This window comes from Prionailurus viverrinus, chromosome D3, assembly GCF_022837055.1.
Source record: "Prionailurus viverrinus isolate Anna chromosome D3, UM_Priviv_1.0, whole genome shotgun sequence".
NCBI classification, from domain to species: Eukaryota; Metazoa; Chordata; class Mammalia; order Carnivora; family Felidae; genus Prionailurus; species Prionailurus viverrinus.
The window spans coordinates 31556713-31700891 of NC_062572.1; the positions used below are offsets into that span (position 1 = coordinate 31556713).

Here is a 144179-nt window from a genome sequence, read left to right on the forward strand (position 1 = left end):
TCATTTCCATGTGTGTTTTGATTTTTACATATATATATATACACATATATATATTAGAACATATATATTTATATATATAAATTCTGCAAACATATATATATTATATATATACATGCAAACATATATATTATATTTATATTATATATATAATATATATACACATGCAAACATATATATATTTATATATATAAATATAAATAAAAATATATTATATACATTTACATATATAATATATATATATGTTAGAACAAAAAATTATAGAACCCCAGTTTGAGGTGATCCAGGCTGTCCATGGGGCTCCGCAGAAGCTGACAGACCCCAAGGGCTTGGGCTACTCCCAGCCCTGGCTGGAGGCTGCGGTGGCCCCTACTTGATGCCCAGGCTGCTGTGTGGTCACGGGTCTGCAGATCTGGACCTGGGGAGCCGCCATGCTTGCATGCCAGGGAGCGCAGGGCCTCGGCCTTCACTTTTCCCAGGAGGCCTGACTTGGGCAGAGTCAGGGCCATGCACCCCTGGAAATATGGAGCAGGTATCCGTTTCCAGGAGAGATGTGCTCAGGGCATCCCTCCCCTTTCCTGCGCTGGTTGTTACCACCCTCCTGTCTCTCCCTTGCACGATCACGTGCAATATGGCCGCCACGGGGCTCCCTTCCCTTTGGTTGCCTTTCCCGAAGGGCCAAGAGAAAGGGAAGCTACGGAGATGTGGGCCCTTATTTGCCTTCTGCTTTTGCTCCCGCCCTCTCCATATTCCACATTTCCTCTTATTCTTCCACTTTATTGCCTCTCACCTTCTTCACCCACCCCCCTCTTGAGCCTGGGGGAAGAGACTTTCTGACCCCTGCCAGCTGGTGAGAAGAGAAGGATGGAGCCCGTCCAGAGCACCATGCCCTTCCCCGGGGCAGGAGAGCACCAATTGCGCGGTTCCTGGAACCCCCAGTCTTCTGGGGGAGCCTCTCAGGCAGGTGGGCCCATCCATCCTCCCCCCCTCCACCCTGCTCCCAGTCCACCACTCAGGGTGACTGAGCAGGATCCAGGAGTGCAGACTCAGGTCTGGACCCAAGGCGCTGTTCGGAAAGCGGGTGAGGGGGTGGCGGGAGATCTTATAGACACTGGAGATGTGAGGATGTCCTGTGCCTGGACAGGACCAGGTTCTTCAGGATGAGAATCATTCAAAGAGGGAGTGGTGAAGAGCCACAGAAGAAGGAGCTTAAGGATGGGAATGCAAGAAAGTGAAGGACATGACAGAGGAAAGAAATTAGGTGCAGGATTTTGCTCCCTTTTTCTGAGTCTTCATAATCTGCAATTAATCTTTGGCATGGACCATAGCAGCTGTGGCCCGGAAGGGGTGGCCTTGGGAAAGGACAGGGGACAGTGAGAACTCATACTCACTGCTCCTGGAAGGATAAGGGCTGATCTCGGGCCCCATTCTGACCTCAGCTCTACACTCCTCCCTGGGGCCATGATGAGGGACTGGGTCTCTGATCTCCAATGTACTTTTCCGGCCCTCACATTCCGTAATTGTGGCCTGGAATGAACGCTGGTGTCATCTTGTCCTTCTTAGAAGGCAGCCGCTGTCTCCATGCATTTCTGTGCGTGACGTTGCCTTCCTCAGTACTCACAACCTGCTGCTTCCCTTCTATCTCCCGTGATCAGTGTCCTTTCCCTTCTCCGTCACCTCCACCGACCAGACTGTTGTGTCATATGGGTGGAGGGGGGGAATGATCACGGATATACAGCCAGCCTCCCTAACCAATCAGTTGATCAAGTAACCAATGCAGCCAACCCCCCTGGGATACCTGCCACAGGCCTGGGGTTGTGCTGGGCCCTGTCAGAGGGAATGGCAACCACTGCCACACACAGAGTGTCTGTCCTGTGCCTGGGGCGACCTTAGGTACTTGGAGATACTTAATCCTCAGAACAACCCTGTACCTTTCCTAGCCCCTAAGAGGATAAACATGAAATTAAAAGTACTTGGTCCAAATTCCCCTAATCCACACCTACTATAGGGGTTCTATAGTAGGTGAAGCCACATGAACACTGTACCTGCCAGCCTTTGCCTGAGCCCTGGAAAGACTGGGGGGAGACCCCGGGCAGGCCTGAATGGAGGTCACAGGATGGGCCAGGACCGTGTGGCTGGAGCAGCAGGTTGTGACAGGGGCAGGGACTCCTGTCTGCTGCTCGGAGTCTCTGGGCCTGGTCAGTCCCAGGGGAGAGCTCAGTGGGGCTGTGAGAGCCAGTGTGTGTGGCCAGCCCAGCAGCCTTCACACAGGCTTCTAGAATTCCTGCCAACCACGGAGGGTCTCAGGGCAGCTGCACACAGGCCTCTCTCACATGGACTCACATGTGCAGGATTTATTCTGATCCTGAGAGAAATGTGCTCCAGGGTACACCTCCCACCTCACTTCTGCAGGAGGCTGAGAGGGTACATTTTCTGTGATGCCCACTCTGGGAGCATCCTTTCACCCAAGGTCAAGGCTGAGGGTGTCCCATGCAGGTGCTGGTCTGAGACCTGAAGGTGCAGAGAGAGAGGGTCCCCACATCCCCAGCCTCCAGCTCACATGGTAGCACTTGGTCTCCAGTTCAAGTGTGTGACAGTGTGTCTCCCCAGACTTCTTCTGTCACAGGTCATACCAAACCCAATGTAGTAACTTCCCTGTTCAGTTTGCAAAATGTGCAAACCAAATGTAATTGAGGCTTTGATGCTTGGTGGAGAAGCAGAAAAGAGCTGGTCTTGGGGGAAAGATAATCTTGAAGAACAAAACACACTTGAAGCCCATACACATAGTATCTCCTACTGTTATGATGCTGACACATGAAAAACAAAACAAAACAAACCTTCACATATATTTCCTCCTTCTCTCGGATTTCATACCCCATTCCTCAGTCTCCAAAGCAGCAGGGATATTCAACTGCTTGAATGTTTAACTTCATTTACTTTAATTAACTTAAGCATAAGCAGGCACATCTGATCAGTGGCTGCTCCCCTGGATAGCGCAGTTAGGGATACTGGTGTATGGATTTCTGTAGAATATTGTCACAGTGATGCACGACATTATGCATTTGTCAAAATTCATAGAATGTCAAAGCACAAAGAGTGAATTTCAATGGAAGCTGCGACTTTAATTTAATGAAAATGTATCATTATGATTTTGCTAATTATACCAAAGGTACTACACTTGTGTTAGATGTTATCAATTGGGGAAACTGGAGGGGTAGAATATGGGACGTTCTACATTATCTGTTCAACTCTTACATTCATCTAAACCTCCTGTTCTAATAATGCCTATTAAGGTTTTTAAAAATCTGTAAACACTGTTTCAGGAAGAGATCTATTAGAGCCAATGTTCACAAATCAGCTAAAGGTCTATACAACAGCGAGAGATGTTGTTTAGTGTAAAACGTGTGCCCAATCTTGAGTTAGAAATGTATCTTGACTTCTATACAGTTACAGCACAACTGATTGCCTTGATCATTCCCCTTTGCATACAGAAGAATATGGTTTAGATTTGTATGGTTTTCTATTAAATATGGGACACTGACTAAAGTAGAATCCTTCTTCTTGAATGAGCTTAATGAGTGAATTTCCACAATACCTCAGTGGGGTCATTTATAGAGTACCCCCTGTTGTTTGACAGATGTGGAGTTTTCTGAAGCACTGCCTGATGCCATTTGATATTCTTGACCTCAGGGGAACATTTCTTCTTCTTCATCCTTGAAACAAGATCCTGGGAAATGCACTGCAATAGAGAGAACTGTTGACACCTTGCTGTAGAAGTCCATAGGGAAATTAGTGATAATGTATTCACAATCAATCTTTGGATTCCATTATTTGCCAGCTGACCAGCAGAGCCTCGTGAAGCCAAGTTGGACGTCTGGAGATCGTGCAGTTGGGTGTACACTTAGAACACCCAACAGACAGATCTTGTGAGCAAATAGCTTTATTTCCCTGAGGCATCGTAGAAGCACAGCAAGTATATAGTCCATGACTGATGGCCTGGGTCAAAACTCTGCTTAGAAGCTCCATGTACCTGAGAAGGTTGTATAGATCCCTCTGTGACTTGTTTCTCTGTTCTGAGATACTGAAATGTTAATAGGGCCTAATTTTTATTATTAAGTTGTGAGTTCAAAATGATTAAACACAAGTAAAATCTTCAGAAAAATAAGTGGTGTTTCATAACTTACCTAGGTGTTCAATCACTGAATAAGGTAGACACTTGGTAGTGGTTGAATCCAGAGAGGGGATGTGGCTGGCTCCACAGCAGGGGGGATATAAGCTTCCTGTTAGCCTTTATATGGAGAGATGCTTTACAGCTCAAAGAGAGTATCTGTGATCTCCTGTGGTTTCTGTGTCAGCCCTGTTGAGGTGGGAGGTGGCAGAGCAGGGCCTGTCATCTGTATTTTACAGTGGGGGCGTTCAAATTTAGAGAGAAAAAGTGATTCGCCAAAAGTCACTACACTGTTTAGTTAGGTGTTCAAGACAGAAATTTAGCTGGTTCCCTGGAGAGAGAGATCTCTGAACACCTGAAATCATGCCCTGCACCCCTAACCAGGGGCCCCTCAGTCTCTTCCTCAAATCCTCCTGCCCCATTTTCTGTGAAGGAGACAGTTGATGCCTTGGAGGAGGTGCCTGAGCCAAGAGAAAAACCCAGATCCTAACTCAGTCTCCCATTTCTAGGTTTCAATCCTTCACCCAAAACACGATGCAGTTGCCCCCAAGTGAAGCCCCTCTGAAGGATGAGGGGAAGCCCAACGTGGGCCACCCTTCTCCGGCATCTTCACACCATCAGCCATCCCACGTGGTGTCTTCCAGGTGACCAGTTGAACACCCTCACTGAGCAGGGTTGTTTGGCTCCCAAGCTGACTCAGAAGCCAAGACATTCCAAACCAATGGTCACATGATGGCTCTGCTAAGAATTAGCTTCCCTTCAACTGACCAGCTCTGGCTGAGCAGGTATTGTGAAGTAATTGGGAGAGTGGCCACCTGGGCTAGTGCTTTGGTGGCTTCATAAATTGTCTGTGGCCTTCCATGTCTCACTGGCTATTGATTGAAGTGTCTAAGCTGCATGGACTAAGCCTAGACTTGGCTGAGAATGAACACAGGGCTGTTCTGGCTCTGAGTATCCACTTTCCCTGCTCCTTCATTCATCCCTCAGATCCAGTTTCTACAGACTCATCATCCTTTTTTTTATCTCTCTTTTTCTCAGCTTCCTCTTTTTCCATAACTTTATCTTCTAGTTCACCTATTCTCTCCTCTGCCTCTTCAATCCGAGCCATTGTCGTTTCCATTTTATTTTGCATTTCGTTTAAAGCGTTTTTCAGCTCCTCCTGGCTGTTCTGAGTCCCTTGATCTCTGTAGCAAGAGATTCTCTGCTGTCCTCTATACTGTTTTCAAGCCCAGAAATTAATTTTATAACTATTATACTAAATTCACTTTCTGTTATATTATTTAAATCCTTTTTGATCAGTTCATTGGCTGTTGTTATTTCCTGGAGATTCTTTTGAGGGGAATTCTTCCGTTTGGTCATTTTGGATAATCCCTGGAGTGGTGCGGACCTGCAGGGCACTTCCCCTGTGCTGTGGTATATAACTGGAGCTGGTGGGCGGGGCCGCAGTCAGACCTGATGTCTGCCCCTAGCCCACCCCTGGGGCCACAGTCAGACTGGTGTGTGCCTTCTCTTCCCCTCTCCTACGGGCGGGATTCACTGTGGGGTGGCGTGGCCCGTCTGGGCTACTTGCACACTGCCAGGCTTGTGGTGCTGGGGATCTGGCGTATTAGTTGGGGTGGGTAGGCAAGGTGCACGGGGCAGGAGGGGCAGGCTTAGCTCGCTTCTCCTTAGGTGATCCACTTCAGAAGGGGCCCTGTGGCAGCGGGAGGGAGTCAGACCCGCTGCCGGAGGGTTGGCTCTGCAGAAGCACAGCGTTGGTGTTTGCGCAGAGCATGCAAGTTCCCTTTGGGAACTGGTTCCCTTTGGGAATTTGGCTGGGGGTTGGGCGAGGGAGATGGCGCTGGCGAGCGCCTTTGTTGCCCGCCAAACTGAGCTCTGTCGTCCCGGGGCTCAGCAACTCTCCCTCCCTTTGTCCTCCCACTTTCCGAGCAGAGCTGTTCACTTATGACCTCCCAGATGCTAAGTCGTGCTTGCTATCGGAACACACTCTGTCCAGCCCCTCCGCTTTTGCCAGCCAGACTCGGGGGCTCTGCTTGGCCGGCAGGCTGCCCCTCTGCCCCAGCTCCCTCCCGCCAGTCCATGCAGCGCGCCTGCCTCTCCACCCTTCCTACCCTCTTCCGTGGGCCTCTTATCTGCGCTTGGCTCCGGAGACTCCGTTCTGCTAGTCTTCTGGTGGTTTTCTGGGTTAGTTCAGCAGGTGTAGGTGGAATCTAAGTAATCAGCATCAGGACACGCGGCGAGCCCAGCATCCTCCTACGCTGCCATCTTCCTATCTCCAGACTCATCATCCTTTTGATGAGTCTAGACCCTTTTGTGGCAGGGGACAGAGCCTTGTCTCCTCTGGGAGGGCCCTCCCCATAACCACATCCTAGATACCCCTTCCCCAGGACACTCCTGACCTAGGATGGCCTCACTTCAACTTTAAAATATCTAGCCCACACCACCTCGACTTTCTCATTCAGCATTTCCACATGTTTGTTTTAGAACTCAGTCCCAATGTTCCAAAGCTGAACCCCAAGACTACAGAACTTCTGGAACCACATGCTTCCTGGAGAAGTCTAGGGAGTTGAAGAGAATGGGAAAGTTATGCATTTCCAAAAGTGCCCAAATCAGGAAAATACCAGTGTAAGGGGTACCTGAGCTAGAAGCAGACTCCAGTGGGTCCCCAGCAGGGTGGTTCCAGCACTCCTGACTTAGCTCAGCTCCCTACCTGGACCATTCAGTGTTTTCTGACACTAGTCAGTGTTGCTGTGGATACAAATGAAGATGAGACAGATGATAATACATAAAGATGATTTCTTCAAAATTTGCTAGAGCAAGGGAGTCAGCCACTATCCCTTGCATTTGGGCAGACTCAGAGATGGACAGAAGAGTAGGGAAACCTAGTAGAGACAGAAGACAAGGTTTCAGTGACGCAGGAGACTACCGGCATAAGGAAGCTGTGGTAAGTGTTCTAGAAGAAGGGCATCCCATATCATTGTTAGGGGTGCATCTGTGGTTTTATCTGCTGGTCTTAAGTTGCAATAGGAACAAATTCAGGGGTACTCCCAGTTACAATCAAGTCCTGGCCATCTGGGGCCAATCATTACAGAGGTTATTATTTAGCTTCCAGGGCTGTTTGCTCGAGAGAGCGGTCTGACATCTACACATCTGACTTCTAGGTAATATGACGAAACTGTAGACAATAGGTTGATTTCCTGGGCTGGTTGCTGCAGACCTCATGTCAGAGTCCTATTTTTATATATGGCCAGGCCACTGTCCATTTGTATCTTTAATTCTCAGTCCCCCATTTTGGTTATGATCTCACTTTTGAGAGATTGGCCCATTCAGAGAAAACCTGAGATCCCATGCTTTGCTGCTGGACACTGTCAGCCGTCTTCAGAGTCACCTGCCTTGGAAGATATTCTTGACCATTTAGTTGTCATCATGGCAATCATCTGATGAGAGAACATTTATATGAAAGCATTTAAGACTCCAGATAGAATGCAATGGACCGGCATCATGACCACAATGAAACAAAGAAACAAACAAGAACAATTAAGAGTCCATGTTAGGCACTCCAATGCCAGAACTCCAACTGCCCAACCCAGGCCAAGAGAACCAATCCCATAAACCACGCAGATCAAACTTATAGCAAATAGCTTCTTCCTTAAGGCACTTCATAGCCTGTTCTGCCTACCTTACTTTATTGTTCCAAGCACAAAAAGTGTTAGCAATGGCACAGATGCCCCAATGACCAGCCAGCAGGAAATCTAGGGTAATGTGACTGTCCATTACTATGCATGCCAATGGGTTGAGTATGATCTGTATTGCAACTAACACATAAACTGTGTTATCAGTAACTTTTGCCAAGAGGAGGGATAGGTTTCTTTTTTTGTTTTAATGTTTTTTTGATATTTGAGAAAGAGACAGAGCATGTGAGAGTGAGGCTTGGCCCCAACATCTTGGGGGGAAGCTGCTCATTATCCATCACCATTTGCCTTCTCTTTTGTTTAGTGCCTTTTCCCTTAATGGTGAAGTATGACAGAGCAATGACTGTGGGATCTCGAAACGGGTATGGGCCCCACACGAGGAGGATTAGGAGAAAGGATTGAAGTTATTACTGATGACAGCCTAGCATAGAAATTTTGTGTCTTCCTCAGGAAGTAGAGGTGTGAGAGAAGGTACTAGGGATTGGGGTGGCCCCCATCCCCACAAGCTGTGCCAACCCCTCCATAATTCATCACTTCCACCAGCTTCCCTTTCTCAGAGGCCAATTAGATACCATTAAGCATGTTTATCTTTAATGAGGATTGATCCAAGTGCACTGAGGGCAATGAAACAGGCTCCTCAGAGTTGAGGTCTATCCTGAACCAAAGTCATGATTCACAGCATCATATTGATTCTGAAAACATATTTGCCTTTCAGAATCCTGTGGATATTTTCCTGGCGAGTAATAGGATTTTTTTCAGGATTATAACCATATTTAAATTTTACATTTCTATATACTTTGACCTACAGACACACATCATGAAGCTGTGAGATGGGATTTTTCTTATGAATGGCAAAGTTCACACCAGCAACTGTGCTGTTTAGGGAGATGTAAATCCAGGGAAATATAAACTACTCACACAGAGACCCACACACAAGCATATGCCTGCTCAGAATCACTCTTCTCACTTCACAAACAGATGCAGCCAGTCTGAACGCACACAAAGTCACCAGCTGAAAGCCACACATGAACATGGTTTACCCATGGACAATCCACTTTTTTACTACGTCTGTGATCTTCATTTCATTGGAAACCCAAAGTCAGAAGGACTCTCCAGACTAAAGACAGCAAATGATTGATTCCAGAATATGTACCATTTCCGTTGTTCCAGAGGCCAAGGAAACTACAGAAAACAAAATAGCATCAGGGTCACATCATAATGTACACTTACAACACTGCTCTTTAGTTTTCTTGGTGACTTTAGTATACAAGATGGGACACAATGGTTGAGGCAAATGCCCCAAAAGCAAATGAAGAGGATGCTTGTCAGAAGTTGTTTTTCCTGGGAGATGTGTCTCTCAAGGTCTCTTAAGATGGCAGTTATAAAATTCTTCACCCAAGCAGGCACCATGGCTGCTGAAAAAAATAATCCTAACACATTGTTTATCACCAGGTTTGGTGTTGCCAGTGGTAAATGACCTCTTGATCCAGGTAAGAGTTGGCCAGAAACAACCACTCACCACTCTCCCCACCAGGGAAATTAATGGTATGATCTGAAACGTCCATTGACAGATTTACAACTGAATGTGATTGGAAGGTCACAAAGGAAGCAACATGAATTCTTCAGGCAAAGAAAGGCAAGCTCACCTTGGCCACAGACTGGTCCTCCGTATCATCCCACATCGTCACATCTACCATGAAAAGGTCTTCCCTTTCATGGGTTCCTAGAAGGACACAGAATAGATGACAGTACATTGTGGTGCTTTTCAAGAATAACTCAGTGTTGCTTGCTATCAACATGGGCCAGAGCATATGGAGGATCTGGTTGTCTGCATGGACTGAATGCTACTACTGGGCCACCCTCAGCGATATTCCTATAAAGTGTGCAGTGTGAGGAGGTTTTTTGAAAAGGTAGACATTGGCCACTGTGCAGTGTCAGTGGCACATATCTCTCGGAGAAACCCACACCCCCCCTCTCAATGTGTGTGTCCTTTCTATTTGTTTCTGTCTCTTTCTCTGTCCCTCAGTTTCTGTCTCTCTCATACATGCACACACACACACACACACACACACACACACAGTGAATACATTGTCTTCCTCACACTGTAAACATAGATATAGGTTTTCCCCTGGGTAATCTGTCTTTTCTCCACACCCTCAAGTCTCTGTCCTACAGGGAACCTGGAGTCAGGGTAGCTCTCTAGATTGACGCCAGCAGGAATATCCCAACTTCCTGACCATATAGATTATTTCATCAGCAGGGGACTGATTCCAAAATACATACCATATTCCGTTGCTCCCACGGTGACCTGAATGTAGAGAAAAGAAACCCCATCAGGGTCAGATCATGATGAACACGCATTGCACTGGTCTTTGGTTCTCCTCTTCACTTTAGGAAACCAGATGCACACAGTGCTTGGGTCAAAGGTCTCCAAAAGCAAATAAAATAGGTGCCTGTCAGAAGTTCTTTTTCCTGGGGATGTGTCTCTCAAGACCACTTAGGATGCCGACTACAAAATTCTTCACCCAAGCAGGACAAATTTCTGCTGACGAAAAAGTCCTAGGACACTGTTTATTACCAGGTTTGGCACAGCCAGTGGTAAATGTCCCCCTGACCAAGGTGACAGTTGGCAAGAAGCCACTGTCCCCATCAGGGAAAGTAACAATATCATCGAAAATGTAGATTGTCATGTTTACAACAGAAGTTGATTGCAAAGCCTCTAAGACAGCACTTGTGCTCCTCAGGGAAAGACAGGAAGCTCACCTCAGCAACAGCCTGGTGACTCATGACAGGAAGGGGCCGCCGCTTTTTCACCTTAGGGACACATAGAAGGACACAGAATGCATGTCAGTACCTTGTTGGTGTTCCTCAAGAATACCTCTGGGACTGTTCCTGGATATGAACATGGGGCAGAGCATATGGAGGCTCTGGTTTCCTGCATGGACTGAATGTGACTGCTGAGCTACGCTCAGCTGTATTTCTTAAAGTGTGCAGTATGAGTTCTTTGAAAATGTAGCTATTGGTCATTGTGCAGTGTCAGTGGCACAATTCTCTGGGGAAACACACATTCTCTCTCTCTCTCTCTCTCCCCATGTCTTTCAATGTGTCTGTCTCTTTCTGTGTGTGGCTCTGTCTCTCTGTCTCTGAGTCTCTCAAGAAAACACACACACACACACACACACACACACACACACACACGCATACACACAATCATGCGACATACAGACACATACAGAACAACCCCAGACTCAAGCACACAGAATCACACCACACAGAGTGAATACATTATCTTTCTCATACTGTAGAAACATGGACATAGATTTCAACTGGGACGTCAGTCTTTCCCCCCCCCACCCTCAAGCACCGGTCCCCCCGAACCCTGGAATCAGGGTAGGTCTCCAGACTGAAGACAACAAGAATTCCCCACCTACACCACCTCCTAAACATTTTCCTCAGCAAGAAACAGTTTCCAGGACTCATACCTTTCTCCCGTGCTCCTACGGCCACCTGAATGTTAGGAAAGAAAACACCATCAGGGTGAGATCATGATATACGTTGTGTGCACCACTCTTCAGTTCTCATTGTGACTTTAGGATACAAGATGGGACACAGTGGTTGAGTCAAAAGTCCCCGAAAGCAAATGAATAGGATGCCTTTCAGAAGTTCTTTTTCCTGAGGATGTGTCTCTCAAGACCACTGAGGATGCCGACCACAAAATTCTTCACCCAAGCAGGACAAATTGCTGCTGACAAAAAAGATCCTAGGACACTGTTTGTTACCAGGTTTGGCACTACCAGTGGTAAATGTCCCCCTGACCAAGGTGACAGTTGGTAAGAGGCAACCACTCACCACTCTCCCCACTAGGGAAAGTAGCAATATCATCTAAAATGTACATTGTCACATTTACAACAGAAGTTGATTGGAAAGACTCTTAAGAAAGCAATTGTGTTCCTCAGGGAAAGACAGGAAGCTCACCTCAGCCACAGCCTGGTGACTCAAGGCAGGAAGGGGCCACCGCCTTTCCTCCTTAGGGACACCTAGAAGGACCAGAATACCTGTCAGTACCATGTTGGTGCTGCTCAAGTATAACTCAGGGACTGTTCCTTGATACGAACATGGGCCAGAGCATAAGGAGGCTCTCTCTGCCCCTGCCCCCGCTTGCACTCTGCCTCTCAAGATAAAATAAAGACATAAAAAATTAAAATAAATAAATAAATAAATAAATAAATGTCTTTATTTATTGTGTGTGTGAGAGAGAGAGAGGGGAGAAGGGTGGAAGGAGAGGGAGAGAGAGAATCCCCGGCAGGCTCCGTGCTACCAGCGCAGAGCCCAACACAGGGCTTGAGCTCACAAACCATGAGATCATGACCTGAGCTGGAATCAAGTTGGACGCTCACCTGATGGAGCCACCCAGGCACCCCAACACCACCCTCTCCTTGACAGGAGTCATTTATCTGGCACCGGCAAAAATAATAGTTACCACTATGGCACCACTTTTATTGATCACTTACTGGGTGTTGAATGTTTTCTCACACAGATAAAGGTGTGGAGCTCTGGTTAAACGTAGTCCCAAGCAACGCAGAATCAGACAGCAAGACAGTAGTATTATTGGCAATAGTGACTACAATTTATTATGTCTTATTTCTTTAAAGAAACTTTTAATGTTTATTTATTTTTGAGAGAGAGACAGAGCACAAGCAGGGAAGGGGCACAGAGAGAGGGAGACACAGAATCCGAAGCAGGCTCCAGGCTCTGAGCTGTCGGCACAGAGCCCGACGCGGGGCTTGAACCCACGAACTGTGAGATCCTGACCTGAGCCGAAGTTGGAGGCTCAACCGACTGGGCCACCCATGGGCCCCGCAACTACAATTAATTACAAGGATTCAGTGTGATGACCGCAGCAAGATCTTAGCACCAGATGTGCTCAGTCAGCATTTTTGTTATAAACATAACTAAATGAAGACGATTCGGAGGAGGAAGTACGAACTGTGTGCCTGGTTGTGCCAGGGGCCTTTACACACTGTGTCCCAACAACTTTATAAATTGAGACCTATTAGCCCCGTTGTACGGACCAGGCAACTGAGGGCAGATCAAGTTGTATAACTCCCCCTTGGTCACAGAGCAAGTAAGGGGCGGCATCACTTCCCTCCATGGGTATCACCAACCTAAACTCACCTCTGAATACCATTAACCCGCTCTCTGGGTCCCACTGGTGTCCAGGTGACTCCTTAGTTTTCAGACCTTCTTAGAGGTATCCACCTGACCCTGCCTCTTGTTCCAGGTGTGGCTGAGCCCATCCTGAAGCCACAGCTGCAGCCAGAAGAGGAGGAAGAGGAGGAGGAGGAGGAGGAGGAGGAGGAAGAGGAGGAGGAGGAAGGGTTCCTGCTGAGCTCATCTTACAGGGGCCTCTTCCAGCCCACTGGGACCATCTGCCCGCTTTAACTTGGACAACGCTCAGGCCCTGGTGGGGACAGGAAACATCCCTGAGCGATAAAGATAAAGATAAAGATAAAGATCAGGACTGGCTTGGAAAAGCATCCAGGGCGCTTTGTGTGGGCCCAAACACCCGGCCCAACCCCCGTTCTGAGCAGCCCCCACGTCTGAAATGAAATTGAGCACCGCTGAGCACTCCCCGGAGGAGGTGGCCTGGGGGTCCCCCAGCCTGATGTCCGAATCCACCAACTGTAGACTGCGACCTTCCCAGAAAGGCGCTCACCGCTCACAAGAAAAAAATACGCATACGTATAAAATGATAGCTAGTAAAAATTATGCATTTGCTCTCTGCCAGGCACCTCTAATCCCCTCACATACATTAACTCACTGAATCCTCACACAGCCGCACTTTACAGAGGAGAAACTGAGGCTCAGGGAGGGGATGTGACCTGCCTAAGGCCCCACAGCTAGGACATCGCAGAGCCCGGATTTGAACCAATCCACCTGAGGATAAAGCCAACGTTCTGAACCCCCAGATTACGGTGCTGACATCTTTCAATCACATGTACATATGCATCGTGTGTCTGACAAATCTAAAAATCATTCCTCAGGGGCCCCTGGGTGGCTCAGTCGGTTGGGTGTCCGACTTCGGCTCAGGTCATGATCTCACTGCTCGTGGGTTTGAGCCCCACATCGGGCTCTGTGCTGACGGCTCGGAGCCTGGAGCCTGCTTGGGATTCTGTGTCTCCCTCTCTATGCCCCTCCCCTGCTCATGCTCTCTCTCTGTCTCTCTCTGTCTCTCAAGTATAAAATAAAACATAAAAAAAATTTATTTTTTAAATCACTCCTCAAACTATTACCACTGGCTACCTTAGAAGTCGGATCATGAGTTCTACCTTCCTTTTGGTTTATCTGTATTTTAAATGTTCAACAGTGAGGGGCGCCTGGGTGGCTCAGTCGGTTATGCGTCCAACTCTTGATTTCAGCTAAGGTGATGATCTCACGGTTCATGAGTACAAGCCCCGCATCGGGCTCCGCGCCGACAGCCCGGAGTCTGCTTGGGATTCTGTTTCCCTCTCTCGGTCCCTCCCCACCCCCTCTTCAAAAATAAATAAATAAACATTAACAATAAATACACGTTCAACAATGGAAAAACATATTATAATGTAAATGTATACAGTGTAAATGTATTGTAATGAGGACAAAAAGAGAATAAAAATTATTCATCTGGAAAATGAAACCAGAGCCACTTGACAAGCAGTAATCTCAAGCCACCACAGGCCAGGTGTGGAGGTGAGCTCACTATAAGGCAGAAGGACCCACCAGCCATAAACCAGAAGCACTCCAGAGAGACACATGCACACAGTGGGGGCTTTACCTAACATCACCATTCACCCGACAGGATGGGCACCGACTCGCCTTCCACCCCACGTTCACACGAGTGACCTCGTTCAGAGCTCCCGGCCAAGCTGGGAGGAAGGTGTCGGCATCCCTGTTTCACAGGTGTAGACACTGAGGCAGAGAAGGGAAGCCACTCCTGTGGCTGGTGACAAGCCTGGGCAGTGTCTTCAGGGGGCTGCTAAGGTCCACGGGAGAGCCACCTTTGGGGATGACTCAGGCCTCGGAACAGGAACTGGGGGACACCCGGAGAGCCCCCTGGGAGCCCGGCTGACCCCAACGGAAGCCGGGGCAGAGGCCTCACACACTTGTTCTGCTGGCTCAGCCGGCCTTCTGGGCACTCCAAAAATGCCTCCGAAGCTTTTCAAAAGCTTCCCCCCACTTCCAACAAAACCCCCTTTTGAATGAACCGAAAGAAGGACAAGCAGAGGGGCTGTGATTGAGGCACCTGGACGAAGGCGATGCCAGGAGGCACCGTCACTGCTTTTCTGGAGTTAGTGCCGACCGCGACCGGGCACCTGTCGCCTCTCCAAGAAGAAGGTGGCATCTGCTGGTCCCAAAACTTCCTCTCGCATCCAACTCCTGGGTGCGTCACGGGAAACAGTCTGGCTTCAAAGCTGACACAAGGGGGGGGCCAGGAGACCAGCACCCCTTGGGCCCCTGCCTGCACTCACCATCACACCACCCTCTGCCTCCTCTTCTCTCTCCCTGGAGAGGGCAGGGGCCGCGTCCCAGGCAGCCCTGAGACCCAGGGCCCAGCATGGGTCCGGGTGCACAGTGGGCACTTAGCAAAGGGCAAAGATGGAAATGATCGACCATCCCAGGAGAAGGAAAGAATGGCGCTGGACATTCCAAGGGGAGAGAGGTGATTTCCCACGGGGTCAGCCAGAGGTGGGGAGAAGGCAACTGGCTGTCTTGAGTGTTATTAGGGGGAGTCTGGGTTTGCAGGAGGCAGGCCTGAAGTCAAATCCAGACTCTGCCACTTTTACCTTACGCTGAGTGAGTAAGGGGCTCTGGGAGCTACCCATCCAGGTCCCCCTCTCCTGGTGAAAGAGGCCCAGAGAGGGACAGGGGCCTCCTCGAGGACACACAGCAGAGAAGCTGGTCCCGGAATGCCGAGTCCCAATTTCCAGCCCAGAACCCATGCTCCTACACTCTGTGTTCTCTCCCATGACCTAGGATGCCCTCACGTGCCAAGCACAGTCCCCAGCATGCAGGCAATCAGTTCCAGAAACAAAGACAAGAGTTTCCAGGGCTGGGGCCTAAAATGATCCTGGGCAGCTTTCCAGGCCAAAGGGCCCTGGGAGTTCCCCGACCAGTCACGCCCCGGCCCGGCCCTGGGCACAGGGCAGGGCTCAGCGGGCACAGTGCCCACCAAGGCCCAGGCTTCACGTCCGGGCAGGTCAGCAGGTGCGAGTTCACACGGTGACCTCGGTGTACCCAACATGCCCGCTGGCGTCCCCTTCTGGGAGGCCCCGCACCCCCCGGGTTTCCTTCCCCCAGCAGCGAGTGCCGTACCACCCCACAGGTAAACAGGCCAGTTCCAGAAAGGCCTTTTGTCACTGAGGCCGCAACACACAAAGAAAATAAATATAAACAGAGTCGGCTGGGTGCTGCAGCCTGACCTGGAGCCTTTGAAAATACAGCTGGGTCCCCAGTGGTGGTGGGGGGTGGGGGGGGAGGGACACGCCAATGACATTCACGCACAAAGGGGCTCCAGTGCTCCCTGCCTGCCACTAGCTGGTAGCTGTGGGCAAGGCGCTTCACCTCTCAGCTTCCTCATCTGTAAAATGGGACCGACACCAGCACCTTTCTCCATAGGCTGAAGAGAGGATACAGGAAAGGATCAGATAAAGTAATGTACAAACCCACGTGTCCCACGTGTCCTGGAATACAAGGAATCCATCCAAGCTGTTGTTACCATTATTGCTACCATCGCTATTTCTGCTGCTACTCCAAGCAAGAGAGACTTACATTGTGATTTATAAAGCAATTCCTGGGCTTCGCAACTCACACACCTTTGTTTTAAAAACCCCAAGCTGATCTTGTACGGGGAAGGGCTCCTGTGTTTCAAGTGCCTACTGTATACAGGAGGCTTCGTATACAGTCATCTTACCCAATCCCACAAGGACCCCCACACGGAAAATCTTAGCATCTTCTTCCTGCAGATGAGGCTCAGACGGGCCAAGTCATTTGCCCAAAGTCACGCAGCAATGACATGATGGAGACGCGACAGAATTCTCAAACTGTCCCGCTCTGTCCTGCTTTATCGCCAGGTGGGCAGCAGCGGGCAGGGGTCAGGACACAAGAGCTGCATCCTCCCTTCCCAGTTGTGACCCTTGGGCACGCGACTCCCTCTCTGAGCCTCAGTTGTCTCTCCTGTAAAATGGGGGCATGAGAATGAAATGAAACACTGATGAGCACGGTGCCTGGGGGCGGGGGGGAATGAATGCTCTCTACTTACTGGTTTTATTTTACTACAATTAGCATCAGTGTGCCCAAAGGCCAAGTCTCAGCAAGTAGAGGAAAGGCAGCCTCAGTCATCAACCCCAAATTTCTGAAGGCACAGAGGCCCGGGCAGAAGCCACCTGGCTCACACAGGTCAAAAGCTGTCCTTTCCCACCTCCGGTGACATCCTGGTCTGTCTGAGACTCACCTCATGGATGAGGAAATGCTCAGAGAGGTGAAGTGACCTGCCCGGGGCCACACAAGAATCCCATGTGTGGGGCACCCCAGAATCTCTACCTCCCCCACCCAGTTTCCTGCAGAAACCCAACCCCTGACACCCAGCAGACTCCCAGTTTCCCCACAGCCAGGACCCTGCACACGATCCACATAGGACCAATGTTTATTGTGTGAATGACTGAAAGAGTGAGAGAGTAACCTGTCACCCTGCGTGCGCCTAGCTTGGGTGGCCTCCACGAGTTCTCATAGCCATGGGCTCCTGAAGCCTGCCGAGTGCCTCCACCACCAGCAGTGTGGATATCCCTTAAACGAAGAGTTTCCAGGCCTCTTTCCTGGCTGGACTGCGGCTGCCTCAGGTTTGGGAGCACTTCACAGCACTTACCGTATCTGCCTGCTTATTGTTCATCTCTGTCCATTAGAACGTCAGCTACTTGAGGGCGAGGACATGTCTGCTTTGACATCGCCAGCACCTGGGACAGTGCTTTGCACACAATAGACATCCGCTAAGTATTTGTTGAGTCAATGGATGGAGCTATAGTCCTTGTCCTAGGCTTGCACAGGGTCTAGTGCGTGTGGGGCACACCAAGTGATTACAACTCAAGGGGTGTTTGACATAATAGGGATGAGTGCAAGACACAAGGAAAAACTCCAGGAGGGTGGAAGGGGTGTACAGAAGTCTTCCCAGAAGAGAAATCAGTTGAGCTGAGTCTGGAAGTACGAATGGGAGTTGGTCACATATAGAAGGGGATTCCAGGTAATGGAACACCAGAGGCAAAAGCATGGAGACAAGCAAGGCACGTTCACAGAACTGTAAGTAGACCAATGTGGCTGAAGAACAGCAAAGGAAGCTGGGGTCATGTGATTCTCCTGCTTTGGAAGGGCCTTGAAAGTGAGGAGGTGTCCAGCTCGTTTCCTTAGTATCATTAGTGCCCACTATAGCACCTGAAACAGTTTCGATGCATGAATGCATGCATGGATAGGTGGGTTGGTGAATTAACAAATGAGTGAGTGGGTAGGTGAAATTATGGGTGTATCCATGGATATATCAGTGGATGATGGATGGATGGATGGATGGATGGATGGATGGATGGATGATTGGGTGGGTGGGTGGATGGATGGGTGGATGGATGGATGGATAAATGGATGGATGGTTGGGTAGATGAATGGATGGATAGTTGGGTGGATAGATGGACAGATGATTAGGTGGATGGATGGATGGGTGGGGTGCAGGTGGCTAAGTGGGCAGATGGGTAGATGGATGGATGAGCGAATAGATAGAGGGATGGAGAGATGAGTGGACAGGTGAGTAGTAGATGGACAGTTGGGTGGAAGGCTAGTTGAGTAATGGGTGGATAAAAGGAAAGGTGATGAATATATAAGTGAATAGACTGATGGATGAGTGGGTGGATGGGAGGGTGGATCAGTGAGTCCAGGGATGGAGACTGGCCCAGAACCCCTTGACTGACACACTGGTGTTCTTTCCTGCCATTTCTAGCCACTGCCACCATTGTGGACCTGCTGGTTTTCCCCATCAGCCTGGACTCCCCACTTGCCAAGGAAGCCTGTGGAACCTCCTCTGTGTACTGCAGTGGCCAGTGCCTGCTGGGCTGGGGCTATGTGACTGCCATCTTCAGCGCAGTCCTGGCTAGCTTTCTGCCTATGATTGGGTGGCCCCGCATGACTCAGGTCCAGGGGAGGACCATCCTCTTCTCCAGTGACACTGAGAAAAGCATCCTCATACCAGAAATGAACAAATAAAAATTTCCCAAGAGGAGAAAAAAAAAAGAGGACGCAGGACAATTCTGAGTCCAAGCTGTCCCTCAAATACCACATCTTTCAGGGGCACCTGGCTGGCTCAGTCGGTGGAGCATGCGACTCTCGACCTGGGGGTTGTGAGTTTGAGCCCTATGTTGCGTGTAGAGATTACTTAAAATTAAAAAAAAAAAACCCAACTTTAAAAAATGCTGCATCTTTCAATAGACAGGCCTATTCTCCTTCTCTACCCTCCATCTTTATAACTCCTTTTTTCTTGGAGAATTTGAGAATTATTTCTTTTCTAATCAAGTATTTAGTAAGTGCCCGTATGTATAAGAGTTTGTGCAAAAGTGTGTCCAGTGTTGGGGTGGGGATGAGGGGACGTGCCTCATCCCTCCCTCCAGACAGTCCCGCTGATATGGAGACTTTGCTCTTACTCGGGGAACATGAAGTCCTTCAGATCCTACTCCAACCTCTCTCTTGTGAAACACCCAACAGCCCCAGGCCTCTCCCTCCACCATACTGAATTCTGGGCCCATGGAAGGCCATTCACTCTTCCATCCTTTGCACACGCTCTGTCAGGGATGCTGGAGTCGACCTGTTGCTTCTGCCTACCATGACCCACTGCCCTTCTTTGGGAGTGGCACCCTAATCTTTCCTTGAGAGTTGACCCCCAGCAGCTGACTAGCCCATGTTTTTTGTTTGTTTTGAAATTTATTTTTATTTATTTTGAGAGAGTGTGTAAGCAGGGGAGGGGCAGAGAGAGAGGGAGAGAGAGAATCCCAAACAGGTTCCACACTCAGCACACAGCACAACTCAGGGCCCCATCCCACGACCGTGAGATCATGACCTGAGCCCATATCAAGATCCAGATGCTCAATCGACTGAGCCATCCAGGCACCCAGCTCATGTTTTAAGGCGGATAAATGAGCCCTTCTAGCCAATAAAGCCTGGCTGGAGAAACTGCTTCACAGATGGGCATGGAACCCGTGCCAGCCTGGAGGAGAGTGGAACCATGACATGGACAAAGTGGAGCTCTAAGGACTTCATCTGAACACCTGGATCCAGCCTTGCCTGCTCCCCTACCTGCAGGAGACGTGGCCACTGGAAGCTCCAGGCTGGCATCTTCCTACCTTGGCTGCCACAGAAGGGAAGCATGAACTTCTCTCTTCTCAGGGAAGGAATCTGATTGGCCAGAAGAGGGTCGTGTACCCCCTGGGGGGAGAGGCACGTCAGCAGTCTCACTAGAAGGCCATGGTTGTAATCTAAGAGATACAGCTCCCCAGAGGATGGGACAAGGTGCTTGTACTGGGACAGGGGAAGGATGCTAGGTGGCCAAAAACATTCAGTGCCCAGCTCCCTTTTTTTTCTAAATTTTCTTTTTTTTTTAGTGTTTGTTTATTTTTGAGAGACAGAGAGAGACAGCATGAGCCGGAGAAGGCAGAGAGAGAGGGAGACCCAGAATATGAAGCAGGCTCCAGGCTCTGAGCTGTCAGCCCAGAGCCTGACACGGGGCTGGAACTCACAGACCTCGAGATCATGACCTGAGCCGAAGTTGGACGATCAACCGACTGAGCCACCCAGGTGCCCCGCCCAACTCCCTTTTGAAGGGTATCTCTATTATCCCCAGTTCACAGAAGTGAAAACTAAGGCTCAGAGAGGGACAGTCACATGCCTAAGTCTGCACAGATGTCTGGGATTTGAACATAGGTCCGTCAGACTCTATGGTGGAGGCAAAAGAACATCTGGATTTGCTCCCTTTGCCCAACCCAGCACATCTTTTCCTTTTTTTAATGTTTATTTACTTTTGAGAGACAGAGCACAAGTGGGGGAGGGCCAGAGAGAGAAAGGGAGACACAGAATCCGAAATGGGCTCCAGGCTCTGAGCTGTCAGCACACAGCTCGACGCGGGGCTCGAACTCACAGACCGCGAGATCACGACCTGAGCCGAAGTCGGACGCTCAACTGACTGAGCCACCCAGGCGCCCCGGTATATATACTTTTAGATGCTTTAGTGTATTAGTTCATGCATGTGTATTGCTGACTGGTATTCCATTGTATGACTAGAGCACAATTTATCTATTCTTTTCTTGTTGGACATTTACATTATTTAGTTTGGGGGTTTTATGGATTTTAAGCTCAATGAACATTTAATGTATAAAAAAATAAAAGAAAATAATTAAAGATCCCTACTTTGCTCTAATAAAAAGTTGATGATGTTTTCTTGGTCCCCAAACTTTTTTTTTCTTTTTCAAAATTCTACCAGTTCATGACATTCTCAAGTCTGGGAATCACTGGATTAAAACAGCAATTGTCAATACTGGAAAGGCGCTGACAGGCATTATGCAAAGAGTCCAATAACTCTGGGAAATGCTAGAGAGTGACTACATATATTGAAAAGTAAAGGCTCTGAGAAGTCCTGCAATAAAGAAACCTGTTTCATATTGTTTATGAGCCAGCGTTTAGAAAACTTTACTTGAAAATGATACCTTTTTTTTCTCTTAGTACCTGGTAACTCTGGAGAAAGTTACACTAGACTGGAAGGTTTCCCAAGACACAGTAAGACCTCATTCATTTTTAAAAACACTCTATTTTTCACGGGTGCCTGGGTGGCTCAATTGGTTAGGCATCCGAATTCGGCTCAGGCCATGATCTCATGGTTCATGGGTTTGAGCCCTGTGTCGGGCTCTATGCTGACAGCTCAGAGACTGGAGCCTGCTTTGGATTCTGTGTCTCCCTCTCTCTCTTCCCCTCCCCTGCTCGTGCTCTCTCTCTTAAAAATAAATAAACATTAAAAAAATTTTTTTAAATAAAAAGACTTGATTTTTTTAGAACAGTTTTAGACTTCTAGAAAAGCTGAGAAAGGAGTAGGGACAATTTCTGTATACTACATTTGTTATAATTAACAACCCGCTGATGATACATTATTAACTAAACTCCATAATTTTGTTTATTTTCTGTTCCAAGAAGCCAACCAGGATAACACATTACACACAGGTGTTATCTCTCCTGGGGCTCCTTTCGGGTATAGAAGTTTCTCAGGCTTTCCTTGTTTGTGATGACCTTGGCAGTTGTGAGAGTGGTTGTCACATATTCTAAGGGATGCTTCTCTACTGGAATTTGTTGGATGTTGTTCTCACGATGATACTGGCTTTTGGGGTTATTGAGCGAAAGACCACGTGGGTAACGTGCCATTTTAAACACATCATGTCAAGGGCACCTGCCATCCACATGATTTATGACTGTTAATGCTGATTTTGGTCACCTGGCTGATGCAGTGTTAGGTTTCTCCACCACAGTTTCCCTCCTGCCTGCACCCCCTTCTATGCTGAACATTTTGGAAGAAGTCACTGTGCACAACCCATGTCTAAGGACTAGGGAGTTATGCTGCCCATTTATTTAACAGTCTTATTGAGATGTACATCGCATAACATCCACCATTTCAAATGTACAGCTCAGGTTTTTAGCATGTTCACAGAATTGTGCAACCATCATCTCTAAGGTGGGAACGCTTCCATCACCCCCAAAAGACACCTGCACACATCAGCAGTCATGGCCCATCCCGCACCCCCCACCCCCGCCCGCTCCCTGGCCCTGTCAACCATTAGTCTATTTTGCCTCTACAGATTTGCCTCTTCTGGACATTTCAAATAAATGGAATCATATGCTATGTGGCCTTTTGTGTCTGGCTTTTTTCACTTAGCAGAGCCTCTTTGAGGTTTCGCACTATAGCAAGTGTCAAATCGTTCTTTTTTTTTTTTTTTTTTTTTGCCAAATCGTTCTTTTTTTTTATCATTGCAGGGCTATACCACATTTTGGTTATGCATGCATCCACTGATGAACACTTGGGTTGTTTCCACTTTGGGGCGATTGTGAATAACGCTGCTGTGCACATGCTCACACAGAGTGTTTGTGCGAACACTGCGTTTTCATTTATCTTGGGGATATACTTAGGAACCAAACTGCTGGGTCCTCCAGTAACTCCACCTTCAACATTATGCAGAACTGCCAGTCTGCTTTCAAAATCTCAGAGACAATGTCTTCGTATTGTCACTAACACTTGATATTTTCCATTGTTTTCATTCTAGCCATTTAGTGGGCATGAAGTGGAATCTCATTGTGGTTCTAATCTGCATTTCCCTACCGAGTAAAGATGTTGAGCATCTTTTAATATGCTTACTGGCTACATGTATGTCTTTCATTCTGTTGAGAAATATCTAGTCACACCTTTTGCTCATTTTTAATTGGGTTATTTATCTTTTCATTATTGAATTGTAAAAGCGCTTTACATATTTTTATTTATTGATTTATTTATTTGATTTATTTATTTATTATTTATTTATTTATATAGCATGAGTGGGGGAGGGTCAAAGGGAGAGGGAGGCTCCACACCCAGCCTGGAGCCCGACGTAGGGCTCCATTTCACGACCATGAGAGCATGACTTGAGCCAAAATCGAGACTCAGGCTTAACCGACTGAGCCACCCAGGTGCCCCCCTTTACATATTTTGGATATAAGTCCCCTGTATGATGTATGTGATTTGCAAGTATTTTCTTCCATTCTTTGGGCTCTCTTCATTTTCCTGACGGTACCCTTTGAAGCACAACAGTTTTAAATTCTGTTCAAGTCCCATTCAATTTTAATTTTGTCGCTTTATTCTTTTGGTGTCATATCTAAGAAACCATTGCTTAATACCCAAGGACACAAACCCAAGGTCACAAAGATGTACGCCTGTGTTTTCTTATAATTTTGTAGTTTTCATTCTTACATTTAGGTCTATGATCTATTTTTTAATGTTTATTTATTTTTATGAGAGAGAGGGACGGAGTGTGAGTTGGGGAAGGGCAGAGAGAGAGGGAGACACAGAATCCGAAGCAGGCTCCAGGCTCCGAGCTGTCAGCACAGAGCCCGACGAGGGGCTTGAACTCACGAGCCACGAGATCATGACCTAAGCCAAAGTCGGTGCTCAACCGACTGAGCCACCCAGGCACTCCAGAAATGCTTATTTCTGGACTGCCAGTTCTATTCTACTGATCTGCATGTCTATCCCTGTGGGACTACCACACTCTCTTTATTACTGTAACTTTGTAATAGGTTTTGAAATTGGGAACTGTGTGTCCCCTGATACCTTCTCCTTTTTCAAAACTGGTTTTGCTACTCCTGGTCCCTTGCATTTTCAAATGAGTTTTAGGGTCAGCTTGCCCATTTGTGCAAAAACTGCAACTGGGGTGCTGATAGGGATCACACCGAATCCAGATCAATTTGGAAAGCACTCTGCCATCTTAACAGTACTAAGTCTCCCGACTCACCAACATGAGGTGTCTTTCCATTTATTTAGATCCTCAATTTTTTTTAAAAACAATGTTCTACAGTTTTGGCATACAGGCATACCTCATTTTATTGCACTTTCCAGATACTGCATTTTTTACAAATTGACGGTTTGTGGCAACCCTGCATTGAGAAAGTCCATCGGCGTCATTTTCCAAACAGTATTTGCTCACTTTGGGTCTCTGTTTCACATTTTGATAATTCTTGCAACGTTTCAAGCTTTTTCATTATTATATTTGTTATGATGATCTGTAACCAGTGATTATGACTTGCCGAAAGCTCAGATGACAGCTACCATTTTTTAGCAATAAAGGATTTTTAAATTAAGGCATGAACATTATTTTTCTAGGCATAATGCTAACGGACTACAGGGTAGTGTACTCGTGACTTGTACATGCACTCAGAAACCAAAAACTTCATTTGACTCGCTTTATCGCAGTATTTGCTGTATTACAGCAGTCTGGAATTGAACCTGCAAAGCTTCCACATCTTCTGTTCAATTTATTCCTAAGGGTCTTCCTTTAGATAGTATTACAAATGTAAATGCCTTCCTAATTTTGTTTTTGCATTGTCCAATGCAAATGTATAGACGTACAAATGACTTTTGTATACATATCTTGTATCTTGCAACCTTGCTGAACTTGTTTATTAGCTCTAAGATTATTTTTTATACCTTAGGATTATCTGTATATAAAAATCAGATCTTCTGCAAGTAGAGATAGTTTTACTTCCTTTCCAGTATGGCTACCTTTTATTTCTTTTGCTTCCCTAATTGTCCTGTCTAGAACCTTTTGTGGCAAAAGTGGACATCTGTGTCTTATCTGTGATCTTGGGGGAAAGCATTCAGTTTCTCACCATTGAGTATGAACAAGCTGTAGGATTTCCTTGGGTGCCTTTTATTGTGCTCATGAAATTTCCTTCGATTCCTAGTTTGTGGAGAGTTTTTAACATGAAAGGGTATCGAATTTGGTCAAATGCCATTTCTTTGTCAACTAAGATGATTGTGTCATTTTCGTCCTTTATTCTATTAATCTAGTCAATTATACTGATTGATTTTCATTCATTGAACCAGTCTTGTTTTCCTGGGATAAATCCCATTTGGTTATGGTATATAGTCTCTTCTAGATCTTGCTAGATTCAGTTTGCTAGTGTTTTGCTGAGGGTTTTTGTCTTTATATTCATCAAGGACATTACTCAGTAGTTTTCTTTTCTTGTGATATCTTTGTCTGATATTAGTATCAAGGTACCAGTGGGTCTTCATATAAGGACTGGCCTTATAGAATGAGTTGGGAAGTATTCCCTCCTATTGTTTTTTTGGAAGAGCTTGTGGAGAACTGGTATTAATTCTTCTTTAAGTGTTTGGTAGAATTCACCAGTGAAGACATCTGGGCGTGGGTTTTTCTTTGCTCCCCTTCATGTCTGTGCAATCAGTGGCTAGCAAAGGCCTGGCTGGGTGTCGGGCACCTGGTGATAAGTGTGGACTAACATGGAACAACAAGCCTTTCTATTTCCCTAGGACCTTGATGCATTCACCAGAGTCACAAAGTAAGGTTAAACCCCTCCTCTGCAGTGGGAGTCACAAAGTAAGGTTAAACCCCTCCTCTGCAGTGGGAAGGAAAGTGCACCCCTGGCCTTGGGGTGGCGGGGGGGGGGGACATACTCACCGTCATCCAGGATGACCAGCAGTGGAGCCAGGAGGTCACACATGCCCTGGACATAGCCGATCTCAATGTGCTGCCAGATGTAGCTACAAGAGAGAGACGATGGGCCTGAGGATGGCACTTACGACCTCTGTCTCTCCAACCCCCCGTCCTCTTCCTCCTTCCTGCCACAGCCCCCCATTCCTACCTGGACCGCTCACTCCCTCGGCTCCTGCCTCCACCCCTTCCCCAGTCCCACTCTCTTCAAACATCCTATTCTCAGCCACCAGGATGGCCTTCCTAAAGCCCAGCTCTAAGAGGCCACCACATCTTCATAGGCTGCCTACTGCAAGACAACGTGCAAACGCCTTTCCTGGGTGTGTAAGGCACTCACTGTCTGCGCCGCATCTTCATAGCCCCACCATCGTCTCCCAGTACTTCTTCCTTTTGGGCACACATTCACACCCCAGTGCCTGGCCCTAGCACTTCTGTGCCTGGAGTTCCCATCTGCCCTTGAATAACAGTAACTACTGTTTACTGGGCATGTACTGTATGCTCAGCCACTAAACATATACTGCACCACGAAATTCTCAAAATAATCACACGCAGAAGTTCCTAGCATATCCCATTTCACAGATGAGGAGACTGAAGTACAGAGAGCTAAGCGACATGCATAGTGTCATACACCCAAGAATACATGGCAAGGGCAGGATCTGAGCCCAGGTGGCCTTACCACAGGGTACGTGTATGCCGGGTGGTTTGTTCAGTCTCTCCTAATTTTGCCAAGGGCCATCTTGCATGTCCCCGCCTGTGTGGGCTTCCACACTTTCTCCCAAGGCCATAACCCAGCAAAAGTCGGTCTATCCTTCCTTCTCCCCCAGCACCTTCTCATTTTAATGTAACATATATTAGAGTTAATTATATTTGTGTCTTGTGCTCGCTTCGGCAGCACATACACTGAAACTATATTTGTGTCTCCTCAACTCAATCTTGAGAGGCAGTGATTGATTGCTTGGGAGACTGCAAGACAGAATAGTTACGAGGTAGTACTTATTAATAAAAATGAGTTAGAGCAGGGGTTGGCAAACCTTTCCTGGGAGGTCCAGATGATAATTAGCTTCGTCTTTGCAGGCCTAGGTTCTGTCTCAACTACTCAACTCTGCAGAAGCAATCATAGATACTATGCAAACAAACAGGCATGGCTGAGTTCTAAGAAAACTGTATTTGCAAAAACAGGTGGTGGGGCTGGATTTGGCCTGTGGGCTGTGCTAGCAGGTCTTTTTTTTAATGTTTATTTATTTTTGACAGAGAGAGAGAGAGAGAGAGAGAGAGAGAGAAGAGCGAGTGAGAGCCAGAGAGCCAGAGGGCCAGAGGGGAGGGGCAGAGAGAGAGGGGAACAGAGGATCTGAAGCAGGCTCTGTGCTGACAGCACAGAGCCCGACATGGGGCTCAAACCCACAAAATGTAAGATCATGACCTGAGCCAAAGTTGGACACTTAACCGACTGAGCCCCCCAGGTGTCCCCGTACTAGTAGTTTCTGAACCCCTGAGTTAGAGTAGTATGGAAAGACATCCAGGATGCATTTTTTTTTTCATTTTACTTGAGAGAGAGAGAGAGAGAGAGAGAGAGAGAGAGAGAGAGAGAGAGATTGGGAATCTTAAGCAGGCTCCATGCTTAGTGCAGAGCTTGACGTGGGGCTCGATCCCACAACCCTGGGATCATGACCTGAGCTGAAAGCACAGTCGGATGCTCAACCGACCGAGCCCCCCAGGATGCATTAAGTGTAAGAAGCAAGTGGTAGAAAAATATAATATTAATCCTACATAGGTAAAATTAAGAAGACATTAAAACACGTATGCACTCATGTTATATAATATACTACCTATGATGTTATTTTCCATCTATATGCGGCTTGGGAAGACATTCCCTAAATCCTTAGCAGTAGTTTCTTTTAGGCGAGGAGCATTGATAACTGGACAGGGAAAGCAGTCTCTCTTTATACCTTAGGAACTTCTGGTTTCCTTGGTTGATCTAGGTATTTAATATGCCTGAGTTACTTTCATATTTTAAGAAATAACATATTTAGTATGTAATGAGAATAAGAAGCTCCAGATCTCGGCTGAAAGAAAAAGAAAAAAAAGCACAGATGTTTTTAGAGCCCGAGAGATGTGGGCAAGAGTTCCCGTCCAGCCACTGCCCAGCTGGGGGACTCCGAGCAGTATGGTACCCCTCGGCCTCCATTTCCTCACCTGTTAAATGGGATAATATTTGCCCCATAGGCTTGTTGTGAGGACTAAGTGAAATGACGTTAGTAAAGGGCTTGGGGTGGTGCCTGGTATACAGTAAGTGCTTAACGAATGCTCTCTATTATTATCATTACTGGGACGGTCACCTTATCGCCAGGTGGGCAAGGTGCCAACGGCAGAGGCTGTGGTCTGGCTGGGCTCTCTGTAGCCCCCGCCTCTGCCACCCCCTCCCGCTCCCCTGCAGCCCATCCCCCACCTCACCGCCCCTCCCTGCCCCCCAGCCACCTGCACATGACGTTCCGCAGCTTTTCCAGGTTGGCGGGCGTGAAGTACCAGTAGTTGCGGTCACAGCGCTGCACGTCCTTCTTGATGCGGTGCAGGTTGACGGTGTACAGGTCCAGGAGCTCCGGCTGCAGGCCCCCAGGAGGGGACGGAGAGAACAATTACACGCCAGCTCCTCACAGAGAGGTCGCGTTCCAGACGGTCTCCCTCCTCCTACCCCCCTCCTGCTGCCACTGAAAAGAACATCCTCTCCCCGGACAAGGTGGGCGTTTGATTTCATTTTTGTGGTTTTCCGAGAAAGCCTCTTTTCACTTTGTACGATGACAGTCCCTTTTTCTTTCTTTCCCTTTTATGAAACAAAACAATTCTCTAAGCTGCAAAGACGAATTCTCCTCACTGTGCACGACGGTTGGAACTAGCTGGAGATGCACCCACCGCCCCCGCGGGACACTGGACAGGAAGACGGAGAAAGCGGACAGGAGTCCAGTTCTGGCATATGCCGGGCTTGCTGCCTTGACCCCCATCTGAGGAAAAGGTTCAGTGATATGGCAAGAAAAATGAGGAACGATTAAAGGCCAAAAATTCACCACAAAGGCAAGAAATACCAAATCTGGCTTTTGCCTTGAGGAAAGCTTCCAGACTGGGAAACCTGAAGCTTGGATTTAATGGTTTGGGGATCCTTTTCCCTGAAGGTAAGGAATCTAATAAGAGATTTTCACGTATTAAGGCAGGATCCCCAAGAGCCACATCCCCAGTAAAGGAATGGTAGAAAAAGCTACTTACATCTAGGGCCTTAAAGACAACTACCTGTCTTGAACATAGGTGTCAAATGAAGTATAAAATATACCTCCCTGGATAATTAACAGCCTCACACCAGGTTTATTATCTTACGCAAGTGGATAACCTAAGAGCAGAAGTAACTTCTAGATGAAGGTGGAGAAAAAAAAAAAATCTAAGACGACAGCTATTCACCAGGAGCAGAAGACTGGGGAAGGTCTGAGGCTCTGAGAGAGCATTCTTGAGGCATACAAAATGAACAGAAAACCTTGAGGTTTCTGAATGTTCTATAAGAGATTTAGAAAACTGGCAGAGGTTGGGGGGCTGGGGGAGCGAATTAATGATTCGTATGTAGCAAACACAGGACAAGAAAACAGAGATGAGGAAATGAAAACACATCCAGGGAAAACAAAATTTTCTGGCAGGAAAGAAAAAACAAATACAGTTTACTGCATGGTGTATATACATTGTTTCGTTATACTAGCGTGAACAACAGATAGTCATTGAACTACAATAATCTGTTCAATTATTGTAACTGTAGCAGATGGATGGGGCTGGGAAGGGGTCCCTTGTGTTGGGGAGGCTGTGGGGGTGAAACGTTCATGTCTGGAACTAAAGAAAAAGGAAAAAGATCAGGAAGTAGCAATGCAAGTATGTTATTTATACACACGGGGGTAAACACCAGGTAATTTGGGAAGAACAAGTAACTGCTATTGCCTCTGTGGAGGGCTACATGGGGGCAGATGGGGGGCACTTCTGGGTTTTGTATTCAGCCTGGTCTGTTTCACTCTTTACACTATGGGCATGTATATCTTACATAGAAATAACACGTTCTTCAAAGGAAAATGGATATACACAGTGCCTGGCTCAGAAAACCTCCCATTCAGTTGACATCCTTTGGCTTGGACTTTTTGGCAACAAAGTAAACTGGAGTACTTAAAAGATGTTGGACCTGAGTGTACCCCAAGATGTTCATCATCGAGGCTGCTATTGATGGAAAGCTCACTGCACATCAGGCACAGAGGACTGGACTCCCTACTTCTGAGAACAGCTCAGGCAGGAAGGTACTCGACTGATAGAAGACTGAGACTCAGAAAGAAAAAGTGAGGTGCCTCAGCTGGGACTGAACCCGGGACGATTTGACTGCAAAGCCTGTGTTCTTTAAATACTACACTGTCTGCCCAGAAGGGCTTCTCCAGTGCAGCCTCTGTGATGGGGAAAATGTAACAGATCAGAGGTCATTCTGGGAAACTGAGGCTCGTGGGACACACCCACTGTCCCACGGCTGTTAGGTACGAAAATTAAGTGCAGGAGAATCCTGGTGACTTACAGAGTAAGTGACACCACTGGAAGACACGGGGGATGCCTCGTTGTTGGCAGAAGTGGCCACGGCCAGAGAGGCCAGGGCGGGGAAGAGACTTTCCATCTCAGACTCCTCTGAGAGGTTGTCCTCACTGTCCACACGGCTGTGCTTCCCCACCTCACTGTCTCCCCAGCCCTCCATCGTGGCCCCCTCCTTTCCGGGCAGGGCCACGTCCATGCTGCCAGTGAGGGACATGAACTCGTCCATGCTCTCGTTGGCGAGGAGGTCGCTCTCCAGGCTGTCCTGCATGGCCAGGTCCTCGCGGGGGGCCTCATCCCGGGAGGTGGTGGCCTCACTGCTCTGCCCGTCATCCATGCTGCTGTCCCCAGGTCGAAGCACCAGAGGGGCATTCCGCTGGGCGTCCATGACACCGTCCTCTGTGCTCAGGCTGGGTTCCGAGGGCTCTGAGAGGCCTGAGGAGAAGTTGTGGGATGATGGATGGCCGGAGTCCGGGGAACAGGTGCCATTCACCAGGTTCCCGTTGGGGATCTTGGGCTGTCTCTCCTCCAACCTGCCTTCTGCCTCCACCTGCTCCACTTCGTCCACAGACTCAAACACCTGAAGATGAGGTATGCATACACGGAGAGATTAGGATGCCCACTGCTTCCAGCACCAATCTAAACATCCATCAGCAGGGGGCCGGTTCAAATATGGAACATGCGCGTGGAATACTATACAGTCGGGGAAAGGAGTGGGACGGACCAGGTGTAATGTATGCTCCCGCCGTGGGAAATATAAGAGTGACCTACTGCATGGAAATGCCTAGAATAACCCAGAAAGAAGAAAGCCCTGAAATTGAGGAGTATTAGGGAACCGAAGTAGCAGGAAGTGTACCTTTCATCACAAAAAATTTTTTGCATATAACTTTTTAAAGAAATGAATTTACAACATAGGAAACAGGCTAAAAACAGCATATTATATCCATGTGGTTGATTATTACAGATCAATTTTCCAAAGTAGTTAGACGTAGATGAGACACTATGGAAAAGTCTCTGGGACAAGGGCAAGGATTTATTTGTGGTTCTTTATGTCCTCAGGCCATATCCCGTCAAGGATAGATAGTAGAAGACCATGTTCCAAGGTCACATGAAACATTTCTTCTCTGTGTTTATGTCACCAATATGATCTGTTAATTTCATGTGTTTCTGGTTTAAAATTTTTTTTCTTGGTTCAATTGTTTTAAATTATGTCAATACAAAATTTGCCTAACTCCAGAGTCGGAACTAGGAAACAAGGGATATTCAGGGAAATGTGGCTTCTTTCCCTGTGTCCTCCCCTGCCTCCTGTAGGTAATAATTCTGATTCATTTCTTTCTTTTTCATCCGTTGTTTTTGAAAACAGATATATTAACATTTCCTGTTTTAATGCCAAAGGTGTCACAGTGTGCATGTTTTTTGTGCTTTGCTTTTTATTTAATATTGAGTGGGATGAGTTAACATTTCATAGAATAAAATGGAAAGCTGTGCAACAACATATATAATAGAATTTATGTAGGATTTTCCAAGAATTACCAAACAGTGCAATGTATTGTCTTCATACTGTGTACATACTTGTGTGCATGTAAAGGCAAACAGACGGTCTGGAAGGATACACAGTGAAATGATGACATTTCTAGGGAGGGCAAGTGGGCGTTAGGAAGGGTCAAAGCCAAATTTAGCTCTCTCTGCAATATTTTAATGTTTTACAGGAGGAAGAGATTCACATATTACCTGTGTAACTAAAAACTCCTTTTTTTTAATTTAAAAATTTTTATTTTTTAAATGTTTGTTTATTTTTGAGAGAGAGAGAGAGTGCGAGGAGGGGAGGGACAGACAGAGGGAGACGCAGAATCTGAAGCAGGCTCCAGGCTCTGAGCTGTCAGCACAGAGCCCGATGTGGGGCTCAAACTCACAGATGGCGAGATCGTGACCTGAGGCCGAAGTTGGACGATCAACCGACTGAGCCCCCAAACTCCATTTTTAATGCTAGCATAAAACAAGTGACCTGTAGATGATGGACATCCAATCCCTTTACTCCAAATTGAAGGGGGGGGGGGTGGGGGGGGCACCTCCCCGAGGGTCACCTGTGTGCTGCTGCTGGAGTCACTCTGCAGGCGGACGTGCTGGCGGCCTGAACTGCAGCTCTGGGAGGACTGATAGAAAAACGGGCCAAGAGAGACAGAGACAGAGAGATTGAAGGTGTGCGTGAGGCTGCATCCTGGCTCTGGGGCCCTACACTCAGCTCAGGCAGGGATTCTGTAAGTGTGGCCTCATCTCTGTTCCTGACTTGGGCAAGTCCCCTGTCAGGGCCTCAGCTTCCTATCTGTACCACAAGAATAGGGAGGGGGGCGCCCTCTGCTCCCTGGCATCTCCTCAGGGGCCACAGCAGCCACTGGACCCCCTCCCCCCTACTCTTGCAATCAGAAAACCCACCTTTAACTGCCCTGTCCTCTGGACCTCTGGACAAATATTTAAGATCAACTCAGAGCTCCTGGTACTAATGGCCTGATTTTTTTGTTTTTGTTTTTTTATTCCCCTCTCTGTATACATGCTTTTGCCCTATAGCTTCTAGTTCCCGCCTACTCGGATGCTAGGCTTGGCCACGGGCCCTGCTTCGGCCACCGGGATGTTAGTTAGCAACCTTACCAGGGCAGAGGTTTAACAAGTACTGTGTATTTCCGCTTTGTCTCTTTATGATCTACGTTCACTATGTGAACGTGCCCAGGTCAGCCTGCTGGAGGATGGGACGTGTGGAGCAGAGCCCGGTCGCCTCAGACATGTGAGAGAGCCCAGCAAAGATGAACAAGGCTTTTAGCAGACCAGGCACTGAAAGCAGGCTCAAGAGTGAGCCCAGCCAGCCCCGCTCAGGGCAGAACTGCTCAGCTGAGCCAGACTCAGGAGTACACACGAAGGGCTTTAATGTTAGGAGTCACCGACTTCTGGTGGTTGCTTGCTACCCTAGGCAGTATTATTGTTGGCAATGGATGAGTGTACAAGCACTGGGGAAGAGAATTAATTTTCTTCTCGGCTTCTCCTTTGGGCTGCTAAACTGGAGGTTCTGAGAGGGCAGGTATGTCTGATCTGGTCGCTGGAGTGCTCCTGGCATTCCAGGACATTCCTGACCGTTGTTGGCATGTAGTAGGTACTCAGTGAGCACTGGCTGAAAAAATGGGAGCCTAGCACTGTGCTAGGCGCTTCGTATGCACTACCTCATTTGAGCTGCACACAAACCTCCCCTATCCAAATGGTCGCGCCCTTTTTATAGATGAAGAAACTGAGGCCCAGAAATAAGGGTGCTTGCTTGAGGCCCCAGAGCTAGGAAATGGTGAAGCTAGACTCAAATGCAGGTCTATCAAACTCCACAGTAACCTTCCACCCAAACGCTAGGGGTGAGACTCAGTCCAAAGCTCCAGATACCCAGCCTTCACCATTCCTACAACAGCTAAATGGAGCAGATCCTGGCCTCTATTGCCCCCCCTGTGCTCCCAGATGCGTCCCGCGTGTCACCTCATTGCTGATGGTGGAGTCCCGGTGCATCATCCGGTGCAGGTGGCTGTCCAGGCTGGCCCCTGATGAGCATTTAGCCAAGGCAGCCGCGTGGGATTCCCGCTCCCTCTGCCGCACGATGGCCTCACAGCCCAGCCATTCAGCCATGGTCTGTGCGTAGCATGCGTGAATCTGCTCGTCCACCTGCCAGGGCAGATGCAAGGTCACCCCTGGGGAGAGCCGGCCCAACCCAGAAGAGACTGCCAGCTCTGACCTGGGACCTTGAGCACTGGAGACACCCATTCATCATTCATGGACATCCAACAGACATTGACCGAACACCTACTATGTGCAGGGCCCTGGCTAGGCCCTGGGGATACACAAACGTGCACAAAGCTACTTCTTTCAATGTTCTCTTCCTCTTCTCCCTCCCTCCCTCCTTCCTTCTTTCTTACCTTCCTCCCTTCCCTTCCCTCCTTCCCTCTTCTTCCCTCTTCCTCCCTCCCCCTTCCTTCCTTCCTGTCTTCCTCCCTTCCTCCCTCCCTCCCTTCTCTCCTTCCTTCCCTTCCTCCTGCCTGCCTACCTTCCTTCCTTCTTTCCTCCCTCTCTTCCTATACACATTCAAATACTTGCTGAGCTTCTCCTCTGCCAAGCAGTGTACTAAACCCTGGAGACAGCTGAAGTGAGAAGACTGTTTCTTTCTTATTATTCTTCCTTCCCTTCTTCTTCATTCATTCACTTATCCTTTCAATTTGGGAAGCACCTACTCTGTGCTGGGTACCAAGCCAGAGCAAGACGCTTCACGCCATCCATCTATCCACACACCCAACACATTTACTGAGCGCCTCCCATGTGCCCAACACAGGGCCAGGTGCAGAGGATACAAAGATGAAGAGAACTGACCTCTCCCTTGACTCCAGCAATGGCCTTAGAAAAGGGCTACAGGTTTCAAGCATTTTCCTTGTGGGATTTCAGCAGACAGAAGGGCAACTTGCGTTGTTTCTGTTACATAGCCTGGGTAACTGAGGTTCTGAAACCACCAGAACTCTGGGCACAAATGGGCGTGGACAAGCTGATCTGAGTAAGGGTGTGGAGAGGCTGGAAGGGGAAGAGAGAGGGCAGGGAGCCTGCCTCCTGGCTGGGGGGACAGGGAATCCTTAAGCTTTCCAGGGCTTCTGGAGAGAGGCACGGGGTCCACCCTGCCCAAATTCCTGCCCTTCCTCCCACTGACCTACCTCCAGAAGACTCGTCCAAGCATACATTCCTATTTCCACTGCCTTCCTAGGCGAGGTTCCCATGACCCTGAACCAGGAGGACCCCAGTGGGCTCCTTCCAGGTGCCTGTTTGTCCCAGCCTGGCCCCTCCTTTGCATTTACCCCTCAGCAGACTCCTCTTTGTTTCCTCCCCGGCCCCACCTCTCACTGTTGCCCCCACCTCACTATCCTGTTCCAGCCACCAAGTCCACCGTGCACTTGCCACCCTTTTCCCCACAAACCCTGACACACACACACACACACACACACACACACACACACACACACTGCATCATACACATGTCTCCTCTACCTCTAGGGCTTTGCTCTTGCTGGCCCCTCTTCTGAGAGGCCCTTCCTCACCGCCCTTGCCTGGAAAGCAAGCAGGTAGCCTTCTGCATGGCATAGGTGGCCCTGGTATGCTCTTACAACCCTGGGGTTTGCCTACATCTGACTCTGCACAAACCCCCACTACACTGGCAAGGAACTCATCTAATGCACCTCTGGGTCCCCGGTCCCAAGCACAGGACCTGGCACCCCGGAACTCCGTTCCTGTTTGCCAGGAGCCCACGAGACAGGGGGTGAAGCACGGGAGGGCCTCGTGCTGGTCCTGAGATGATTTCAGACAGTTCACTGGCACAGGGTCTTATCATCTGGAATCACAGTGTGATTTCCATTTTCAGTTCCCCTTCTACTTTTCGGATTACGAGGAAGGCCAGTCTGGTGCTACCGTGCCTTGAACACCTCCAATAACACTTCACAATCCCCTCTTTTAACAAAGAGAGCAGGCCTCAGGCAGGCTACAGCATCTACATGGAACGGAGTTATATCATTTGGTCGTATTCTATTTATTTTTATAGCTCTCCTTCTGTTATGCCAAGTCATGTCAGTCTTCCATTAATGGCAGGGATATGAAATACCTTTTTAAGTAAGTTACATACATTTTGCAGTGAGTCAATTTACTGACAAATATTTAGTAAATAGCACAGGTGGGAAATGGATAAGGAATGTAAAATGCCACCAGGTATCGAAAACGGAGTATGAATAAAACAAGTAGAATGTCGCAATACTTTTTATATTGATTACACAATGAAATGGTAACGTACTGGATATGTTGGGTTAAATAAAATATATCATGAAAATTAATTTCATCTTAAGGAAGTGATGTGGACCCACATGCACACACACACCCACATCCACACACACCCACACCCCCACACACACACATGTGTATGCATGCACGCGAGCCAATGCAGAAGTGACTAAAATCCTAAAGAGGTCTGTGGTGTAGCTAGTGATATTGTGCTGATGCTAACGTCCTGGTTTTGATAATGTGCTACTGCTCTAGGAGGTGTTTCCATTGTGGAAAACTGAGCAATGGGTACAACAGGACCTCTTCATTACAGTTTTTGCAACTTCTTTTGAACTGGGAATGATGTTTAAGAACAATTCAAGGCATTTGTTTCCTTCTACTTTTTAAAATGGGACTATTAAAACACTAACTAAACATTTGTTTGTTTATATTTACTTGTTTAATGTGTATTTATTTTTGAGAGAGAGAGCACAAGTAGGGGAGGGTCAGAGAGAGGGAGACAGAATCGGAAGCAGGCTCTAGGCTCTGAGCTGTCAGCAAAGAGCCCAACGCGGGGCTCAAAGCGCGGCTCAAACCCACGAACTGCGAGATCATGACCCCGGCCAAAGTCAGACCCTCAACCGACTGAGCCACCCAGGTGTCCCATAACATTAACTAAACACTTAAAATTAACACACGGGCTCCAGTCATCAAGACAGTGTGGTATCAGCTAAAGATTTCTCATTACAGGGTGGTATTAGATGAACGGAATGGAACGGAGAATCCACGCTAATATGTCCACCTGAGTGCTGACAAGGGCGCAAAAGCCAGTCAAGAGAGGAAGGCCAGCCTTTCCACCAAACCGTGCTGGAGCAACCAGACATCATAGGCCAAAAAATGAATCTTGACCTAAACCACTCACTGGATACAAAAATGAGCTCAACACGGATCACAGACCTAAATTTAAAATGTACAACTACAGAACTTGATAAAACTTTGAGAAAAGAAACATAGGAGAAAATCTCTGGGATCTAGGGCTAAACATAAAGTTCTTCAACCTGACACCAAAAGCACAATGTATATGAGGAAAAACTGATAAACTGAACCTCATCAAAAATTTCAACATTTGTTCTGTACAAGATCTCATTAGGAGGATGAAAGACAAGGGGCACCCGGGTGGCTCAGTCAGTTAAGCGTCTGACTTCGGCTCAGGGCATGATCTCACGGTTCGTGGGTTCAAGCCCCATGCCGGGCTCTGTGCTGATGGCGTGAGGCCTGCTTGGGATTCTCTGTCTCCCTCTCTCTGCCCCTTGCTCGCTTGCTCTCTCTTTCTTTCTCCCAAAAATAAATAAATAAACTTAAAAACATTACTAAAATCAAAAGAGGGTGAAAAGACAAGACAGACTGGGGAGAAAATATTTGCAAACCATTCACCCAGCAAGGAATAAGTATCAAGAACATATGAAGAGCTCCCAAGTGCAACAGTAAAAACCCAAACGATTCACTTAGAAAAAAGACACGAACGGACATTTCATCAAAGATACACAGATGGCGATAAGCATACAACGCAAAAACGTGCAGTATCACCAGTCATTTGGGAGATGCAAACTAAAATCACAATGACGCATCATTTACCCCTTGCCTGAGTGGCCGACATAAAAAATAGTGACAGGACCAAACCCCGGTGAGGATGCAGGCATGGGTCGCTCATATACTGCTGGTGGGAATATAAAACGGTGCAGCCACTGCAGAAGCTTGGCAGTCTCTTACAAAACTGAACAAGCACGCCATGTGCCCCAGCAACTGTCATCTTGAACGTTTAATGACACCTTATGCTCAAGGGAAAACATGAACGTTCACAGCAGCTTTATTTGTAAAGCTCAAACCGGGAAACGACCCACCTATCCATCAACAGGTGGATCGTCAAACATCCATACCATGGAACACCACAGAACACTTGGCCATGAAAAGGAAAGATTGCCAGAGGATTGTGCTGAGTGAAAAAGTTCATCCCAAAACGTTATATACCATATACTATAGGATTCCATGTATATATGTTCTGGAAATGACAAAACTACAGGAATGAAGAACGTTCTGGTAATGTTGTCAGGTGTTATTAGGCGGGCAGGGAGAACGGAGAGGCTGTGGCCACAAAAGGGCAACAGGAGGACCCTGGTAGCATCAGAAATGTTCAGTTTGTTGACCATGAGAATGATACACAAACTTACTCATGTGATAAAATGTGGAGAGCTACACACACACACACACACACACACACACACACACACACAGACAAATGTCAATGCCCCGGTTGTGATATTATAGTTTTGTAAGATGCTACCGTTGGGAGAAATCAGATAAATCCTGTATTATTTCTTATAGCCATACGTGAATCTATAATTCTCTCAAAATAAAGTTTATTTTACACAATGGCATCTGTGGCTTGTGTTGTATTTCTACCAGGCAGCATTGCCCTGGAGCTTCCTGGCTCCCCCATGTTCCCCTGTGCCATCTTGGTCCAATGTGGAACCAGAACACCTCCATCCCCACAGTACCCAGCTCCTTTTGTTGCCAAAGACCCCACTGCCCATCAGGTGTAACCAACCTCCTTCCTTTCTGTTTCTGTCATCCCGAACTGGTAGTGGCCCAGGAGGAAGGGCCACACGGCCTTGCGGATCTCTGGCTGGATGCCTCCATAGTAGATGAGGCATAGAAGCTCCTGTTCCTCGTAACTCTGTGGTAGGTGGGAGGAAATAAAGGGTCTGGTCAACAGGAAAGGTGGGCTCTGTGACTTGACAGTCCCACTTCTCAGACCTGGTCCTTAGAGATTATGGTGTGAACAAACAAAGCCATATGTTCTGGGATATCCATCATGGCATCATATGAGAAAGCAAAACCCTGGAAATCCCCCAACTGCCTGCCAACGGGGGTGGGAGGGTGGGGAATGGGGCATCCCTACACAGGAATACCAACAGAGAGTAAAAAGGGCGGAAGGTGCATCCATGAGAACTTCAACAAAAAGATGTTCGATGTATATTGTTAAGTGGAAAAAGCAAGGTGGAGAATATATCTAGTGTGAGCCCATTTTTACAAAAAAAAAGGCCAGTATACAATGAGTTAACATTTGTACTTAGCTTTTAGTCAATTTCATGCATTGTGTTTATTTGGCCATACCATCTCAAAGTTATTAACCTTGACTCAGCTCAGAGAAAATTGTTTAAAAGCAAATCAATCCAAAATGAACATTTCCAGCTGGTTCTTCATGCACTAGTAACTTCTGTGCACACGAGGATAACTTTAACAACTGTTTGCTGTATTGTCAAATAGGTTTGCCCTCTTTTTAAAACTCATATTCAGGCAAAGGCTCTGCAGTTGTAATTAGTCACACTGAGGGGACCAGCAGGTCCCATCTGTGTGTGTGTGTGTGTGTGTGTGTGTGTGTGTGTGTGTGTAAAACGCCAATGACTGCTTTTTGAAAAGCCACTCTGAAGGGCAGCAAGGTCCAGTTTCCTCCCACCTCTTTACTGTACATTCTAAAATTACAAGCATATTTCACATTTTTAAGTAGGCTCTACACCCACCATGGGGCTTAAGCTCATAACCTTGAGATCAAGAGCCCCATGGTCTACCAACCGAGCCAGACAAGAGCCCCACAGATTTCCCATCTTAATGCTAGTCTTAGATGTACCTCACCACAATGGCAAAACCAGCCACTCTTTTGTCTCTGTTGGAAATTTTAATTCACCTTCTGCCAACAGCCTTGTCAAAGCAGTTTAAAGATCAGACAACTATTTGTGGCTGAGGCTGTAAATGCTTCATTGAAAATCCACCTGCTTGGGTCCTGGGGCCCACAGCTGGACTCCATTTCCCAGCCTCCTTTGCAGTTGGATGTGGCCATGTGACTAGGTTCTGGCCAATGGGATGTGATAGGATGTGATACAAGCCATTTCCAGGCCAGAGCTTTGAAGAAGGAGGTGTATTCCCTTCAGACTATGTATTTCTGCTCCGCTGCCTGGAGGCAGATGACTATGAGGCCCCCGGGAGGATGGTGGGGCCACAAGAATGAAAGACTCTTGAGCCCCTGGAGGGAGGACAGATGCCCACCCACCAGGAACGCCCACTGAGGACTGAAGAGTGAGCAAGAAATACACCCCATGATGTCAAGCAACTGAAGTAGTTACTGTATTGGTTACTGCAGCTCAGTCCACCCGAATGCAATAATGCAACCAAGAAGGGTAAAAACATGGCCAGTTTGCGAAACTGTTGCAAAAGTGTTAGACAAAAAATATTCACTTTTGACTAATCTATCTTTTCAACCAACTTGTCCTTAGACTAGCACCTCCCAAACTGGGGAGATCACTAGAAGCATTTGGGGAACTTTCAAAAAACAGAAATTCTTGGGCTCCACTCCCAGGGATGCTAAATCAGTAAAGCTGGAGTGGAGCCCAGAAGTCTACAAATCTTTTGAATTCCTCAGGAAATGTGCACTCTCCCAGGCCAGCCGGGATTATGAGCACTAGGACTTTTTGGAAAGTAAACTGGCACATCTATTTAAATTTTAAATGCATATCAATCAATTTTATTTCTAGGAATCTACTCTCGAAATAAAAGCACTAGTCAGAATTATATGTGCTTATAAAGATGTCGACTGAAGCCCTATTTGAAATAATTTTTAAAAAGAGAAAGAGCCCAGGGGCGCCTGAGTGGCTCAGTCAGTTAAACGTCCGACTTTAGCTCAGGTCATGATCTCGCGGTTCATGGGTTTGAGCCCCACATCGGGCTCTGTGCTGACAGCTCAGAGCATGCTTCAGATTCTGTGTTTCCCTCTCTCTCTCTGCCCTTCCCCTGCTCACACTCTCTCAAGAATGAATAAACGTTTAAAAAAAAATTTAAAAAAATAAAAAGAAAAAGAGCCCAGCTGTCTATCATTAGGGGAAGATCTGAATAAAGTATGGTCTACTCATCAACGAAGTGTGAAGGTTCTAACGTTCAACATTTCGCCTAGAGATCTGAAAGACATCTTTGCTATAAAATGAAGCTGTTGCTTAAAATACAAACTCAAGGGTGCCTGGGTGGCGCAGTCGGTTAAGCATCCGACTTCAGCCAGGTCACGATCTCGCGGTCCGTGAGTTCGAGCCCTGCGTCGGGCTCTGGGCTGATGGCTCGGAGCCTGGAGCCTGTTTCCGATTCTGTGTCTCCCTCTCTCTCTGCCCCTCCCCCGTTCATGCTCTGTCTCTCTCTGTCCCAAAAAAAAAAAATACAAACTCAATGTCACCTCATTTTTTTTTGTTACCTCATTTTTAAAAAAATAAGAATTACAGGGGCACCAGGGTGGCTCAGTCAGTGAAGTGTCCGACTCTTGGTTTTGGCTCAGGTCATGATCTCACAGTTCATTTAGGAACATTTAGAAACTGTTCCATATGCTCTCCCCCCTCCCCCTACCCCCCACCCAGTTTCTTGAGAGCCATAAGCCTATCAGCCTAGCCAAGGTTCTGGGAAGTTCTGCAGGATACAGAAAAGCTGATCCCTCTCGTTTCCCAAGCTATTTGACTATGAAACTTTTTTCACACATAAACATCTTCCTTGCAGGGATGTTTGCCTTCTAGTAAGAAAACCTTAGAGATGCGTTTCCAGGTGAAATATCTGATGGGAGGATTCTCAGGTCGTGAGGCCAAGTGGAAGGGTTCTGCACGCTGGGGGGCGGTTTTCTGGGCCCAGCTGCCTCCTCTGACTTAGCTATCATCCTCCTAAGTAGCTAAGTAGTTTCAACCTTCCTGCGGAAGAGACTTACTGCACCTCGTGCAGCACTGTGCATATGTGTGATGCTTAATAAATCCTTGGTGACAGATTCTTTACTCCTTCCAGGAGAGGACCTGCATGCTCCAGCCTCCTGGATCCTCACACCCATGGGCAGAAGGGGGCCGTGGGTTTTAGCACTCTCAAGAAGGGCAGGGCCTTCAGGTGGGGTACACAGACCACCCCTAAGGTGTCACAGCCGCCTTGAGTCCCCGCAAGCAGGTGGGTTCATTGCTCAGATGACAAGACGGTCCCCCCAAGGGCTCTGCCCCACTGCAGGCAGAGCCAGGCCAAGCCTTACTGTGCTGTCCTGAAGGTACTGCTCCCAGATCCTGGCCGTCAGCCCATGTCCGGCATCACAGGGCAAGTCTGGAGACATGATCATGTGATTGACCAGGGCTGACAGGTGGGTCCTCACAGTGGACAGGTGTCTGCAGTAGGCAAGCCCTGGTGAGGGAAGGAGGGAGGGAAAGTGCCATCATCCACCATCCAGCCTGCCTTGCCTTGTCTCATGGATCTCGAAGCGCTGCCCCACCCTGCAATCCTAGTGAACCCTCATGACGCAGAAAGTCCCATCATCCTTCTCTTCCAGATGAGGAAGGCGAGGCTCGGAGGGGTGAAGTCACTTGCCGGCTTGACTGCTTAATAGTTCTGTGAGCCCAGGGAAGTCGGTCACCTTTCTCAGCCCAGGCCACGGTGCCATTACCTCCTCTACCCAGAAGCCAAGGCATTTAATCAATGGGCAGGAGGCAGACAAGGGGCAGGCAGGAAGGAGGCAGGGACTCCACATGCTCTCCAGGCCTCTGGGTGCCTCCGATCCGTAGCAAGAGAGAAAGAGAATGGCAGAGGTGGGCAGCTCTTGTTCACAGTGCAGCTAGATAAAGAAGGCCCTGGGAGACGCGCCTGGTTTGCTTTCAAAGATGGCCCCGCACTCTCACCGAATGCCTGCCAACCTGCCACCCTTCGTCCGCTCCACCCTGGGCACCTGGAGGGCACAGTGCCTGGTACACAGGAGGCACTCAGCAAATGACAGCTTGTGTTTGCTCTGACCATGCCCCCTCCCTTTGGCTGTCCCCTATCAACTCCTGGAGAGGACCCTGGGCTTTCTGGAGCCTGAGGACTCACCCCTCCCAGCAATGAGGAGGAGGAGGAGGAGGAGGAGGAGGAGAAGGATTAGAAAGAGGGGAAGGAGGGGGAGGAGGGTGAAGAGAGGCAGGAGGAGGGGGAGGAGAGGGAGGAGGAAGGGGGGGAGGAGAGGAAGGGGAGGAAGGAGGAGGAGGGGGGAGAAGGAGAGGGAGGGGAGAAAGGAGGAGAAAGAGGGGGAGGAGGAGAGGGAGGGGAGGGAGGAGGAGGAGGGGGGAGGGGGAGGAAGGGAGGGAGGGAGAGGAGGAAGGAAGGGGAGGGGAGGAAGGAGGAGGAAGGGAGGGAGGGGAGAAATGAGGGGAGGAGGGGGAGGGGAAGGAGGGGCCGGGGGGAGGGGGAGGAAGGGGAGGAGGAGATGGCTAACACTGACACACGCATACACTACGTGCCAGGGAGCTGCAAGAGCTCCCATAATACAACTCATTAAATTCTCACAACAACAGTACTCCTGTCTTCTCCATCTTACAGATGAAGAAACTGAGGCACAGACTGCTCGTGTCACCTGCCCAGGTCACATCACCGGGAAGTGCAGAGATGGAATCTGAACCCCAGCTGCCCAGCGCCAGAACTTGGGCTGAGCCATGGCACGTGACAACACTGTTCAAGATCCATCTTGACCCTCGACCCTTTCTCCAGGAAGCTTTTCCATTTGGGTTCCATAAACATGTGTCCACGCTCCCCTGGCTCCCAGCCAGGCCCTGCATCAGGCACTGGGGATGGGTGATAACAGAACAGGCAAAAACCTTGATCCTGAGAGCTCACGTTCTCCCTGCCTCTCCAGGCGCGGGGGGACATGGCCTGAGCTGCTGTTCCGCAGGCCATGCAGGACATAGTAACACTTTTCTGGAATCCCTGAAAATATGTGTTTTATCTCCCCCATCTAGGCTGGGAGGCTGGGGAAATAAAATGTGCTAAGAATCACAGCAGAATGAAAAACAAAAAAAATCAGGCTTTGTGGTCAGTGGGTTAGGCTTGAGCTCTGGCTGTGTCATGTATTAGCAGTGTGACCTTGGACAAGTTACCTTGCCTCCCTGTGCCTTAGTTTCCTCATTTGTTAAACAGAAACCATCGGAATGCCTGTATTTAAATTTTCATTTTTAACTCCGTGGAAAGGGATCAGACCACCTGACTCTTCTGCACACAGGTGAGGGGAACTGACTTTTATTGAGCACCTAGGACGTGTCCTGCTAGGTGTTAGGGGCTCTATACATGCTTCTCATTTAATCCTGAAAACAAGCCCTCTAAGGTGGGCACTGGGGATGCGATGGTGACTAACCAGACCCCTGCCACTGAGAAGCCCCGTTGTTTGCTGTCCTCCCTCAGCACCTAGACACAATTTATCCTCAATCTCTAGATGAGGCTCAGAGAAGTGCATGTACCTACGCTAAAAACAGACACATTTGGGAAATAGGGGAGCAGAGGTTCACGTGCCAGAGCCAGGCACCTTCCCCTCACACTGCTGACATACAACAGGCATTTGATAAATGCCCCCAGAGACCACAATGGCAAGTAAAGCCAATACGCACATCCACAGAAGGCTCTGGAAAGGATCTGGTATTTCATATTGTCACAGAGGAGCTTCAGGGGACCCCTGCAGGTGGAGGAAAAGACGACACTTAGGAAAGACCACACAGAGCCCAGGTTCCCTGGGGAAGCACAGCTTGTTGCCTGTAGGGAGCAGATTAAAACCAGTCAGTTAAGGGGACTGGAGGCGGGGGAACTATTATTTCTACCCATACAGCATCATTGCCACTTCCCCTAGTCTTTGGGGTCACTGCCTCCCCAACACTCTGGACCTGCAGTTTGTATGAGGCTGATTCTACCCAGTACCTGACTCAGGTTGGAATCACAGTCCTTGAATAAGAGGTGGTCACGTGATCCAACCTGAGCCAATGAGAATGAGCCCTGAGACTTTTGTTGGAACTACAGGGAAACAGACCCATTTTTCTCTGTTCAAGCTCCTAAGCCAGAGGGATATAGGACAGTGGCTGCTGGGATCCATTCTTGCCACTCCATAGGAAAGGCCTGCCTGAGAATGAAACCACCACAGAGGCAACCAGAGGCAAGAGTTGAAGAAACAGAGAGATTTCTGTCTTGAGCATCTGGAGCCAACCATGCCTGAAGTCACCACGCCTCTAGACCTCTCCATCCTGTTGCGATTTCCTTTCGTATTTGAACTAGTCTGAAGTGGTTTTTCAGTGACTTGCACCAAGAGTTCTGACTTCTCAAGTGGCCCAGCTGAACCAAACTGAGCCAAACTGCGATTCAGAGTCTGGCTGATTGCAGAGGTGATGCCTCAGAGCTCCTCCTTGTGTGGGGGGGTTTTGGGGGCTGTTTTGGCTGCAAGAGGAGAGGGGAGTAAGGCCCCAGCAGTGTTGGGGAAATCGAGGACTGCTGAAGGGAGTATTGTGCATACTTGCAGAGAACAGGATGGAGGAATAGTTGCATATTTTTCTCAGGACCTCCTGGGGGCCACCCAGCAAAACCCAGGGAGACAGGAAGGAGGCATGGTTAATGTCCTCCAGTTACACGCAGGGAGGCATTAAACACGAAAATAACCCTCACTGTACCCTCAGGTTGGTCGGGTGCAGACTTGCTCAGGTTACCAGGCATTTGTATCCCCATTCTGTGGAGGAGCAAACTGAGGCATGTGTGCTTGGCATTAAGTAATATTTGGTGTCACCGGGCCCTTTAATGGGCAGCAAGCAGAGCCCCGAGCTGACCCAGGACAGACACATAGTACGCATGATAAATAAGCCTTTGCTGTAAGAAGCCACTGAGATAGCAGGACTGTATGTTACTGCAACATAACCTTGTTTATCCTGACCGATACATGTACGGAAGCTCCGCTAGCTAGGACTTCACAAGGCTAGCCTTTGACCCAGACCTGAGTGATTCCGTAGCCTACATCCCTCCTCTGAATTCAGCGCTGGGCAACAAACAGGTGCCTACAAATCTTCTGCAAATCTTTCCATTCCCTCGACCTATGGCGTAAGCCCCTCATACCTCTCATGGTTGCAGCCATTGGTTGAGCCACCATCGGCGGAGCCACTCTGTGAACAGGATGAGCAGGAGGATTTCCGGGGGCTGGGTTGCCATAAGGGTGGTAGGTTGCTCACGGAGACATCCATCAGGTCCTGGGGGGCTGTGGTGGATAGAAGGGATGGGGCAAGAGCCCCAGTTAAATCTATGTGGGTCACGGAAACCTTACCCCGAAGCAAGCAGCTTGCCCCTAGGCCAGCACAGGGATAGGGAAAGACTCTGAATGTGACAGCCAGAAACAGCGACCCCAATCATTATCTGACCCAGATAATGGCCTTTGAGCCCACCTGATCCAATGAAAGCCACCAGCAAGATTTGGGGCCCTTACCAGATGGGAAGTAAAGAAAGGAAGAAAAAGGAAGAAGGCGGGGTGGGGGGTGAGAGTGAGAATAGAAAGAGAGACAGAGAGAGAGAGAGAGAGAGCACATGCCAAGAGCCAAGAAAATAGACCCAGTGCCACAGCAGGAGGCCAAGCCTCACCATGCTGTCATTCAGCTGTCCTTATAGGAGACTAACAAGAAGGAAGAGGGGCCTGCTGGGGGTTTCTGGGCAAGGCTGATGATCCTGAGTCCCCTGGGGTAGACTCTCTGGGAGAGAGAATCTCTAGCAGGGAGGCAGAAGGGAGCCTAACTCAACAGATGAGGCAGGGCACCCAAGGGCAAGGGACCCAGCGGAGGCCCTGCTGATGAGGTTGTCTGCACTGTCCATCAGCCTGAGCCATACAGCTGTTCCATCAACGGGTCTCAAGCAGGCTGGCGACCGCCACCCAGCATCACGCTTGCTGAAAAGCCACATGCCAGTGTCCCACCCCGATCTACTGATTTAAAACCTGCTAGAGAGAGAGCCCTTAAGTCTGTATATCAAAAAGAATTTTGATAACAGCAGCCACATTCGAGAACCAAGAGAGCATGACTGATCTCCTAACACTTGGATATTGGAGAGTCCTGATCAAGTGCTCCCAGGATACAGCACTTAGATTTTCCCTCACTGCCTCCTTTCCCAGCTCCATGGAAACCGTGGCATCTGCGGGGCTGCAGGACCAACACGACAGTGACACATGCGTTACAATTTCTGTCGTTAATTTCCTGGCTTCGTGACAGCTCCAGACAGGTGCAAAAATATTATTTTCTCAAGGACAGGGCTCGGTAAACATTTTCCGTCAAGGACCAGGCAGTCAACACTTTAGGGATTATGAACCATTTGGCTGCGATCACAGCCACTCAACTCTGCCTTCAGAATGCAAAAATAGCCATGCTCAAGATGCAAAGACATGAGCCCGGGTATGTTCCAATAAAACTTTATTTATGGACATTGAAACCTGAATTTCAGATCATTTTCACATCACAAATATTACTCTTTTGATTTTTATCGATTAATAAAAATATGTGGAAACCATTCTTAGCTCATGGGCTGCACAAAATGAGGCTGGCTCCGGCCTGTGGGCCCTAGTTTGCCTAGGAGATTAAGAAGGGTTCACATCGACCCCACCAGCCACACCTCCTCAAGGATGACCGGTAATCCCTGGCCTCTTCCCTTGGGCTGCAAGGTCGGGGGGAGGGGAATGGTTGCTGAGCCCACACTACTTGTCATCAGCGCTCAGTAGCTGACAGGGCCCAGCCCTACCCACTGACAGTATAGAAAGCTGTCTTCACAATGTCACATAGAAAGCTCTTCCCCAAGCTGACTCACAGATGAGCTGGCCAAGAAAGCACAGTGAGCCCCTGTAAAATGTTCTAGAAAAGTGTCCCCAGTTCTCTGCTTCCCTGATCGATTTCAGCAAGCGGTGGCAAGGCTGCCTGCATCCCAGCCCCTCACACTCCACAGGCATCACCAATGGATCCCTTCACCATGGAACCCCTGACTCCCGCACCAGGGAGGCTAGACAGTGTGAGGGCATTGGTCTGTCTCCTGCTTCCCTCGTTGGGACCAAGACTCAAATGACAACATGGCAGAGGTGGCCGGCACCCAGCCCCAGGGTGGGAGTAGCCCAGACGTTACTGGGGGGCTGCTGCTTCAGACCCGGCATGGGGAAGGTGGCGTCCCATCTGGCTTGCGCCCACTGACTGCCCCTGGCCACCACTAGCACCGACCGGCCGGCAGGAACCACCGTCCAGGAAAGGCTCACGGAGACTGGGGGAGTGCTGCCCAAGCGGTCGGGAGCAACTTGAGACACAAAACAGAAAGCACCAGTGAAACGGAATGTCCGCGGTGGGCAGAACACTGACACAGGCGAAGAGCCAATTCCTTAGGGCTGAACCTCTCCCCTGCCCTGCTCCACACGGCTCTGTGTTTATAAAGTGCCTACTATGTGCTGGCTGCTGTGCAGGCACAGGATTGCCCTATCGTCCTCAATCGCCCCGTGAGGCGATTCTGCCCCATTCTGCAGAAGGGGAAACTGAGGCTCAGAATGAGCCCCAGCCCCAGCGGGTGGTAACTGGCGTAACATTCCTTTCTGACTGAGGTCCCCTCTCTTTCCGCCAACAGCTTTCACCTACTGAGTGCAAGTACTACCACTATCCCCTTTTGCAGATTCGGGAACTGAGTCACGGAGCATGGAAGCAGCATGCCCAAGACCGTCCAGCTAACAAACGGTGGGGCTGGGATTCCAACCCAGGGTGTCAGACCCCGAGAGCCTATTCAATAGTCTCTCAACCGACATTCCCCCGACACCACCCTTGCTCTAGACCAGCAGCTGTCCACTGGGGCAATTTTGGCACCTTGAGGCCATCTGGCGACGTCTGGAGACATTTTTGGTTGTCACGACCTGGAAATTTGCTAGATGCTGCTGGCATCTATCTAGTGGGTAGATGACAGGGATAATGCACTAGACCCCCCACCCCCACCCCACCACACAATTATTCAGCCCAAAATATCAACAGTGCTGAGGCCGAGAAACCCTGCCCTAGACCAGCTCTGTTCAACAGGAATCCAACCTGAGCCACATGCTTACTTCAGAAGTTTCTAGAAGCTGCACTAAAGGGGGGGGACCAGATGAAATCAATTTCAACTTTCAACAATAACTTCTGTTTAACTCAGTATATCTGTAATGTTACCATTTTAACGTGTAATCGATATAAAATTACTGAGAAGATATTTTATATTTGTTGGTTGTTGTAAGTCTTCAGGATGCAGTGTGTATTTGACACTTAAGGCACAGCTCCATCCGAACTAGATGCATTTCAAGCGCTCGGGAGGCACGCGTGGCTCACGCCTGCCATCACAGACGGCATAGACAGTCTCAGCAACACAGGAGGATGGAAAGGCCCTCTTCTGACTCCGAAACGGGCTCAATGTTTCAGAACTGGTCTCTGCCTCCTCTGTGCACAAGGACCACGAGACGGAGGCAAGAAGATACTGAAAGGGGGTTTAGAACCATCTATGGCCACATCATCCTGCCCACAGGGGAAAACTCTTCTCCCTTATTATTGAAGGCAGGCATCTGCAAACTTTTTCTATAGAGGGCCAGACATGTAAATATTTTGGGCATTGTGGGCCTACAGTCTTGGTTACAATGATCTCACTCTGCTGCTGTGGTGTGAAAGCAGCCATGGACACACTGTCTGTGAATGCGTGTGACTGTGTTCCAATAAAACTTTATTTACAAAAACAGGCAGTGGGCCGAATTTGGACCACAGGAAGGAGTCTGCCCATTTCTGATTTAGGCACTTCTTCAGAAAGGACTTCATTGTCCTCAAAGGTGAAAACCATAGCTCTGGGGCTCAGGCCCCTGAGAAAATCAACCAAGCAGGGGGCACCATTTCCATGTGGGCTGAATCTGACTGAGTTTGGGCATGAAGGGGTGAAACCACAGTGTCAACCGATCCTGGTCAAAAACAATCTGCATGGAGTGGTTGTGAGAGGTACAAGCTCTGGAGCCAGGACACCTGGGTTCAAATCCCAACCACGCCGAGGATTAGCTGTGTGGCTCTGGACCAGTTTCTTAACCTTTCTGCGCTTCAGCTTAACCTTTCTGCACTTCAGCTTCCTCTTCTGAAAAGTAGGCGATGGTGAAGACAGTGGCACCTGCCTAGGAGGGCCGTGGTGAGGATTAGCATTGTGTTAGGTGCCTGATACATCATCACACTGACTCCTCAGAATATGACCCTGGGTGGGGAGGGTCTGTAGAATGCCTCCCCATTCTACAGACAAGGAAATGAGGCCTGGAGAGGGCAAGTCACTTGGCCATGCTGCAGTGGCGGAGAGGTGAATGCAATGATGTGTGCTTTACTCAGCCAAGGGCCCTTTTGCTCCCAGATGACACTCAGCAACGTCTGGGGACATTTCCGGTTGTCACAGCTTGGTGGTGGGGGAGGGGGCAGATTTGCTGCTTGGCCATTAGTAGCGGGAGACCAGGGATGGCACTCAACATCCTACAAGGCACATGACACCCCCCCCCCCGCCCCAAGAATTATTCCATCTACAACATCGGCAGCTCTATGAGTGAGAAGCTTTGATCTAAATAAACTGAGTTCACTGGGGTTTCCTCACGGGCAGATGAGAATTCAAGTGCCGGGAGTCTATCTGGGAGATGTTTCCAAGAAGCATGGGTAGGCGAAGTGACACGAGAAGGCAGAGCAAAGGGCTGGTTACCGCTCAGGTTACCACTATGGGCAACTGGTGCTTGATCTCCTGGCGGGGAGGGGGCGGGCGCTCTGGGAGACATGCAGACACGCATGTCAGAGCTTTCTTACCGGGGTGGGGGGTGAGGGAGCCGGGGCGTTTATACACTAATTCCTGCCAGTCATTGGCTGAAGGCTGCTCCAGGGAGGATCCTGGTTCCTGGACACCTCTACCCCACCCCCACCCACAGGCAGAAGGGACCCTCAGGCAGAGAGACACTAGGATGGGAGTCGACAGGAGAGCCCGCAAGGAGGGGTGTGGGTGGGCACTGCCAGCGTCTGTTCTGCTGGCACACGGAGAGCCCCAACACGCTAACATGGACACTTCCCAAGCAAGTAAGACCTCCGGCACCCAGCCTGGCTCCCAGCAGAGCCTACAAACTATATGTTGGATGAGCCTCTCTGGGGAGCAGAGACAGGGCTTCCCGGGAAGGCAGACAGGGGGCATCTGGCCCCTCTGATCATTCGGCTCTTGGGGGTGCTGTATGAGCCTGGTACCACTGACAGGCTGGGACGGCTCCAGACCCCGAACCGGGGTAGGAACGGATGTAGTAATGAACACTTCAGGACACTCTCAGGCTCCTAGTGATGCAGAAACACCAGGCTTTGGTCCTAACTGACCATGAAGGAATGAATATATGGGTGAAGATGAGAAACCAACCTGAGCAATATAAGACCTTACCACCAAGCCTGCCCCACATCCCAGATCCCATTGAGCGGTGGACAAAAGCCAGAGCGTGAAGCGACCTGGCACGATAGCAAAGGTAGGCTCAGAGCCATTATCCATCAAATGGAACAACAGGACCACCAAGGGTAAAATAAAACGGGGTTGACAGAAAGCACCTACAGCTTAATACTGAGTTGCTGAAACAAGACATCCACATGGTGCTTAATAAATGCTGGGACTCTGGGGCACTTCGGTGGCTCAGTCGGTTGAGCATCCGACTCTTGGTTTCAGCTCAGGTGGTGATTTCACGGTTCTTGAGTTCGAGCCCTGCATCAGGCTCTGCACTGAGAGCTCAGAGCCTGGTTGGGATTCTCTCTCTCCCTCTCTGCCCCTCCCCAGCTCCCCCTCTCTCCCTCTCTCTCTCTCTCTCTCTGTCAATAAATAAATAAACATTAAAATTTTAATAAAATAAAATAAAATAAAATAAAATAAAATAAAATAAAAGCCAGGCCTCTGAGAACTTTCCAAATATCAGTTCATTTGATCCAAATAACACCTCCGTGGTAAAGACGACCTTAATGGTAACAGTCTCCATGAACCAAGCATCTATGTCACGGCAGTCACTGTCCCAAGTGGCAGACATATATTAGCATCTCATGTGCCAGGGCCTGGTGCTTTGCTTCCTGCCTTTGCTGTTTTTGACCATCATGTATTGAAGCCCTACTGTGTGCGAGACTTGATTCCACGGACTTTACATTGATCACCTCATTATCTCACTGAATCCTGACAACAGTAGAGTGAAATAAAATACCAACAACCACATAACAGCAGCTAGCATGGACGTGTTCTGTGCCAAGGGCCTTCTCTAATTTAGTCCCCACAAGGGCCCGATGATGCAGGTGCTATGTTAACGTCCCCATCTTACAGATAAGGAGACCAAGGCACAGAAGGGTGAAGTGGCTTGCCCCAATTCAACCAGGATTCCAGAGCCCACTCACTACCCCGTGGTAATTCCTGCTCCAGGTTTACCTTTACTAAGCTCAGTAGTACGTGGTTCTCACTGGGGGGAAACCGAGATACTAACTTCCTGGTTTCAAATCCCCCCTGCCTCCGCTGGCCCCAGAACCCAGACCACCTGTCCACAAGCCCCAAACACCTGGAGTTATTTTCATGTTCAGCTAACAGGTTAGATCTCGGGGGCCCAGAGACTGGGAGGCTTACCGAATTCAGACTGCATGCCAGGATAGATGATCCTGAACACGTAATCTGTGGCCTCATCATCTTCCTTGTCCGAAGACGTGGACTCGGCAGAACCCTGAGGGCTTCGCTTGCACAGTTTGGGAAATACTTTGCCCTGAAAGCACAATCCCAATGCATAGCCCTTGGGATACATCTGTCCCCACAGTCTGTGCATGGTCTGAGGGTCTCAGTGGGGTGTGCATGAGCCCACAAAGCCAGGTAAGGAGTTATGGGCAAGAACGACCACCCTGGGGCGCCTGGGTGGCTCAGTCAGTTGACCATCTGACTTTGGCTCAGGTCATGATCTTGCAGTTGGTGAGTTTGAGCCCCACATCAGGCTTGCTGCTGTCTGCGCAGGGCCCGCTTTGGATCTTCTGTCCCCCTCTCTCTCTGTCCCTCCTTTGCTCACACTCTCTCTCAAAAATAAATAAAACGTTGGGGCGCCTGGGTGGCGCAGTCGGTTAAGCGTCCGACTTCAGCCAGGTCACGATCTCGTGGTCCGGGAGTTCGAGCCCCGCGTCGGGCTCTGGGCTGATGGCTCAGAGCCTGGAGTCTGTTTCCAATTCTGTGTCTCCCTCTCTCTCTGCCCCTCCCCCATTCATACTCTGTCTCTCTCTGTCCCAAAAATAAATAAACGTTGAAAAAAAATTAAAAAAAAATAAATAAAACGTTAAAAAAACTAAAAAAAAAAAAAAGAAGGACCACTCCCCACGGCTGACCCCCGCCCCCATCCCAGCCTCCCTGGGGCCCCCACGGTCACTCACCTTCCCCCGCTGAGACCAGAGTGGAGGGTCCAGCTGCCCGTGAGGGAGCAGCCCATTTTCCAGGCACGAGAGGAACTGCAGGAGGTGCCCCCCCTTGGGGAAGCGGAACGGCGGCCTCTGGATCCCGTCCTGGCTGACCAACACCACTGTCCCACCACTGTCCACTGCCACCACGACCCAGCCAGAGGAGACCCGGCAGAAAGTCACTATGGGGCATGGGATGGGGGTCCTCCCGGCAAACACATCGCCCTGGGCATGCCAAGCCAGACCCGTGGACCTGCTCCAAGGCTCTGGGAAAGTCCTGGGCAGAAAGTCAGGGGAAGTTTTTACCTTCCCAGAGCCCCTCCCATCCCACCGGCCACTGCTGCAGACTGGGAACTATGGGATATGGTCCAGAAGAATGTGGTCGCCCCCCCTGAAATCACCCACCAAGGGGAAACACCCCATGTCCCTCAAGTACCCTCTATGCATCAACCGGACCTATTTTTGTATGGATGCTTTCAGACCTACCCCTTCTCAGGGCAGTAGTGACTTGCTAGCATGTATTGAGCACTTACTGTATATAAGCACAGCACATGAAAGGCAGTGTGTTATTGGAATACCCAAAATAGCCCTATGAGGTCTATCTATTATTGCCTATTTTATAAATGATGAAACTAAGGCTCAGAGAGGGTACATGACTTGCTCTGGGTTGCACAGTAGAGTCTGGATCTGAACCCATTGAATAAGCTTAATGTGGGGCAGCTGGGTGGCTCAGGTGGTTAAGTGTCGGACTTTGGCTCAGGGCATGATCTCATGGTTCATGACTTCGAGCCCTGCATCGGGCTCTGTACTGACAGCTCAGAGCCTGGAGCATGCTTTGGATTCTGTGTCTCCTTCTCTCTCTCTGCACCCACCCCTCAAAAAATAAACATTAAAAAGGTTTTAAATAAGATTAATGTGACATGCCTTGGTAGAGTCCAGATCCCTTGCTTTCTACAACAGGATAGCCCTCTGCTTGTCCTGAGTGTACCTTCTTTGAGCTCCGGGTTTGAGTCCAAACTCTGGAGCTTACAGGCTGTGTGACTTTGTGCCAACCTGTTTAGAGCCCTGCTTGGCACATCACAAGCGCTCCATTAAGTGTCAGCAGCTAACACCGTGGGTTTGATGCTAAGTCCTGAACCTATGTCATTTGATCTTTACAACAATGCCATGACTAGGTGCTGTGGTGATTCCATTTCACAGATGGGGAAACTGAGTCTCAGAGAGGTGAAATCACTTGTTTGAGGTTGCACAGGTAATGAGGAGGTGGGAGCAGGCAGGGGAGCCAGAAGGAACACCCCCACCCCGTGCTCCCCCAACAGTCTCTACCTTGCTGGTGGCAGTGCAGGTATACAATCTCCTCCAGGCGGATGGTCATAGCATAGTCCTAGTAGACGCTGGAAGGGGAGAGATGGTTAGTTCCACAGGATGCCTGCTCACTTCATCATGGGGAAGGGCCCATGAGGCCAGAAGACCACACCCTTGCTAACCCTTTTCACTAGGACCCATCTGTCCCCAACATCTGTATTCAAGACTTCCCAAAATCTACCTCGCCTTCTTCTGGTCCCAGTACCCCAATTTTCTGAGGAACACACTTCCCTTGCCCCCATCCATGTGGCTGAGGCTGACTCCACCCACCCTCTATGCCAGGATTCCAGGAATAGCCATCTGATCCAGGCCTGGCCGATCCGCACATTCTACTATTCCAGCCACAGTGATTGGTTCAGGGATGGCCCCATGACCCAAGCAGAATGAATGAGACTCAGTTGTTGGATTTATGTTAGAATAAACTGGGAAAAGGATGCTCCTTTCTGCTAGGAGAGTGGGAGCAGAGATGATAAAAGTCTGGAAACATAGGGAACCATGGCAAGAAAAAGCCTGCCTGACGATGGAATCGACAGTCAGGAAAGCAGAACCAAGAGATGGAGAGTTCAGGCCCCCATCATTTGAGTCCCTGGATCCACCCATGCCTGAAGCCACTGTCCAGAATTTTTCGGCTCAATGCCCAAGTCCACTTGAGTTTAGTTTTCTGTCACAGGTATCTAAGTATCTTGACTCAGACCCCAACACCAAACCACCATGCATCCGAGGGGTTAGAAGAGCCACTCAACAGCTTTGACCCCATAGGTCCCAGCAGTGTGATGTGAAGGCTTCTATGGGCCTCAGTTTCCTCCTCTGTAAAATGGGGGATGATAATTACCCACCACACAGTGTGGCTGTGACAGTTAAATGGAATCACATATTTGAAGGGCTCAACACAATGCTGATACAGAAAAAAGTACTTGGCTCATGGTCTCTGTGCTTACATACTTTATGCTTTCCCTTTTCAGATCAAAGCCTACTGCTGTATTGAAACAGATCACTTTTCCCCTCAGAACACCATGGAGGTGGGGCTCACAGGAACTGGGGCTTTGTGGCAGTCAGGGGAATGCACTGCTTGGGTGTCCTTCAGATCTTGCTGTGGGGACCAGAGCTGACCAACAGCTTCAGAGGCCACCTCTCCTGATCCACCGTCATGTTTGTGCCAAGACCATGCTTCTCTTGGGCAGCTCTCAAGCAGGCCCGGGCACATGGGGGTGCCAGTGTAGGCCTATTCCTGCGGGATGGGGGGGCTCCTCTGATGGTCAACTTTAGCCCAGGGGCTCCCAACTGAGCTGGCTGAACATGCTAAGAACTGCAGCATATAAGACTCTCTCTTCCTTCTTTCCCCTCCCCATTCACAGGGGTCAACCAGCTTCTGAATATTCTGCCTGCCTCTTCCTGCTTTTCCCTTTCATCCTTCACAGGTCCCGCTCACGTTAAGTCTCTGCTGCATGTCTAATTCTGTCTGGGTCTGCTTCTTGGAGGACCTGAACCAACACAGGCTTCAAGGTCAAACTTCAAATCCCACTTTACCAATTATACTGTCTCAGTTCTTTCTCCTCTCTGGGCCTCAGTTTCCTTAGCTGCAACATGAGGAAGTTGGAACAGAAGCTTTCTAAGGGACCTTCCTGCACTGGTCTATCTGTACCAGAGTCAGCCTCGCCAGGGTCCATGGAGCGAACATCCTTGGAGGGCAGCTGAGTGCACAAACATTTTCAGAGCCTCTGAGCAGCCTCTGCTGAGTCCCTCATGGGCAAGTCTTGGCCAGAAGGTCCTTCCCTGGGCTTCCACATTGTACCCATCATACAGATTGCAGTTGCCTGTTTTCTCCCGTCTCCCCCAAGAGGTGCTGAACTGGACAGCGCCTGGATTTTCTTTACTTCTGCAAGATGCTCCGAGAATATTCATAGTGAATGGTGAATACCCTAGGGTGCCCAGTAGACAAAAGAACTTTCCAGCTACCACCACACACCAGCAAAGAGGATCTCTGTGGCCACAGTCCCTTTGGATCTGTGTAAACTTAACACCAACAGTCCCATGACTGAGAGGCCTTTCTGGGTTCCAGTCTCCCTACTAAGGGCATTACGTGCATTTTCTCATCGACTCCTTCCTGTACACCTATTCGGAGGTTCCATGACCACATCCCCATTTTACACCGGATGAACAAACTGAGGTTCAGGAAGGCGAAGTTGTCCAAGATCGCTCAACTGGGAAGGAGCAAGAGCTGAGCTTTTGATTTCATTTGACAGGTTTTAACAACTTCCTAGACCAGAACTGCTGGGTCACGTGGTAAGGGTAGGTCAGAAAACACTTCCAAACTAGATTGTCAAGTGGTTGGGCCATCAGCAGGGTATGGGGGTTTCAGCTGTTCCACACGGCAGGGCTGAGATCTGAGCCAAGTCCAGCCTGACTCCAGAGCCCAAATAGCCACTCTTTGGTGATATTTCCTCATGGACATGAGGAAACCTAGCTGGGGAGTTATGACCCTGGTTGTACACAAGGGGGCGCTGGCTGGGACAAGAGAAGAGGTACTGAAGCTCCTCAGACAAGGACCATACCCCTCATCTTTGTTGTCTCTTGGTCCCCAAAGAGATGCCAGAGTCCCCGGGCACCTCCACATCCTATAGGCTAACCACCATGTTTTTGACCCTTAGCTTTTTCTCTCTTACTGGATAGATGGGGGTTGAGAACCCAAGGCTGGGGAAGTTTCTAGCCCCCTCAGTAGTGACCTGGGAAGTACAGGCTCAGTTGGAAGTAAATATTGATGCGCCTATGCTATGCCTGTTCTCAGAGGAAAAGATAATGATGAAAGATGGAGTCCCACTGATCTGAGCTGGAGGAGGGGTGGGAGTACTTGGCAATCATTTGGCTCAATGCCTCTCCAAAATATCAACATTAAAAGTTTTCTGCCCAGGGGCACCTGGGTGGCTCAGTCGGTTAAGCGTCCAACTTCAGCTCAAGTCATGATCTTGTGGTTTGTGAGTTCGAGCCCCGCGTCGGGCTCTGTGCTGACAGCTCGGAGCCTAGAGCCTGCTTCAGATTCTGTGTCTCCTTCTCTCTCTGCCCCTTCCCCACTTGTGCTCTGTCTCTATCAAAAATAAATAAATGTAAAAAAAAATTTTTTTTTATATTAAAGAAAAAATAGTTTTCTGCCCAGGGGTGCCTGGGTGGCTCAGTAGGTTAAGCGTCCAACTTCGGCTCAGGTCATGATCTCACTGTTCATGGGTTTGAGCCCTGCATTGGCTTGGAGCCTGGAGCCTGCTTCAGATTCTGTGTCTCCCTCTCTCTCGGCCCCTCCCCGTTCACACTCTGTTTCTCAGAAATGAATAAACATTAAAAAAAAAGTTAAAAACAAAGTTGGGGCACCTTGGTGGCTCAGTCAGTTAAACCTCCAACTTCAGCTCAGGTCATGATCTCATGGTTCATGGGTTTGAGCCCTGCATCGGGCTCTGGGCTGACAGCTCAGAGCCTGGAGCCTGCTTTAGATTCTGTGTCTCCCTCGCTCTGCCCCTCCCCTTCACACTCTTTCTCTCTCTGTATCTTAAAAATGAATAAAAGTTTAAAAAAATTAAAAACAAAAAGGTTTTTGCCCAAACAATCCTGGTGTAAGTCCAAATAGCAAACAGGGCCTTTGGGTTGTGCTATTTGACAGAAGACACTTCTGTGTATGGAGAGCCCCTGCAAACCCTTTGAGTTCTGGGAAGATCATGTTGTCCAGGCCTCTCATTTGATAGAAGGGGAGACTGAAGCCCAGAGACAGGGAGAGACAGACACACCCCAAATCTTCCAGCAGGATGAGAACCAAGCAAGCACTTGGGCCTAAAACGTATACTTATCCATACACCTGTTTTATTGTGGTCTCCTTCAGTGTAAGGTAAATACAGTGGAAGCTCCAAGAGGGTAAAGATTTTCCTCTCCTTCTGTTCATCTGCTATGTTTCTTGTATCTAGCACAGTGCCTGGCATGTAGCGGGTGCTCTGTTCAGATCTGATGAATGAATCCGGTAACTTCCCTGCTTTGCTTCACAGAGATTATCTAAGCACCTACTTTGTGCTAGGATCTGTGGCAGTTGCCAAAGAGAAGACATGAGTAAGACAGGTGCTTGCCTTCACGGAACTGAAGTCTAGAAGCAACAGCTGATATACAAATAGGCACAGATTTATTACGTGTCCGCGATTCTATGAATGCTACGAAGGAGGTTCAGGGTTCCATGTGATCCAGATTCAGCTGGGAGGGGTTGCAGAAGGCCTGAGGTTTAAGACGAGTGCGTGGAAATAATGCCCCAGGCCAAGGGCATCTCCTGGGTCCCACGTTGTTCCTCGGTGAGGGCTTCTTGATCAGAAACTCTGGAGTCTAGCTAGAGCTGAATTATATGGCTCAGCCTAGAACCAACTCTACCTCCCACTGACTGTCTCTGAAGACAGATGGCCACCTCTGCACAGGAAGTGGCTTAGAGAATGGCATTAATCACACCCAGGCCTCGTGTTACTCACACTGAAGCTTAACATGAAACAACACAAGAACAGTGTTCTGGTTATGTTCCTTGAAAGGAGCCCTTATTTTATATAAAGCTGCCAAGACTCCTCAAGCTGAAATAATCAGGTTGAGCCTTCCCTTTGTTTGGGCTCCTCCTAGGGCCGTCCCTAATTGTGCGGGAACACACACGATTGTAGCAGGGGACCCTTGGTTTCCGTGTGTCTTCGGCGTGTGACTCCAAAGCCTTTGCTGAGTCTTGAAAATCCCAAGGTCACAGGAGACACAACCCTGGACCAGATGGCCACCAAGCAACACCTCCAGCTTTCCTCCTTTACGGAGTGATGGGAAGGACGGCAGCAGATGGGGAATATTTGCCATTTGCAGGCTCCCAAGCTCTTAGTTAAGATTTCTCCCTCTGGGTGGTGTTTGACCAGGGCCTGCCTAATTCCCGTATTACATTCTAAGATTCTTCTAGTTGGTCTCCAGATCCTCCTAATGAGTTACCCATAAGGCCATAGCTGCAGGGGGGCTGGCCCAAGTGGCCGCAACAACCAGACAGAACAGCGGGCCGGGGCAGGACACAAAGGACAGAGCACACACTTCCGGGGGAGAAGGACCCGGCGCCCTACCTCTTCTCATAGTCCATGTCCCCCATCGACCCGTTCATCAGCTGGTTAGGCGTCCATTTCAAGGTCATGACGTCAGCTGTCTGGTGTAGAGACAGGTACCCTGGCACGGCCTCCATATCATCCCTCTGCAGAGAGAGGAGGGCATAGGCTTGGTCAAAGTGCCAGAGTCACAGTGGTCATAGGCCCTGGGCCATCTGACTCAAGGAGGCATAACCAGATCCAAGGGGTTGGGTCATGCCCTCCAAGGCTACGACCATTTGGAAGATCCTGTACCTCCTTCCAGGGGGCCATGCTAAGCAAAGCAGTCTGCAGCCAACCACCCAAGATGGGTTCTAGAGATGCACCTCTGAGAGCTGCCCCCCTGCACTTTCACACTCCCACCCACCCCCCAACCAAGGTCCAGGAAGCCCTGCTGCAAGGGCAGAGCCGGGGACTCTTTAGAATCAGGAAGGGGCTCTATCCCTCTTTAATACCACGCTCTCCTTTTTAAAACAATGTTTTAGGGGTGCTTGGGTGGCTCAGTCGGTTGGGCGTTGGACTTCGGTTCAGTTCGTGATCTCACGGTCCATGAGTTCGAGCCCCACGTCAGACTCTGTGCCGACAGCTAGGAGCCTGGAGCCTGCTTCAGATTCTGTGTCTCCCTCTCTCTCTCTGCCCCTGCCCCTGCTTGCACTCTGCCTCTCAAGATAAAATAAAGACATAAAAAATTAAAATAAATAAATAAATGTCTTATTTATTTATTGTGTGTGAGAGAGAGAGAGGGAAGAAGGGTAGAAGGAGAGGGAGAGAGAGAATCCCTGGCAGGCTCCGTGCTGCCAGCGCAGAGCCCAACGCAGGGCTTGAGCTCACAAACCATGAGATCATGACCTGAGCTGGAATCAAGTCAGACGCTCACCTGACGGAGCCACCCAGGCGCCCCAACACCACCCTCTCCTTGACAGGAGTCATTTATCTGGCATCATTTTGGCCAGTCTTAAGGGAGAACAAGAGGGCAGCCGAGTTCTATGCCCCAACCACAGACGTTATCCTGAATCTCCTCCTCCAAACACCCACACCATACTCACTGCCCAGCAGCCTGACCCTCTGTGTTCCCCATGAGCCTGCAGAACTTCTCAGCAGCTCCCTCTGCTTTATCCCAGGTGGGGTGTGGCGGAGGGGGTGGTCTCTCCAAGCCTCACAAATAAAGGATGCAAATTCACCTCAACAACATGTGGAGATGGACAGCCAACATTTACCGAGCACCTAGCATGTCTCAGCTTTACCCACACTGTCTCAAGTTAGCCAGTCATGCCTGCAGCCCCATGATGGAGCACTGCTGCCCCGGGTCATGAACGTTTTCCATGTTTTCCTGTACCTGAAGTGTGGATGTATCTTACAGCAGGTGGCATCTCACCATTGTGACACAGTGGTCATTGCCTGACCTCCTGCAAACTCGGTCCTAGTTGTTCCTATGTTGTTCCTTCACATGCGGAGAACAGGTGCTATTTTAAACGTCTTCAGAAAAATTAGACAGTGAGTCATCTTCGACTTCAAAAGTTTTTGTGTATGCAGAAACACGGGCAGCAGAGCAGTAGAGCACTGATTTGATATTGGCAGAGGAGACACATTCACCACTACAGCCATGCCCACAATTCCAGATGGCAATTCCAGATGGTTGTTGCAGAGCAACAACCAAGGACATGCACTTGTGAGAAACGCTGGGCCTCCTACACTCCTGATCAGAGGTCAGCAAGCTTTTTGTATAAAGGGTCAGATGGGGAGTAATTTTGGTTCTGTGAGACATACAGACTCAGGTGCGACCACTCAACTCTGCCGTTACAGCGTGAAAGCAGCCATACACAATAGGTAATGGGCACGGCTCTGTTACAATAAAACTTCATTTGCAAAAACAGGTGGAGCGCTGCATTGGGCCCATGGGTTATAGTGTGTTGACCCCTTCTTTGGATGGAACAGTAAACAGTATTTGGGGGTGTTTGGGTGGCTCAGTTCAGTTCAGTGTCTGACTCTTGATTTCGGCTCAGGTCACGATCCCAGGGTCATGGGATCAAGCCGCACATCGGGCTCTGTGCTGGGCACAGAGCCTCCTTGGGATTCTCTCTCTCTCTCTCTCTCTCTCTCTCTCTCTCTCTCTCTCTCTCTGTGTGTGTGTGTGTGCAAGTGCACATGCTCTCTCTCTCTCTCTCTCACAAAGAAAAAAAAAGAAAACAGTATTTACTAGAAAAATACAAGCAGTGATGACTCTAAGTCAAAAACTGATATAGAAAATTAAACCCTGAAATGTGAAGAAATTTTAGGACTGTCTTAACTAATGAATGTCAGTTGTAAGTTCCCTTATGCATAGTTAAAAAAGCAATGTATGATTTAAAAGAAAGCCCTTTTACTTTTTTTTAAGTTTATTTATTTACTTTGAGAGAGAGAGAGTGAGCTGGGAGGGGGCAGAGAGAGAGAGGGAGAGACAGAATCCCAAGCAGGCTCCACATTGCCAACCTAGAGCCTGATGCAGGGCTCGATCCCACAGACCACAAGATCATGACCTGAGCCAAAATCCAAGTTGGACACTCAACCACCTGAGTCACCCAGGCACCCCTAAAAAACAAAAACAAAACTCCTTTTATCCAAATCAAAGAGCTCAAAGAACTCTTTCAAAAAGTGTCAAATAAAATTTCCAAGTAATGAGAAAACATCTTCTAGAACTTAGTATCGTTTTTTTACTTCCTGATGGTTATGTTTAAAAATGGAGCATCTTAAATCCATAGCTTCTTAGATCTGAGGAGGTAGGATCTTGTACCCATTGTGATGTGGACAGTAAAGCTCACAGAGAGAAGTGACTCGCTCAGGGTCACCCCGTGATCACAACTGCGACCACAGAGCTAGAGCGACTGGCAGCTTCCTCTGCTTCCTCCCAGCTGAGCCCAAACACCACACTGATCCACACAGTCTCAGGAAGGGAAAGGCAGAGGGGTATCTACTCCATGAGGGTAGGGGTTTCGTGTGCCTGGCTCACCACCCATCTCTGGGGCTTGCACCAGCCAGGCCTAGAGGTGATTGATAAATGATTCAACTCCCACATCAGGCAGCCTGAATTCAAAGTATGACTCTGCCACTTACTCCCCCCTGTGCACATCTCAGCGTTACCATCTTGGATGACACTACTTGCATCAAATAGTTGCTGGGAGCTTTAAATGAATTAATATAGTTAAAAGCACTTATCATGGTACTTGACACAAAGAAAGCACTCCATAAATATCAACTGTGAAGGGGGCGCCGGGGTGGTTCAGTTGGTTGAGCGTCTGACTTCAGCTCAGGTTGAGATCTCACAACTCGTGAGTTCGACTCCGCATTGGGCTCTCTGCTGTCAGGGTGAAGCTCACTTTGGATCCTTCGTCCCCCTCTTTCTGCCCCTCTCCCATGCATGTTCTCTCTCAAAAATAAACATTTAAAAAATATATCAACCATGAAGATATTTATCCTGATATCCCAAGCATGCAGCACAAGGAAAGCTCAGTATAAATACTTGCTGAATGAGTGAGTGATAACAAAAGAGAATGGATGGATGGACAGCTAGGTGGACATGTGGGTGGAGACATGGACTGGAAAATAAATGGATAATTAAATAGATGGATGGACAAATGGATGGATGCAGGTAAAGATGGGTGGATGGATGGATGGGTAGGTGGAAGTAAACATGGGTAGGAAGATGGATGGATGGGTGGATGGATGCGTGGATGGATGTAAAGATGAGTGGATGGATGGATGGATGATGTAAAAAAGGATGGATGAATGGATGGGTGGGTGGATGGAAGTAAACATGGGTAGGAAGATGGATGGATGGATGGATGGGTGGATGGATGGATGGATGTATGGGTGGATGGATAAATGGATGGGTGGGTAGATGGATGGATGGAAGTAAACATGGGTAGGAAGATGGATGGATGGGTGGGTGCATGGATGGATGGATGAATGGATGGATGGATAGAAGTAAAGACAGGTAGGTGGGTGGATGGATGGATGGATGGATGGATGGATGGATGGATGGATGGAAGTAAACATGGGTAGGAAGATGGATGGATGGGTGGATGGGTGGATGGATGAATGGATGGATGGATGGATATAAAGATGGATGGATGGATGGATGGATGGATGGATGAAAACCTGGGTAGGAAGATGGATGGATAGGTGGGTGGATGGATGGATGGATGGGTAGAAGTAAAGATAGGTAGGTAGGTGAATGGATGGATGGATGGATAGAAGCAAATGTTGTCATATGGATGAATGGATGGAGAGATGGAGATGTGGATAGATGGATGGATGAATGGATGAGCAGCCTGGAACCAGAGGGAACGCCTCCTGTACAACCGGAAGCCAGACCTCCTGTGGAAGATCTGGGTCCCAGATATCTCTCACCGGCTGAACCAGAACGTTGTTCTTGCCATAGAGGAACGTGGCCCGGGAGTTCTGGTGCAGGGACTCAACATAGTCACGGGCAGAAAGGGATGGTCGGTCGTCCATGCTGCCACTTGAATGTCTCTTCTGGATCTGGCAGGGTGAGGGGAGGTGGAGGGTGAGGCCTGGGGTGACCCTCAATGTCCCACTCCATTCTCCACCTCGACACCAAGTCTGGCACTCAGCCCAACTCCCTCCCAGGGCCCCAGAGTCCACCCCTACTCACACAGAGGGCTGGACGCTTGGTGGGTGAGTCCTGCCGCAGGTGCGAGCTGTGGATGCGGTGCCTCTGGACAAGCTTGTCGGCCGAGGGGTCAGTCCAGAAGTGATCGGCAGCCTTCATCTTGGTGTACTCCAGGGCACAGGGCCCCACTGTGGAGCATACAGGGACTGGGAATCCATAGCCCTCAAAGTCTACCCTCTTGTCTACCCCCAGATGGGCCACCACCTTCACTGCCTCTCCCCTCCAGCCAGTGAGTATGCTCCAGGGTCCTGCTAAGGAGAGTCCAGCACAAGACCCTGAGAGCAAGAGCCAGGGAACAGGTAAGTTTTGATGGAGAAGGCTAGAGGGAAACGAGAGAGGCCCTTAGGAGGTGCACTAGTGAGCCAACGTCAGAGATCCAGATGAAGCTCAGAGCCCTGGACCACTTACCCAACAAAGACGCAAGGATGGGGCCATCCACCAGGTCCATCAGGAGGGCTTCCTTCTCATAGTATTTACTAGTAAGAGAAAAGGACAGGCAGGTCTGGATGGTAACCAACAGAGGGCACACAATTGATACTGACCTGATGCTTAAGAACAGACTGAGTTCAGCCTTCCTCTTGTTACCTAGTTAACGCTGTAAGCCTCAAATGTCCCATCTGTAAAATGGGGGTAATAAAAACATATATCCTAGGGCCATCAGAAGGACTTTAGAGGGGCACCTGCATGGTTCAGTTAAGTGTCTGACTCTTGATCTCAGCTCAGGTCTTGATCTCAGGGTCGTGAGTTCACGCCTCACGTTGAGCTCCATGCTGGGTGTGAAGCTTACTTAAATTTAAAAAAAAAAGGGACTTTTGAAAGAGACAACAGATGTGGGCACTTAGTAGCATGCTTGGCATGTAACTGCTTAATACATGGCTGTGATACAGTCTTAATGAGAGTAACGGGAATAGTAATTAGAAGGCTGCTTCTGGCTGCTTCTATCAGCTTCTATCACATCTTCCATTTCAGGCGCCAAGTGGCTTGGGAGCTCAGATGATGTCTGCTCTCCTAATATTATTGAGGCAATAAAAGGCTTTTTAGCTGTGGTGTGTACGGAAAAGCTATATTAACAGGACTTCCTGCGTGGATAACTATGTGGATGACGCTGGCCTGACGTGCTCGCAAGCGCCCCCTGGCTTCTGGCTCTTCAAAATAACTTGTCATATGGGCAAGACAATGTTTGTGCTGAGTGTTTTTGGGTTTTGCTTCTTTGTTTGAGTTGTTGTGTAGTGCCTCCTAATTCTCTGCAAACTCCTGCTAGCTAGGAACCGAATTTTAGAGTTGGAAAGGACCTTGTTCTACCTTCCCAAGGGATGTCAGGCTCAGAGAGGGTAAGTGACTTCTTGGAGGCCACACAGCAGGTGGATGCAAGCTATACCCAGCTGGCTTGGGTGTTCCTATCCTACATCAGGGGTCTAAGAACACAGGATCTGCAGTGAGGCAGACTGAGTGGGAGCCCAGGTCGGCCACTCCCACTCTCACTGTGTGTCCCTGGGCATGTGACGACTACCCTCTCTGAGCTTTAGTGTCCTCAGCTATAAAATGACAAGAATGACAGAACTCACCTGCCCAGGCTGTTGGGAGGATTAAATATTGACCTGCTTTTACAGCAACAGCACAGACTCTGACACCAGGGAGTTCTTGCTAAGGGGTGGCAACATCACTATAATTTGACCCCAGAGGAATCTTCTATCCACCAGGATATTGGCTGAAGCTGAACGGACATGCTCTGTGCATTCTCAGCAGCAAATTTATCCATTTTGGTGTCAGATCTGAAGGTAAAACTTCAAGACACTTTCCACTCTGCCACTCAGTCTCTATGCTGAAAACCAGCACCGTTGCATGATCATAAACCTTGGAAATAGTACCTTAAAAACTAGCAGGTGGGACTGGGGGCAAGATGTGACCATCGAGGGTAGCTCGAGGGAGCTTCTTTGGGGTGGTAGGTTTCACTGGAACAGTTCTGTGTCGTGACTGTGGTGTTGGTTATACAGAATTATAGACTGTATTTATACTATGAGTATAATACATATACATATGTAATTTTTATTAAATAGTTAAATAATACATTTAATTAAATAATACATATATGTATTTATACTGAATTTAACTATGCTAAAATTCCATAGAACTAGACAGAAAAAAATGAGTGTACGTAAAGACTAGTGAAATTCAAATAAAGCATGTAGTTTAGTTAACAGTATTGTACCAATGTCAATTTCCTGTTTTGGTATTTGTACTATGGTTATGTAGGATGTGATCACTGAGGGCAGGCGAGAACTCTTTGCGCTAATGTTACAACTTCTATGCGAATCAAAAAAATAAAAAGTTTAGACAAAAAAAAATAAAGAGATAGTTTGGCATTGCTGCTCAAATAAATTACTCATTCCTTCTACCAACTTATTCAGCAGAAAACACAAGGTCATATGCCAAAGGCATTAGCTCCGGAGGCCCGCACCCATGCGAGGGCACGGGGCAGAGACGTATCACATTTTACTAGAAGGTGAAGAGATTAATTGCACTCCAGAGCCTGGATTTCTTCCAATTTGTCTCCTGCCTCCTGGCCTTTGCACCTGCTATTCCCTTGGCTGGGAACACTCTTTTCCCTACCCACTTCACTGGGTTAATGCCTACGTGCCCTTCAAACTGATGATTAACTGCCATGTCTTCCATGATTCTTTTCCTGACCACCCAGAGGAAGTTAAACACCACCCACCTGACTTGGAATACTCACCACATATTACCACAATTACTATTTTCCTGTTTTCCCTGCAACTATTTGAGGTTCGTGAGAGGAAGGACTCTGCTCTCTCCTTTCATATATATTTTCCTAGCAAACAGGCAAAGAATAAAAGGTAATCATAATACCCACTGCATGTGAAGATGTGGTTAAACAGGCACTTTCATATACCGAGAGATGAGGAGATTCTCAGGTATTTCCCTCATCGTGTTTCCTCTTTCCCACTCCCCCTGTCTATCTCTCTCTCCCCATCTGTCTATGGCTGGAAGGAGTGTTAGCCATGAAGAGTCTCAGGTTATACAAAAGCCCACATTCTTCACTGGCTCCTCTGTGCTCTTAGCATAATATCCAAGCTCTTAACATGACAGTTAAGACCAATGTATCTCCAACATCTCAGTTAGTGCCTGGCACACGGTAGGTGCCCATTAAATATTTACTGGATGAATGAATGCATGGATGAATGCTTGCCAAGAGTACTCATAGTCTAAAACCTTTACACCAGGTTAATCTGAGCTAGAATAGAAAATGTAAAAAAAGTATCATGCATTTCCAAAACACTGTGTACTCACTAACTCCCCTTCTCACCTCTTCTCCAGAATGGCAACAATCCCTGTCCCATTTATTAAAAGAGCAGCAGAGACACAGAGAAGCTACATGACTCTTCTAGGACCACAGTTAGCAAGTAGACTGTAGGCTTCATTCATGGGAGGAAAAAGATCCCTAAAATTGCAAGATCCTTGTTCCTCACTCCAAATTTGAAGATCCTATATTAGCAGGAAGCACCTAAATAGTCCCAGGTTCTAAGCTGGGCTCATTTAGAGGCAAACATCCAGAAGGCCTTTATCTAACTGCTTTCAAATCAAGTGCACGTCAACAGGAGAGAAAAGAAAGTTGCTTTGTGCCATAGGGTGCAGTTCCCAAAATGGCCAGAAGGTGGCGCCAGAGCACGCCACGGCGGCTGCTCTTTCTCACTCACCTGCTGTTTTCCACCAGGTAATGCACAATTTTGTCCAGGACCTTCTCAAACAAAGCAGTGCGGATCCACAGGTGCTTGATGGCAAGTGGGGACAGGCTGGGCAGCTTCGGCAGCTTCCGCACATTCTCCTGGAGGCCCTGAATCTGGTTTCGCCTTCAAGACCAGTACAGAAGGAGGAGGAATATTCGGAAAAAAGGAGATCCAACAGGACCAATGTGCAAACAGCAAAATGCCCAACCTCTCTAGGGAATGAAGGAACGGCGACTAAAACAACAACAAAAGCCCACATTGCTCCTGGCAAGTGGGTGACGTGTTGAAAAAATGAGAACATCCAGTGAGTGTGAAGATGCGATAAAACAGACACCTTCATATATTGTTGATGGGCAAGCCAGATTCTCATAGCGATACTTCTCTTCATCTCTCTCTCTCATTCCCTCTCTCCCCTTCCCTCTCTCATGAATGAGTGATTGCATGAATGAAATGAATGGCTCTCCCTTACCACCTGGCATGGGTATCTCTAATTCCTCCATGAGAAAGTCATTCCCGATATTATGGAAGGCCCATGGAAATCGCTCCCTTTCGGAAGTTATCAGCAAACACTTGGGAATTTAGCATACGGACTGGAAGGCACCTTGAAGACCAAGTGGCTGAGGAGTCTGATTCTGAAAGGGAGGTGGTGATGCTAAGTCCACAGCCTTGCCCGTCCCACAGTTCTGGCCAGCAGCTCTGGGCTGGCACAGCTTGCAAGGGAGGGAAAGGACCATCTCCCACCCGCTGAGGAGGAGTGATTACCCACGGCACACACAGCATGTGCGCCTCTCTCTCCCTTCTCTTGCCCGTCACACACACGGCAAATCAATCCACACATTCTTTCCCATGAAGCCCAATCACGGCTCCAGAATCTTTCACAACAAGGTCCCGTGGGCGGCTGCTAGCACCAACGGGAGCTGAAACCTCTTTGCCAGCCCTGACCAGACTCCAGACTGCGGCTCTGGCATAGAGTCAAACTGTGCGGTCGGGACTCTGGTGGAAGGTTCTCCCGTACATGCCCTCAGGCCCTGAGCCCTCCCCCCAGGAAATCAGCCGTCCAGACGTGTGAGTGAAGTCACCGTTCCCCTTGTTGCCTCAGTGTCAGTATCTGATCCATGCAGACGGAGACCACAGTAGTTTCATTAAACTTGGTCTTCCTGCATGCGGAATGGGTTTGGCTAACAGCAGACACTTACTCATTCAACAATCATTTCTTGAGCATTTTACCAGGTGCTGGGCACTGTCCAGACACTGGGGACAAAATGGGGAATAACAGATTTTAGTGGCCTGTTCTCATGGAGTTCAGAGCCAAGGAGGAAAGATAAACAACAATCAAGTAAAAAGTACACAAAGGAATGAATAGAGGTGGTGATAACCACAGGAGAGAAAATAAGCAGTGATATGTAAGAGAAATGGGGTGAGGGTTGGAGTTTGCCCTTAACTGGGGGAAAGCCTGAATGATGACAAGGCACCAGCCCTGGAAGGTGAGGCGTGTGAACCAGATGGTAGGTAGAGCATGTGCAAAGGCCCCGGGGTAGGAAAGAGTCTGGCGGGTTTGAGGAGCGAAAGGAGAGTGCAGACAGTGCCAGGAGGTGCGGGTTCTGGCAGAGCTCAGGGAGGAGCCTGGACTGTCCCCTGCAGGAACGCTCCAGCCCATACCCCATGCTCCACACTCATGCGCTCTCCATCAGCTGTTCCAGGTCCTGCACCTTGCGGCTCAGCTCTTCGGCCGGTGGGAAGTTCTTGCCCACTTTCATGAAGAGAGCTGCAATCTTGTTGCTGCGCAGAAAGCCAGCCGCCCGCCGCCGCAGCCCATGCAGGACGCAGGCCTCTACAGCCGCTGCAGGGACACAATGGTCAGCAGGCCCTGCCCTACCCGTGCTCCCCAGCACCCAGCCCAGCTCAGGTCTTCAGCCACACAGAGGTGCCTTGGAGAGCGGGGCGCCCCAGAATCGCGAAATCCACGAAAGCATCAAAGAAAATCACGTACGTCTCTCTGCCTTCCACTCCCTCAAAAGGGAGCAGGAGAGCTTAGCAGTTAACCTGTGTTTGCTGCCCGAGGTCAGACTGTCTGTGTTCATATCCTCTCCCAGACACTAACCAGCTGCGTGACCTTGGGCAATGACTTCCTCTCTCTTGTGTCTCAGTATCCTCATCTGTGAAATGGGGATAGTACGAACAGGCATCTGACATGGTTGCAGCAAGCGAGGTGGGGAAAATGCATGGCAAGCGCTTCACATAGTTGGGCACAGAGTGAGCGCTTTAGGGACATTAGCTATTATTCCTGTCAGTGAGGGAGGGGAGGCTGACCACAGAACTGGTGGGCTTTATCTGGGCTGAAGAATCACATGATCGTCACCACTATTGTGATTCCAGGAACAGCTAACATTATGGATCCCATTCCATCTCTGCCACAGCCAAGGAAGAAAGGAACACCATCTCCATTTCTCAGATGTGGAAACTGAGGCCCTAAGAGGGGAACTGAATTGCCCAGGGCCACCCAGACGAGCTGGGATCCAAACCCAGGTCTGAGCCCAAAGTGTGCTCACAACACTTGTGCCGCCACAACGGATCTGGAGAGAGAGGACTGTCATCATCTTCCCATGTCTGTGTTTCCCCTGGACACCCCGCCCAGCCCTGCTCAGAGCAGAAGACCTGGGCAGTAGTCTGGGCTCTATCACTAACTTGCTATGTGACCTCAGGCAAATCGCTTTCCCTCTCTGGGCCTTAGTGTCCCCCCCCATCCCCCTCCCCCCAGGAAACAGTCCCTGTGCAGGCCATTCTGATGGCCCCAGTCTTATCTCGGGTACTTTCAGCAGCACTTTACTGAGTATTTTCTTATCTTCTGTCTTACACAGCAGACTGGGAGGGAGCTCACTCTGGTATATCATAGGAGCATAATCGATGTTGATGGAAAAACTGAGCATATTATAAGAGCTACTCCTTATTGGGTATCTTCTGGGTGTGAGACCAGTGTTAAGGTTTACCTTACCTAATCCTTGTGGAAAAAACCCAAGAAGTGAGCGTTCTAGTTACTGTGACTCCACAGAAGGAATACTCCAGCAGTCTCAGGGTTAAGAGCCTGGCCCAGGTTATGTTGCACACAAGGAGAAATACTGAGAGGTTTGGTGCAATTGCTTGTCATGGTTTATTTTTGTTGGCAATTATTTGACTTTTTTCAAAACATTATGATTATAGTTTTTTTTTTTTTTTTTTTTTACGGACGCTCCACGCCCAACGTGGGGCTTGAACTCACAACGTTGAGCTCCAGAGTCACATGCTCTACTGAATGAGCCAGCTAGGTGCCCCAGCGATTACTTGGCTTTGAACGGATGCCCACCCTATTGCCTAATCTGCCTATGGGTTTAATATATTCTGGGTGAGACTCTCTGAATATCTTCATTTTTGCTTGTACACACAACACTTTTGTTTAGACTGCAATAAGTTAATTAACTGTTCAAGCACTGGAGACATGCCTCGAGTCTTTCTGACAATGGCTCATAAGGCACAACGGAACAGAGACACCACAGGGAGACCCTGCAGGCCTCACCCTGCGGTAACAGCACCCTTCCTCCCTCATCCAAACACTGGGGTTGGAGTTAGAGAATCATGATTTTTATCCCGTTCTATTCCTCTAAATCTTCAACGGGTGAGCATGGTCGCACACTCTGAAGTATGCCTATTATTTTCTTTGCAAACAGAGATGTCCAGGATAAAAAAAAATTAGGCATATATACATTCTCACGTTAACATTTATGCATATATACACATGTACATAGGCAGACGTATATATATATATATATATATATATATATATATATATACACCTATATATACCCATACAAGTATATAAACACACACACACACACACACACACACATATATGTAATTTAAATAAACATATCTCACTTTAAAAAGAAACTTGGGGGCACCTGGATGGCTCAGTTGGTTAAGCGTCCGACTTCGGCGCAGGTCACGATCTCATGGTTCATGGGTTCGGGGCCCGCATCAGACTCTGTGCTCACAGCATAGAGCCTGCTTGAGATTCTCTCTGTCTCTCTTCCTCTCTCTCTGCCCTCCCTCTGCCCACACATTCTCTCTCCAAATAAACTTAATTTTTTTTTTTTTGCCAACGTCAGCCAACAAACAAATGGCAGAGGAGGGATCTGAACCCAGGTCTGCCTGGCTGCAAAGGGGCTAAACTGACAGCAGTGGGCTCCCAGGTCACGGCATGTGCTCCCATGGGTAGTGCCTCCAGTCATCTGGATGAAGCTGAGGGCCGACCAGGTCTCCTCGCTCTGGCCTCTCCTCGGGGCCAAGAGCGCGAGAGGGGAGATACAGCACGTCCTCCATTGCGAGACACTCCAGTCATGGAATGAAAAGGTTTTCAGGCAGAAAGAAACATCCCTGCTTATACATACACATGGATTAGAAGCTGAACCCTGACTGTGGAGACACGTAAAACATGTGTCTGCAGCCATTGTGGAAGGACAGTTAAGAACCTGGCAGCACGGTTATTTATTTCTGGAATCTTGTGAGCACAGCTGGTTCAAGGATACAAGTCAAGCTCTGAGCCCTGGGCCTGCCTCCTCTGCTGAGCCAGCTGGACATGATCCCTTAGGATGGATCAATGGCTCCCGATTCCCTATGTCTTTAAAGCCCATCCATCCTCCCCCTTCATTTGGCAACAGCCACAGGCAGGGTGAGGAAAGGGTGCAGAGTCTGTCGACACATGCGAGACCAATGTCACTAGGGGGATGGGTAGCCGTGAACTGAGCCCACACGAGGCGAAGACAGTCCCTCCAGCGTCAGCAGTGACTAACTCTTGCTGGGTACACAGGCCATTCTTCCTTTCTTCTCTCGACTTCTCAGTGGTTCCAAATTCCCTCACAGAGCCCCCCGGGAATCCAAAAATAACTTCAGAGTCACAAAGTCAAAACACGGTGTGAGAATCCTTGCACAAAGACGCCACTCCCCCAAGGCAGCCCACAGAGAAAGAAGCCCCTTTCCAGGTCAGGGTCCATGGACTCACCACAGAAGGAGATGATGTGGCTGCTGTCCTCGTGGACGAACTTTCGTGTGACTGCCTCCTCCATGATCTGCTTCACCTGGAAGGGCAGAGGCAGTTGGACGGAGAGACCCAAATGCGACCCAGGGTGTGGTCATCCCCAAGGGCCGTGTCGTCCTTCCTGGCCCTCTGAGGCCATCTGGGGTGCTTTGATAACTTCTCTCCTTCCATGCCCTTCTCATGGCGCCTTCTGCAAGTCTGAGGCCTGTGGCCTGTGAGGAGAGCATCATGTTTTACTGAATTATTTCTTCAGGCTCTCTACCTGGCTGGTTCTTCTCAGGTGTCACACGAAATGTCATCTTCCTTGAGCCCCTTATCTGACACAGCCCTCCCCTGACACCACTCACACCCCGTTACAGTCCCTTCTGGGTACATATGCTATTCCTGTCCTGTTTACTTGCTTACTATTACCTTCTTCTAAGATATAAATTCCCTGAGGCCAGGGCCTCACCTATCTTGTTCACTTCTGTATCCACGGAGACTAGAACAGTGCCTGGCACATAGCAGGTACTCAATAAATATTTTTGGGAGGAAGGAGAGAAGGAGAGAAGGAGAGAAAGAAGGAAGGAAGGAAGGAAGGAAGGAAGGAAGAAAGAAAGGGAAACAAGTATATAAAAGTATCAGGAAGGTATAGTGATAAATCAGGCCTGGAATCTAGCAGCTCTGGGTTCCAATCCCTGCTCAGGCACCTACCAGTTGGGTCTGTGATCTCAATTTGGGAAACCGAGGCTCAGCAAAGTGAAGCAAACTTGCCCAGAGAAGTAAAGCTGGCCCAGAGCAGACACCGAATTCCAGGCTGTCTGACTCCCTGGGGGTGTGTTTTCCTACTATCCTCACACACTCAACAAATCTTTTTTGAGCGCCCCTGATGCACCAAGAGTGAGGGACACAGTGCTGAAAGGGCAGCCGTGCCTCTGCTCACAGAGATGACTCTCCAGTGGCCTGAACACCCTTCTGCTTTGCTGGATTCTGGCCCCCAGTCTGCCCAGCGTCACCATGGGGCTTTAGCCATGCATTTCTCCTCTCTAGAGGCTCAGTTTCCCCACCTTGAGGTTGAGGAGGCCAAGAGAGATGACCTCAAAGGCCGGTCCCAGCTCTGCATCGCCAGGGCTGCGACATGGGGTAACAGGAGCAGTTCTGAATCCAACCCCCTCCATCAGCAGCCGCTCCCTTCCTGGCTGCCCCGTGGCCTACTCGGCCTCAGCCAGGCCAGCTCAGCAGTGCACCCACCGGAGAGCGATCGCAGGCTCTCCATGCCCCTCTCCCCTTCCTTGCGGTTGCCTCCTGGAGGGGAAAACAGAACTCAGAGCATCCCTGGCCATGCCCTGCAGTGTCTGCCCCACACAACCGAGTCAGCACTCACCCCGTGAACAGCGCTGACCTCTGAGCTCAGCGGGCTCTAAGCTGGGCTTCACCAGCAGCATTTCCAAGTCTGAAAACTACCTAGCCGAACCCCTGGAACCGGCCCTGTTTACAGGTGTGGAAACTTGAGGGTCGGGAGGCAAACTGGCCTACTGAAGGCCACAAAGCTAGGAAGCCATGGCTGGACTTTTGGCTTAGGACTTTTTTTTCCCCACATCTCAGCTCCAGCTGCCATATCCTGGCCACTGTGGCTACTGATTGTGTTTCCAGTCAAATCACATCACCTCTCTGAACCTTAGTTTTCTCGCTGGGTAAAGGGCGTAGAGGAACAGCACCTGCCTCATGGGGCTGCGGGAAGACTGAACAAGGTAACGCACACCATGTGCTGCGCACAGAGCCTGCTGCAGAGGGTGCCTGCAGTGTTACTTGCCTAAAACCTCACCTGGTCTCTCTATTCTGGCTGAAACAGTAACCTGTTCAGGAGAATAAAATTCCCCTGCTTCAAGGGTCCCCACAGTGGCTGCTCTCTAACACCCATCAGATTGATAAGCACAGAGCCTGACGCGGGGCTTGAACCCAGGACTGTGAGATCATGACCTGAGCCATAAGACACTCTTTTTTTTTTTCAACGCTTATATATTTTTGGAGAGACAGAGCACGAGTGGGGGAGGGACAGGGAGAGAGGGAGGCACCGAATCCGAAGCAGGTTCCAGGCTCCAAGCTGTCAGCACAAAGCCCAACGTGGGGCTCGAACTCATGAACCGTGAGATCATAACCTGAGCCAAAGTTGGTCCCTCGACAGACTGAGCCACCCAGGCGCCCCCATAAGAGACTCTTATGTTCAGAGAACAAACTGAAGGTTGCTGGAGGGGAGGTGGGTGGGGGGATGGGCTAAATGGGTGATGGGCATTAAGGAGGGCGCTTGTTGGGACGAGCACTGTATGTAATTGTATGTACATACATTGTATGTAAGCCAGTTTGGCAATAAATTATATTTTAAAAAAAAAGAGAGAGACACTCAACTGACTGAGCCACCCAGGTGCCCCAAACCATACACAGCCTCCAACAACCAACGGGTCAAAGAAGAAATCACAAGAGAAATCAGCAAGTATCTTGAGACAAATGGAAAGGAAAAGGCAATGTATCAAAATCCTGGGGATGTAAAGAAAGCAGGGTACAAGGGGCATTTACAGCTGGAAGTGCTTATGTTCAAACAACAAGGAAGGTCTCCAATCAACAGTCTAACTTGACACCTCGAGGAACTACAGAGGAACAAACAAAACCCAAAGCTAGCAGAAGGAAGGTCATCGCAATGTCACAGCAGAGATAAACAAAAGAAAGAGAAGAAATACAAGGGTAGGTTTTAACAAAACCAAGAGTTGAGTCTTCCAAAAGATCAGCAGAATTGACAAACCTTTAAGCCAGACTGACTAAGAGCAAAAAAATAAAAGAGAGAGAGAGAAAGAAAGACTCGACAAAAATCAGAATTAACATCAATCCTCCTCAAATTCTTCTAAAATAATAATAATAATGGAAGAGGAGGGAATTCTTGCGTTGCATGAGGCCGACATTACCTTGGAAAGCAAAGCCAAGCAAGTCATGACACAAACACTGGAGGCCAATGTCTCCAAAGAGTGACTCCATCAGAAGGCTCAACAAAACACTGGCAAACAGAATTCGGCAGGATCCGGAGAGCTCCACAAGCGCCATGACCAAGCAGGATTTACTGCTAAGATGCAGCGAGGGTTCAAGGCACAAAAACCGACCAATGCAAGACACCAGCATTAACATAACGAAGAGAAAAGTACCACATGGGCATCGCGGCTGATACAGAAAAAGAATGTGGCAAAATTCAACACCCGTTCGTCATAAAAACTCTCACCGAACTAAGAACAGGAAGAAACTACCGGTCACGTATGAAAGTCATGTATGAAAAACCCAGAGTTACCATCCCATGCGATGGTGGAAGACTGAAAGTTTTTCCTTCAAAGTCAAGAGCAAGACAAAGACACCTCTGCTTGCCTCTTTTACTTCACGTAGCATTGGAAGCTCTAGCCACATGAATTAGGACAAGGAAAAGAAACCAAAGGTATGCAAATCGGAAAGAAAGAAGTAAAATGATCTCGGGTGATCTTATGCCCCGAAAACCCTAGAAACTCCACAAGAAAACTGTTAGCAGCCATCAATAAATTCAGCAATGTTGCAGGATACAAAACCCATACGTGAAAATTAGCTGTATTTCTAAACACTACCGATGAACAATCCCAAAACAAAATGTTAAATATTCTGTTTACAATAGCATCAAAACCAGGGGTGCCTGGGTGGCTCAGTTAAGCGTCCAACTTCAGCGGAGGTTGTGAGCTCGCGGTTTCTGAGTTGGAGCTCCGTGTTGGGCTCTGTGCTGATAGTACAGAGCCTGCTTCGGATTCTCTCTCTCTTCTTCTCTCTCTGCCCCTCCCCTGCTCATGCTCTCTCTCTCTCTCTCTCTCTCAAAAATAAAGAAACACTAAAAAAAAAAAAAGTAGCATCCAAAAGAATAAAATACTTAGGGATAAACTTAGCCAAGGAGGTGAAAGGCCTGTATATTGAAAGCTACAGTAAACCTGCTGAGAGAACTTTATTACTATTGTTATTATTATTATTATTACTGTTATTTTTAATGTTTATTCATTTTTGAAGGAGAAAGAGACAAAGCATGAGCAGGGGAGGGGCACAGAGAGAGAGGCAGGCTCCAGGCTCTGGACTGTCAGCACAGAGCCCGATGCAGAGCTCGAACCCACAAGCTGTGAGATCACGACCTGAGCCGAAGTTGGATGCACAACCGACTAAGCCACCCAGGCACCCCGAGAGAACTTTTTAAAGATGCAAATAAACAGAAAGGCTTCCCATGTGTTCAGAGATTGAAAGACTTAATATTGTTGTCAATAAAACCCAAAGCAATCTACGTGTAATCGCCATCAAAATCCCAATGGCATTTTGTTGATGTTGCTTTGGCGTGGTGTTTTTGGTTTTGGTTTTTGGTTTTGGTTTTTTTTGCAGAAAAAGGAAACTCTATCCTAAAAGTCATAAGGACTCCCATGAATAGGTAAAGCAGTCTTGAAAAGGAAGAACAAAGCTAGAAGTTTGGCATTTCCTGACTTCAAACCTCATTATAAAACTATGGTAATAAAAATACTAGCATAGTTTGAGGTACCAGCATAAACACAAGTGGTGAAGAACAGAAATAAACCCTCACGTCTATCAGTACATAGCAAACGATTTTGACAAAGATGACAAGACCATTCAGTGTTGGGGGGGGGAGCAGTCTCCTACAAATGCTCTTGAGAAAACTGGATGTCCACATGGAAAAGAATGAAGTGAGACCCTCACCTGTACCATACACAAAAATCAACTCAAAATGGATCAAAGGCCTAAATACCAGAGCGAACACTACAGAACTCCTCAAAGAAAGCATAGCAGAGAAGCGCCATGATTTGGCAACGATTTCTTGGCTGTGACACCAAAAGCAGAGCAGGCAAAAGTAACATGAAATAAACTGGACCATGTCAAAGTAAACAAACAAACTTCCGTACATCAAAGGACACAATAAACAGAGTGAAAAGGCAACACCCATGGAATGGGTGAAAATACCTGCAAATCGTGTATCTCATAAGGAGCTAATGTCTAGACTGTATGATGCATTCCTACAACTCAGCAACAAAAAACAACCTGATTCCCAAATGGGCAAAGGACCTGGACAGACACGTCTCCAGAGAAGATAAAACACATGGCCAACAAGCACACGCAAAGATGCTCAACATCATTCATCATCAGGAAAGTGCAAATCAAAACCGTGATGAGATACTGACCGCCTCACACCTATTAGGATGGCTCCTATTGAAAAACAGAAAATAACAAGTGTGAGTGCACATATGGAGAAATCGGAACTCTCGTGCATTGCTGAAGGGCACGTAGAATCGTGCGGTTCCTAAGGAAAAGAGGATGGCAGGTCCTCAAAAAATTAAACAGCAAATCAGCATCTGATCCAGCAGTTCTCTTCTGGGTATATACCCCAAAGGACTGAAAGCAGAGTGCTGAAGAGAGATTTGCACACCCGTGTTCATGGCAGCACTATCCACAACAGCCAAGGGCAGAAACAACCCAAGTGTCCATTGATGGACAAATGGATAAACAAAATGTAGCAGACACATTCAAGGGAATATAACTCAGCCTTAAAAGGGAGGAAGTTCTGGGGCATCTGGGTGGCTCAGTTGGTTGAGTGTCCGACCCTGGATCTTGGCTTGGGGCGTGGTCTCATGGTTTGTGGGATAGAGCCCTGTGTCGGGCTCTGCACTGATGGTGTGGAGCCTGCTTAGGATTCTCTCTCTCTCTCCCCCTCTCTCTCTGCCTGTCCCTCCCCCCCCCCCCAAAATATACACATAAAGTTTAAAAAGAAAAAAAAAAGGAAGGGAATTCTGACACCTGCCACTACATGCGTGAACCTTGAACATGTCACGCTAAGTGAAATAAGCCAGTCACAAAGAGACAAAATACTTATGAACGGTGCCTAGAGGAGGCAAGTTCATAGAGACAGAAAACAGAATGGTGGTTGCCAGGGGCTGGGGGGAGGAGAGAAAGGGAAATTATTACTTAACGGGTACAGAGCTGTAGTTTTGGGAGACAAAGACTGACCACACAACAATGTGAATTACTCAGCACTACCGAACTTAAAAATGATGAAGGCAAAATTTTATGTTGTGTATTTTACCACAATTTTTACAAGTGTGGATACTATGTGTTAATATAGTGTAAGTAAATATTTTGCTGTTGATTTTTTTAAAAAAAATGTTGATGTTTATTTTTGAGAGAGAGAGAGAGAGAGAGAGAGAGAGAGAGAGAGAGAGAGAGAGAAAGGGTCAGAGAGGGGGAAGCAGGCTCCAGGCTCCATGCTGCCAGCACAGCAAGGTGGAGGCTATCAGCAGGTAGAATGGAGAGAATGAGTCCCGAGAGTGTGGCACTTTGTGAAGTTCTCTCCTGCCTGCCTTGCCCCATGGGATCATCCCAACAATTCAGGGTAATAGTCTCCCCATTCACAGAGGGGGAAAACTGAGGCTCTGGGGAGGAGGACACTCCTTGCAATGGACTGAATGTTTCAGTTCCCCCCAAATTCCTATGTTGAAATTCTAATCTCCAGTGTGATGGGGGTATTACGAGGCGGGCCTGTGGGAGGTGATGAGGTCATGGGTAGGATTGGTGACCTCATGAAAGAGACCCTGGAGAGCTCCCTTCCCTCTTCTGTCATGTGAGGACATAGAGAGAAGACAGCTGTCTGTGAACCAGGGAGCGGGTTCTCAGCAGACACTGAACTACTGGCACCTTGATCTTGGACCTCTCGATTTCCAGAACTGTTGAGAAATAAATCTCTGTTTTTTAAGCCACCCACTCTACGGTATTTTTGTTTTAGCAGCCCAAATGGACTAAGACACTTCTCTAAGGCAGCACAACAAGGAAGTTCCAGGCGTGAACCTGGTACCTAGAACTATAGACAGAGAAGCACAAAAACAAGGGTCTGCAAACTGTTTCTGTACAGATCTACGGAGTAAGCATTCTTGGCTTTGCTGGCCATCTGGTCTCTGTCTCAAGTATTTAACTTCACCCTTGTATCCGGAGAGCAGCCATATGCCAATGAATGAGCGTGGCTGTGTTCCAATAAAACTTTATTTACAAAACCATGTGGAGAGCCGGGTTTGTCCTTTGGGCAACAGTTTGCTGACCGCGAAATAATAAAAAAAACATATACCTGTTGGTCTTGGCCTCCAGTTCCCCGCACAGAGCTCCTAAAACCCTGGTAATTTCCTAAGTGATCACAGCGCTAGGGGCATCTTCTATTCTACCATTTGATCTTTGACCTCAGTCCCTGACACAGAATTTCTAAATCCCTTGGACTCTCCTGGGTGAGAGGAATGTCCTTTGTTCTAATGAGGTGATGCCTGGCGGGCTCCTGGATCGCTTCGGGATGGGGACTGGTCACCAGAAAGACCAAGCTATGATGAGAAGCTTGGAACTTTCAGCCCCATCCCTCATTCTCCCGGAAGGGGACAGGGAGGCAGACTGAGTTCACTCTCCATCGTGTCTGTGTTAATGAAGCCTCCATAAAAATCCCCAAGTATGAGGCTTGGAGAGCAGGCTGCCGAACATGGAGGTGATGGAAGGGTGTCACAAGATGACACGGAGGCTCTGTGCCCTTCCCCCAGACCTTGCCCTATGCACCTCTTCCATCTGGATGTTTATCTGCATCCTGTATCGTACCTTTTTGTCATAAAGTGGTGAACCAAAGTGTTTCCCTGACTCCTATGAGCAAATGATCAAACCTAAGGAGGGGGATAAGGGAAACCCCAGTATGTGGCTATCAAGAAGTACAGGGGATGGGGCGCCTGGGTGGCTCAGTCGGTTAAGCGTCTGACTTTAGCTCAGGTCATGATCTTGCACTTCGTGAGCCACATTGGGTTCTGTGCTGACAGCTCAGAGCCTGGAGCCTGCTCTGGATTCTGTGTCTCCCTCTCTCTCTGCCCCTCCCCATATTTGTGCGCACGCGCGCTCTCTCTCTCTGTCTCTCTCAAAAATAAATAAACAAAACCAACAAAGAAGTACAGGTGACAATCTGAGACTTGCACCTCAAGTGGGGGACAGTCTTGCAGGACTGGGGCCCCTAACCTGTGGGACCTGACACTGACTCCAGGCAGCTAGCGTCAGAATTCGGTTAAGGGGCGGCCACCCGGCTGGCGTCGGAGAACTGCCTGAGGTGTAGCAAACCCACACACCTCTGGTGTCTGCGCCATCGTCCAGGAAGAGTGTGGGATCAAGGAGAAACACACAGGAGTGTGTTTCTCCAACTCACTGATCCTGCGTGAGAATGTCTGGTACCACTGGGCTGGCCCAGGCTGCCCGCCCTGGTGTCACACAAGGGGACAGCATGGGGGGGAGTGCTAACGCAGCTGACCACCCCACATACAGGGCCAGCCCCAGCTCTTCGCAGGGGCCAGCCCTCTCTCAGGCAGCTTGTAGCCCTCCTGCCAATGTCCGCCTGCCCCTCGGAGGTGGCCATCTGCCTGTCGCCTGCCAGAGTGACTGTGACGCAGGGGCCCTGCCGTCTGCCCGCGTCCCCCCCCCCCCCCGTGGCTAGTGCAGTCACCGCCAGGACCCACCTGCTCCATCCACGAAAGGTTGCCGGGATGGAAAATCCCTAAGCTCTAAGTTCTGGCTGTGGCTGCTAGCACTGCCCCGAGGGGCCTCAGTTTACCCCTCTGGCCTCAAAGACCTACCCAACTCCCACTTTCCAGGATGCCTTCACCTCCCCAACTGTGATGGGCTCAACCGTGTCCCTGCCCCCCAATCACATGCTGAAACCTTAACCCCTAGGACCTCAGGATGTGATCTATTTGGAGCCAAGATCTTTACAGAGGTAATTATGTTACAATGAGGTCATGAGGGTGGGGCCTCATCTGGTGTGACTGGTGTCCTTATAAGAGGAAACTGGGACGCAGACCACCACAGAGGGAAGGCCACATGAAGACACGGGGAGAAGAGGGCCATCCACAAGGAACGCCAGGAACAGAGCCTTCCCTCGTGGCCCGCAGAAGCCAACCCTACTGACATCATGACCTTGGACTTCCAGCCTCCAGCACTGTGATAAAATACATTTCTGTTGTTTAAGCCACTCAGTGTGTGGTACCTTGTTATGGCGGCCAGGGCAGACTGATACATCCACCCTCTGTATCCTCACTATCCATATCCCTCTGAATGCGCTCTTCTGTGCCAGCGAATGAATGAATGAATGAATGAATGAATGATGAATTAGTTCTAGGGTTACCTATGTTATTAACTCACTATACCCTCTCCACAGCTCTGTGAGGCTTGGTTCTATTTTTATTTAAAAAAATTTTTTTTTAAGTTTGTTTATTTTTGAGAGAGATACAGAGAGAAAACACAAGCAGGGGAGGGGCAGAGACAGAGGGGGACAGAGGATCTGAAACAGGCTCCATGCTGAGAGTAGTGGAGAGCCCGACGCAGGGCTTGAACCCACGAACCATGAGATCACGACCTGAACCGAGGTTGGACGCTTAACTCATTGAGCCACCCAGGCACCCCGTGGTTCTACTTTTATACCGATTTCTCACACCATGAGAATTAAGATCAGAGAGATTAAGCAACAAACCTGAGGTCACACAGTGAACAGGAGGCCGAAGCAGAGTGCCAACCCAGGCTCTTGATGCTATTCTAGAAGCTTCAGCCAATGGCTTGTCTTTGAAAATAATAATAATGCTCCAACTTACTAAATGCACAGCACTGGGCTAAGCATACATGGTGTCATGGACTGGATGCTTGTGTCCCCAAAGATTCACATGCTGAAGCCCTACCCCAGGCCCCGTGTGATGGTATTTGCAGGTGGGGCCTTTGGGGGGAAATTAGGGTTGGATGAGGTCATGAAGGTGAGGCCCTCAGCATGGGATTGGGGTCCTTAAAAAAAGAGGAAGAGGAGAAGAGCACAGGTCATCTACAAGCCAGGAAGACAGCCCTCGCCAGGAACTGAATGGGCTAGCACCTTGGCCTTGGACTTCTCAGCCTCCAAACTGCAAGAAATCAATGTCTGTTTACGCCACTCCATCTGTGGTGTTCTGCTTCGGCTGCCTGAGCTGAGACACGGGGCCGGCCGCCCCATAATCCTCACAACACAGTTCCCAGGTGGCCACCACCACCCCACTTGACAGACAAGTTCAGAGGTATTGGTTCCTACCTAGCCAAGGGCATCAGAAAATCCAAGGTCACCTTGCTGAGGTTTATATGCTGGTCAATCTGACTCCAAAGGGAGCCTCTACCCACCACACTCTGCCCCAGAAACAGGAGTCAGATGTACTGCCTGGGACTGCCGGCCTCAGGGACATGACAGAAGACACAATCCCTTCCTTTTCCTCTCCCTCTCTCCAGAAGGCCTGGAGGACCCCGTAATCACCGCAAGTGGTGGATAACAGCACTGATGCGTTTATTCCACATCTCAGCACGAGCCAGGATAGGGTCTGGGGGACTTCTGCTTCTCTGTGTCACAGGATGGCTGGGCCCAGCAAAACTAAGATTCGGAACTCAGCTGTAGGCAAAACCATGGGCAGGGGTCTTCGCTGGGGGTTCTGTGTACTTGAGGGATCCAAGAGGGTTTCTTGGCCGGGGGTAGAGGGGCCACAGGACTCAGGGATAGGGAAGGGAGGGCAGTGGCAGCCACGAGAAAGCCTCTGTCCCCTCCCTGGCTCCGTGGGCAGGTTCTGATGATGTGGCAGGTGCCACAATGTGCCACACAGACCGTTTCAGGACTGGAGGCTGCTAGGAGGGCTCCTGGAGAGCCCTCAGCTGCCAGTCCCATAAAGGACAGGGATCCCTTCAGCCCCAGGGAGAGCCTCCTCCAAGGTCTCACTGCTTCCCCGGAGGCCACCATCTGGTGACGGGAATGTGTACGCTGTGAAGGTCTGGCATCCTTGCCCCCAACTTGGGACGGTGTGAAGGGCCATCCCAGCAAGCTGGCAACTCCCCACGGGGCTTCCACGAAAGCCTCGTGACCCATCTTCTCCCTTGGCCCACTGCCGCTCGCTTCACTTGGCTCCGCTGGGTGTTAATCCCAAAGGCACACCCTAATAAACCTGCATGCTGACCTCCATCTCGGCGACAGCTGCCACTTAGGGACCGCCAAGATACAGCATGGGTGCATCTGGGCAATAGTCAACAGGGACAAGTTGCAAACCATTCAAACACCAGTGGATTCAGCGCGGCAAAGGCCCGGATACACTGGGTGCACAGAGCAGCAGGGATGGAGTCTGACAGTCCTGCCCTGGAAGACCTTTCGGTCCAAAGAGCCAAAAGGTAGGACAAGCTAGGACAGGTACAGGGCAAGCGTGGTGCTGACGCAGGGCCCAGCAGCACCAGCACCAGCACCAGCACCAGCTGAGAACCGGCTGGAGATACAGATGCTCGGAAGCCACAGAGGCAGCAACTCTGGGGTGTTGATCAAGCTTTCCAAGCTACTCTCACGCATGCTCACATCGCAGTGGGGGATTTCAGAGGAGACAGAAAACTAGCAGCCAAAGTCCTTAGGAAGAGACTCAGCAGTCAGGGCTCCTGTCTGGGGACCTTCCTCACACAGCCAGTCCCTTCTGGCCACCTCTCCTTGCTTCCCATATCAGACTGGGGCAGGCAACAGTTCCCGGCTCCCCACTATTCCAACTGCGGGGTGCTGTACCCTTCTCCCCACCCATCCCACCCCACCCTGCCTTGGTCAATAGCACCCTTATTAAATTCATCTTCGTGTGCTCAGTTTGGAGGAATCATCTGTTTCCTATTGTTACCCGGACTGTATACACACGTTGTCTCAAGTCCAAACCCCACAGAATGAAGGTTGTCTGTTTGTAGCTATGGACCCTGAAACTCAGACAGGGTAATCCCCAGGGAAGGCAGGCTCCTGGGGATGGATCTGGGGCGGGGTGGGTAGTGCAGGTGGGGACACAGCACCAAGGGCGTAGTTCTCAGCCTGAGGGAGAGGTTCTGACAAGGGTTCTGTCTGCTGGCTCCCGACTTCCCCAGAACTTAATAATGCGCTGACAGCCTGAGGCCAGAAGAGGAAATTAAAAAGGCAGGGGGGGAAAGCCTCCCCCGGAAGGTCAGTCCCTACAGCCTCACGGGAGAGGGCACTGTCTCACTGCAGGAAGAGGCTATGGCCCAAACTGGCCAGGGGAGGACCCATCCCCGGGGGAACCGACCGCACCTGTGGGCACGGGGTAGAGGGCCACAGAAGACCTCTGAAATGCAGCTCAACCACCTTTCCCCTCTCAGGCTTCCAGGCATGAGCTTGGAATTGATCTGCTGTGGAGGTCGACAGCTTTAAGGAACCTCAGGGTGGTCTGGGGATGGCGGTGGCAGTGTGGCATCCTGGCTCCTTGCAAAAGCCCATGTGATTTTCTAAGCTTTGGCCCGGGAATCATGCCTGACTGAGGCAGCACAGAGGCAGTGGCTATGGGTGGTGCGACTGCAGCCACAGAGACCTGTGGTTGCATCCAGCTCAGCCCTTCATGTCCAGGGGTGAGCATTCAATGGGGTGTTATTTGCAAAAGAGAAGGCCTGGCTAGCACATAGTAGGAGTTTTATGATGCTAAAAGCTCACTGCTTTTCTTTTCTTTTGTTTTTTTTGAGCACTCATGGTGTTCCTGGGACTGTTTATGGCATGACAACCCAAGATAGATTACCGACATAGTCCCATTTTACAGATGGAAGAAACTGAGGCAGAGAGCTATTAGATAACCCACCCAAGGTCATGCAGAGGAGGCAGGATTCAGACCCAGGTCTTTATTCTAACAAAGGCCTCAAAGCAGAAGCTGGAGACCATTTGAAATAGTTTTGTTACTGCCCAGCTTAAGAGTAAGAGAGTATGTTTACTGAGCACCTACTATGTGCCATGTACTTTGTACAGAATACCTTATTTAATCCTCGTAAAAATATTATCATCCCCATTTTAAAGTTTTTTTTTTTCCAGAGAGAGAGAGAGAGAGAGAGAGAGAGAGAGAGAGAGAGAGACAGCGAGCACACATGTGTGCATGTGAGTGGGGGAGGGGCAGAAAGGCAGGAGAGAGAGAGAGAATCCCAAGCAGGCTCTGTGCTGTCAGCATAGAGCCCGATGCAAGGCTTGAACTCACAAACCACGAGACCATGACCTGAGCTGAAATCAAGAGTCAGATGCCTAACTGACTGAGCCATCCAGGTGCCCCTCTCCTCCCCGTTTTAAAGACGGGTAAACTGAATTCATGCGATTTGCCCTAAGGCACACAACCAGGAAAGGCCACAGCCAGGACTTGAACTCAAGGTCTGACAGTCAGCTCTGCCTCCAACCTGCCCAGAAATAGGTCAGGCCCTGTGAAATCCCAAAGTGCTAAGAAACCTATGAGAAGGGGTTCCTCAGTCTTGCCCAACGTGGGGACCAAAACAGCACTGAACTGGGAGTCAGGAGACCTGGGTCACCCGGATATGACTCTAACAACCATGCCTGTGGGGGTCTTTTGGGCAGGGGGAGCCAACTTCAAAGGTCAAAGTGGTCAGAAAGATTTTGTCTCTGTCCAGCATCCATTCGGAGTCCTCCAACATCTGCCTGCATTCCTCCAAATTATGGGGAGCTCACTTCTTTCAAAACCAGCTTATTAGCTCTAACGACAGGATGTTAGGAGGCAGTTGAGAGGCTAGGAGCCAGAACGTGGTGTCACTGAACTGGTGTTGAATCCTTGACCACTCATGATGCTGGACAAGTCTCCCCACCTGTACCATGGGGTGTTGGATAATAGTACCCCACCTCATCGGCAAATGAGACGGCACCTGGCACGTAGTAGGAATTGTACAGGCAGGAGCCACTCTTAGATGGCAGCGACCGTAGGGTTCACGGCCTGGCTCACAGTGGCTCACAGGCAATTGCAAAGGGGCTCTGAGGCTCTGTTCACCCACCCCAGCTTCTCATCCACAGGTTATTTAGGACCTAGGTGGCCTCTGGGGCTGTGACCCCACCCCTCCACGTGCCACCAGTGAGCACAGGCCCCAGCACACTTCCAGCCCCACCGTGCAACCATTCAGAAACCAGCCCCGCCCTCCCACCCTCCACCTGCAAATATCGAAACAACATATAGGAGGTGTAATCTCAGGAGGGAATCAGGCAGGGAAATCCGGACCAACCCGCAAAGCCGGAAGAGAGGGCTCCCGGGCCTCTGGGGCCTGCCTTGTCTTCTCTCCTCACTCCCACCACCTGCCCACCCACACCAAGGTACCCTCGTGCTGCCCACCTTGAACCCTGCCAGGTTTCAGATCAGCCACTACTCCCCGCTGCCTCTCAGCACGGTTCTGTGCTCACCCCTCCTGTGCCTGGATAGGAATAATACAGCCCAGGGTGCAGGGCTATCATAAGGATTATGGAAAATCTGGGCAGATGGCCTCACAGCACGCAGCTGGCACCATGTAAAGGAAGGCGCCTGAGGGAAGTCAGTAAAAACTTGAGTTTAGGGAGCCACTAGGCCCAGGTCAAACTCCAATTCTGCCATTAGCGAGGTGACCTCAGGCCTCAGTTTCCTCATCTGTGAAATGGAGATGACACTCACACCACCTGTCTGGGCTGCCATGTGCGGACTTCATAAAAACACATGCACAGCGCTCAGAATGGGGGCAGGGGCTCAGACCCACCCTGTGTAAAAGAGAGCTCCACTCCCTACCCCCTTCTGCTGCTGTAGACGTTTCCTTAGAATTTATCATGGCCTGACTTCCACTATACATCTGAGGGCGTTTAGTGTCCATCTCTAGGACGCTGACTAGGCAAACAAACAGCATGTGCTCAATCTATGTTTGGTGATCACTCTGATTATATTAGTAGCACTAACACCAGCAGCTAAAGCTCACTGAGTTTTGATCCAGGCAGTGTCTTTAAGTCCCTTGGACGTCTGATCTCATCTGCTGTGTGTTCAAGGCCAGGGTGGGCAGTATTTTCCGGAGAGGGTCAGACAGCAAACACTTCAGGTTCTGGAATAGGACTGCCAGATAAAATACAGGCTGCCCAGTGATGCCTAAACTTCAGATACACAAGGAATTTTTTTGTGTGTGTAAGTATGTACCAAATATTGCATGGACCATACCTATGCTAAAAGATTACTTGTTTTCCTGAAATTCAGATTCAACCAGGCAATCTGAACTTTAAAAAAAAAAAAATTAAGTTTATTTATTTAGAGAGCGGGGGCAGAGAGGGAGAGAGAATCCCAAGCATGCTCCGCCATGTTAGTACAGAGCCCTATGCAGGGCTCAATCTCACAATCCCCAAGACCGTGACCTGAGCTGAAATCAAGAACCTGAGGCTTAACTGACTGAGCCAGCCAGGTGCCCTGCAGCAGCACCACCACCACCGCCGCCCCGCCCCCCCCCCCCCCCCCCCCAGAAATCTGAATTTTCACTTACTCCATCTGTCAAACCTATTTTCAGGCCACACAGAGTCTCTGTCCCACTGTCTCTTGTTTTTATAACCCTCTTTTAGGATGTACAAACCATTCTTCTCTGCTCAAGAGCAGTTTCACCAAAAGGCTGAACTTGGCCCAGGGGACCCCCTGGTATAAAGCCCCCAGCACTGTGCCTGGGGCGCATATGAGGCCAAAGTAAAAACCAGCCCGTTTGCCATCTGCTCCTCCGAGGCCTGCTGCCTCAGTCCTGACTCAGGGCGTACCTCACCCCAGCTGGGGTCTCAGGTGGTCGGTGCCTGGCAGTGCAGGTGGGCGAGTAACACTGAGCCAGCAGTAGCTAAAGAGACAGAGGCCCCTTGACTCTCGCGTCTGCCAGAAACTCACAGTGGAGAGGCTGGTTAATGCAGGGTATCTGGAGGGTGTCAGGGTGGCTTTAAAAATCGTTCTCGGCATTTGGGCAAAGTGAAGAGGAGAGGGGAAGAGCAGAGTGCAGGTTTTGCTGCTCTGCCTCCCCTGCGAGCGGCCTGGGTGCTGAGGATCTAGCAGGCAGCGTCTCTGGCTGTGCCTTGCACCACGGACCCTCAGACGCTGCTCCCCAAAGGTGGCGCCATGGGCTCCGCTCTGTGCCCTCGCTCACCTGTGCCTCCGGCCAGGTGCCCCTCCCTGCATGCTCCAGCCAGCTAAGAGCAATTCAGGCTTCAGCCCAGATGTCCCCTCCTCCCGGGAGCCTTCCTGGACTCTGCCTACCCGAGCAGGGATCAGTGTACCTCTTCCATGTTCTGTGAACAAAATCTCCTCCTACATCTTCCCCCAAAACCAAGGGGGAGGGGAAGCTCTCTGTCTGCTGATGCCAAGCTGGCAGGCTGGACCCCAAGAGCGGCCGGGCAACACTCCCCCTCCCCGCAGAGAGAGGCGAAGCATAAAGCCAACGCACAGAAAATCAGCACAGAGACAGGAAAACAGAGAAGGTCCTGATGACATCATTGGGACCCCTGGACAGAACTGCACCTGAAGCTGGCAGTCTGCACCCCAACTTCCCATACCCTTGAACCAATAAAATCAGTTTTTTGAGCCTCTTTCCCTTTTGGCTCTGTGTTTCTAGATTTCTTTATTGTTCTAGCTAGCTTTGCATGGGATTCCCCACAGTGAAATGGGTGAAGCTGGCTACAGCACCCTGCTGTGCTGCTTCTCAAGTTGTGTGACCTCAGTCCAGCCTCTTAACCTCTCTGAGCTTCGGTTTCCCTCATCAGTAAAGAGGAGTTGCTACTTGTACCTACTCGACAGGAAGCTTGCTTTGTGTATTGGTGATTTAGAACAGTGGTTAATATGTGGGGGTTGTAAAATGTCTTTATTTCTCAAAAAAGGGAGAAAAAAACAAAAGAAGGAAAAAATGAATGATAGTTCCTATAATCTGAATTTACTAATGAAACATAACTTACTAAATAATACAAACTAAAGGACCATTCATTCAAGGTCCCAGGCATCACCCAAATCCTGTGAACTCTTGAGGCTTCAGCTATCTGACTGTTTTTAATTTAAGGTTTTATTTATTTAGAGGGAGGGAGGGAGGGAGGGAGAGAGAGAGAGAGAGAGAACAAGCCAGGAAGGGGCAGAGAGAGAGAGAGAGAGAGCGAGAAAGAGAGAATCCCAAGCAGGCTCCCTGCTGTCAGCACAGGCCTGACCCGAGGACTGAGAAATCATGACCCAAACTGAAATCAACAGCCAGATGCTTAACTGACTGAGCCACCAGGCGCCTCTCAGCTACCTGATTTTTAAAGGGAGGCTCACTGCAAGGGGAGCTGTTCCCATCCTCTATAAACCCGGGTTCCTTCGAGATTCTGTGAGAAAAAAAAAAAAGTGTAAGAACCTATTCACTTGTCTTCCTGTACCTACTAGAAGAAAAACACACTGCCTCCCACTGGAGTTCAGCACTCTTAGCTGCTGACCCCCGGGGGCACAGAGTGCTTAAGTGGCAGGGCCAGGAGGCTCACGAGGGTGTTGGACCTTCTTTGGCTGAGGGATTACTTCCATGGGGCCAGTGACCCACCAGACCCAGAGGGGAGATCCAGTTGCCCACCTCAGGATGGCGAGGCAGTCAGGCGAGACTCAGCCTTCCTGACCTCCATTTGAGGGCTCATTCCTTTGGACCCCAAGAAATACCCCCTTCCAGGTCTACAACACCCCGCCCCCCAGCCCAGGGCTTACCCAGGGAGAGCAAGATCCTGTGCTAAAACATCTGCAAGTTCGGATGTGACCAGACAGGGCAGCAAAACATCCTTCTGCAACTGAGTTCTTTTTTTTATTTTATTTATTTTAGAGAGCAAGAGAGAGCATGCAAGTGGGGGAGAGGGGTGGGCAGGGGTGAGAGAGGAGGAGGAGAGAGAGAGAGAATCGTAAGCAGCCTCCATGCTCAGCGTGGAGCCCAATGCAGGGCTCGATCTCACGACTGTGAGATCATGACCTGAGCTGAAATTAGGAGTTGGACACTTAACCGACTGAGCCACCCAGGTGCCCCTCAACTCTCAAAGGGTAAGCCAAACACAGAGCCTGGTCCCTTCATAAATACTGGTGAATCTTCGGCAGCGATGGCACAATGTGGTGCCGTGTTGGTACGTGACCCCCCCGCCATCCCATACGTGAGGAAACGGAAGCCAGAAAGGTTCGTGAATCTGCCAAATGGCAGGGCTGGAACTTGAACTCAAGGCTGTCCAGCTGCAAAGCCGGGACCTTTCCCCAACTCCACATTCTCAGAGTAGCTCATAACCACATGCAGGTCATTGGCTTTGGCTCCAGGGTAATGCAGAGCAGGGTTCTAGAGCCAGAACCCCAAGCCGTACCACTGACAATGTCCGTCGTGACCTTTGGCAAGGCATTTGCCATCTGTGTGTATCGATTTCGCTAGCTATAAGGGACATCCGTGTCATGTTTTATCCGTGTCATGGCAAGGGGACAATTAAACGAGCTCATCTGTATGAAGTGCTCAGTAAGTGCTGTTTAAAAAGTAAAAGACTCTTTATCCTCAAGAAAGCCTTCAGTTGAGCCCTTGTTTTTCCTGAGTGGAATGGACACTCCAAAATAGTCTTAGCAGCTACTGAGTTTTAATGGGTCTTAAGTACGGGCTTGGCAAATGTGGAGCTGAGAAAACGTGGAAGACTCGGCTCTCAGAGAGTGATGCTGGCCAAATCTGATGGCTTGAGGTTCTTAGAACACTAGAGCTGTCCACCCTCATCCACGTAGAAAGCAGAATGACACAGGGAGGAGGGGCGTGGTCAGGGGCAGAACTGGGACAAGGTCTCTGGGGTCCTCAGTTCCCATCCTGGGACCTGCGGCCAGGAACCGCAGGCCCACTGGGGTGACAAAAATGTCCTTTTCTACCTGCCAAATGGCAACAAACGCTACCGCCATTTCCCGGAGCCCCTCATGCGGTGACCTCAGGGGAGACGCAGCCACACTGCACAGGAGACATCACCCACACGGAAAGCCAGGGCCCCTCCTGCCACTCTCTTCTCATCGAACCAAGGTGCTGAAGCCCAAGCGCTGCACTGGCAAAAGCTCCCGGAAGCCGCACTGCCAGAGACCTGGGAAAAGCATCAAAACGCAGTGCGCACGGATGTGGCTGCATTATTCACAAGGAGCATTTCTGCCGTCTTAAGCCTGAAAACACGACACACGTGAACTGATCTGAGTCAACCCTAGAACCATCAGAAAGCCCCAAAATATCTGCACCCAGTATTCCTGCATTCAACTGGCAAGCATTTTTGGAACCCCTACTTGGCCAGGCCAGTGGGGAAGTGGGAAGAGTGGGGGGCTGTGCTTTCTAGCCCAAGAATTGAAAGCTCAGAAAACAAGTTTCCTCTCTTGCTTTGGTGTCCCCCACAGTTTTTGCCGGTCCTGCAGCCTGAGCAGTCCGCAACATGGATGAGTCCATGTTTCTTCCCTTGTGCCAAGTCCTCTCATGGCTCCCATCTCACTTCTGAGGGTCACAAGACCCTGTGACCTCGTCTCTCCTCCTCCTTCATTCTTGTTCACTCCACTCCAGGCTCCTTAGCCTCTTTCCTACTCACTGTTCCCCACTCAGGGCCTTTGCACATGCTGTTCCCTCTGTCAGGAACACCCTTCTTGCAGATGTCAGTACGGTCCCCTCCTTCCCTTTAGGTCTCAGTCCAAATGTCACCCAACCCTGACCACCGCCTCTGGAGAGCCCTTCTCACACCTCTCTACCCACTTTCCAGCTTTATTTTCCTCACAGTACTTGGGACTTCTAATAGCAGACACTGCCTTTTTTTTTTTTTTTTTTTAAATACATTGAAGGTTTGTGGCAATCCTGCATTGAGCAAGTCTATATCAGCACATTTTCCCAACAGCAATTGCTCACTTTGTGTCCCTGGGTCACATTTTGGTAATTCTCACAATATTTCAAACCTTTTCATTATTATTATATTTGTTGCGGTGATCTGTGATCAATGATTATGACTCACTGAAATCTCAGATGATGGTTAGCATTTTTTCACAGGAAGGTGTTTTGTAGGGAAGCCTGCACCTCTCACTCCCTTTTAAGAAATTTATATAACAGGGGCAACTGGATGGCTCAGTAGGTTAAGCGTCTGACTCTTGATTTTGGCTCAGGTCAGGATCTCATGGCTTGTAAGTTCGAGCCCCACGTCAGGCTCTGTGCTGACAGCGCTGAGCCTGCTTGGGATTCTTACTCTCTCTCTCTCTCTCTCTCTCTCAGCCCTTCCCCTGCTCGTGCTGTCTCTCTCAAAATAAATTAAAAAACTTAAAAAAATTATCAAAAAACTTGAAAAATTTACACATTATATACAATAAAATAAAAATAAAGTTAACATAATTATACGACATAACATAGTATTAAAATTTTTTTAATGTCTATTTTTGAGAGAGAGAGAGACAGAGCATGAGTGGGGGAGGGGCATGGAGACAGAGGGACACACAGAATCTGAAACAGGTTCTAGGCTCTGAGCTGTCAGCACAGAACCTGATGTGGGGCTCGAACCCACCAACCGCGAGATCATGACCCGAGCCGAAGTCGGACGCTTAACCGACTGAGCCACCCAGGTGCCCCTTAAGATGCATACATTGTTTTTTAGACATAATGCTACAGCATAGTGTAAACATAACTTTTTAAAAAAGTGTTTATTTACTTATTTTGAAAGAGACAGAGAGAGGGAAAGCACAAGGGAGGGGCAGAGAGAGAGAGAGAATCCCAAGTAGGCTCCACACCATCAGCGCAGAGCCTGACCACAGGCTCAGATCCCATGAACCACAAGATTGTGACCTGAGCCGAAATCAAGAGTCGTATGCTCAACCAACTGAACCACCAGGCGCCCCTAAACATAACTTTTATATGCACTGGAAAACCAAAAAATTCCTTTTGACTTGATTTATCACAGTATTTGCTCTCTTGCAGTGGCCTGGAACCAAACCTGCAATGTCTCCGAGATGTGCCTGCGTATATTTAAAATAGGTTTATCTATCTGTCCCCCAACTACATTCTATGCTTGAGAGCATGTGAACAGGGATGCTGCTTTGTTCCTTCTTTACAGTTCCTAAGCTATACCTGGTACATAGTAGATGTTCAGTAAATATTTGTGGAAGAAAGGAAGGAAGGAATAGAGGGAGGGAGATAGAGAGGGAGTAGAGAAGAAGGTAGGAAGGAAGGAAAGGAAGAAGTTTTCTTCTAAGAAATGGCAGAAAGGGTCAATCCTGGCCCCTACTATCAGCTGAAACTTTCTGAAGTTCAAGTCTAAGCAAGACCCTCCTTGCTCTGAAGTCTTCCATAGCTCCCCACTACCTGACAGAGCAAAGGCTGCAGCCTGGCATTCACAGCCCCAAAGTAAGCTGTAACTAATGACTTTCCTGCCTCATCTATCTGCCCCCACCCCCACACCTGACCCCAAGCCATGTTTCCAGGGTCTCTGATGAACCTCCATGAGGCCACTCTTCAGAGCCTGAGAAAGCAGGATTTGAATCCTAGCTCCTCCACGGACAGGCTGTGTGACCTTAACGTGAGCTGCTTAACATCTCTGTGCCTCCAGCTCCTCCTCTATCGAGTGGAGGAAATAATTATCCTCCCTCTCAGGGCTGTCATGAAGAGCAAAAGAAGGAACGCTTGGCATGCACTCAGCACAGTGCCTAGCACAGAGGTTTCTTAACCTCCACAGCAGTGCCGTTCCGGGCTGCACACTTCTCTGTGGTGGGGGCTGTCCTCGGCATTGCAGGAAGTTGAACAGCATCCCTGGACTCTACCCACTCAATGCCAGCAGCACTCTCATTTCTCACCATGAGAAATATCCCCAGACGTTGCCAAACGTCCCCCTGGAGTAGGGCTGCCAGATTTAGCAATGCATACTGACACTCCAAAAGTACTTGCTGTTTATCTAGAATGTGAATTTAACTGTGTGACCTCTATGTTACCTGGCAACCCTACCCGGGGGGCAACATTGCCACCCCTTGTTCATGAAGTGCCACTGGGTTAGACTGGAAGCACCATGGGGTTGACTCTCTTTCCTCCTGTCTTCTTAGCATGGGATGCCCTCCTCCCCCCATCCCATCACCCCACACCCAGGGGCTGGGAGGTGCATCTCCCCAAACACACCCAGCTCAGTGGCAGTGACAAAGGCTCCAGTTTGCAGAGGTACACGTGGCCTGCCCTCTAGCACTCCCCTCATCCCCACTCCCCCTCCAGGGGGTCGGCCCTCAAGCACCTGCCTTCCTTCCAATTAAGAGTCCTGCCAGGCCCAGCTCAAGGCAAGAAAACAAGGCGGTTAGTCACTTGGCTTCCCTGACCAATTTGTGTCATGGGCAGGCTCCTTTAATGGCAGTCGTCATGGCAACGAGAAGCCAGTCCCTGCTGCTCTGGGAACCAAAACAAAATTAAGGGGTGGAGGCGGAGAGAGGAAAGGAGGGGAGGGCAAAGCGGGCCTGGCAGGAGCCAGGATGAGAGCGGGCTGGATCTCAACTGGAAGAAATCATGCTGAGGCCACCCTGTCCCCAGCTTTCCCTGGGCGACACTGGGGAGACAGACAAGATTAGATACCTGCTCAGAAGCAGCTCAGGCTAACATGGTGGCTGTTTGCCCATGGCTCATTCTGATAGGTGAGTAATTTTCCTCCTCATGGATAAACCCCCCAGCCCCTCGTGAAGGGAAAGACAGATGCTTGCCTGAGACTGCACAATTTACAAGCAATCAATTTTAGCTCCACCCTCTCCTTGCGCATAGCTCATGTCCTCCCCACTCCTTTCCTCGTGCTTTTAGGACAGGACCACATGCTCTGCCCCTCTGCCTTTGCCACCATTCTCCTTTTCTCTGTACTCCAGCCACTTCCGAGCCCTCTGTCTTCCTCAAGTTCATCGTGGTCCCTCCAGCCACAAAGTCCTTGTAGACGCAGCTCCCTCGGCCAGGAACGGTGTTCCTCTCTTTCCACCTCCTCCCTTTACCTAAAAGGGTTTATAGGTGCTTCACATATCTTCTCAAACATCACTACCTCCAGAAAACCTTCATGGGCCACCTACATGAGGTTACTTCACCCTGTTACACATTCTTGTGGGGCCAAGTGCCTCTCCTTCACACTGTGGTGCAAAGCCTGTAATGATCCTTTTAGTCACACTCAGAAGGTCTATCAGGGTGTGTCTACCATACTGGGATGTCAGCCTCAAGGGGGCAGGACTATCTTGTTCACTGCTGTGTCCGCAGAGCCCAGCCTGGTGTCTGGCACACAGATGCCCCTCCGTAAATACACGCACCAGAATTTGAACCACCAGAATTTCGAACCTCACCCAGAGCTCCTTCTTCACCTGTTTCACGGTGCTAGGTCATACTGGCTCCCCAGATCAGCACTCGACAGAGCTTCCAGCCCCACAGCCTCTGCTGACCTTTGTGGCTTCAGTGGCTTATCCCAAGCTTGCACACCTTGCCTAAAGAAACTCATTGTTGGGGCGCCTGGGGGCCTCAGTCAGTTGAGCATCTGGCTTCGGCTCAGGTCATGATCTCACAGTTTCTGGGTTTGAGCCCCGCATCGGGACTCTGTGCTGACAGCTTAGAGCCTGGAGCCTGCTTCGAATTCTGGGTCTCCCTCTCTCTCTGCTCCTCCCCCACTCATGCTCTGTCTCTCTTTCTCCTTCAAAAATAAAGAAAAACATTAAAAATATTTTTTTAAATAGAAAAAATAAAAAGCAACTGACTGTTAAGCCAACAGTTCCAGAAAGAAGGGTGGGAGGTGTCTCTGGGCAAGGCTGTGACAGGCAGGGATGTGGCTCCTCTGAACCCAGAAAATGGGGAGAAGGAGGAGTTGACTTGACTCCCGGATTTCTAGGCAAAGAGCTTCCCTATGCCACTCCACTGGAGCCTGGCTCTCTGATACTGGGGGGAGATGCTCCCCAAAGAGGTGGGCAGAGAAAGGGAAGGAGAGAGGAAGTCGGCTTTGGTGGGACAAGGGCTTGCCCTTTGTCCACTGGGCAGAGTGGCGCAACTCCACTACCAGGTCTGAGCAAAGGGGGATCCCACAGCGTTTTGAATCCCAGCTCAGTGCTCAGGGAGCACAGGGGACCGTGCAGCAAGGCAAGCCGGCCCCCCAGGCTATTCCGTGAGGACGGCCTAAACAGTGAGTTTTGAGACACCTCGTGTTGGCAGGAGAGACTGGGGTGTCGCCATTTCTCCCCCCATGACCAACATCGTGGGGCTTCAATGAATGGACAGTGAGCCTCAGTGGAGGCAGGCCCATTAAACCAAACCCTGCCTCTCTGTGCCCGGTAACTGCTTCTCTGTGGGAGTGAGACTGACACTGATGGGACCAGACAGCCCCTCCCCTAGACCAGCACAGCCACCAGTCCCAGGCACCAACAGACAACTCTCCTCTGGTTTTGTATCTTAGTTTGTTTGTTTGTTTTCATTTGAATTATTGTTCTTTTTATCTTTTCTTTTCTTTTTTAATGTTTATTTCTGTATTTTGAGAGAGAGTGAGTGATCAAGCAGGAGAGGTACAGAGAGAGGGAGAGAGAGAGAGAGAATCCGAGCAGGATCCATGCTCACGGCAGAACCTGATGGGGGTTTCGAACCCACCAACAGCGAGAACATGACCTGAACCAAATTCAAGAGTTGGACGCTTCATCTACTGAGCCACCCAGGTGCCCATCTTTTCTTTCCTTTGCTTTCCCTCTCTTCTCTTTTCCCTTTTTTCTCTATCTACTCTCCTCTCTCCTCTTCTCCCTTTGGAATCAGCCTAGTAGTCTCAAGTTGACTTTGGGTCAAAGCTAATTATCTATCTATATCTATATCTATATCTATATCTATATCTATATCTATATTTTTTTCCTTTGTTCCTCTGTTCTGATTCTTTGTTTGTTTCTTTGATCGGGCATTTTCTCTATACTTTTCCAGATCTCCTTCTTCATTTTCCTCCCTCTCTTTCTGGATTAAGCCCTATAGCTCCTTTGAGTCACTGCCTGGTCTTTTTTCCCACTCCTGTCATTTCTCTCTTTGTTTGGGCTAAGGATTCTTCACCACCCTCTTCTCCTTTTTTCCAGGATTACTTCAACAAACAAATCAAAGCACACCTGGTGGAAGGCCCAAACCACCACTCCAAGTAGCGAGAAAAGCAGCCAAAGGCGCACCAAAAGAGTGCACACAACACACTCCCAAAACATTTGTTCAACTGCCAGGCCCTGGACTGTGTAGGACCCCTTTTTAATACAGTAGTACTCGCAGGTGTGGGACACAGAACAAGCTATTAAAACACATAAAGGGCAGGAATCTAGCCAAAACAACGAAATCGAAGAATTCTCCTCAAAAAAAATTCCAGGAAGAAAGGACAGCCAGAGAACTGCACAAAAGAGACAGAAACAATATATCTGAGCACGTTTTTGGAAGAACACTCATAAGACGCATAGCGGGGCTGGAAACCAAGCATAGAAGACAGCAGACAATCTACTGCTTCAGAGATCAAGGACCTAAGGAATCGTCATGATGAATGCTGAAAATGAAATGTTGTAAACGAGTTACAAAACAAACTGGATGCAGTGACAGCAAGGATGGGAGAAGCAGAAGAGAGAATCGGTGAAATAGAAGATACAATTGTGGACAAAGATGAAGCAGAGAAAGGAACGAAAGGAAATTACTAGACCACGAGGCAGGTACTAGACATCTAATTGATTCGGTGAGATGAAATAATAGCCACATCATAGGAGTCCCAGAAGAAGAAGAGTGAGAGAAAGGGGCAGAAGTTTTATTTGAACAACTTATAGCTGAGAACTTCCCTCATCTGGGGAAGGAAACCGGCATCCAAGTCCTGGCGGCACAGAGAATTCCCTTCAAAATCAACAAAACCAGGTCAACGCCATGACATGTCATAGCGAAACCAGAAAAATACAAAGATAAAGAGCGAATTCTGAAAGCAGCTAGGGACAAACGGGTCTTAATCTACAAGGGAAGACACATAAGGGTAGCAGCAGACCTGTCCAAAGAAACTTGGCAGGGCAGAAGGGAGGGGTGGGAAACAGTCAATGCCCCAATCAAAAGACACAGGGAATCAGAATGGATAAAACACAAAACAAAACCAAAGAACAAGATCCATCTATATGCTGTCAACAAGACACTGATTTTACACCCCAGGACACCTCCAGATTCAAAGTGAAGGTATGGGGAACCAACTATCATGCTACTAGAAGTCAAAAGAAAGCTGGAGTCGCCATACTTCCACCAGACAGACTAGATTTTAAACCAAAGACTGTAGTAACAGATTCAGAAGGGCGTTTTATCATAATTAAGGGGTCTATCCATCAAGAGGAGCTAACAATTGCAAATGTTTATGCCCCCAGAGTGAAACGCCCACATATATGAATCGATTAATCACAAACATGAATAAATGTATACATACAAATACCATGATTGTAGACGACTTTAAGACTCCACGCATGGCAACAGGCGGATCATCAAGGCAGAAAATCAGTAAGGAAACACAGATCCAATGTGTCACTGGACCAGATGTATTCAGATATACATACATATATATTGGCCTTTATATATACATTTATACACATAGATATCGATACAGATGTATTGAGATCTTCTCATTTAACAGCAGTAGAATGCACATTCTTCTTAAGTGCACATAGAACATTCTCCAATATCAATGACATCCTGGGTCACAAAAACAGCCCTCCACAAATATAAAAGGACTGAGATCATACCATGCATATTTTCAGATCACAACGCTCAGACACTTGGAATCAACCACAAGAACAAAAACTGGAAAGCCTCCAAATGCATGGAGGTTACAGAGCTTCCTACTCAAGAAAGAATGGGTCCACCAGGCGACTAAGGAAGAAATTAAAAACCATATGGAAGCAAATGAAAATGAAAACACGCAATCCAAACCCTTTGGGATGCAGCAAAGGCAGTCCTTAGAGGAAAATACACTGCAATCCAGGCCTATCTCCAGAAGCAAGGATGGTCCCAAATACAGAAACTAACTTCACTCCTAAACGAACTAGAAACACAGCAGCAAAGAAAGCCCAATGTCAGCAGAAGAAGAGAAACAAGAAACAGTAGAGCAGAAATAAATCCTATAGAATCCAAAAACAAGGTTGCACACATCAATGAATCTAAGAGATGTTTTTTTTTAATAAACAAAATTGATAACCCCCTAGCCACACTTCTCAAAAAGAAGAAAGAGAGGCCCAAACAGATAAAATCACAAATGAAAGACGAGAGATCACAACCAACAGCACAGAAACACAACAAGAATCCGAGGATACTATGAAAAAGTATATGCCAACAACCTGGACAACCTGGAAGACATGGACAAATTCCTAGACACCCACACACTACCAAAAGCCAAACGGGAAGAAATAGAAAACGTGAACAGACCCATAACCCGTGAAGACATTCAATCAGTTATTAAAAATCTCCCAAAAGATAAGAGTCCTGGGCACGATGGCTTCCCAGGGGAATCCTACCAGACATTAAAGGAGAGTTAATCCTTCTTCTTCTTCTCAACAAGATACTAACAAATGTAATGCAATGGTATATTAAGAGAATGATTCGCCAGGATCAAGTGCGATTCATTCCTGGGCGGCAGGGCTGGTTCAATATTCACAAATCAATCAACATGACACCTCCCATGAAGAGAAGAAAGGATAACAACCATATGATCCTGTCAATAGATGCAGAAAAAGCATTTGACAAAATACAGCACTCTTTCTTAATACAACCCTCAAGAAAATCAGATAGAAGGAATAGACCTTTGAACCATAAAAGCCACATATGAATGGCCCACAGTAAATAGTCTCCTCCATGGAGAAACACTGAGAGCTTTTCCCCTGAGATCAGGAACATGAAGGGATTTCTACTCTCACCACTGTTGTTTAACATAATGTTGGAAGTCCTGGCCTTAGACATCACACAACAAAATGAAATAAAAGGCACCCAAGTTGGCAAAGAAGAGGTCAAACTTTCACAGTTTGCAGATGACACGATACTCTATGTGGACATCCTGAAAGCCTCCACCAAAAAACTGCTAGAACTGACACACGCATTCAGCAAAGCTACAGGATAAAACATCAATGCACCCAATCGGTTGCATGTCTATACACCAATCATGAAGCGTTAGAAAGAGAGATCAAGGAATCAATCCCATTTACCACTGCACCAAACCATAAAATACCTAGCATTAAACCTAACCAAAGAGGTAAAAGATCTGTATGCTGAAAACTATAGACAACTTATGAAAGAAACTGAAGAAGACACAAAGAACCCGGAAAATATTCCATGCTCATGGGTTGCAAGAACAAACATTGTTAAAATGTCAATACTACCCAAAGCAATCTGTACATTCAATGCAATCCCAATCAAAATAACAGCAGCATTCTTCACAGAACTGGAACAAACAATCCTAAACTTTGGAGAGAACCACAAAAGACCCAGAACAACCAAAGTAAGGTTGAGAAAGGAAACCAGAGTGGGGGAGGCATCACAATCCCAGACTTTAGCCTGTACTACAAAGCTGGACTCCTCAAACGCACGGTATTAGCTCCAAACAAGCACAGAGGCCAATGGAGTAGAATACAGAACCCAGAAATGGGCCCACACATGTGTGGCCAACTAAGCTCCAACAAAGCAGGAAAGAGTAGCCAATGCAAAAAAGACAGCCTCTTTAGCTAATGGTGCTGGGAGAACTGGACAGCCACATGCACAAGAGTGAAGCTGGACCACTTTCTTACACCTTACACAAACATAAACTCCAATGCATGAAAAAGCTAACCGTGAGACAGGAAACCATCAAAATCCTAGAGGAGAAAACAGGCAACGACCTCTCTGACCTCGGCTGCAGCAATTACTTACTTGACATGTCTCCAAAGGCAAGGGAAATAAAAGCAGAAGTGAACTTTTGGGACCTCATCAAGATACAAAGCTGCCACACAGCAAAGGCAACAATCAACAAACCTTAAAGGCAACCGACGGAATGGGAGAAGATATGTATTCACAAATGGCATATCACATAAAGGGTTAGGATAAAAAAGTCTATAAAGAACTTGCCAAACTCAACACCCGAAAACCAAGTAAGCGAAGAAAGGGGCAGAGGGGGCGCCTGGGTGGCGCAGTCGGTTAAGCGTCCGACTTCAGCCAGGTCACGATCTCGCGGTCCGTGAGTTCGAGCCCCGCGTCAGGCTCTGGGCTGATGGCTCGGAGCCTGGAGCCTGTTCCCGATTCTGTGTCTCCCTCTCTCTCTGCCCCTCCCCCGTTCATGCTCTGTCTCTCTCTGTCCCAAAAAAATAAATAAACGTTGAAAAAAAAAAAAAAGAAAGGGGCAGAGGACGTGAATAGACACTTTTCCAAAGGAGACATCCAGATGGCCAACGGACACATGCAAAGATGCTCAACATCATGCGTCATCCAGGAAATACAAATCAAACCCCACTGGGATACCACCTCAATCGGTCAGAGTGCGGTGGTGAAATTCACAACTCCGGAAATAACAGATGTTGGCGAGGATGTGGCGAAACGGGAACCCTCTTGCACTGTTGGTGGCAATGCAAACTGGTGCGGCCGCTCTGGAAGACAGTGTGGAGGTTCCTCAAAAAATTAAAAATAGAATTACCCTACAACCCAGCAACAGCACTATTAGGCATTTATCCAAAGGATACAGGAGTGCTGATTTGTAGGGCCACATGTACCCCAGAGTTGATAGCAGTTCTACCAACAATCGCCAAATTATGGAAAGAGCCCAAATGTCCATCAACTGATGAATGGCTAAAGAAGAGGTGGTTTCTATATACGATGGAATACTACGACTCGGCCATGAAAAAGAATGGAATCCTGCCATTTGCAACACTGAGGAAACAACTGCAAGGTATGATGCGAAGTGAAATAGGTCAGTCAAGAGAAAGATATTGTATGTTTTCACTCATAGGTGGAATTTGAAAACTTCACACAAGACCATAGGGGAAGGGAAAGAAAAAATAGTTACAAATACCTAGAGGAGGCAAACCATACGAGGCTCTTAAAAGACAGAGAACAAGCTGAGGGTTGATGGGGGTGGGGAGTCAAGGGGGTGGAAAAAAGGGATGGTGGGCATTGAGGAGGGCACATGTTGGAAGGAGCCCTGGGGTTATCCGGAAGTGATGAATCACGGGAATCTACTCCCGAAGCCAAGACTACACTGTACACACTATATATTCCCTACCTGGACACTGAATTGTAAACTAATAAAAATAAAGAATAAATAAAGAATAATAATGAAAACAGGGGAGGGGCGCCTGGGTGGTTCAGTCAGTTAAGTCTCCAACTTTGGCTCACGTCATGAGCTCTTGGTTCATGAGTTCGAGCCCCGCATCAGGCCCTCTGCTGTCGGCACAGAGCCTGCTTTGGATCCTCTGTCCCCCTCTCCCTACTCCTCCCCTTCTCCCTCACGTTCTCTCTCTCAAAAATAAACACTAAAAATATTTTTAAAGAGTAAAAATAATACAATCACAAAAGCAGGGGAAGAAAACATGAGATTCAAGATTTCACGTCTATATTCCAACATTAGTTTTAAGGGTGCAAACTATACGTTTACTAATATAGACAAATATTCATTTCTGTAATTAATGGCATTAAGAGTCATAAAAAGTTTTAACTGTGAAACACTAATTCAGGATTTTATAAGAATACTGCTTTTTATTTTTTAAAAAAAAATTTTTTTTTCAACGTTTATTTATTTTTGGGACACAGAGAGACAGAGCATGAACGGGGGAGGGTCAGAGAGAGAGGGAGACACAGAATCTGAAACAGGCTCCAGGCTCTGAGCCATCAGCCCAGAGCCTGACGCGGGGCTCAAACTCATGGAGCGCAAGATCGTGACCTGGCTGAAGTCGGACGCTTAACCGACTGCGCCACCCAGGCGCCCCAAGAATACTGCTTTTTAAAAATTAATCTTGGGACGCCTGGGTGGCTCAGTCAGTTGAGCGTCCAACTCTTAGTTTCAGCTCGAGTCATGGTCCCAAGGCCGTGGGATCAAGCCCTGCGTCATGTCCACACGAAGCATGGAGTCGGCTTGCAATTCATATGCTCCCTCACTCTCTCTCAAGAATCAACATTTAAAAAAATAGTAAAACAAATAAAAAAATTAATCTTAAGGGACACGATTTAAAGTATAGAAGAGAAATACAGGATTACAGAATTTTGAGCCATTTTCCACTACTACCACGATGTCTAAGAAAAATATAAAAACCAATTTTTAAACTTCATATAGTTTTATTATTCTACTGGGAACAGCATTGAAGAGCTCTAATTTCCTATCTACACCATATAGAAAGGTAGTTAAGGACCCGAGAAGGAATCTAGCATTAAGCAACTAATATATTTATGATCATCCAATTTGAAGATTTTAAAGTCTTCAAATACATGTGTCATTATCAAGCAGGACTGAACATTCCCAGGAGAAAAGAAGAAAGGAACTAAAAAAAAAAAAATCAACTCACCCGTCTTTCTCAGTTTTAGACATGAAAGAATTTACATGCTAAATCGAACAACTATGAATACTAAAGTTTCCCCTGTATAATATAAAATGTACCTTGGGGTGCCCGGGGGACTCAGTCGGCTAAGCATCTGACTTTGGCTCAGGTCATGATCGCATGGTTCCTGAGCTTGAGCCCCACGTGTCAGGCTCTGTGCTGACAGCTCAGAGCCTGAAGCCTGCTTCAGATTCTGTGTCTCCCTCTCTCTCTCTGCCCTTCCCCCGCTCATGCTCCATCTCTCTCAAAAATAAATAAATATGGTTTTAAAAATGTATCTATTGTCGGAAATCTTCAAAGAAGTAAAAATCATCTCCTACAAAGAATTTGGCATACTCTCTTGGCAACCTTTCCTGCCTTATGATTCTGTCATGACAAAGAGTTCATATTAGACAAAAATTTATACATTTTGAGTTCATTCATTTGGTATGTGTGTATGTGTCTATTCTATGCAGATTCTATTAAAAAAAAGAGTGGCACCTGGGTGGCTCAGCTGGTTAAGCGTCCAGCTTGATTTTGGCTCAGGTTATTCAAGCTCTGTGTCAGGTTTGACACTGACAGCACAGAGGCTGCTTAGGATTCTCTGTCTCTGTCTCTCTCTCTCTCTCTCAAAATACATAAACAGTTGAACACTTTAAAAAAAGGTAAATCAGAATGCAGAAAACATATTTTATATATTTTTTCTTTCAGAGTGTGGAAGCTTAAGTGGCACCTGGGTGGCTCAGGCAGTTAGGCATCTCGATTTGGGCTCAGGTCGTCATCTCGCAAGCCGGTTTGTGAGTCTGAGCTATGCGTCGAGCTCTGTGCTGACAATGAAGAGCCTGTTTGGGATTCTCTCTGTCTCCCCCCTCTCTCCCTGTCCCTACCCTGCTTGCTCTCTCTCTCAAAATAAATAAATAAGCTCAAAAACAAAAAACAAATTCAGTGTTGCAGCTTCAAATTTAGTTTTTCATTTCACGGATAAAGAACCTTATTTACATCACCAGAAATTTTATTTAATGAAAAGAATAAATGTTTCTTTCCCGTCTTTCTCCTCAAAAAGACCTAAAATATACCAAGATTATACCACACAGTAAGTAACCTTAGAAACCCCAAGAAAGACAATAGCCAAAAATTGAAAATTCGCCATCAATCTGGTATGGCCTAAACAGATTTCACTTTGCATTCCTTAGAAACACAGGTTTTGCTAAACTAAATACAGGATATCACCTTTATTAAACTGAAACGTAAGGGCAAAAATTTCTTCCAGTTCTTCACAGAAATCAGCTGTAAGTCATTCAGAGGAATCTAAGCATTTTTTTTTATTACCTGGCTTTTTTTTTTCTTAATTTGCACTTAAAATATTTTCTCCCACATTTTATAATTTAAAGAACATCTGCTCTGCCTTAATCCCACTATTGCTGCTGTGATTTGATGATACTCTCTCAACTCTTCATACTTTTAAGTTCATCTCGCCCCTCTAAAATGAATTCTTCCCCTTCACCCCCCCCCCATCTTCACATGCATCTAGCTATTCTTTCCAGCTGCCTTCTCCTTCTTTGCTCCCATAAAGGCATCCCCGAGAATTGTCTACTCCCACCAAACTTTATAAATTTCAATCCTGTACCTTCCTCTCTGTGGTCATTACACTGACTTCTGTTATGATCTTGAGGACTTCCATTTCTTCCTAAGATCCTTTTCATCATTATAAGGAGCAAGAGGATGGTATGGGGTGGGGGGAGCATACAACAAAACAACTTACCTTTGCAAGACCAAGGACAGCTAACGTCTTGAGAGAAGGTTTCAGAAGAGATTTAGATGATGGTAAAACAGGAAGAGGATCGCCATAAACTCTGGCTGGTGGTTTGGAAAGAGTTTCAGCCATATCTTTATTTTCAGAATCAGGACTGTTGTCCTCAGTTAAGGTTCCACCTTCTGGTTTCACAGTGCCACGTTTTGCTCTCACTTAGTAGAAAACAAAGTAAAGAGGACATGAAAATATCTGTCACTTCAAATTGGTGAATAACACGAGAATGGACAAGAATCAGTGAATAATACAAGTCTCCCAATAACTTAAACTTTTTCATGAATTGCCAAGAAGAATGCAGTAGCTTTGCTACGCGTGGTTTCGGGACATTCTAGAAAAGAATTAACAGCTTTAAGGATTACGAGAATCCAATTCAATAAAATCATTGTAATATTCACCATTACAAAATGAGCACCCTCACACAAGGAACACACGCTTTGGAATCTTTCAAATGTAGACTCAAATCTCAGTTATGCCATTTACTATTTATTACCAGTCTCCATTTTCTCATGTGGTGAGCAACACAAGAGATCTCATAGGTAGTCTCAAAATGTTACTCGCCGTACCTGTAACTGATTAATATCAGGTAAATACTTTACCAAAGTAGCCTCAGATACACCTTGAACCCTAGGTAATTGAAAGCATGTTGAAAACACTAACGCTAAGAAATTTAAATATGTTATCTTGTGAAATGTTTGCATGATTTATACTGGCATGAACTATCTCTTGTAAGAGAAAATGTACAAACTTACTCTTCAGTAGTATCTTATGTAGGTAAGTTGAAACTGCAAACAGTTTAAGTTGCTTCTGTTTCTCAAAACACTAAAGTCAAATATGACTGTTTAAATGTAGCTCCTTCTGGGACGCCTGGGTGGCTCAGTCAGTTACGTGACCAACTTTTGATTTCAGCTCAGGTCATGAACTCACGGTTAGTGGGGTTCAAGGCACACATCGGGCTCTGTGGTGACAGCGAGGAACCTGCTTGAGATCCCCTCCTTCCCTCTCTGTCTGCCCCTCCCTACGAGCACTTGCTCGTTCTCTCTGTCTCTCCCGCCCTTTCCAAGACAAATACAAACATTACAAAAACATTTAGCTCAGCTCCTTCCAACAAAGATGAAAAAAGAATAAGAAACCTTGTGGGGCAATGAGTCATGGATGAAAACCACACACAGACAGTAGAATTCTGTAACCAATATGTTGACAATGGAGTTGACAGAAAGTGATGTACTAACAGAACAGACCCTAAAGAAATGTTTTCTGCAAGGAAACATTAGGGTAGGGGTAAACGATTAAAAAAGAGCATGGTGGGGGGAACACGTAGGTGGCTCAGTCAGTTCAGCGTCCAACTTCAGCTCATGAGTCATGATCTCACGGTTTGTGGGTTTGAGCCCCACATTGAGCTCTGTGTTGACAGCTCGGAGCCTGGAGCCTGCTTTGGATTCTGTGTCTCCCTCTGTCTCTGTCCCTACCCTGCTTGCACTCTGTCTCTCTCTCGCTCCAAAATAAATAAACTTTGAAAACATCAAAAATACCTTAAAAAGCATGGGGGGAGAAGAAGAAAAACGGAAAAAAATAAGACATGACCAATCAATCAAGCATGAGTTTAAGACAAGGAACAAAAGGAAAAATGTGAGCAAAATAAGATAAGTGAAAACAACATACACTTCTTAAAGGTACATAAGTAGGATTAGGCATATACTATGAACAATAGTCTCTTTTAAACCTTTTAAAGATACATATAAAATCTAAACTTAAAACAGAGGCTTCGATTCACAGTATATCCCTAATAATACTGACTTGTATCACTCTACAGTTATCTGGTTATAAACACTGTAATAAAGAATTTTATTTTTTTCACTAAAAAAAATTGCTCAATTACTGGCATCTATCACTTCCTAAAAGCTATAAATTATTACTAGACTCACAACAGAAAAAGAAAGGTTCCTAACACATCAACTTTCACTATGGAGAAAGAATTGGAATGAGAATTCTAGGAAGAAATGTGAACCTTCAAAGGATGTATGTAATGGGACACGGATGGGGTTAACAAAACAAAGGCTGAGGAGTTTTTCTCTGCATTTCTAAGCTCACAATGGGAGGATACTAAAAACATACTGTCACCTTCTTTCTTATGTAACTCCTGATTTCCTCAATATAATTCATTTGCGTTGATACATATTAAACACTAAAACGGAATATAAACTGAAGCCTTACTTTTTAAATTCACATATTTAATTGTGATATATCATGCGTATTTCATTACTTTTCAAATTCCATTCTACGGAATTCCATTTCCCTACTCATTTATTCACATTCAAAAACTATGACATTGCTTCTTCCAAGCAAGACTTTATCCTAGGAGCTCCAGGAGTCAAACAAGTACGTTTCATAACCTCCAGTAGCTTATAATGATTTAGGGGCTTTGAAATGAATATTTAAATAAACATCAGATGTCTGAAACTTTAAATTTTAGAATCAGACACAAGGACTAGGAGGAGAAAGTTTTAAAAGCTAGAATAGGAAAGATTTCTGAAATTAGAAATTTGACAACTTGGCTATGAAGAGCCTCTGCTCATAGAGCTACTCTTTTCAGCAAAATACATATTCTTCAGGGAGATGCACAATTGTAACTTACTCTTCGTGGAGGTATTTCAAAAATACAGGGGAACACCTTTGTAAGGTAAATGTTGAGATATAATGGAAACATCTAAGTTTCTACATTTTCTAATGTTATTTCAGTCTAAATGTAGAACAAAGGATGGAGACAAAGGAAAATCCTGTGTCTCACCAAAATAAAACTTGCCCGGGGCCGGGGGCAACCTACAATAGATACTTGGATCCAATAAGATTTCATTTAGGCAAGAGTATTATCAGTCATGCTACTATCACAGTAAGAATCCTTATCCTTAACCCAATGTCATATTTCCTCCATTATGGGAAAGCTTTTCCCAATATAATGTCACAGTCATTATGTATTTTCCAGCCCATTCTTTGATCAGCCTCCACCTCTAGGATTTACCAGAGTAAAACAAAACAAAACAAAACAAAACCAAACATTCAACGCGTCATGTATCTGCAAAGTGGTTTGTTCTTGCTAACTTTCCATTACACACATAAAATGATGATACACAGGATACTGTTAAATTTTAAGAGTAAATAAGGGAGAAAACTAAATTCAGAGCAGGAAAGTGAGTTTCACAGGAGGGTACTTTACCTTGGTACCAAAATCGAAGTCTTGGCTAGCTGATGTAGACCATGAATCATCAAGACCAGGTTTGTCGGAAAGCCTTTAGAGCAAAAATATACAACAAAAACATGTTCATTTATTAAAAAACAAAATTTCAAAAATAAGGGAAATGTCAGCTGTTTACTCAACAAAGTTTCTTGGTATAATAAAAAGTTGGCCTCTGTCTTTTTCATTAAGTTTTATTTTAATTCCAGTAACAGTAACATCCAGTGTTACATTAATTTAAGTGGTACAATACAGTGATTCACCAACTCCATACTCACCCTCTGCTCATCATGACAAGGGCACTCCTTCATCCCCATAACCTCTTTCACCCCTCCCACCACTCACCTCCTCTCTGGGAACCATCTGGTTGGTCTGCAGTTAAGAGCCTATTTCTTGGTTTGTCTCGCCCTTTTTTTTCTCCCTTTGCTCATTTGTTGTTTCTTAGGTGCTACATGAGTAAAACCACATGGTATTTGTCTTTCCCTGACTTTGCTTACCCTACTACTCTCGGGCTTCAACCAGGTCATTGCAAAAGACAAGGTTTCGTTGTTTTATGGCTGAGTAATATCACAGTGTGTGTGTGTGTGTGTGTGTGTGTGTGTGTATGGATATACATATACACACACACATACATACATACATATAGGACTTCTTTTTTCACTCGTTTGTCAATGGATGCTTGTGCTGGCTATTGGAAATAATGCTGCAATAAACACAGGGGTGCGTGTGTCCCATGGAATTCATGTTTTTGTATTCTTTTGATTACTGGATCATAGGAGAGTTCTGTTTTTAATTTTTTGAGGAACCTCCATACTGTTTTCCACAGGGGCCGCACTCACTGCATTTCCACCAACAGTGCAAGAGGTCTCCTCTGTCTCCACATCCTCACAAACACTTGCTTCTTGTGTCTGGGAGTTTAGCCATTCTGACAGTGTGAACATGGTATCTCGTTGTAGTTTTGGGGAGCATCTTTTCAGGTGTCTGTTGACCATCTGTATGTTGTCTGTGGAAAATGTCTGGTTATGTCTTCTGCTCATTTTTAAACTGGGCTTTTTTGGAGGGGGGGATGTTGACTTGTATCAATTTTTTATACATTGTTAATATTAACCCTTTATTGGCTTTGCAAAACATTTGCAAATATGTTCTCCCATTCCAGAGGTTCCCTTTAGTTTTGACGGTTTCCTTCACTGTGCAAAAGCTTTGTAGTTTGATGTAGTCCCCATAGTTATTCTTGTTTTACGTCCTTTGGCTCAGGAGACATAACTAGTAAAATGTTGCTACAGCCAAAGACAGAGAAATGATGGCCTGTGCTCTCTTCAAGGATTTCTTATGGTTTCAGGTCTCACACTTAGGTCTTTAATTCATTTTGAGTTTATTTCTATGGTAAAGAAATTGGTCCAAGTTCATTGTTTGGTATGTGGCTTGTCCGGTTTTCCCAACACCATTTGGTGAAGAGACTGCCTTTTCCCCACTGGATAGTCTTTCCTGTTTGTGGAAGATTAACTGCCATACAGTTGTGGATCTCTTTCTGGGTTTTCGGTTCTATTCCATTGAGCTATGTGGCTATGTTCTACACCAGTACCCACCATACTGTTTGGATTACTACGGCTTTGGAATAAAACTTGAAATCTGAGATTGTGATACTTTCAGTTTTCCTCTTTTCCAATATTGCTTTGGCCATTCAAGGTGTTTTGTGGTTGTATAGAACGGTTAGGATTGTTTGTATAGCTCTGTGACAAATGCTGTTGGTATGTTGACAGGGATTGCATTACATCTGTAGATTCCTTTGGGTAGTGTAGACACTTTAAAAATACATATTCTTCCCATCTATGAGCATCGGATGTCTTTCTCTTTCCGTCACCTTCAATTTCTTCCATCAGTGTTTTAAGGTTTCCAGAGTATAGGTCTTTCAAAATTTGGACCCTGTTTTAAAACAGCTTTCAGTTCGTTATTTTGCCTCCACCTCTCCTAACCCATGAAATCTCCAGGAAACACCCAGTCTGAGTTTCCATAACCCAGTGTGACAGGCAGGGAATTCTCTGAAATGGTTGAAAATTAAATGTATAAAAGTTATCACAATGACTTCTCACCTCACATCTGTCAGAATGGCTCAGTTTCAACACACAGGAAACAACAAGGGTTGCTCAGGGTGTGGAGAAAAACAACCCTTGTGCAATGGTCATGGGATGTAAATTGGTATCGCCACAGCAAAAGCCAGTATGGAGGGGCCTCAACAAATTAAAAATACAAATACCATAGGATCCAGGAATTCCACTACTGGGTATTTATTTACCCAAGGGAAATGGAAATACTAATTTGAAAAGATATATGCACCCCTATCTTTATTGTAGCATTATTTACAATAGACAAGATATGGAAGCAACCCAAGTGTCCATCAATACATGAACAGACCACACACACACACACACACACACACACACACACACACACACAATGGAATATTACGCAGCTTTAAACTAGAATGAGATCTTGCCATCTGCAACATCATGGATATACCTAGACGGTATGAGGGTAAGTGAAATAAGTCAGACAGAGAAAGACAAATCCTATATGATTTCACTTCTATGTAGAATCTAAAAAGGGGAACAAATGAACAAACAGAGAAAAAGCAGAAACAGACCCATAAATGCAGAGAATTGACTGTTCCCAAAAGGGAGGGGAGGGGAGGGATGGACAAAATGGGTGAAGGGGAAAGGGAAGTTCAGGGCTCCAGTTACAGAGTAAATAAATCACAAGGCTCAAAGGTACACCAGAGAGAATCTAGTCAGTGATACATAATAGCATTATACATTAACAGATGGGAGCTACACTTATGGCGAGCACGAGGTTTCTATGTTATGAGTGGAAGTACCAACTAGAGATTAAAAGATTAAAAGTTCCCAAGGCCAACTTTGTTCCTACACTGGTCTTGCCTTATTGAGGTCCAGAAGAACGAGCAAGACCTTCCAAGACTTCAGGGGCATTCAGCTACCCAAGGAGAGAGACTGCGATCAAAATGGTCCTGGTAGTTGTGCCTCTATTTCTTTATACGCTGCCTGAATATTTTCGTCCCCATGAGCTCCCACTCCTACATTACTCTTCGGCACGGTTCAGTGGCATTCTCCAACCTTTCAATCTTTAGCCTATGAAGGCACAGACTCCTACAACAAGGATGGGCTCAAATGACCGAGGGTAGGAGCCATGTCCTGCTCCTGGAGAACAAGCTAATTGGGAGTCTCAGTCATCCACACAGTCACCTCAACATAGGCATGTTATCACCTATCCAGATGAAGCTCCCTTACTGATTTGACAAGTCAGTCCTACCCCTGCCCAGCCCTACAGGTACATGGGAAGGGCATCACAGATTTAGGAAAAGAGGTGAAGTGAGGAGACAGCTCGCCTTGGGCCATACATCTCTGTAGATCACAATCTCCACCCCCACCCCCAATTCCTTGAGAGGATCTAAGCCATCCTCCCTAAGTGGGGGTGCAAGTAGATGATATCATATTTCTCTTTGCTGTAAACAGACTCTTCCCAGCAGCTCAAATGATTTTCAATCTCTCTCAACAGAAAATCTGAAGTATGCTCGCACCTTCAATGAAACCAACAGACACAAAAGCAGAAACCTGGTCAGGACCCTCTTGAACTCTCTATTTGAATACGCCTTTCTAAGCAACTCCCCTAATCCTGGGTCCTTCATTCCTGTCATTCACCTTTATCTCACTTGGCATAAACCCCCATCTTCTGACATCTTTTCTGAAACTCTTATTCCTATCCAGCTCAGTGTTGTTCTTCTTGAATCCTGGTCTCCTCTGCTAATTCAATTCTTACCATACTTCATTGTATTCATTAGACCCGCTCCACAGCTTTCTAGAAACTATTGAAAATTTGCCTGCAAGGTGAAGACAAAAACAAAGAAAGGAAAGAAGAAAGAAAGAAAGAAAGAAAGAAAGAAAGAAAAAAAGAACCCGAATTTAAATCTCATTTCTGTCACTTATCATATCCAAATAGGTCACTTCAATCTCTTTTGAGTTTCAAATTCTCCATGGAAATAACCATTGGGCAAGGAGGTTAAACATAGGTTGAAGTACCAGAGGGTATTTTGATGAAGTAATCTCTGAGGTTCCCTACATCTTGAGATTCTAAATGCTTTTGATTTGGCCTCTGGAAAAATGGAGAGTCCTTAGATGGCAGAAGTGGAAAACTTAATGGAAAAAAAAATACCAAGAAAACCATAGAAGGAAGTAAAAAGGCAAAAGCACAGTACAGAAAAGTCATGGGAAAAAAACATCTCCAAAAAAAGAAAAAACTTCCTAGAACTAGTCAAGGGTACTAGCCCAAGGGGAAACCAGACGGGGAACTTAGGTAACAGAGAATCATAGACCAATATCCTCAAAACAGAGGCTGAATTTAATTAACGTAACATGTCTACAACTGGATATCCTTCCCTTACAGAAAACTCACTTGTCTCAAGAAGAGGGGATATCACCACATCTAAGGAGCTGCCTGACTAGATCTTGCTTATTACCTAAAAGCCGTGACACCATGGCCATAGCTGACATCCACCCTAAAATCTCTGATGGTAAAAACAAGGGACTAGTTACCACCACACTAATTACTTTTGTTAGCACTGGTGGTCAAACATATAAGGGCAAATGCTTGGACTAACCTGCTTTCTTAAGAAAACTCTAAATTGGAGCTCCGACATCATTACCTTTGACATTCTGAGTTGATCTGCCCTAGGATCTGTGTGTTCATCTCAGTGCTGCAGAGGAACCAGAGCATGGATGTGGAAACTACACAAGCTGACGCACAAACCCCTCAGCTACTCATTAACTATGGAATCATGGGGCGAGTAATCAACTTCCCTGAACCACAGTTGCCAAAGTAATAAAAAGTAGGCTACAATAACACAGCTACTTTGCAAAGCTATGCAATAACTATATAGCTTAACAGATGTTACGCATAGGTTATAGTGTCTCGTCCAGGGTAGAACACTCAACAACTGCTTTTGTTCTCTGCGTTCCCTTAGGAAACACATAATTTTCAGTTCATTCATTTCATTCCCTTTCATTTCATTTTTCATTTCATTATATTTCATTCCTTTATACTTTGAGAGTGAGTGCACACAGAAAGAGGGAAAGATATCCTAAGGAGGCTGTCAGCACAAAACTCGACGTGGGGCTTGAAATCACAAACCTGAGTTGAAATCAAGAGTCACACCCTTAACCGAATGAGCCACCCAGGTGCCCCAACAAATGTCATTTTTACAAATCCATAAAAATCCTACCTGGTTATAGAGTCTCCCTCAGCATTCTTATCTGCTCCTAGAGAAGAAAGCAAAATACATGTTAAATCAACAATCGAAAAATATAGGAAATTACAAGTGTACGGCTTATGATTTGTGAAAAAGTATTGCTTTGGGACCACACCTGGAAACCACACTACACTGAATGGTAATTATACCATTGGTAGGCTTAAAGCACTAAGAAATCTTACCTTCTCCTCTATATTGACCAAAAGCAAGAATGGGTTTTATCAGAATTTGACACCTACGGGTGAACTGATGTTTACAATGACCATCACTGACCGACTCTCTGACGCTGGAGGAAAATGGTATCGTTAGGTGAATATCCTAAGCTGACAATGTCAAACTGAAACTAGCATGATTTTTCTGGACTTCCACTACTAGAGGAGTTAAAAGAGAGTGTGTTTATTTTCTTGTAACACGGCAGAACATCCCCAGCTCTTCAGCAGACACTGTTCAGTTTTAGGACGAAACACCCCCTCACAAAGTGTGCTCTATAGCTACTGTACTTTGCAGCATGGCCAAACCACAGCAAACAGACTTGCCCTGGCCTTATTTCCGATGGGAAGTTAAGGAAGAAGGATTTGGCATTCCAGTTTGATAAAGTTCTAACCTCTTGAGACTGTCTCCTTCCATTGCTAGAGACTCTATCTAGACCCACCGTACATCACAGAGGAGTATGATCCCAGTGTGAGTGCTATGTAGTGGTTCATGATGTCATTTTTCTCAACCCTCCCCATTAGGTAACACACATCTAGAGAAATTATGCTTTGTTCATGGAAGGCATATGTCATCAGATCCTCTACTGCTGAGCAACAAAACAAAACAAAGGGCAAGGAATATCTTGAATGCCTACATTCAATTACGGGGGAATTTTAATTTTCTAAACATTCAAAAATATCCACTCTGTGATTCTAACTATATGACACTCTGGAGAGAGCAAGGCTATGGAGTTAAGGATTGGGGTGAATGTAGGGATAAAGGGGCACAGCACAGAGGACTTTTAAGGCAGTGAAACTCTTTCACACGATACCACAAAGATGGATTCACATCATTACACATTTGTTAAAACTCATAGAATGTATAACACCAAGGCTGAACACTAATGCAAATTAGAAACTTTGCCTGAAAATGATGAGTTAGTGTCCATATAAAATGCACCACTGTTGTCAAGGTGCCTGGGTGGCGCAGTTGGTTAAGCGTCCGACTTCAGCCAGGTCACGATCTCGTGGTCTGTGAGTTCGAGCCCCACGTCGGGCTCTGGGCTGATGGCTCATAGCCTGGAGCCTGTTTCTGATTCTGTGTCTCCCTCTCTCTCTGCCCCTCCCCCGTTCATGCTCTGTCTCTCTCTGTCCCAAAAATAAATAAACGTTGAAAAAAATAATAAAATGCACCACTGTTGTCAGGGTGCCTGGGTGGCTCAGTTGGTTCAGCGTCCAAGTCTGCATCTAAGCTCAGGTCATGACCTCACACTTCATGGGATCAAGTCCTGCATCAGGCTCTGTGCTGAGAGCACAGGATTCTTTCTCCCCTCTCTCTCTGCCCCTTTGCTGCTCACACACATGCATGCTCTCTCACTCAAAACTAAACAAAGGAACTGAAAAATATATACTACTAAAAATGGACCACTGTCATGCAACATGTTGACAACAGTGGAGGCAATCTGTGCGATGGAAATCATGGCACCACACATGCTGACATTGCAGTGCTGCGTAGACGTGGATGGACACGTTTGGGTTATGACATGTAAAAGCTTGGCTCTGATGTCAGACAGACCTGGGGGTGAAGTGTCTGGCTCCGCACCCTGTCAGCTGTGTGCTCTTGAGCAACCACGCCTCCCCTCCAAGCTCAGGTTCTCTGTCTGTAAAGTGGGGACAATCGCACTCACCTCAGAAAGTTACCTGTACACACAGGGTACGGCACAGAATAGCCCCCAGGAAATGGAAGTTCTGATTCTGGAAACGATGTGCCCCAAGAAATACAGAATTCAGAATCAGCCACCAACTCACTACTGTAAGCCCTGCCTTCTGACTGCAGATCCGGAGTCAATGGGCGCTAGAGGCCTTTTGCCCAAATTTGCAAGGTTCTGTCCCTGCCCCCCTGAGGCACCAATGGGATGCCACACAGGTCCCTCTGATCAGGTGATGGCCTTGGCCTCATGTCAGGCAGAAAGCTCATTCCATGCCCCAAACTCGGCTGCTCCCAGGAGAGAGGATGCAGGCCTACACCTCTGGTCACCAGGGGCAAGGTATATCCACCCCAACCCCCCACCCCATGGCCAATAATCCAAACTAGACTGACATGGGTGGGACCTCCAACGACGCTCCTTCTCCACATGTGGAAACTGAGTCCTCGAGAGGGGAAAGGACTTGTCCAGGGCATCGAGGGAGCTGCTGGCAGAGCTGGGACCAGGGTCCCAGCTGGTGCCCTGCCCAGAGGCAGATGCCTTGTTCACACATTCTTCTGCCTGTGGCCTCCACTCCCAGTTGAACAGCCAACCATTTCCTTGAAAACACAGCCATTCCAGTTGCAAACATCTGCAGAGCACATATTACAGCTAGGTTTGGTTAAACAATGAACAAAGAGTCTGCAGGTTTTTAACCTGAAGGCTTTTGGGGGAAGTGCTAGAGACACCCTCCCCTAACATAGTCATCAGAATATTGTAGGTCTGTATGTTTTGTTGGAAGGTGGTCTATCTACATAGAGCTTTCTTCAGGTCCCCACAGGGCCTCTAAGAGAGCTAAACTGAAAACATCTGGGCCTTTCTGAGGAATTCCACACATCTCACCTTATTCAGAAATGCTAGAATGAGGGGTGCCTGGGTGGTTCAGTCGGTTAAGTGTCCGACTGTGGCTCAGGTCATGATCTCATGGTCTGTGAGTTCCAGCTTCGCGTTGGTCTCTGTGCTGACGTCTCAGAGCCTGGAGCCTGCTTCAGATTCTATGTCTCCCTCTCTCTATGACTCTCCCCCATTCATGCTCTGTCCCTCTCTGTCTCAAAACTAAATAAATGTTTTAAAAAAATGCTAGAATGTACAGTCAGCCCTGGAGCTGATTCTTTCAACAATGCGGGACATGCCACACCTAGAGACCTATACACAGACATATGCCCAAGCTTTCTGAGCAGGGAGGGGCAGCAACAAGTCCAGGCTTCAAGCCTGTCCTTTGGTGGCTGTCTGCCACCAGGCGGGGAGGGGCTTCTTGGTGCTCAGTGCTGACACCAGATGCGGATACCCTCAACACACATACACAGGCACAGATATGAGGCCAGCCCCCAAGGTCTGAGGGCATTTGTGGTCTCAGACTGAGGACTCAAGATACAGGGGTGAGGCAGCTCAGCAGTGGCAGGGTCCCAGGATGGGAAGTGACATAAGGAAGGCGATAGACACGCATACAATCGCACATACATGGTCACGGCCTCACCCATGTACACAGAGACTCATGCATCACACAGATACACCTCATACTCACGAAAACACATGAACACACAGACCCATGTACACGCAATAAGAAGATATACTTGGATATCTCCAGACCGATGCACAGACATGCTCAGAGGCACACACTCACAGCCACATGTCCTCGCCCACATAGGCGTGTGCATGCTTTACACACACGCGCACACACACAGTCCAAGCATCTAAAGGCTCCCCAGGAACCAACCACTATGGATTCTGCCGTCTGCGGCCAGTCCAGGGCTACAAAGTAAAGGCTGGACTGGGTTCCCAGTTGGCCCCAAAGAGAGGGAAGGGGCAGAGGGACAGTTGAACCTTGCTTGCTTCTCACTCTCCTGCATGTGGGGGTGGGGTAGGGGGTAAGGGAAACCCACCTGCCAAAACAGCAGGGGACAAGCCCACAAATGGAGTAACCCACTTGCCAGGGGCTTTCAGGGATGGGGGACGGGGGGAGTCTCTTGGCTTCTGGGGGTGGCTCCAAGCACTGAGAATTTGCGGGAAAGGGGAGATATGGGATGAGGGGCATTTTTCCACAGTGAACCTTTCCCCCCTTCCGAAGTCTGGTCTTCCTTCTACAGCTCCATTCAGCCCCCCACCACCCAATATGCCCAGTCAGCCCTCCCAGGCGCTTGCCTCACCTCACTGAGATCCAACCACCGGCTCTTTCACAAGAGGAGGTCCTACCCAGACATATCCAGGGGTGACCCACACCCGGGGGGCCCTCCCGCTGCACCCGCCCCTGCACACAGCATAAAAACATCCAGAGTCCCCCTATACTCCAACCCCCAAACTCACTCGCCTCCAGTTCCGCCGGAGGTAAATACCCAGCCAGGTTGAGCCCCAAACCAGAAATGGCCATCCCCGCCGCTGCCAACGGCCACCTCTCCTCCGGAAACCCTTCCCTGGGGGCTTGAAAGCCCCCTCCCCCAGGATCGCGACCCCGCCCCCGCCTCCAGCACCCACCTCCTTCTGGACGGTGCGCAGCAGCCTATGTCGAGTGTCCGCCTCTGTGGGACGAGACGAGGGGGCAGCCGGTCAGCCAAGCGCTGGGGGCGGGGGCCCGGGGCTGCCCTCCCGCTGCTCCCGCGCCCTGCGCCCGCTTAGCGAGGCGCCGGAGGCCATGGCCGCGCACGCTGCGTTCTCAGCCCAGACTGTGTTGGTGCCCGCTCTCTGGCTCCGCAGCTGCAGCCGCGGGAGGGCGGGGCCGAGCGCCCGGTGACATCACGCCCCGCCACCCAGCCGCCCCGCGCAGCCGCCGCCGCCACAGCACGCCTCATTCGTACGCCGCAGCTGCCGCCGCCGCCCGCCGCCGCCGCCGCCGCCCGCCGCCGCCGCCGCCGCCCGCCGCCGCCGCCGCCGCCCGCCGCCGCCGCCGCCGCCCGCCGCCGCCGCCGCCGCCCGCCGCCGCCGCCGCCGCCCGCCGCCGCCGCCGCCGCCCGCCGCCGCCGCCGCCGCCCGCCGCCGCCGCCCGCCGCCGCCGCCGCCCGCCGCCGCCGCCCCCCGCCGCCGCCGCACTCCCAAGGCTGTCCTAAGAAATAGAAAACCGGAAGAGGTTAGAATTGTAAAGAAGGGAGAAGGATCAAAACGACTCACAGGTAAAATGTAACCTCTACAGAACAGATAATTCCAATATTGAAGCTAATAAAGACAATATTAAAGGATAGAAAACTTTCATTTTATAAACCAGTACAACTTTAATATAAAATCCTGTTTTTTAAAAAAATAAAGACTATCTTGTGTACAAAAACAGATGTAAAAATCCTAAACTATTAGTCAACATAATCCAGAAATATGTCAAAAATATGAGCGAAGACCTATCTAGGAAAGCAAGGACACTTCCATATTAAAAAGTCTATCAACCATTAATCAGTGCTGACAAGGCATAGGAAAAAAGTCCCTCTCTCCCAATAAAACCCTTAGTAAAAGAGGAAAAAAGAAATTATTTACATATGATGAAGACCATTTGTCATTATTCTACATACAGAAATGCTAGAGCCCTCTTTATTGCTTTACTCCAATTAAAATGTTTAACTGAATGAAATTACATGAAACAGAACAGTTATATTTTTCTTCTAACTACCTAATATTTCCAAATAATTTAACAAGTTTGTGTTATGGCATTAAACAAGATATATAAAGTCACTATTTTAAATAAATTGTCATTTTGTTAAGTAAGCCCAAACCATAAGGTAACTTGTGGATGGAGCAGATTTGGCCGCTTGTCCTTAGAAGCCAAACACAGGTAATAAGCGGGCACACTCATTAATATTTTTAAAAGTTTAACAAGGGAGTAATAAGAGTCATTGACCTAAGTCAACCAATCACAACCAAAATTTGTCTACATTGAAATGTATCAAACCTCAAACCATTTTCTTTTTTTTTTCTCAATAATTTATTTATTTATTTTTTTAAAGTTTATAAACCATTTTCATATATTTTAGCAATTATGTCTTACAACCAGATTAAGGAACAGTTTAGAGCTATCTCAAGTAGGCAACTCGTTTTAAATTTTCTAATTTTTTTATTTGAAAAAAAGTTTTACTTAAAGCACTTTTTCTACTCAAAGGTAAGTTACCTAAAACAGAGTAAATTAAAAAACAAAAACTTAAAAAAATTAAAGTTAAAAATAAAAACTTTAACATGAAGCAAATTTTGCCCATGTAATCAAATTATATGAAATTAGTGTAACTAATTTCTACAAGATCTAACCGATGCTTACATTTCAATTAGTTCTACTTATGCAGCCAATTAAGTACCATCATATGGCCTCGCCACAGCAGAAAAAGAAACTTTATGCCTTTTTCTTTCAAACACCCCTACGTAGCAAACAAAAAACCTGTTCAGTATATTCTTACAATTTTGTGAGTGTCTGTATTTATTTTTATGTCAGAAATAATTACCTTGGGTCATACCTTTGTATCTGTTGCCTCATTCTATTTCTTCTTCTAAGATTCAAATACACATATGCTGAATCTCCTTTTCTGATTTCCACATCATTTTCTCTAATGTGTTTTAACATTTGTATTCACTTTGATAAATTCCACCCACTTTTTCCATTTCTAGCTTCCCTGTCCTTTATTTTGTGTTCCAGTCTCTACTGTCCCTTGTGATCCTTCTAATTTCACCTTCATTGCAGCGATGGTTTTATTTTCTTACCTTATTTTTCTTTCTGCTCAATCAGCTTACATTGCATTTTCTCATGTGGCTACACTATCTCTTCCCTGACCTCTTCTATCACTGCTTTGTGCTCTCAGTGGTAAATACTTCCAAAAAGTGTTTTAAAGTAACAAAATGGTTGGACATGATTTTCAGCTCCCTTACAGAAGTATTTTTTCTGTTGAGTATGCTTTATCTGTCCTTGGTTTTTCTGCTACTTTCTTCCTTTTTGATTCTGGAAAGGTAGGAGTGGCCCTCAGCTGAAATCCTTTTGTTAATTCATCTTTAAAGGAGGTTGGGGTTTTTTTGGATAAGCTATTTGTAAGAGGTTCATGAAGAAGGCCATAGTGACTCCAGTTCCTGACCAGAAAAACTTTGTCTTGATTCAGCGTTTTCCATGAGAATCTTTTTTTTTTTTTTTTTTTTTTTTTTAATTCTCAACAGCCACTGGAGACAAGCAGCCCTGAGGTTTTCAGGATGCAAAGACATCTCTTCCCCACTGCTACAGAGACAGAAAAATGCCAAAAAAAAAAAAAAAAAGCCTGTTTGGCTTCATCTCCCCAACTTCTTAGAATCAAACCAGGTACAGGGAAACTCCTGCCATCAGCTTTAAAAGCCCATGTTGCTTTTGCAAACAAGGGATTTTGGTTTTGCATCTCAGGGTGGGCCTCTCGGTTTCATGAAGCATCTCTTGCTGGTTCCAAGCTCTATAGCTGTGGTATCCTCGCTCCACTTCCCACATGCAGCCTGCTTATTCTCGCTGCTTTTGGCAGACATTCCGCCTTTTTTGTGGCCTAGGGTTTTTAGCTCTCTTCTAGTTTAGTGGAATACAGCGTATGTGTTTTAGTTTTTCCCTCTCTTTGTTGTTACTCTGGCCAACTGCCAGAAAGGAAAAAAAGAAAATGCCAACTTTATTGTACCATCCTCAGACTCAAAATCTAACAAATATGTTAAAAGGATATTTTATACAAGACAAAAACTTGAGTGTCTCACCATATTACGGAAAGATAAAAGTATGCTTTCCTTACTATTTTATTGATAAGATACTAATTTTCCACAATGCACTAAGTTTTACAAGGTCATTATAACAAATGGGCTAATTGCTTTTATTTTAAAAACTCATGTGTATGTTAGTTATAACCTAAGGCAGAAAATAATCTGATGCCTAAATGTAAAAGATACTTTTCAAGACGTAGGGCCCATCTGGGGAACAAATTATGTATATACTCATCAGTATGCCACAATCTCAGTATTTCTTTTTAAAACAGAAAAAGTCTTTTTAATAGGAAGTACAACACATAATGTATCATACTCCCCAGATTCCAATTGGGTTTGAAATGAGGACAGATGGCTTTATATTATATATGGATCATTCCCTTAGTAAAATTTTAACTCTAGGCAAATTTATTTTCCTGCCAGTTACTACCCTTCTCCTCACTATCCATTGTTAGGCATGTTCTGAGTGAAATGAAGTTTTACTACCAATTTTTTAAAGGAACAAGTAATATATAAAAGCCAAATTAAAATGGATTTTAAGTTGCTAGTGTTTTAATCTTTTTTTAATGTTTTTATTTTATTTTTGATAGAGAGTGAGAGACAGAGCATGAGCCAGGGAGGGGCACAGAGAGAGGGAGACACAGAATCTGAAGCAGGCTCCAGGCTCTGAGCTGTCAGCACAGAGCCCGATGCGGGGCTCGAACTCATGAACCATGAGGTCATGACCTGAGCCAAGGCTCGATGCTTAACTGACTAAGCCACCCAGGTGTCCCTAAATTACTAGTGTTTTCAATGACTTCTTTTCACACACATAAAAGTAAATCGGTAAATGCTAATATGCCACACAAAAGCTAAGTAATGCTTGGTATAGCTGACTAAACATTTAGAGGCACTGTGAGTGCATATTGATAGAAAGAAACAAAAAAGAGACCTCCTCCTTACAGAATTGTAAATAAGAAATGTAGATGGAATGATGGGATTTGAAAAATCACCGTTTGATAACCACCATAGTTAGAATGACAGAATGACACTTCATAGTAGGGAAATTTGGCATATGTCACTTTAAGTGACCTAAATCCCATCACAGGAATGGTACAGATATCCACCATGCTCTGAGAAACACTTTGAAGAATTCCTGTCAAAAAAGCATAACCTGAATCTAACCATGAGGATACTCTGGACAAATGCATTTGAAGGATATTCTACAATGTAACTGACCTGTAAGAACTCCAAAAATGTAAAAGCCATGAAAGACAAAGAAAGACTGGAGAGAATGACTGGAGAGAAATTGTGTGTGATCCTGGACTGGATCCTGGACCAGAAACAAAACATAGTTTTTTCTTTTTTTTTTTCTAAATAAGACATTAGGGAGACAATTAATGAAATCTGTCTACATAGAGTAGAATTGTATCCATCTTCATTTAGGAAATACACACCAGAGTATTTAGAGGTTAATCATGTCTCCAGTTTTAGTCTCAATTAAAAAACACAAAAACAAACAAACAAAAAAAACCCAAGAATGCTGGTATGTGTATGTAAAGGAAGAATGATAAAGCACACGTTTAAAGCATAAATATTAATGTTTGGGGCTATGCAAAAATTCTTGTACTATTTTTATAACATTTCGCTAAGTATGAAATTATTTAACATTTGAAAAAAAAGGAAACAAAAATAAATCTACACACACAATAAATGAAAACAAATAAAGCCAGTTAAGAGAAACTCATTTTCCCTAATAATAATGCTAGGATCGTATTTACTACATTCTGCTCATCAGATCATGAAATTTTAGAGCTGTAAGAAAAATGTATTATCACTCTGAAAACAGTGAAGTTAAAGGACTTGCTCAAAATCTAGACAACTGGTTCAAGGCAGAGCCAAGACTACTATCCTGCTCTGACTCAGCTCTTTCACATCCTGCACGCTGTCTCTTGATACTTTTCTATTGTCATCTACTCTCTAAACATGTGACACACCAAAATACTTAGCTCTATTTTCTCATGTATTCTAGTAAGCTAGTGTAGCAAACCACTTTCAGGAAATCTAAATTTCATTTTAAAAAGTCACTTAGGTATTAGTGCTTCTAACAATCTTTAACAACTAATATCAATAAACCTGTTGAGTTCAGAACATATGCAGGATACTGTAGCAAACGCTAAAAAGGCAACACAGTCTGCTAGTAGGTGATACTGTTAGGTCCATGATGATAGACACCAAGTCTGCATTACTCATCATTATAACCCGACCTCTCAGGACAATGCGTGGCATACAACAAATAGTCAGCTAATTATATGCTGCTAAATAAAAGACAATGCATAGTACAAGAAAGAAATGTGTGTACAGATAATCATAATATCCACAGTGATAAAACAAAGTGCCATGAACCAACAAATAAAGTTAGTTTTGCTTGGTGAGATCTACAAAGACTCCAGAAATTTAATGAAACCAAGTTGAGCCTTGAAAGATAAAGAAGACATGAAAGCAACAGACATGGAAGCAATGGGGTGGTGAGATGAAGGATAGAAGGAATCAGATAAAACAGACTGAAGGCAAGAAAATATGTGGCATTTCTATTGAATTTTTTAATTTAATTTTATTTTTTTTAATTTTTTGCATTTATTTATTTTTGAGAGACAGAGAGAGAGAGAGAGAGAGCGCGTGAGCAGGGGAAGGGCAGAGAGAGAGGGAGACACAGAATCCAAAGCAGACTTCAGGCTCCGAGCTGTCAGCAGAGCCTGACACAGGGCTCGAACCCACAAACTGTGAGATCATGACCTGAGCCCAAGTCGGATGCTTAATCGACTGAGCCACCCAGGCGCCTCTCTATTGAATTTTTAAATACAGGCTTACCTATCATTGCTGCAAGTTCTGGATCAAAAGTATCATCTGTGAACCTCAAGAGCAGGCTAAAAGAGATGTTAAAAAGACAGATTAGAAATTTCTCTTTTTTTTTTTTTTTTTGTGGGGTGCCTGGGTGGCATGGTCAGTTAAGCGTCCGACTTCGGTTCAGGTCATGATCTCACGGTCTGTGAATTCGAGCCCTGCGTCGGGCTCTGTGCTGACAGCTCAGAGCCTGGAGCCTGTTTCAGATTCTCTGTCTCCCTCTCTCTGACCCTCGCCCGTTCATGCTCTGTCTCTCTCTGTCTCAAAAATAAATAAATAAATGTTAAAAATTACAAAAAAAAAAAGATGTGGTTTATGTATACAATGGAACACTACTTGGAAATGAGAAAGAATGAAATATTGCCATTTGCAACTACGTGGATGGAACTAGAGGGTATTATGCTAAGCAAAATTAGAGAAAGACAAATATCATGTGACTTCACTTATATGAGGACTTTAATATACAAAACAGATGAACATAAGGGAAGGGAAGCAAAAATAATACAAAAACAGGGAGAGGGACAAAAAATAAGAGACTCTTAAATATGGAGAACAAACAGAGGGTTACTGTTGTAGGAGGAGTTGTGGGAGGGGGGATGGGCTAAATGTGTAAGGGCATTAAAGAATCTACTTCTGAAATCATTGTTGCACTATATGCTAACTAACTTGGATGTAAATTTTAAAGAATAAATTAAATTGAAAAAATTTAAAAAAGAAGATGTGGTTTATATATACAATGGAATACCTACTTGACAATGAGAAAGAATGAAGTCTTTCCATTTGCAACAACGTGGATAGAACTGGAGGGTATTATGCTAAGTGAAGTAAGTCAGTCAGAGAAAGATATATATTTTCACTCATATGTCGAATCTGAGAAACTTAACAGAAGTCCATGAGGGAAGGGAAGGGTAAAAAATCATTTCAAACAGAGAGGGAGGCAAACCATAAGAGACTCTTAAATACAGAGAACTGAGGCTTGATTTGGGGGGGTGAGGTGAGGGGAAAATTGGTAACGGGCATTGAGGAGGGCACTGGTTGGGATGAGCACTGGGTGTTATATGTCAGCGAAGAAGCACGGGAATCTACCCTGAAACCAAGAGCACACTGTGTCCTCTGTATGTTAGCTAACTTGACAATAAATTATATTCAGGGGAAAAAAAAGAAGAAGAGAACTGGTAAGCTCCTTTCTCCCCATTAAGGGCTATCCCATGCAGCATGCTCTAGCAAAGGGTGCTGGAGGGCACCTTAACTTTAAATCAAGTCACCAATTTTGTTTATTACATGGACACGGACATGGACATTTTAACTCTGACTGGAGGATTTTGTCCTACTTGCTAATGACCACAAAAGTCACATAGCCTGTCTGAGTTTTCATGGGGCAGAAGAAGATCTTGCTCTTACCCACAAAACTTAAAGGGAACAAAGGGAGACAAAAAGTTGCATTATGTTTATACCTCATGAGTCCTATATGTTTCATATGCTGGTTACATAAACATAAAGTCTTCAAAGACAAATAAATATAAATCATTTTCTAGGGGTGTCTGGCTGGCTCAGTCAGTTAAGCATCCAACTCTTGGTTTTGGCTCAGGTCATGATCTCCTGGTTTGTGAGTTCAAGCCCTGTGTTGGGCTCTGCTCTGACAGTGCAGAGCCTGCTTGGGATTCTTTCTCTCCCTCTCTCTCTACCTCTCCTCTGCTCACTCAACCATGCTCTCTCTTTCAAATTAAATAAATATTAAAAAATCATTTTCTAATTGCCTTCAGTATAAGATTTTCTGTACCACTGTCCATAATTATTAGTAAAGATAAGCAAGAATTGATATAAATGTGTATCTTCAGAACCAACTACCTAGTAGGAGTGTTTTGTCAAGCCACTTGTTGGTACCTTGGAGATTCCACACTAGGTTAACATTATTTTTATACTCTAATGACTTTAACAAGACTGAATTTGGTCTTTTTTCCTTCCCATCCTTCCTCCCCTATTTTAGCCCTCCCTCCCTCTCACCCTTCCTTCTTAGTTTTTTGCTTTTGTTTGTTTTCTAGGGAATGTGGTCTTTCTTTCCAAAATAACAAAGTTGCGAGGTAGTTTATTAGCGCTAACGAGATACCCATCATGGTTAACTCCCTCTACCTACTGGGGCCTTATGTTTCTCTACCTGAAAATCTAGAGAGTTGAATGATATCATTTGTTCCCAAGACTACCTATACAGGAGAATCAATTAAAGACATTTTTGAAATATAGATTTTCAGACTGAAACCCCAGAGACTTGATTCAATAGGTGGCTTCAGAATAAGTAGGTTTAGAGTCCTCTCTGGAACTCCGCTATGAGAATCACTCAATATATTCTATGGGGTTACTTCTACAACTAAATACTGGTGTTTGCTGATATTTTCAATATTTTAGCTTTCTGATTACAAGAACTCAAACTAACCCTAATGCGTAGATAACCATTTTTAAGTGCTTAACAAGGTAAACCCCACATGCGAACAATGGGGACACCCAAGTCAATTAAATTAGAGATTGATTTTTTATATAGTTAAAAGTACTAGTTCAAATTTATACAGAAATAAGGACTTCTTTAATTCTATCAGCATATCTGCTTCCAAATGGAACAATTACTCACAATTGGCACAATATGTAAAGTAAAAACCATATGCCAAATCAAACAAAACTGGCCATAGTTTCTTTATTTGTTTTTACTATTCCATCTGATTGCACACTATTGCCAATGGGGGTTGGGGAGAAAATAAAGTTTAAAAAATAAGAGTTTAGTGCTGGATATCAGCAAAACATGGTGTAGGAATTTCCCAAGTCTCATCCCAACAAAAAAATATAGAAAAACGGGCATATATTTTCAGAATTCTGTGAACTCTGGAAAGCAGTCAAAAGCTTACTGCAACTAAGCAAGTGCTAAATGAAAGAAAATCAGGGGAGTACTTCAAAATAGTAGGAATGTTTTATAGTGGTTTTACATGCCCTGTCTCCCTCTCGAGTGTGATAGTAGTCTTAAAGTGGCAGTGATCATAATGTGGCAGATGTGTTAAAGTGGCCCCAGTCCCAAACTGTCCCTCAGACAGCAGGGATCTTAAAGTGGTAACAGCTCATGTTACCATGATGGAGCCATTTCCCTGTTTTTGGAGGAAGCAGAGCAGAGATTATTCCTAAAATATTTTATATGTCTGTTCTAACCTATTTGGGGGCTACCTGAAGAACTGATGCAAGGCACTCCTCTGTTTTGTCTAACTCAAAACTCAGGTTGAGAAAGCTGGAAACACCACAAGTTGAATGAACAAACCTCATGTGCATAGAGCAAAAGATTTATAGCTCAAAAATACAAAAGACTGCCTATGGAAAAAGATGAGGAGCATTTGTCTGGGAATTTAGGAGATTAAAAAGCTCTCAGTTATACTGGGGAATTTAGAAAATTACCCAGGGCAAGATGTATGCTCAGAAAAGACCTAACAAGACCCTAAGCTTTCACCTAGGGCTGATCCCTAGGCACAGTGTAAGCCTTGGTAAGTGTTGGAGGTTCCAGGCACAGAACCATTTTGCAAACACTGGGAGAGCTCCTGGCATCCAAGGAAATCTATGTCAAAACACTAGCTAAGGTACAGAAACTTCAGTGACCACAAAAAACAATAATTACAGTCTTTCCATAATAGTTTCGGAAAATCACAAAGAAAATGGACTACTAATCTTAAATAAACACATAGGAAAACAACAGAAAACCCTGGGGAGCGTGGAATCTGATTTCCAGTTAGCCAAATGTCCAGTTTTCTACACAACCACCACCACCACCAATAACAAATCACAAGGTATATAAAGATAGAGGAGAGTGTGGTTCAAACTATGTGTGAAACAAAATAAATAGACAGAAATCATCCTTGAGGAAAGACAGAGCTAGGACTTACTAGACAAAGACTATAAACACTTTTCTAAATATGCTTACAGAGCTAAAGAAGAGCTCTGACAAGGAAATAAGAAAAACAATGTATGAGCAAAATAATAATATAAAGAGGTAGACATTTTTTAAAGGAACCAAACAGAAATTCTGGAACTGAAAAATACAATAACTGAAATGACAGAACACAAACCCAAAAACACTAGACGCATTCAACAGCAGGTCTAATAGGCAGAAGAATCAGTGAACTGAAAATAGGACAATTGAAATGTATGGAGTCTAAGAGACATAAAGAAAAAAGGATGAAGAAAAGTGAGAAGAACGTCAGAGATCTGTGGGTCTACCAGTCAGTAGATCAACATACACATTATGGGAGTTCCAGGAGAGAGAGAAAAGGAGGCAGGAAGAATATTTAAAGAAATAATGGCTGAAAACTTCCCAAATTTGGTAGAAGATATGAAGCTACAAATCCGAGAAGCTTAAGGAAGTTCAAATAGGATGAACTCAAAAAGACCCAGACTGAGAACATTATAATCAAATCAATGAAAACCAAAGGCAAAGAGAGTCTTGGAAGCACTGAGAGAGGAGCAACTCACCAAATATAAGGGACCCTTAATAAGTGTAAAAGCTGATTGCTTATTAGAAACCATGGAGGCAAGGAGACAATGGGATATTTATAGTGCTTAAAGAAAAAAAAAACATCAACTAAAATTCTGTATTCATCAAAACTGTCCTTCAAAAATGAAGGAGAAATTAAGACATTCCAGATAAACAAGAGCTAAGCGGGCTTGTTAATTAGACCTGCCCTATATGAGATGATAAAAGGAATCCTTCAGGCTGAATAGAAAGAACAATAAAAAGTAATGCTAAGTCATATGAGGAAACATAGGTCTTGGTCAAATATAACAGCAAGTATTATTATATTTTTGGTTTATAATCCTACATTTTATTACCTACAGAATTTAGAACATAAAAATAATTATAACTCTGTTATCGGGCATAGAGTGTATAAAGACATAATTTGTGACAACAGCAACATAAAGAGTGGGGGACAGAGGTGTATAGAAGCAGCAGATTTGTGTGTTTTTGAAGTTAAGTTGGTATCAGTTTAATGTAGGTTGTTTTAAACTTAGAATTATATGAATCAGCATGGTAACCATAAAGAAAATATCACAAAATCATGGCAAAAGGAAATGAGAAGAGAATCAAACAACTCATTAGAAAAATAGAAACTAAACATAGAAAAAGGGATAATGGATGAAGTGAGGGACAAAAAAACTGTATGATACACAGAATACAAATAGCAAAATAGCAGAAGTCCTCCCTTATCAGCAGTTATTTTAAATGTAAATGGATTAAACTCTTGAATAAAAGGGTAGAAATTGACAGAAGGGATAAAATAACATGATTCAACTATATGCTGTCTACAAGAGACTCATTATAGGTCCAAAGACATAAATAGATTGAAAGCTAAAGGATGGAGAAAGATATTCCATATAAATATAACCAAAGGAGGGCAGGATTGAATATACTTCTATAAGACAAAATAGATTTTATTTTAAAAACTGTTAAAAGAGACAAAGAAGGGCATTTTATATTGATGAAAAGAACAATTCATCAAGAAGATTCATCTACAAACATACATGCACTGCCAATAGAGACCCCAAAATGAAACAAATATTAACAGATTTGTAGACAGAAATAGATGGAGAATTCAATATGCCACTTTCAATAATGTATAAAACATCTAGGCCAATAATCTATAAGGAAACAGAAGAAATGGACAACACTAAATAAATTAGACCTTACAGAGATATATACAACACTCAACCCAATGATAGAAGAATATACATTATTCTCAAGTGAACATGAAACATTCTCTGGAATAGAGCATATGTTAGGTCACAAAACAAGTCTGAAAATGTAAAAATATTGAAATTACCCAATGTGTCTTTTTAACCAACAATGGAATGGAGCTACAAATCAATAATAGAGGGAAAACTGGATAATTCAAAATGAATGGAAATTAAGCAACTCACTATCAAATAACCAATGGGTCAAAGAAGAAATCACAAGGGAAATTAGAAAATACTTAGCAACAAATGAAAATAAAGACACAACAAAACATAACTTACAGGATATAGCAACACCAGTGCTCATAGGTAAATTTATACTACATTAAAAAAGAAAAAAAAGGTCTTCAATCACCTTACAGTACTAGACATATCACAGAAATAGAAACAAAATAAAACAAAACAAAGCCCAAAGCTAACAAGGAAGGAAATGAAAAGATTAGAATAGAGATATATGCAATTGAGACTAGAAAAACAATGGAGAGAACCAACAAAGCCAAAAATTGATTATTTAAAAAGATCAACAAATTGATAAACTCTTATCTAGAGTGACAAAGAAAAAAGAAGACAGAAATAACTACATCAGAAATGAAATTGAAGACATTACTACTAACCTTAGAGAAATATGAAGGATTATAAAAGAACACTATAGGGTTGTCTGGGTGGCTCAGTTGGTTGAGCTCCGACTTTGTCTCAGGTCATGATCTCACGATTGATGGTTTTGAGCCCTGCATGGGGCTCACTGCTGTCAGTGCAGAGCTCACTTTGGATCCTCTGCCCCCACCCCCCACCCCCTCTCTCCCTCTCGTGCACTCCCTCTCAAAAATAAACATTAAAAAAATAAAGAATACTATAAACAACTTATGCCAACAAACTATATGAAATGCACAAATTTCTAGAAACACCTAAATGACCTAAACTGACTCAAGATGAAATAGAAAATCTCAACACACATTGAATAAGTAAAAAGACTGAATCAGTAATCAAAAACCACCCAAAAAGAAAAGTCCAAGACCAGATGGCTTCACTGGTAAATTTTACTGAACATGTAAAGAAGAAGTAACACCGATCCTTCTCACGTCCTTCCAAAAAGTTGAAAAGGAAGAAACACTCTCTAACTCATTCTATGAGACCAACATTATACTGATACCAATCCCAGACAAAGATTACAAGAAGAAAACTATAGATCAATATCTCATGAATGTAGATTCAAATGTCCTTAATAATATTCTGCAAACCCAATTCAATAGCACGTTAAAAAGATTATACATCATTACCGACTAGGATTTATCCCAGAAATGCAAGAGTGGTTCAACATGGGAAAAATCAATCAAGTAACATATCACACTAATAGAACAAAGGATAAAATCTACACGATCATCTCAATAGATGCAAAAAAGGCATTTGACAAAATCCAACACCCAATTATGATTTAAAAAAAAACCCTCAAAAACAAGGAATAGAAAGGAACTTCCTCAAAATGACAGGGACCATTATAAGAAGTGAATATCTAACAATATAATCCAAAGTGAAAGCTGAAAGATTTCCCTTCAAAATCAGGAACAAGATAAAGATGCCCACTTTCACCAATGACACTTGACATTGAAGTGGAAGTGCTATCCAGAGGAATTAAATAAGAAAAGGAAATAAAAGGAATCTAAATTGGAAATGAAGAAGTATAACGATCCCTTTTCACAGATTACATGATTCTATATATGAAAATTCCCAAGAAACCACAATAAAACTAATAGAGTTAATAAACAAATTGAGCAAAGCTGCAGGATACAAGATCAACACACAAATACCAGTTGTGTTTCTATATATGTGCAATGAACAATCCAAAAATGAAATGAAAAAAGCAATTCCATTTAGTGTCTAAAAGAATAAAATATTTAGAAAAAATTTAACCAAAGAGGTGAAAGACAGAAAGCTACAAAAATCTAGTGAAAGAAACTAAAGAAGACCTAAGTTAATGGAAATGCAACCTTAGTTCACGGGGAGGAAGACAGCATTGTTAAAATGTTAATCTCACTTAAAACAACCTACAGATTCAACACAGTCTTTATCAAAATTTCAATGACCTTCCCCCACCCCAGAAATGGAAAAGTCAACCCTCAAATTCATATGGAATTGCACGGAGTCCTAGATATCCAAAATAATCATGAAAAAGACAATAAAAATTGGAGGGCTGAGATTTCCAGATTTCAAAACTCATAACAAAGCTACAGGAATCAAAATAGTGTGGTACTGGCACATCAACAGACATGTAGGCTCATGGCATATAATTTAGAGTCCAGAAATAAACCCATACATCTACAACCAATTCATTGTTTACAAGGATGCCAAGTCCAATAAACTGGGAAAGAATAGTCTGTTCATCACATGGGACTTGGAAAACTGGATTTCCAGCAATCAACATGGAAACATGGATTTCCACATGGATTTCCATGCACAAGAATGAAGTTAAACCCCTACTCACACTACATATACAAAAGTGAACTAAAAATTGATCAACAACCTAAATATGAGGGCTAAAACCATAAAACTCTTAGAAGGAAACACAGGGCAAATGTGCATGACATTGAACTTGTCAATGGATTCTTAGATATAAGTATAAGTAGCAAAAGAACAAAATAAGATAAAGTGGATTTCATCAAAATTAAAAACCCTTGTGCATTAAAGACATTATCAAGAAAGTGAAGAGACAGTACACAGAGTGAGAGAAAATATTTATAAATCATATATCTGATAAAGGTTTAATATTTAAAACATACAAAATACTGAGGTGTCTGGGTGGTTCAGTCAGTTGAATATCCGACTTCAGCTCAGGTCATGATCTCATGGTTTGTGGGTTCACGCCCCGCATCAGGCTCTGTGCTGGCAGTGTGGAGCCTGATTGGGATTCTCTCTCTCTCCTCTCTTTCTGACCCTCCCCCATTCATACTTCTTCTCTCTCGAAATAAAAAAAAATAAACTTAAAACCAAATATACAAAGTACTCACCAACAATAGGACTCAAAAACAAAAAGACAACCAAATTAAAAAATGGGCAAAGGACTTGCATAGACATTTCTCCAAAGATGTACATATGGCCAATAAACACATGAAAAGATACTTAAGATCATTAGTAATTAGGGAAGTGTAAATCAAACCACACTTTGTCACTATTAAGTTGACTATTATCAATAAAACAAAAAACAAGTGTTGGTGAGGATGCGGAGAAATTGGAACCTTTATACCTTGCTGGTAGGATTTGGCGGTTCTTCAAAGAACTGAACATAGAATTATCACTCCACCCACCAATTCCATTCCCAGGTATATACTGAAAATAATTGAAAACAGGAGCTCAAGAAAATATTTGTACATCAATGTTCGTTGCAGCATTATTCACAAAAGCCAAAAAGTGGAAACATTCCAAGTGCCCATCAACAGTTAAGTGTATAAACAAACAGTGCTGTATGTATACGGTGAAATACCAGTCATAAAAATGAATGAAGTTTTGATACGTGCCTGGATATAGAGGAACCTTGAAAACATTATGCCAAGTGAAATAAGCCAGTCACAAAAGTACAAATATTGTGTGATTCCATTTTTATGAAATCTCTAGAATAAGCAAATTCATAGAGATAGAAAGTAGATGAAGGTTAGCCAGGACTGGGGGGAGGCCATGGAGAGTTACTGCCTAAGGGTTATACAGTTTCTGTTTAGGGGGATGGAAAGATTTAGAAACAGACAGTTGTGGGGTGCCTGGGTGGCTCATTAAGCGTCCAACTTCAGCTCAGGTCACGATCTACCGGTTTGTGGGTTCGAGCCCCGTGGCAGACTATGTGCTGACAGCTCAGAGCCTGGAGCCTGCTTCCAATTCTGTCTCCTTCTCTCTCTGCCCCTCCCCCACTTGTGCTCTGTCTCTCTCTATCAAAAATAAATAAACGTAGAAACATAAAAATGAGGGGAAAAAAAACCAGATAGTTGTGATGGTTGCACAACCGTGTGAATGTAATTAATGCCACTGAAATATACGCTTAAAAATGATTAGATTGGCATATTTTATATCAATTATATGTATTTTGCCACCCAAAAATATCTGTTAAAAAGAGTTAAGAAACAATGAAACCATTTCACCTGTAGCATGATAGTATTGCAAATAATATGATTAGAAGGTATGCCAAGTGAAACAAAGGGATCACTGTCATCAAAGTTGCTTCAAGTTCCAGTTGTGTAGGAATTGATGTAAAGTAGACCACCTGCCACAAAAATTTAGTCAAGTAAATAACTTTTCATTCCAATATTTGTGTGAGTTACAAACCCTATTAAAACACTATAGCTTACTGATCGAAACATGTTAAGATTTAGTGAAAGATCAAAATATGTGAATCGTGATTTTAGAATAAAGAAGATTAACATAGGTGTGCTTCTTCCCACAAATCTGTGGCACGCTTTCCAAAGTTTCTTTCAGAAACCCAAGGTTTAAACCTCCTGAATACACAAAATCTGAGATCTACCTAAGACTGTGAAACGATTCATAATTACAGAAATTGTGGCTTTTTCTAAAATTTTAGTAGGTCGTTGTCTTTTACTATTTTAATTTCATAGATATGTCAGAAGGATCTGGTATTTTTCCAATAGTTGTCTCACTTTGACCAGGCTTATTCACAACTATTAGTTACAGAATAGCTAGCATGTGCCTGGCACTAGGCTATATAACTTACTTGGTAAACGGTGAGCTAATTCTCTTTTCAATAATACCATGGAACTTCTTAAAAGTTTGTTGCTTTTATTCCAACGAACCCCAAACACATTTCAGAGGGTTCCCCCAAATAGCAAAGACTTTAAGAGGAAGGATTTTAAAGTAATTTGACTGGAAAACCTGATAATCAATGTCTGCACTGAGCAGACCTGCCTTAAGGATGTAGGATTTGTGTTTTCCACCAGAATATTATTAAGGATTTATGCTGTGTGGCATCCTTTGGTGTGTGAGATTAAGGAAGTTGGATTAAGTGCCAAACAGAGTAGAGCACTCCCAGCTGCAAGTCAAGGACTCCAATAAATAATCCAGGAGTGCTACTACTTGGAAAACGTGTTCTTACCCCTCCCACCTTCTCCTGGTCTCCCTATAAAACTCAGCCACGGGATACCTGGATCCTCTTCGAGGCCAGACTCTTTTCAATGTTGCTAAATTGGTTCACAAAATGGGTCAACCATTTCTTACTACGCTTGTTGTCCTCTCCATCCTCAGTTTTCAGGTAGTAGAGCAGCCTCACAGCTTTGGCTTCCAGGAGTAACTGGTTCATTCCCATCCTCTCGCCTAAGAAGGTTCCTCCAATGGTGCCAGCCAGGTAGATGGGCTGACCGGTGTGGTTGTAGATTGGGAAAGTGACATTTCTCAGGTCGAGGACCCTGTTCATCTGCCAGGCATACAGGAGTGGGTTGGAAGGCACACAGAGACCCTGGTGCTTGGCACACACCTGATTGTAGTGGATCTGGGTTCCGTTTTCTCCCATCGCATACAGATCCTGGATCACGTCATCCACTTTACTAACTTCTGATAAGATTGCTGGTTCTAGCAGGGAGGTGGTGTTGGAGACCGCTAGAATACAAGCGAAATTGACCTCGGTGCTCTTCCTGGAGATGGAGAAGCGGTAAGAGTCGTTGGCGGTGAAGCGTTCCTGCACAAAGTGCCCCTTGGCCTTGGCTGGGCTCCCTATTGGGGTGTACTGCTCCTCGAGGTTTTCTTCTACATCCTTGGGCAGGTAAATCAAACCGGTGCCCAGAGCGGCCGTCAGCACCATGGGCACCAGCAGGAAGATCCAGGGGTGCGCGCCCACTTCGCATCCCAGCCTTCGGAAGAGGCAGGAGAGGGGCGCCTCCAGGCAGTTGGTGTGGCAACGGGGTCTCTCGGACACCTGGTTTTCCGACGGTGATGCTGGCAGCGAGGAATCCCCCTCACTGACACCGGATGTGAATGGGGCGCCCCAGCGGGCTCTGGCAACTGCCCCGAAGCCCAGGTCATCTCCGGTTCCTGTGTTCCACCAAAGAACTGCTCTGACTTGTGCTTAGAGGCCGGGAGCGGCTCTGAGCCCGGCCCTGCCATGGGTTCCCGCCTCGCCTCCGACCTGGGCTCCTGCTCCTCCGCTGGGGCTCCCGCTCCGCCGGCGCCTCCAGCTCGGACCAGGCCTCTGGCATCACCTTGCAGGGACTAAGGCTCATTTCCGGGAAGGAAAGGCCAGGGTCTCAAACGTGACATCAGATTAGAAAGCAGCCACTGGACCCAGCGCCCGTCTCCGCCCCCCACATGACAGTTTCCTGGAGAAATTCTGCAGAAGTCTGTTTGAGTTCCGGCTGCTTGTGCCCGGATCCCGGAGGCTTCCGTTGGGGAGCACGTGTTTTGACTCATAGCCCATCCAGCCCCAAATTTGTGGCATGCCTGATGCTCCCAGAAAGTTAGTACACAAACACTAGTTAACGGTAAGATGCGTGCCTCTTCTACAAGGCTTGCACACACACACACACACACACACACACACACACACACACACACACACACAAATGTGGTGTCACCTTTCCGGGGAGCATCCAGTAACACAGTTCTCGGGTAAGGTGAACCTTGTACCCCTGGTTTAGTGACTCTTTTTGTTAACTACGAACGTAACATATATTCTTCTTGTAACAAGTTAGAAGTAAATAAGTGGGCTGAAAAGTGGGTATTTATCTTGGATCTATTCCACCCGCAGTTCCCAGGATGGAGGGACCCCTGTGTTCATGTCACCGTTTTTATGAAAACCTTTACCTACCTTTCAACATGCTCACAACCGAGAGGCAGGTCTTGAGCAGTTCTTAAGAATTACGAAAATTGCTTGCCATGTTTTTCATGGTTGGTAGTCACCTAATATTATTGTGATTGTGTTTTTATGTGGGTAGGTCTAGCATTTTAATGAAATCTCCAGATTGTAAGAGTACCAAGTCCAAGAGTTTAAGAAAGATAATTTTAACAGTATTTTCAAGGAGAAAGAAATAGGAGATTTTGTTAAGTTGCCTCTCCAGAAAGTCCTTGTTTAAGAGCGACCTTATTAAAATAACCACAAAATGGCACCCGTTTTCTATTTTCAAAGTTATGGTAAAGGAAACTGAAGATTCCTTCTCTCTTTCATCCGTGTTTCCAAGTCCTAATTATAGCTACATCTTGAGTTCATCGCTGGTGTGCTATAAAGCTAGTGGCTTCTGTATCACATTTAAAGTCTGTAGATAGAGGAACTGACCTGAGAATTCCATTTGTTGAACCATGTCTACATTATGGAGAGAATGGCTCAGCTGTTCTCCTAAACATTTAAGAGGAAATGGTAGGGTGAAGGTGTTCACAAGTACTCTATAATGTACACATCCAAACACAGGGCCTCTTCCTGCCCATCTTTATAAAGTATTTCTCTAGCACAACAGCAATGTGTGTTTTTCATCTCAAAACACAAGTAAATTTCTACAATTGCTCCTAAATCAGGCATTGTGAAGTGCGAATAAATTCTATAGTAAAATATGTACCCTGGGATTTGATTTTATCTAGTTTCTTAATTATAGATTATTGATTCCAGATTATTTTATTAATCTCGTTATCTAGATTACTAATGTTTGTATGGGTCTAGAATGTCAATCAAAAATACCACTGTTAGTTATTTTCCACCAGTTTTTCTGTATCATTTCATAAAAGGAATGTAGCATTTCCAAAATGAGCTCATTGCCTATTTTTGAGTTATCAAAGCCTGAAAGGCTCTGAAAGACTGGTTTCAGAACTCTACACTTCTCCAGGTGAAGCTGTCACATGGCCTAGAAGTGACATGGCTTCTAATTAAGGAAGTCTCTAAAGGCTCTTCCTTTCAATTCAGGAAGACCCTCTGGTCTTCAATTTGAGAATGGTGTCTACTGTGTCAGGATAGGATTCTCCATCCTTCAGAAAATGCCTTTTGTATGAGGAGAGGATGGGTATTGGGAATTCAAGAATATAGTTTAGAACTTAAAATTTTATCTAGTCTACTTCTCCACCTTCAGTCTAGATAAAATGAAGCAGGCAAAGCATTCCTTTTATCTTCTATCACCATGTAGATTCCATTTCCTTCTGTTCCCCAGTCCTCCAGCAGCCTCTGTGCTCCATTTTTTTTCTCTTCTCCTCCCTTCTCTTTTGCTTCCCGCCCCTTCTCCTTTTCTAATACCTATTCTCTCACATTAGCCAAACTGAGTTTGATATAAATAAAGGGAATTTTATTTTTTTATTTAAAAAATTTGCCCATTAATATTTATAAGATGTTTTTGTTTTAACAGTGTATTTTAGTTCTATGATAATCTGTTTCCTACACTTGACCATGAGCTCCTCAGAGAAGCTCTGTCTCATTCATCCCTGCCTACTCAGAGGTACTCAGAGGACACTCAAATGTTAGTCATAACTTAGGTGGTCCTGTTTATCTTTCCATAGCTCTAGAAATTATCTAATTTAAATATGGCAGACATCATGGCTGAAATGTATTCTGTAGATCCCATAGGGTCTGCTCAGATGCCTGTGTTCTCACTGAGACATGAGGTATCTTTTTGCATCTTTTCCCCTGCCCTATCTTAAGCTTTTTGCCATTTCCTTTTTTCGTTGTTACAATTAACACAGTATAGCTGTTTCTCCTAACTTGTATAATAATCTGTCACAGAGCATTATGGAGTCACTCAGTTTTCCTTTTCTAAACTGAAATGTAAAGATTTAATAAATTGATTGGTCATTGAGAAGAAGCTCTAAAACTGAAACACGAGTAATTAAGAAAGAAACTGAAGAAAAGGCAGCAGAAAGAACTGACCATGAATGTAGTGTTACAGAAGAAACATATTGTTAAGATGCATGTACATATTATGGTAGGGTGGTAGGCTCTTATATTGATGGTCTCCAATGAATCATGGCTCCCAGAATTTATGATTTATCATGGTTCCCTCCCACACTGACTCTGGGTTTGGCTATGACTTACTTGGTCCAATGGGACTTAGCAACTGTGACACAGCCGAAGGTTGATAAGTTCTTGTACATTGGGATTGGCTTGGAAGCAAGAGAGCTCAGGTTTTTATGGACTTGGGGTTCATAATGTTGATGGTAAAACTCTTTGAAGTACTTTATCATTGGCTTTCATTAAGTTTCTAAAAAAATTTTTAATTTTATTTTAGAGAGAAAGCGCAGGGGAGGGGGCAGAGGGAGAGAGAGAGAGAGAGAGAGAGAATCTTAAGAAGTCTCTTTGCTCAGTGTGGAGCCTGATGTGGGGCTCAATCCCACAACCCTGGGATCATGACCTGAGCGGAAATCAAGAGTTAGATGCTCACCGGACTGAGCCACTCAGGTGCCCCTAAATTCCTTTTTATATAATAAGGTGAATTTCTCCTTTTCTGTAGTATAGCAATACCTAAAAAGATGGCTCAGGAAACAGCAGAAGACAAGTTGGAAATGCTGGAGAAAAGAAAAATAGAGATTTCCTTAATGGAAGTGTTGGAATTTGGGAGAACACATTGAACAGAAGAGGAAAAAGGAGATCTTGAAGGTCACGCTCAACATATGGAAAGGATAAAACAGCAACAACAACCAGAATGGACAGCTTATGGAGTAGGATTTTAAAAGGAGGGAAATAATTTAGTAACTAATTGGCTGGAGAGAGTGACTAGAGTCTTAAAAAAAATCTAACAGGTGGGGTGCCTGGGTGGCTCAGCTGGTTAAGTATCTGACTTCAGCTCAGGTCATGATAAACATAAAAAAACATTAAGTAAACATAAGTAAACATTAAAAATATTTTTTAAGTCCCATTCAATGGTGAAAATATTTCTAATAATAATAGCCCTTATTGAATTTCACGTGTTTTAAATAATTTCACACATATTAAATAATTTAATCCTAAGAACTCCACGAGCGAAGTACTATCTTCTCCCTTGGACAAGTGGAAAATGTGACCAAGAGAAGCTAAGTAACTTGCCCCAAATCACACAGGTAGTAAGAGGTAGAGCTGGGATAGGAACCCAGGCACAGTGGCCTCAAAGTCCATACTTTAAAAAAAAATTTTTTTTAATGTTTATTTTTTATTTTTGAGACAGAGCATGAACGGGGGAGGGTCAGAGAGAGGGAGACACAGAATCTGAAACAGGCCCCAGGATCTGAGCTGTCAGCACAGAGCCTGATGCGGGGCTCGAACTCACAGACCATGAGATCATGACCTGAGCCGAAGTCGGCCGCTCAACCAACTGGGCCACCCAGGCACCCCTATAGTGTTGTGGTCAGAAAAGATGCCTGATATTTTTGAATTTGTTGAGGCTTGTTTTGTGGCCGAATATGTGTTCTATTCTGGAGAATGTTCTGTGTGCACTTGAAAAGTACGTGTATTCTGCTGTTTTAGGATGGAATGTTCTGAATATGTCTGTTAAATCCATCTGGTCCAGCGTGTCATTCAAAGCCACTGTTTCCTTGTTGATTTTCTGTTTGGATTATCCGTCCTTCGATGTAAGTGGGGGGTGTTAAAGTTCCTTACAATTACTGAATTACTATCGATTATTTCCTTTATGTTTTTTATTAGCTGATTTATGTATTTGAATGTATAAATACAATTGTTATATCCTCTTGTTGGATTGTCCCCTTTATTATACAATGTTTTTGTCTCTTGTTACAGTTTTTGTTTTAAAGTCAGTTTTGTCTGATGTAAGTATTACTACTCCAGGTTTCTTTTGACTTCCATTTGCATGACAAATGTTTCTCCATCCCCTCACTTTGGATCTGCAGATGCCTTTTCGTCTGAAATGAGTCTCTTGTAGGCAGCATATAGATGGATCTCTGTCACCCTATGTCGTTTGATTGGACCATTTAGTCCACTTACATTCAAAGTAATTATTGATATGTACTGATTGCCATTTTGTTAAGTGTTTTGTGGTTGTTTCCATAGATTTTCTCCGATCTTTTCTTCTCTTGCTCTCTTTCATGGTTTGTTGGCTTTCTTTAGTGATAAATTTAGATTCCTTTCTCTTTATTTGCGTATCTATTACTGGGTTTTGATTCTTCTGGGTTTTTAACATCATCTGTATATAGCAGTCTATATTAAGTTGATGGTCACTTAAGTTTAAACCCATTCTTCCCCCCCCACCCCCAGGGGTAGAATTTAGTGATTCATCACTTACATACAATATCCAGTACTCATCACAAGTGCCCTCCTTAATACCCATCACCCATTTAGCCTATCTGCCACCCACCTCCCTCCATCAACCTTCAATTTTTTCTCTATAGTTGAGAGTCTCTTATGGTTTGCCTCTTTCCCCACCCCCTTCCCCTATGTTCAGCTTTTTTGTTTCTTAACTTCCACATACGAGTGAAATCATACGATATTTGTTTTTCTCTGATTTGATTTGCTTAGCATAATACACTCTAGCTTCATCCATGTATCCACATTGTTGCATATGGCAAGACTTCATTCTTTTTTAGAATTTTTTATTAAAAATTTTTTACTGTTTATTTATGTTTAATTTTTTTTTAAGTTTACTTATTTTTCACAGAGAGAGAGACAGAGAGAGCGAGCATGGGTGAGGGAGGGGCAGAGAGAGGGAGATGCAGAATCTGAAGCAGGCTCCAGTCTCTGAGCTGTCAACACAGAGCCCAATATGGGGCTTGAACTCACAAACCATGAGATTATGACCTGAGCTGAAGTTAGATGCGTAACTGACTGAACCACCCAGGTGACCCAGATTGTTGACATTTTAATTACTATGTGTCTAGGTGTGGACATCCTTGGGTTGAATTTGTGGGGGGATCTTTATGCCTTCTGAATCTGGATGTCTATTTCCTTACCCAGATTAGGGAAGTTTTCAGCTATTATTTCTTCAAATAAAATTCTGCCCCCTTTTCTTCTTCTGAGAACACGATAACGCAAATGTTTTTATGCTTAATGGAATCGCTGAGTTCCCTAAGACTGTCCTCAATTTGCATAATTTTCTTTCCTCTCCTTCGCTCATTACTTTCCATTACTTCTGCCTTCTAGGTCATTAATTAATTCCTCTGCTTCACCTACCCTGTTATTTATTCTACCAAGTGTATTTTTATTTTCATTTATTGTGTTCTTGCCTTCTGATTGGCTGTTTATCTCTGTGTGAAGGGGTCTTACTGATGTCCTATGCTCTTTTCTCAAGTCCAGGGAATATCTTTACAATCATTAAATTCTCTATCAGACATATTATTTACATCCAGTTTGCTTAGATATCTTACTGTGGTTTTGTTCTGTCCTTTCATTTGGGAGATATTTCTTTGCCCTCTCATTTTTTTCTCCTCATTGTGTCTGTTCTTCTGTGTTAGGAAAATCAGCGACTTCTCTTACTCTTAACAATAATAGCCTTATGAAGAAGAGGTACTGAAGTGCCCTGCAGTGCAGTGTCCCTTCTTCCCTAGGGCCTGGGGCTTC

The 144179-nt window shown here is 46.3% G+C and overlaps 2 protein-coding genes across 2 annotated transcripts; both read right to left on the minus strand.

The window, feature by feature from the left end:
• Positions 1-7145: 7145 nt before the first annotated feature.
• LOC125148788 (small G protein signaling modulator 1-like) lies at positions 7146-120211 on the minus strand. Its single transcript, XM_047827054.1, is given in 29 exon segments — positions 7146-7602; positions 9011-9039; positions 9504-9580; positions 10141-10165; positions 11833-11894; positions 26121-26203; positions 28629-28753; positions 30733-31323; positions 32828-32896; positions 34251-34433; positions 39160-39288; positions 42652-42797; positions 45020-45084; positions 46500-46638; positions 48534-48698; positions 53043-53175; positions 53825-53988; positions 55175-55242; positions 60313-60437; positions 64717-64848; positions 64982-65127; positions 65408-65475; positions 68716-68868; positions 70405-70585; positions 73778-73853; positions 106916-107118; positions 110175-110247; positions 115483-115519; positions 119918-120211. Coding segments are annotated over 26 exon segments (3258 nt in total). The 5' UTR covers positions 107039-107118; positions 110175-110247; positions 115483-115519; positions 119918-120211; the 3' UTR covers positions 7146-7601.
• Positions 120212-136862: 16651 nt separating this feature from the next.
• LOC125148638 (patched domain-containing protein 3-like) lies at positions 136863-137949 on the minus strand. Its single transcript, XM_047826659.1, has 2 exons — positions 137790-137949; positions 136863-137665 (listed from the first exon to the last, which is right to left on the minus strand). Exons 1-2 carry the CDS (start codon positions 137947-137949, stop codon positions 136863-136865), a joined length of 963 nt encoding a protein of 320 aa, XP_047682615.1.
• Positions 137950-144179: the final 6230 nt, after the last annotated feature.

Coding starts and splice junctions, on each gene's coding strand:
- LOC125148638 (XM_047826659.1), bottom strand. CDS start 137,949: ATGAGCCTTAGTCCCTGCAAGGTGATGCCAGAGGCCTGGTCCGAGCTG. Junction 137,666..137,789: donor CTCCCGGCCTCTAAGCACAA/GTCAGAGCAGTT, acceptor CCTCGCTGCCAG/CATCACCGTCGGAAAACCAG.